This window comes from Anolis sagrei, chromosome 3, assembly GCF_037176765.1.
Source record: "Anolis sagrei isolate rAnoSag1 chromosome 3, rAnoSag1.mat, whole genome shotgun sequence".
Classification (NCBI taxonomy): Eukaryota; Metazoa; Chordata; class Lepidosauria; order Squamata; family Dactyloidae; genus Anolis; species Anolis sagrei.
Genome location: NC_090023.1, coordinates 238,874,350 through 239,018,528, shown reverse-complemented (window position 1 = coordinate 239,018,528; position 144,179 = coordinate 238,874,350). Strand labels below are relative to the sequence as shown.

The 144,179-nt window shown below is 38.3% G+C and overlaps 2 protein-coding genes across 4 annotated transcripts in view; both read left to right on the top strand.

Moving 5' to 3' along the window:
* LOC132770623 (phospholipid scramblase 1-like) overlaps positions 1 to 4,038 on the top strand; it is a 16,011-nt gene extending 11,973 nt beyond the window's left edge. For both annotated transcript variants that reach the window (XM_060767766.2, XM_060767767.2), the window contains one exon: positions 1,885 to 4,038. In XM_060767766.2, the coding sequence (XP_060623749.2) occupies positions 1,885 to 2,001 (117 nt within the window). In that variant the 3' untranslated portion in view covers positions 2,002 to 4,038. The remainder of the gene's footprint in view (positions 1 to 1,884) is intronic.
* Positions 4,039 to 34,281: 30,243 nt separating this feature from the next.
* Positions 34,282 to 110,465, top strand: PLOD2 (procollagen-lysine,2-oxoglutarate 5-dioxygenase 2). 2 transcript variants are annotated; one of them, XM_060767769.2, is made up of 20 exons: positions 34,283 to 34,732; positions 60,299 to 60,390; positions 67,916 to 68,052; positions 84,052 to 84,215; positions 86,512 to 86,624; positions 88,047 to 88,110; positions 88,831 to 88,928; positions 89,187 to 89,288; positions 90,626 to 90,751; positions 93,827 to 93,948; positions 95,806 to 95,910; positions 96,864 to 96,989; positions 98,910 to 99,051; positions 100,164 to 100,226; positions 104,198 to 104,311; positions 104,553 to 104,618; positions 106,971 to 107,075; positions 107,910 to 108,056; positions 108,469 to 108,594; positions 109,435 to 110,465. In XM_060767769.2, the coding sequence occupies exons 1-20, from the start codon at positions 34,621 to 34,623 to the stop codon at positions 109,588 to 109,590; spliced, it is 2,280 nt and encodes a 759-aa protein (XP_060623752.2). In that variant the 5' UTR covers positions 34,283 to 34,620; the 3' UTR covers positions 109,591 to 110,465. The 2 variants fall into 2 exon arrangements, with proteins under 2 accessions (XP_060623753.2, XP_060623752.2); XM_060767770.2 differs by lacking the exon at positions 100,164 to 100,226 and having other exon boundaries at positions 34,282 to 34,732.
* Positions 110,466 to 144,179: the final 33,714 nt, after the last annotated feature.

The window sequence follows — 144,179 nt, the reverse complement described above, 5'->3', positions numbered from 1 at the left end:
GTTCCAGTAGACTGGAGGAGGGCCAATGTGGTCCCAATCTTCAAGAAGGGAAAAAAATGATGACCCAAACAGTCTCACATCAATACCAGGCAAGATTCTGGAAAAGATTATTAAGGAAGTGGTCTGCAAACACTTAGAAATGAATGTGGTAATTGCTAATAGTCAACATGGATCTATCAAAAACAAGTCATGCCAGACTAATCTGATCTCTTTTTTTGATAGAGTGACAAGCTGGGTAGATGCGGGGAATGCCATGGATGTAGCTTACCTGGATTTCAGTAAGGTCTTTGACAAGGTCCCCCATGATGTTCTGGCAAATAAACTAGTCCAATGTGGGCTAGGCAACACTATGGTTAGGTGGATCTGTAATTGGTTAAGCGGACGAACCCAGAGAGTGCTCACCAATGCTTCCTCTTCATCCTGGAAAGAAGTGGCAAGCAGAGTGCTGCAGGTTGACTTGGATCAGGGATCCTCAAACTTTTCAAGCAGAGGGCCAGGTCGCAGTCCCTCAAACTGTTGGAGGGCCGGATTATAATTTGAAAAAAACATGAATGGATTCCTATGCACACTGCACATATCTTATTTGTAGTGAAGAAACACTCTTAAACAATACAATAATTAAAATGAAGAACAATTTAAACAAATATAAACGTATTAGCATTTCAGTGGGAAGTGTGGGCCTGCTTTTGGCTGATGAGATGGCATTGGTGTTGTTGTGTGCTTTCAAGTTGTTTCAGACTTAGGTTGACCCTGAGCGAGGGCCGGGTAAATGCCCTTGGAGGGCCATATCCGGGCTCCGGGCCTTAGTTTGAGGACCCCTGACTTAGATTAAAGGTTAGAAGGCATTATCATCAAGTTTGCAGATGACACCAAATTGGGAGGGATAGCCAATACTCCAGAAGACAGGAGCAGAATTGAAAACGATCCTAAGAGATTAGAGAGATGGGCCAAAACTAACAAAATGAAGTTTAACAGTGACAAATGCAAAATACTCCATTTAGACAGAAAAAATGAAATACAAAAATACAGAATGGGGGACACGTGGCTCGGGAGCAGTACATGTGAAAAAGATCTTGGAGTCCTCATGGATAACAAGTTAAACATGAGCCAACAGTGTGATGCGGCGGCAAAAAAAGCCAATGGGATTTTGGCCTGCATCAATAGGAGTATAGTGTCTAGATCCAGGGAAGACATGCTATCCTCTGTTCTGCCTTGGTCAGACCACACCTGGAATATTGTGTCTAATTCTGGGCACCACAATTGAAGAGAGATATTGACAAGCTGGAATGTGTCCAGAGGATGGCGACTAAAATGATCAAGGGTCTGGAGAACAAGCCCTATGAAGAGCAGCTTAAAGAGCTGGACATGTTTAGCCTGAAGAAGAGAAGGCTGAGAGGAGACATGATAGCCATGTATAAATACGCAAGAAGAAGTCATAGGGCAGAGGGAGCGAGCTTGTTTTCTGCTGCCCTGGAGACTAGGACGCGGAACAATGGCTTCAAACTACAAGAAAGGAGATTCCATCTGAACATTAGGAAGAACTTCCTAACTGTGAGAGTCGTTCAGCAGTGAAACTCTCTGCCCTGGAGCTTGGTGGAGGCTTCTTCTTTGGAAGCTTTTAAACAGAGGCTGGATGGCCATCTGTTGGGGGTGCTTTGAACACAGTTTTCCTGCTTCTTGGCAGAGGGTTGGACTGGATGGCTAATGAGGTCTCTTCCAACGATTCTATGATTCCATGGGCCACGCTTTAGTTGACTGGGGTTCTAGCTGGGCATTCTGTTGTGGACTCATTTAAATAATTGGGAGGGAGGCGTAACTATTGTGAGGTATATATGAAGGTATTTCTGAATTTTAGTCTTACTAATGCATATAATTGCTCCTTAGGACTTCATGTTTTTTGAAAGGAGTGGAAACAGGAACAGACAAAGGAGGACAACTGGGATGCACGGTGCTCACAGACATCATGGTGTTCATGCACAGCATAGACATCGCAGGCGTTAATTCTGACCAAGTTTGTTTTATGAGTACTTCAATGTGTTCATATTATTCTGTGGCATTATATAAGTACCATTTATTTAAAAGGGCTTATTGTTAAGCTGTATAAATATGGCTGCAGTTCTTAATGCCACTTCTATCATAAAGTTTCTCATAATTCATCACAAATAACTCAACAGTGCAAACTATAAATGTATCGGCACAGTTTATTCATAAAGTATATGAATTATATTAATATTAACTGACTGCAAAAGAGAGGGGGGCAAAATCTGATGCTTTGTTTACCACTATTGTTTTCATCTGTGTTAAAAAGATTTGAAGGAGAGTTGTTACATGCTTTCAAGTTGATGATGATTTGTAGCAATCTGAAAGCATTTTTAATTTTTTTTCTATAAGACTTGTTCAGAAGAAGGTTCCCACTGATTTCTTCTGAGGATGCAAGAATGTGATTTGCATAAAGATACTAGATGAACATCCATGGTCAAGCAGGGATTCAGACTCTTATCTTCTAGTGCGTGGTTCATTCACTCAAGCTACCACACCAAAGTAGCTCTTGGTGGTACTTTTTCGTGTCAGGAGCGACTTGAGAAACTGCAAGTTGCTTCTGGTGTGAGAGAATTGGCTGTCTGCAAGGACTTTGCCCAGGGGTCGCCTGGATGTTTGATGTTTTACCATCCTTGTGGGAGGCTTCTCTGTGTCCTTGCATTGAGAGCTGGAGCTGATAGAGGGAGCTCAACCTGGTCTCCCTAAATTCAAACCACTGACCTATCGTTCAGCAGTTCTGCTGGCACAAGGGTTTAACTGGGGGCTCCTAACTATCTAAGATGAATTTAGACTGTAGGAAACTGAAACATGGTCATTAATCAACTATCTAAGATGAATGACCATGTTTCAATTTCCCACAGCCTAAATTGTTAGTGCCATCTAAACAGACCCAATTAATCGATGAATAACCAAATAAACCAATGGGTTTACTCTTGGTGGAAATGGCTTTAAGATTTATTATCCTATATAACTATTTTTGCCACTTCTATCATGATTCTGCTTTAACTAACTTGTTTTAACTATTACATTCAATGGTAGTTTTGTTGAATATTTCTTCTGTCATACTAAAATGACTGACACATAAAGCAAATGGCAAGGATACTGCTTAGGCTTTGAGCAATTAATTTAAAGAAATAAATAACACATTCCAGTGAAACAGATTTGCAACCTGCAAGGTATGTCTCTAATTGTAGTACATTTTCATATTTGGATTGTCTTTCTAGATTTGAGTGTGTAAAACAGCTGCTGGCATAGAGAAAAGGAATAAACAGCAGTTCTGTATTCAAGACTGTATGGAAAGGGTTGAATCATGATAGTTTGCAGTGTCACAGGTAGGGAAAACTGGAGTGTGTACAACTCATTATTAAATACTAGGCTTTTCATACTACTTCAGTTGCTTGAAAATGATACAAATAAGACTGAAAAGTCTCTTGGAATTTCTCCCCAAAATCTCTGCAACACTATTCATGCTCTAGTAATGATTAACACCCAATAAACATATTAGAGCTTAAGGACTGGCTCTTTCAATAGGAAAAATTACTTGCTTTAAACAGCAAGTGATGATTTAAATAGCAAACCAACATTTTCAGGAGGAATATAAGAGGTTTCTCAAGAGTACTTTAAAAAGTGTCCTAATTTTTTAAGTTTAAAGAATATGCCTGTGAGTGTTTTTCCATATGGGTTGCATTTCTGATTCAACATCACATCATTATGCTGTTACATCCATAGATATTATCAACTATGGCAGTCAACTTACCTTATTGGTTTATTTATTTCAGAAGTTAAACCTATTGGTAGCAAGTCAGGCATCTGAGGGGTTTCACAGGTTGTTGGTGATAATTGAGATATTCAACATGATTTTTCTATTCCAATGATTTAGTATTAGTAAACATGCCTCCTCTGATGGTGATGATTCCACCCTTAATTGCTGTTTAATGTCATTTAATATGTATCTTCATAATTAATGTTTATAATTAAAATGTGTATATTTTTACCATATTCCATGAATTTGTCTAAATCTTTTTAACAAGGTTTACTAAGACTCTTACACACACACAAATATAGAGTTGGAAATTATGTGAAAGTACACATCCAACAAAAATTACATCTCTTTCCCATTAACTTTCATTGTGTGATATCCATTTGCTTTTACCAAACTTCTAGTAGCATTTTTTGTGGATAATTATGATTCTGGTATTTATAGAAAGACAAAGAAAATGTGATGTCCTATCTTTTCCCATTTTTGCTGCAAATCTAGACATTTCCTTTGTGTCTTCAGGGTGCATTTCCATATATTTAGCAGACTCCCTCCTACAATTTCTTAATATGTGTGCTTTTTCCATGACGAAGATATTCACCACCCACCCTGATAAAGGATGCTTCTGTTGCACCTGAAATTATGTGACTGAAGAACAGCACTAGATACAGTTCAATTGATATCCTGCATTTTCCAGTGAGCTCAAGCTGGTGTACACAATTCTTCCTGTCTTCCTTTAATCCTCAAAATAAGTCCAAGACTAGCCCAAGATAGAACTTAGAACTCTCAAGTCCAATATCAACATACTAACTGCAATGAGGGCAGGGCTTGCAGTTAGTATGTTGCACAACTGGTTAATCGCCAGCAGCAATAGATCACTGCTGATCAGAAGGTGGCAAGTTCGAAGCTTGAGTTGGATTGAGCGCCCAACTGTTAAGCCTAGCTTACTCTCCACTGAAGCAGTTTGAAAAATGCTGATCTGTGAGTAGATAAATTAGGTACTGTTTAAAGCGGGAAGGTATTTCATGAAAACATAAAAATGCAAGTGATCAAAGAACAAGGAGGAAATACTACAATCAAAAGGGCTTGGCATCATATTGGATGAAGTGATAGCCCCCCCTGTGGTCAGAATCAAGCATAACCTCCAAGTGCTGAAGTTGGAAAATGCCAAAATACTTCTATCTATCTGTCTGTCTGTCTTGTATGTCTAAAAACAGCATTGAGTGTTTGCTATGCTTGTGTACATTGCGATCCACCCTCAATCCCCTTTGAGATGAGAAGGGTGGAATATAAATATTGTAGATAATTTTTTTTGTCATGTCAGGTGTGACATGAGAAACTGCAAGTCGCTTCTGGTGTGAGAGAATTGACCGTCTGCAAGGACGTTGCCCAGGGGGTGCCCGGATAGTTTGATGTTTTTATCATCCTTGTGGGAGACTTCTCTCATGTCCCCGCATGAGGAGAGGAGTTGATAGAGGGAGCTCATCTGCCTCTCTCTGGATTCGAACCTGCGATCTGTTGGTCTTTAGTCCTGCCGGCACAGAGGTTTAACCCACTGTGCCACTGGGGGCTCTGTAGATAAATTTTAAAAATGCTACATTGGCTCCTCTATGTAATCTAGACACAAGGCTTTACTATATAATCCTGTTAAAGCTGAGGAGAGCATACCTCAAGAGTAAAAATTGCTTTTCTTTGCTCTAAGTGCCATATTGCTTCATTTTGGAGAACAGAGGACCAGAAGCTCAAGAGATTTTTCTTTTATCTGTTAGGCTACAACACAACCCCATTTATTTTCCTATTCATAAATCTAGGCTTTTGAATGTATTATAAGATTTTCAGCTTAGAATGTGTTATTTAATTCCTTCTGGTTTGGATAAAACTATTACATAAAACATTTATAGTATGGGATTCCCATATGTCTTTCCCTTTTAGTCTTCCTCAGCTGTGTCATCACTGCCAAAATTATTATGAACAGTTCTCCTTTCCTGCATATTGACAAAAATATCCTTACTTTTAATGTGTTTTATAAGAGATGAACAGAACCTTGTCTAATTTGATGCTCTGATGGAAAAAAAGTTTGCCAAAACTGGTGCCACATCATAAAAATATTATAGAACTGCAATGCAAGTGAAAGGAATTTTTAATTTTTTTAAATTTTAATTAATATTATTTCAAAAATGTTGTTTGCAGTGTTTGTGTGTCTTTTTTTTTTAAAAAAAGAAAAACTTTGCAACTCTTAAAATATTATGTGTCTTGACATGTTTCTGACTTATTGTGATCCTTAAATAAGCCTGTCATGGAGGTTTCGTGAAATGATTTTTTTCCATTGCCTTCCTTTGAGACTCAGAGAGTGTGACTTGCCCAGGGTCACCTTTAGCCTTTCCATGGCCAAACAAGGATTCAAACCCTGGCCTCCAGAGTTCTAATCCAAAGCTCAAATTACTGTTAAATCACACTGACAACACTGGGGTCAGTATTTAATCACACAAATACCCTGGCTATTAATAATAGAAAATTCATTCTGAGAGTGTTAATGATTGGGTTAAGAAATTCACCATGTTCTTACACAACAAGGAAGTTCTTAGCTTTGGAAAAAACCAAGGATTGTAGAAATGCATACTCAGCACAACATATTTCATAAAACAGCCCAAGAAGATCATCATAGAGCACTTTGACCAGAATCTCATTATATGGATCTAACTAGAGTAGATCCATTGTCCAACTGTTGAATAATGAGTCAACACATAGGTACTTTAGTTCACACTAACAATATGAGCTAATTTACACTAACAAGTGGACACTAAGAATATACATAATTTGGATTTTATTATTTTTAGAGGACTTAATTGGAAGAAAGGAAAGGTTAATGGAATTGAGTATTCTGAGAGTGGTCAAGTCTGGCTAACAACACTGAACTACAATTCTATTGCTGGCCCTACTCATTTTCTTCTACAGTTCAGGCTAGAATATGTTATTCACCTTGTCCGAGTTGTTTATTTGGTCTATATACCTCATTGTTCTTAGCAATAACATAATCTGACAGCTAAAGTAAATAAGATCAACAAATAAAATATATATTCCTGAGAGATAACTATAATGAAGTAATTGCTACCTCTCATGAATATATATATATATATATATATATATATATATATATATATACACAACACACACACACACACACACTTATTAACTTTGTCTTCTAAGTAATTTATGGCAATCCTAACATAGGATTTTGTTGGCAAGATTTGTTCAGGTCACCTTTTAAGGCTGAGAGAATGTGCCATCCCCATAGTAAAGTAGTATCTAATACCACAGTACTAAGATACGATAGTAAAATAATAAAGATGGAAAATTTAATGTAAGGGTATTGAATACTTTCTGCAACAAATCTTAATTCCATATTCATAATACCATATAGACAACAGAGGGCAGTGCTGCCATAGTTTATTTCATATTACCTCTACTTGACTGGAAATTCAAGAGTTACTAGCCTCATCTCTTCACTGACAGAATTATATATGTTATTGAACACTCTGACCGTATTTCTAGAGTGACATGATACAAAGAACTGTTCTGCCTAGTGAAGCAACAAAGGTAACATTTCTAGATGTCAAGGCTTTCAAAAAAACATTTTGAAATATGAACACATAATGATTGTACAAAGAAAATATCAACTCAGTGCACTGGAAGCACTTTACATTGACACCATTGTGATAAAACACTTTTGTTTAACTCAAGGATGGGTATTATGCAAATACTGGACTCCAGATGTAGGAATGCAAATCTCAGCATTCCTAACCAATAGTATCCTGACTGAGAGGGCTGGGGTGTGCAATCCAACAACAGAGAATCAGAGAATTGGAAGAGAACCCAAAGTCTATCCAGTCCAACTTCTTGCCATGCAGGAATAGATAAAGCACAGCAGATGGCCATCCAGCTTCTATTTAACAACCCCAAAGAAGACTGCCACACTCCAAAGCAGAATATTCAACTGTCAAACAGTTCTTACAATCAGAAATTTCTTCTTATATTCAGAAGGAAACCGTTTTCTGTATTTTCTATTCATTGCTCCATGTCCTAGTTTTATAAAGAAATAGAAAACAAGCCTACTCCATATTTGTTATCAACTATTTAAACATGGCTGTTATGTCTCCTCTTAACCTTTCCTTCTCCAGGCTAAACATACCCAGATCCCTAAGCTGCTTCTCAAAGGACTTGGCTTCCAGACCTTTTATAATTTTGGTCACTCTCCTCTGGACACATAGCACAGCTTCTTAAACTGTGGGTCCTGAGTTCAATGTGGGGACCTAAAAAAATTGGGAACAGTAAAAGTTTTAGTGGCTGTTTTAGAGCTTTACACAAATCTGTTATGAAGTGGACTCTGCAGAAGATGCTTCAGCTGTACTTCATAAAAGAGGAAAATCAGCTTGTTTAGCAAGCCTTGCAAATACTGATTTGTTTTCAGTAAATGTTTCATTTTTATGCCTATTTTATTTACTGGCATCATGCGAACATTTGTCAGGCCAAAAGGAATTTTGAAGAGAAGAGTTGAAGAAGCTCTGTCCTAGAGGACTACACAATACCTGCCTTAGTTAAACCAAAGGTAAGCATATGATCATTACTACTTTTTAATTACTCCTCAATTTTAACTGTTCATTTATGGTCATCATATTAAAGAACAATAGTTTGGGCTTGTTTGGAAAAAATCAGAAAAGGTTAGAGATAAAAGGCGTGTAGCTGAGCAACCTATTTGCCATTGCATGAAAAATTATACTTGCTAAAATTTCTTCTGCCACATCAGGGTGTAACAACAGGGAGGAGGGGAATGAAAATGTTGTCCCATAAGAATTTTGTACCCATATAAATTTTGCTGCAGTTCCCAAGTTTCTATCATTGCAATATCTAAACACTTCAGTTAAATATTTTGAAATTACCATTTAGGCAGCCAAAGAAAAAAGAGCTGACACAGTTACCATGGAAATGTAAAAGCAGCAAATAAAAACATTCTAGGTGTGAACATTTTCAATGTTTCATTTTCTGAAATGCAAGAAATTTGGGAACTATTAGATAAATTCTTTTGGGGGAACAGAGTTATTGTTTGATATCAGTAACGTTACTCACCCCCCTCCCCGCGCCATGCAAAACTACATCCCTGTGCTGGATTATTATTAAAGGTGCAAGAACCTATTCTTTGTTTCAAGTGGCCACCCTAGTGCCCACATACTATACAAATTAGTATTTGAACTTCATGAGACAAATGTATGCAATATATTACCATATTTTTAGTATCTAAGTTTCTGCTGAATCACTATGACTGAAAAAAGTAGAATTGAGGAGTTCTACATGTTCCTACATGTATGGCTGAATGAATGGATAAAAAATAAGTGGCATGCTTCTAAATGTTTGACAAACCAGATTCTCACACAGTTTCAGTAATTATAAACATTCAATGAGATCACATTAGCATAACACTGAATTACATTGACTCATGTGGAGTCACTTCACAAAAAGAATTTGTTAGGAATCCTGTACATCCTACATGTCACCCCTTCCATTATTTAATGGGTGAAATATGTGTACCCAAGCAACAATCAAGTTTGTTTAAGATGGCAAACCTCTTAAGGAAGAAGAAGACACAAGCTGGAAGAGGCTTCAACTGTTTGTTTTTGGCTAATCTACAGGAAATGGGAAGATTCTGCCCTCTCTTATTTCCCTTTGAGTGCAAACTTTTTGGTTCTTTGAACTCAGTTTGCAGAAATTAAAGTAAACCAAGGACAAAAATGGAAAGTGTGAAGAGGGGTCAGGATGTCGTGTGTGTGTGTGGGTAGATAATTTAGCAAGATTGTCCATTCCAAGTCATGGCATTAGGCAGTTGGAGGGAGTGAGATGTGGGAATCAAGTCTCACCTGAAATAGTTTGAGGGAACCATTATTTCTGAGACAACAGTCTTGTAACAAGATAGTAGAAATGGGGGGAAAAAAGATCATATAAATGAATGTACAAATTCTGTAGGTTTGTTCTCAAGTTGAAATTGTTTGTAAGTAAAAACAGGTACATTTTAAAGATTAACTCCAGCTGTATGTAACTGTCTGTCTGTCTATGGATAGAATAGAGATGACTTAACAACCCTGTGGTGTTTGTTTTGCTCTCTGTGCCCCTGTTCAATAGATTTCACCTCACTTTCTGTTCCTTTGAAAATTGGATTTTGAAAAAATTGGCTTGTTGTGGAAACAAGGATTGGCGATAAAGCTTCAGTGGAGACAGTTTCCCCCCATAATAACACTTCCAAGTGAATTTCCCTTCCAAGGGGTAGATTTTAGGGCTGAGCGGTTTCGTTTCGTTAATTCGTAATTCGTTAAAAATTCGTTATTTTTTTATAACGAAGCGATAACGAACCATTCTGGAGCAACTTAAAAACGAAACGAATTTTTAAATTCATTTCGTAAATGCTTCGGATTCGTTATGTATTCGTTTCGTTATTGGTTTGAGGTCGTTTCGTTATTATTTCCGCATGTCTGGGGCAAGTTTTATAGTTGTTTTTTGTTTAATTAGTGAAAAAAAATTATAATATCACACCAACAGTCAACAACAGAGGGAGAGGGAAGCTTCAGAAGTTTCCCCTGTCCCATTTGGAGGTTTTTTAGCGTATTGCGCGGTCGCGTCCGCCATTAACGAATCAATTCGTTATTGTTTCGTATTTGTTTCGTTAAGGTTTCGTATTTTTTTTTACATTTACAAAATTTTGTAAATATTGAACTTTTTAAAAGAAAAATTTCGGAATTCTTTTAAATATCGAAACGCAAAAACCCCCAAAAAACTAATCGATTTTAGAAACAAATTTTTCCGTTGTTACCCAGGCCTAATAGATTTCTGTCACTTCCTGTTGTCTTACCTTCATTCTTAACAATGAGTCATTTATAAGTCAGATGTTTGGAACTTGGGAACTGCTCATATTATGTATATAAAATTGCTCCTGAAACAGATTTCTTGAGTGTTGAGAATTCTAATTTTATTTGGTGAAAAAAATAAAAAAATGTTTGGTTTGTTTGCACAGAAAATATATTTTCTTAAAACAGAAAAAGATTATATGCAGAAAACAAGATTTCTAAATGGAAAAAAAAAACATTTCTGCTCAGAAAATGCAATTTATTTAGCAGTCCCCATCTTACATGCATTTTTTTTTTTTTGCAGTATCAGCCACAAACTGTAAATAGCCTTTGAACACTCTGCAGGGTTGGGGTTTCTATGTAAGTCTCTCCTACTGCCTCATCACACTAGAGAGAAAAAATCCACTTAAAATTCAGTTTCTGCCTCCTGCAGAATTCTGGGGTTTGTAGTTTAGGAACGAGCCTTTAACAGCCTCAATAAACTACAAATCACAGAATTCTGCAAGAGGCAGAAACCAGATTTTAAGTGGATTTTTTCTCTAGTGTGATGAGCCACCTAGTGAGGTAAAAAGTGTTAAACATACTTCTTGTTGTCTTCAACAACATATTTTACCAAAATGTACATTCCTATAAATGTGAGAAACAGCAGGAGAGGAGAGAGGGTTTATTGGTTAAATCAAGATATTTGAGTATCCCAGTAACACCTTTTCAGAGTATATAAAAACAAGCGGTTTCTCGGAAATCTGAACCATCCACTACATTAGGACAACTTTGTAGTGCTGTGTGTTAATTCCCCCTCCCCCTGTTCTGCTTATTGCCAAGGTGGGAAAAGGAATACTAGTCAGACTGTTGAATGCAGACAAGGAACTACTGTGCCCTGTACCTTTTCCACTGAGCAAACTCTGAGGAGACAAGGGCAGCTGTGAGTTCAGGAGCAAAAGACAAACAAACTCTCTCCCTACCTAAATCTTCCAAAATCCAGTGCTGGAAAATGCAACTAAAATGAACCCTCATTTGCATTTTGTGACTTAATTCACAGTTGTATGAAAGCTGTTGGGACTGCACATTGTACAACATCTCGCAATATCTGAGCAGAAATTGATTTATAGAACGAACACAGAGACAGTACAGTCCTATGCATATTTACAAATTTCCATTGATTTTGCAGAGACTTGTGCCTAGTTAAGCAGGTCTAGGATTGCAATCAAAATGATTTTGAAATCACGGCAGCCCTTTACATAAGAGTCTAATTTATCCCCAAATAAACACAGCAATTCTGTGTAAGCATACCCTCCAACTGTTCTGATTTGACAGGAACAATTTGTATAAATCCTTTACTGTCATACATTTTCAGTTGTTTTTTAAATGCCCCAGTTTCCCCCCTATCCCTTTTGTCATTACCTTACTTCCATTTCTGTACATTGAGTGCAAAGAGCAAAGTATGAAACAGCAAATAGGGCACAGTCTTGGCCTTCCCTACAGACTCAGGTAAAAGCAAACTGCTGCTACTGCTGCCTCTTCAAGCTTGTGCACTCCTCATAAATAACTGTCTCCATCCTATCCACACTTTGATGTTGCTTACCCACACATGTTCTAGTTTTCGTCTGTGAAATTTTGGAGGTTATATGCATACCTAAATATTGCTAAAATACTTCTATATTTTATTGAGACCTGGAGAAAGAGGAGGATGTGATTTATTTCATAAATGAAACCTTCTGCCACCAGGCTCTGGCTACTCAGCACTGTGAAGCTTTCAATCCAGCAATATATTCATTCAGTTGCATGAAGGCCACTAACCCGGTTCAGACATCATACTGAGGCATGTTGATGGGACCCGGAATGAACCCTATTCTGAGGCCTCTGGAAGTCTGGCTGAAAATCACAGACTTGTAAAGCAGCAGCTTTTTCTCCTTAAAATATGAAGTAATCTTAAGCTGAGTCAACTCCAAGTAGACAACTAAAACTGGCTGAAGGGAAAACAGCCAAAGTGGAAAAAGTGTGTGGATGGTGTACGTGCAACAAAGTTCAAGCACATATTTGTTGAAGGCGGATTATATCCAGCTTTCAAGGCTGATACTTTGAATGTAACTCTGTTGGATGCCTATTCTTGTCTTGTCTTTTTTTAAAAAAAAACATTTTTCCCTCAATGTGCCATAAAAATGTGCTTCTATATTAAAGTGGGAGCAATAATGATTAATTTATGTATGTTAAGGGACACTTCACGCTCCTGGAGTGGTATATTTCTTACATTTCCAGATGCATTTTTGACAGCCAGATGCTGTAGAGACTTGGGGCACAATGAATGGCTTAAGCTTTCTTAAATGCTTCTGAGAGATCCTGTTTCTTCGGGCTTCTTTCCAAACAACAGATTCAAAAAGAAAATAGTCACACTATTTGTTTAGAAAACAGAAAAACACTGTGAATAAGGCCGTCTACAGTTTTCCTGTTTTAAACAACAATCTAAATTCGATCCCAAAATGGAAAAGATGCAGATTATTACAAAGTTGGTGTTGTGGTTTCCCGAAATTAAAAGCATCCTACAACTTGGCTGTTCAAGGAAGAAAGATTCAAGGTGGAAAAGCAGTACACAGCAAAATAATAATAACACTAACAATGTAGAATTAGGTTTGTGAAAAAAATGATTATGCACAGCTTTACTAATGTGTTCAAATTCCCATATAATTACAAACAATGTATCATTATATTGTCAGTGCCATAATACAGAAAGGAGTTTTAGCCCCCCCCCCCCACCAAAAGTATTTACAAATGGGAGTTTACATGAATATGTAGAGATAACTTTTTTTATGTCAAGCGCTACTTGAAAAACTGCAAGTCACTTCTGATGTGAGAGAATTGGCCATCTGCAAGGATGTTGCCCAGGGGATGCCCAGATGTTTTGATGTTTTACCATCCTTGTGGGAGGCTTCTTTCATTCTGACAACTAACTTAAGGATCTGACGATAGACAAGGACAAATGGAATGGAATAGATATATGGACTCTGAACCCTGAGCATGAGATTGTTTTATTATTTTATTATGTATTGATGTTTTAATTTAACTGTTGAATTGTTTTGTATTTTGTATTGTTTGTAAACTGATTTGGGCATCTAATTGTGCCTCCTCTGTAAGCCGCCCTGAGTCCCCCCCGGGGTGAGAAGGGCGGGGTATAAATAAGTGAAATAAATAAATAAATAAATGTCCCTGCGTGGGGAGCTGGAGCTGACAGAGGGAGCTCATCCGTTCTCTCCTCAGGTTCGAACCTCCGCCTGGTCAGTCTTCATTCCTGCCAGCACAAGGGTTTAACCCATTGTGCCACCAGGGGCTCCTAGAAAGAACTTAAACCCAGTCTTCAAAAAGTAGCCCAACCTGGTAGCCACCAATATTTCCCATGGGTGATGGGAAGTGTATTCAAAACCATCTGAAGGGCATTGGGTAGAACAGTGGTTCCCAATCTTTGGTCTTCCAGGTGTTTTTGAACTTCCCACAATTCCCAACAACTTATAAGATGGCTGGGATTTCTGGGAGTTGAAGTCCAAAACACTTGGAGGACCAAAGGTTGGGAACCATTGATAGAGAAAGGTTTCTGCATATTATTCACATTTTGGTTAACTTTTCATTTGATTTGCACTAAAATTATTCAAGTCCTGGGGCAGGGATATAATATATTCAATTTCATTAAGGATGCTAAAATTTCAAAGATGCTTCCTAAATTCATATCTAGTTCAAAAGCTACCTAGAGACACACAAGCACACTTTCACTATTTCTCTATTTAACATGCAGGCGACATGCACATTGTACCATTTAAGTCCTGGCATTCCTATAGGGCCATAAAACAGGTTTCTGTAAACCAACTAAAATTTAGACAACTATTATAAACACAGCTTTGTGCTGGGTACATAGGATACAAGTCCATGAAGAGATCGTTCTCTTCCTTGTTAGGAAAAGCGCCTTCGTGCATTTCTTGTGGCTTTTGGTTGTCTCATCTTTGACATTAAAGGGCTTCTCTTTTTTCTTCAGCAGGATGATAAACTTAATTGTAGGCTACTTTTCCTGTGTAATGATCCTTGTGGAGAAATGGAAAAAAATCACCCTCAGACATAGCAAATGATTGTTTTCAGTCATTGTAATAAGGATACGTTGTTGCTCTGTTCAGGGGTTTTTCGCTCTCCACATGTGGAACTTCCTTGCCATGGCTGCAATCTAGTATCCATTTCCATCCTCAGCTGGCTAGTGGACCGAGCAATGGGGGAGCTGCTTCCCACCTTTTTGAGGGAAAGACATCTCCTCTGCTTGACCCATAGGCTACCACTGTTTCCATGTTGTTCCTTCAAAGACCATTGCAGGTTGGTCCCTCTGCAATGAATACCAATATCTCCAATCCCATCAAGCACTGGGGCAGAGACATGTTCAATCATTTTACCACATACAGATGTGTGCATATACCTTTAAACTGCCCATACACTCATGGTGATCCACAAATTTCATACATGTACACACGAATGGAGCCCCCGGTGGCGCAATGGATTAAAGCACTGAGCTGCTGAGCTTCTTGATCGAAAGGTCGCAGGTTCGATTCCGGGGAGCGGCGTGAGCTTCCGCTGTCAGCCCTAGCTTCTGCCAACCTAGCAGTTCGAAAACATGCAAATGTGAGTAGATCAATAGGTACCGCTCCGGCAGGAAGGTAACGGTGCTCCATGCAGTCATGCTGGCCACATGACCTTGGAGGTGTCTACGGACAACGCTGGCTCTTCGGCTTAGAAATGGAGATGAGCACCACACCCCAGAGTCAGACATGACTGGACTTAATGTCAGGGGACTACCTTTACCTTTACCTACACACGAATAGTTTGGATGTTACTTCCAGAAGATAAGCCAAACACTCAGTTGTAGACAATCCCATATTAGATTTAGCATAATTTTCATAACTAGGCACTGAATGAGAGAATAAAACCCACTGTGTGGTATATTCCAAACAAAAGATTAATGAGGAAATGCCATGCTGCCTTGTCTCAGTCTCAACATTGTGGTACATCTGTTCCCAAATCAAGTGAGCAAAAATATCTTTTCATGTAATTTCAGAAGCCATTTTATGCTATTATCGATTTTCAGCTGTTTGTATCCCGAGTACACCTTGATAATGAACACCATTAATCTTTTGTTCCTGGGGCATCAATTATACCTGGGAGTCTGTAAAATGAGCTAAGAAAACAAATAACCCAAACCAAAATCTAGTTAAGTCGGAGCATCTTGAAGCAACACACTTGTATTTAGCTGGGTGGTTAAATAGGCTTCAAGCAAACTTTTTCAAAAAGGATTTGTGGGGATGTAGTTATATACTGCCAAAACAATCGGAAAACAAATGGGGAAAAAGTGAGGTAATCTCACTTTAGCTCCTGTTTACACCTGAATGCTCTAATGTAAATAAGAAAGTATAATGGATTGTAGCCTGAGCCCTCAGTTAAATAAAGTCCTGATTAGGTATCTGCAATCCTTCCAAAAGAAGGCTCCTGGTGTTACTACAGTAATGAAAAGCCATGGTGCAAAGTGTTCTGTCTTGTCTTTCTTGATTTTTTTTTTATGATAAGAAAAAAGTGTAAGAAACAGTGGGTAAATAAAGAACAATTACAAATGGAGGACACCCTGTGCTTTGTGTCCTTCCTCAAAGGGCTCCTCTAGATGTGACAAATGTGCTGAAAAGCTGGCATATTTGTTGTAGGGTTTTTTTTGGCGGCAGCGGCGGGGGGGGGGGGGGGGGGGAGGTGTTGGAAAATATCTAGATGATTTTTCTGCTGTCTCTGAGAAATACTGAAACCTCTTTATAGTACAGTAAAGGAAAGATGCAAACATCAGAACTCTCCCATCCATTATAATCCAAGTTTTGAGAAAGGGCGACTGCACATCTGGAAGGAGCCAAAGTTGGAATTGCAAGTATTTCATGTTGACAATGGCCAACAAAAGGCTCTGAATACCATCCACATACACTTCCAAAAAAGTAAACAAATCCTCACAATAGTATGTCTAGGCATCAATTATATGAAAATGTCTGACCGAAGTTTGGGATTAAAGGAACAGTTAACACAAAACGAATATATTTTTAGACAGCCAAGGTTACAATTATGGCAGCAGTTATAATCAGGCTTTTAAAACAAGCAGCCTAACACTTCATTTCATACTGAGGCTGTAATCTTTGATACTTAAGTTTATTAGGGGTTCCTTCACATTATGTTGTTGCACAGTTGGCTAAATCGTGATGAATCTCTTTAAGCCTTGTTCTTTCTGATAGGCCCTTAAATTTTCTGTCTGAGACAGCGGGAGAACATCTCTTTAGCACCAGACACATGAATAATGCATATCCAAGGCATGTGGAGAGGAGGTTAAAAACATCATAATGAAATATTTTAAAATAATCTTTGAGGGTTTCTTTTCCATGAGACTGGGAAAAACAGAAAATGATTTAAACTTTCCATTATTTCAGCTCCTCATCTTTTTTTCCCCCCTGGACTAAGTATGAAAGAGATAGTTTACTTCTTTAAAAAGGGTTGTCTACACCTCATGGAAATCCATGGCAGATCTCCAATTGATGCTTGTATGGACTAGTGTCAACCTGCACATGTGAGAAAACCATTTGTGATTCAAAACAGGGAGGCATTATTTTCAGCAATCCTGAACAGGAAATGTTTTTTTTTTTAATATTAGGATAACAGGCATGGGATATTAACTCAAAGCCGGAGGAGTCCAAATAAAGATCCAGTCATAAGGGCTTCTGCTGGGTCATATGAAACAAAATCTGAAAACAAACTAGGCTAATGAGATAACTGCATTTAGACCAAGCTTGGAAAATATTCTGTATGTATTTGTCTGGGCCAACCAATGATATCATGCCTTCATTTTACTAACTTTTCAAACACTCAGGGTGGGGGAAATTGAGATTTTTCAGTGAAATAGTAGAATGAATTGCAAGAGGAAAAGAATGAAGTCTGAAACTCTGTAAAAGCCACAGATTATTACACTGGTTCAGATGCATAAAGAGTGATTCATCCCAGACAACACAGACCTGTTGATTTCTACCAGACATGTCAGATTCTCCATCTGTTCAAAGAATCTTCATAGCACCGAGGTGATGTAGTTGACCACTGTGACAGAGATTTCTTTCCTGTGGTTCTTTCATTTTCCCCTTTTCATGCTCCTGTTCACTGAAAGTAAGCATTTCTTCTCATTTTAAAGTTTTGTTCAAATGCTGTTTGTTTGCTTTTGCCATTTTATAGGACTTGGGACCTTTTTTAACAGTCGGTCCTCCATATCCATGGATTTTGTATCGAAAGATCCAACCTTCCGCATCTTGAAAACATTCTTAAAAATCTAAAAAGCAAGCCTTGATCTTGTCAGTTTATATAAGGGATGCCATTTGACTACACTATTGTATGTAATGAGACTTCAGCATCCATAGATTTGAGCATCCATGGTAGATCCTGGAACCGAACTCCAGTGGGTATCAAGGGCCCACCTTATTACCATAATGGTACAGGTTTCTACTTACCTTCATCAGATGCCACTGTGACAATGTTTAACAGCCTAACTAAAGTCTCCTTAGTCATTGGTTCCACTCCTGGTGTTTAGAGATCCATGCAATATGTTTCTGAGTGGAAAGGATCTGCCAGAGTAGGATTACAAATTCATGTCATCTTGCAGCTGATATAAAGAACAGACAGAATTCCAGAACATATTCTAAAAATAAATTCAATGCATTTTGGATTTAAGCTAATTGTACATCTCCTTTAAGTCAAAGAAATATATCTGCAAGAGATTAAAAAAAAGTATCTCTCCAAAACTTGATTGGCTATTTAAATTTTTCCCAGCTGAAATTATTTGGTCTATTTCTTTGAATCATCGATCAATCAATCAAACTTGTTTTATATCCTGCCCCATCTCCCCGTGGGGACAGCAGCTTACAATATCAAATAATAAGCAATAAATTAAGCAAAACAAACAAATAATATAAACATTCAATCATAAAAATAAATCATAATTAAAACCAATAAAACACACTACACAACAGCAATAAAATGGGGTCAAAAGCAATATCCATAGTTAAAAAGCCATATCCAGACTTAAAAGCCATATTCATAAATCAATCCTTATTTGGCAAGCCAGATCTTCACATATTCAGCTCTTCATATGCCTGGAGACATAGGTAAGTTTTCAACCACTTTCTAAAGGAGGGCCGCAAAGGGGCCATTCTAATCTCCTTTGGGAGAGAGTTCCAGAGGTGAGATGAGGTGGGGTGGGGGGCGATTACAGAGAAGGCCCTCTCTCTCATCCCCACCAGCTGGGTTTGGGACAGGGTGGGACCGAGAGGTAGGCCTCCCTTGATGAATGCAGTGTCTGGGCAGGTTAGTAACCTGGCTGCTCCCATTAGTAACCTGGCTGCTGATCTCTGAACCAGCTAAAACTTCTGAGCGCTCATTGCAGATGTAACTAAAGCATGTACCACCATAGCCAGATCTGGCGTCTCAAGATATTTGCCCTCATCCAGTCCATCGCTGTTAACAGACATTGGTTCACGACCAGAACGGCATCTTTGGCTTTTGGTGGAAAGGAGTAATAGACTTGGGTGTCATTTGCATAAATATGGCACCAAACTCCAAAAGTCCAATTGATCTCTCCCAGTGGTTTAATGTAAATGTTAAACAGCATGGAGCCCTGAGTGATTCTACAGGCCAATGGCCAAGAGTTTGAATAGGAGTCACCCAGCACCACCTTCTGGGTATGACTTTCTAGGAAGGATTAAAGCCATTGTAGAACAATGTCTCCTAATCCCATCCCAGCAAGACCACCCAAAACAATATCATGGTGTGTGTGTATCCTGTGATTATGTTTCTTCTTTACATCAAATTTTATTAGATGTTCCTAGTTTCTTCAGACGATTCTGCACTGGGACTGTGAAAGTGGTTCTCTTGCTACTTCACAAAGGAACATGTTGTCTGTTATTCCTCTGAATACACAGCATGAAAAAAAACTTTATGGATGAAAGCTACTAAAGTAAGTTTTTTTAAAAAAATGTTTTAATTAATTTCTTCATACAGATAACAAAACAATACAATACAAACCTTAGCCATCTAAAAGATAACATAAGTAAGTAGCCATGCTGGATGGGTGATTCTGGGATATCTGAGAACAATCATGTACATAGAATCATAGAATAATAGAATCAAAGAGTTGGAAGAGACCTCATGGGCCATCCAGTCCAACCCCCTGCCAAGAAGCAGGAATGTTGCATTCAAATCACCCCTGACAGATGGCCATCCAGCCTCTGTTTAAAAGCTTCCAAAGAAGGAGCCTCCACCACACACATAATGGCTTTCATCTGTTGTCAGTAGTCTACAGAGCCATGTGGAATATTTTGGTGGATTATAATAGTGGATCCTAATAAATCATACTTTGATCTATTAATTTGACTGGGGTTCGATGATGGAAACAGTGCCAGCATGCCATTTTTCTGATTGCATAATATTAACCAAACCTGGATGTCGGATTTAAACACTACCTATGTTTAATAGATAGGACACAAAACAAGACTCAACTTGGCATACCATGAAGACTGGGTGGAAAGTGCATTCTCATATATGCTTGCATTTCAATCAGTTTAAAAATGCAGGGCTTTTAAAAGGCATTGCCACTGTTGGGGAATATATTCAAAGGGGCACTTTCAAATCTGCCAAGAAGCACATTTAACCTGCACTAGTGTTTAACGGCCACTCTGTTAAATTACATAAGAACTTTACTACTTATGCTGGGAAATGCCCCCTTTATTTAGGCTCTACTTGCTCATATGATCTTAAAACCCTTTTAACCAAATGCAGATTGAATACTTTATATCTAATGGAAGTTAAAGGGTGATATGATGACATACCCAATATAGATAGACAATGCCCACACAGCTGTAGAAAGTTGAAGATTTTAATAATCTTTAATGCAATGCTCATTATATTTAGATTTTAAAACTTAACATCTTGACCCTCTTACCATTCATTTGACAAGTATGATCTTCTAAAAGAACCTGATTTTATTTTTACTAGCAGGAAGGGGCTGTTATGTGACCAATCGAACAACCAAGTTAGCCCTGATAAAATTCTAACCTGTCTGGTGACAAGCTATAACCTCAGACTACTTTGTATGTTTTACTACCAATATTTAATCTTATTATCTTTGAATATGAAATTGGTTTGCTTTTTGGTTGCATGCAAAATCCGGTTGGATAATGTAGAACAAACTTGTTTAACTGCCTGCCTGACATTTAGTTCTTCATACAAATACATACTGGTAAAAATTTCATACAAATTAGATCTAAAATCAGAAGGCTACAAACACCTGTGCCAAAGAAACATTTGCTAGTCTGTAAAATGTTTTTGGTGTTGGCGTTTTTGGTGCTGCAGCAGACATTGGCTAAAATTGTGTTGATGACTTATGCCAGCAGAAGTCTCACTTATGTTAGCATATGTCTTTTTCCAGCTAAGGCAGAGCAATGGTAGGAAAGGGATAGAGAAATCTGTCCCTGGCAGGAAATAAGATGTTCTTAGTGCCACCTCTACAGCTCAGGAATAAGCAGGATAGTTTCAGCTGCTGGGAGGCACAGTCATCCTGCTAATGTAATCTCCACCCCCCATCCCCTTATTCTTCCACTACATAATCTCTTTTGCTGATTTCTCCTCTTTTCCTCTTTCACTTGGCCATCTTTGTTTCCTTCTCTCACCCAAAATGCAGTATACAAGCAGCCCCCAAGTTCCAAAAATCTGACTTACAAATGACTAATAGTTGGGAATGGGGGTGAGACAACAACAAGTGAGAGAAATCAACCCTTCAGAAGAGAACTTCACTTCTGAAAGAGTTATCATGGGGGAAAGCTGTCTTCACTGAAGCTTTCTCATCAATTCTTGTTTCCACAACAAGCCAATTTTGGCTGGAGTTACACTTTAAAAATGTACCTGTTTCGACCTACAAACAAATTCAACTTAACAACAAATCTACAGAAACTATCTTGTTCATAAGTTGTATACAATTCTCAATGGATTTATATGATTTATTTATTTATTTATTTACAGCTTTTATATTCCGCCCTTCTCACCCCGCAGGGGACTCAGGGCGGATTACAGTGTACACATATATGGCAAACATTCAATGCCAATTTTAACATACAACATATACAGACATACACAGAGGCTATTTAACTTTTTCTGGCCGTCAGGGAAGCTGTCGCTTTAATTGTCCATCTGTGACACTGATGAAGCACTTCCGCATTCCCCACATGCTTCCCCGCTGGAATGCTCTGCTGGAGTCTTCTTTATGGCCTCATAAATCAGGTAATTTAGCCTCCCTACACTTTAAGGTGGTACCTTATTTTCCTAGTTGACAGATGCAACTGTCTTTCGGGTTGCAAAGGTCGACAACAGGCTACACACAATTGGTTGGAAACCCACTCCAACCCGGGCTGGCTTCGAACTCATGACCTTTTGGTCAGAGTGATCTTAATACAGCTGACACTCAGCCAGCTGTGCCACAATCCCGGTGCTTTAAAGGAATCATTAAAGGAATCATTCTCTCCTCTGCATAAAGTAGTGACAGGCAAGAGCTTTGTTCATCCCAGGAGAATCTAAAAGAAGTACCAAACCCCTCTACTCTCTCCACTATAGCACACTTTCTGTCTTTTTTTGAATACGTAGATAGGAAAAAGGTGGCTAGCTCCCTGTGGTGGCTCTGATGCTTTCCCCCTTTTGCAGAACAACCCTCAACTTATGTAAAGGTCATATCAAGTCCCATAATTTTTCCCCCAAAACCTGCCCTCATGAGGTCACCTTAATATACACAGATATATATGACATTCTATATATATTTTCCAAATATAGTACAGTATATTCATTTTCAAATGTACTGTCCTTTCTCAAATAGTATTGTGAGCTTGAGAAAGCATGAGCATGGCCTGCATTTGGGTCTAAATTCAGCCAATGTGAACTGGATACATTGAAGCCCAAAATGAACTGAAATCAATTTATTCACTCATCCTTACTCATACTTGAATTTTCATGCTTCCTAATATAACTTTAATTTTCATGAATTTAGTTCTCTGTCAGATGAAGATGTTTGCATATTTAATATTTTATAAGTGCAGTGCCTTGCAAGGGGGAGTTAAGTGATAAAAGCTCTTCACTCTTGGAAATGGGATAAAAACTCCATCTTTTTCTTGAAGTCCCGTGCCAATAAAATATTCAGTTAGGGGGTCTTTTAATATAATTTCCCCTTAATATGTCAATTTGAACTGCTTAGCAGTTCTTTAATTGTGTGCTCCCTAGGAGATAAACATAGGCTATTTCCATCTGGAATGCAGCCAGAAAACTGGCTTCCCTCAGTGATCTTCATAAGCAAATTTTGAGGCAATATTGCATTTTCCCAGAGAGGTCTCTGCTGAAAAATCTTGATCCTACTACTGTGATCCAATGTCTTGATGTATTGTAGAGTTGGATGACATCAGCATACCAATGGCATTGGAATGCAAAATTCCAATTGACTGTTCCTAATGGTTTTGTGTATATTTAAAAGAGTACAGAAGATGGAACAGAGGCCTGCGGAACCCCCTGGAGAACAGCCAATGTGACACTCCAGGAAAGACCAAAATCAAGAAAATTATAATTCCAAGTCCAATTCCAGAATGGCAGCCCAGGAGACCACATTTAATGACATCAAAGGCTATTGAAAAATCCACTACCTCACTATCCAGTTCTTGGTATGGATCATTCACAAAGATGAGAAAGCTGTTTCTATCCTATAGTCTGGCCTGAAACCAGATTAGATAACTTATTCAAGAACACCTAAAGCCTGCAACTCATTTTAACATCGGGTCCCAAAATGTAATGTTGGCAACTGGTCAGTAGTTGTACTTTGGGATCCAGTGACTTTTTTTTAACAATAATCTTATAACGTCCTCCTTAAGATATGATGGAATTCTGCCTTATTTTAGTGAACATTGACCATTCCCTCCATTTACTCAATTGTTTCCTATTGGGTTTTGGTAATAAAGTAAGAAGGGCAAGGTTAACACATAAATGATGGCTTGCCCCTTTCCAAAAATCAAGTCGCCATTCTTTGGGCATACAAACTAAATGCTATCAAAGTTTACATCATCTGGATTTATATTATGCCAAGGTTACATCAGATGGATTTGTATTAACTAGTTCCCAGGTCTGGGCAGAACTAAACGTTCAAGCAGATTGTATTTGAAAGTACTGGGCAATTGTTCATTGCAGGATAGTTTCAGCTGCTGTTAGGTGGTCTAGATTCTCCTCTTGTGGGACTGTGAATAGAAGACTCTTGGCCAGCTCTTTGTATATGCATTACATGAAAATCCATGAAAATTATTAATTAATGACTTGCTTGCCAGTCTTGAACTATTGCCTTTAAAAACAGTTTCAAAGTTCCTATGCTCATCCAGTTTCAAGTCTTTTAATGGAAATTGAATTACCGCTTACTAACTTGGCTTTCTGCTCAATATGCACAAACTTTATACACAAAATTGTTAAAAATGTTGAGCATGAAATTACTTCCAGGCTATTACTATGTATATAAAATATATACAAAACATAAATGAATTTCTTATTTAGATTTGGGTTCCATCTCCAAGATATCTTATTATGTATATACAAATATTCCTAAATCCAAGAAAAATCTGAAATTCAGAAGACGTTGTGTCCCAAGCATATTTTTAATCTAGGCTATTGCAGCATGAATGCAACCAGTATTGTTGCACACTATCAATATTGTAGCATGAATGCAACCAGCATTGTTGCATAGTATCCTTCTATGAACTGATGCGGGCATTGAGATTTGCTGGGGAGGCCCTTCTCTTGATCCCACCACCTTCTCAAGTATGGTTGGTGGGGACGAGAGAGAAGACCTTCTCAGTGATGGCTCCCTTGCTCTGGAATACCCTCCCTAAAGAAATTAGAATAGCCCATACTCTTCAAGCCTTTTGGGTGAGTTTAAAAACATGACTCTTTAGACAGGCCTTTGACCCTGTGTAAGTTATGTTCAGCTCAATGGTCCATCAATAGTGCCACTCAGCTTTATTTGCAGGTTCTACTGTGCTTTAGGAATTTTTAAAATATTTTTTATAATTCTTACAATTTTATTATTTGTTGTTTTTTACACTTATGTCTCTGTGTATACACTTATGTATTGTGAGCCACCCCGAGTCCCTTTGGGGATATGGTGGCAGGGTATAAATAAACATGATGATGATGATGATGATGATTATTATTATTATTATTGATTTTTGCCCACATGCAATGAGCCTCCAACAAGACAAGGCTTTTCTCTAACTCATTTCCAAGGCCCAAGGGCTCAATTAGCACATGGTTGTTTTTAACAAGGTTATTTTCAACACAATATAATACAGCAAAATAATAACAAATCTATCTTGGCCTACTTCAGTTTATAGCTCCCAGGGAGGTATGGATTATAGCATTGGAAATGCCTAGAAAGGCCAGATCCTGCCTGATCAAATCACATCCAGCAATGCAGTTGAGTTCACTGCAGACAAAGCCAAGCCTTTCAAGATCCTGGATGAATTGCTATAGGAAGCATTGTAAAAACTTAGCCGAGAAGAGAAGTTGGCTCAGAAACACACAGAGGCCTTCCAAAGTTTTGCAAAGAATAGCTGGACTCAACCTCAGAGTAGCTGCTTGTGCTTCTTAAAGGGACTTTGCTTAATGCTGGTTCCAATGGTACAGGGAAACTAAACATGAGGGCAATCTGTTTTTACAGTTCTTAGAATCTCCCAGACAGCAATTATGTTAGTCAAGAGCTTCTATTCTCCAACAGCCTCCCTTTAATGGTGAAGTCCTGCTTAATGCTTCATCATCCCATCCTAGGTTCCCACCACCCACCCCATCTCCTCCTCCCTTTCCCTTTTCTGTCCTCACCTCACTTCAATTGCTGCAAATGGAGTTCAAAGTGCAAAGTAATTACATTCAGTTAATTCAGCAGAGGAAGGGAGGGTGGGATCTTGCTTTTTGCAATAGGCTTTCAGGGGAAACCAAATTTTGCAGCCTCCCATAGCTTGTGTGTTCTTCCTCATAAATAATGACCACACTGGGTTCTTGCATGGGCACTGCTATCCCGGTTTTCATCTGTGAAATGTTGGAGAATATGGGAATTTTAGTCCAAAAATACTTCAAAGTTCTGCTGAGAATTGCACTAGAGAATGCTGATTAAGTGATGTCCTCTGTTCTGGAAAGTCCTAGGGCAGTGGATCTCAACTCATAGAGTCCCCAGATGTTTTAGCCTTCAACTCCCAGAAATCCTAACAGCTGGTAAACTGGGATTTCTGGGAGGTGTTGGCCAAAACACCTGGGAACCCACAGGTTGAGAACAACGGTCCTAGGGTAATATATAATGGCTCACTCTTTCTAAGAGTTCAGCTGTTGTGTGGATTAATGTCTCTAAGCATAATACCTTCCTTTACTGGACAAGGAAGAATGCCCAAGAAGAGTGGGCATTTTAACTAGATTAAGGCACTCAGAACTCAATATAAAAGTGACTTATATTCCAGGCACTTCCCATGGGACCTGCAAGGAGATTGTTTTTGGCATTGTAATGTATGAATTATACAGTAGAATTACATATTATATATACAACACTTAATCTTCCAGGAGTAATCTAAACAGTAAACTTCCTGTAGGCTTCTTTGGTGGTCTAAGCATCAATTATGGAACCTCGACACTTCCGTAGAACCATAGGTTTTCATCTCAATAGGGCTGATTCAGCCTTCCTTCATTCTATTGTCGTAATTCTAAGTGTAGTTCCAAAGAACCAAGTTTCATTTCAGGACTTTCTTTTGAATAAGTATGCTTAGCTTTAAGCTGCAAAAATATCAATTAAAAAAACAAACAATTCTATTTGAAATCTGCATCCATTAAGTGTTAAATTGAATTCTTACTCTTCTTTTCTCACATGTAATCTTCCAATTACGTGACTTACTTCTCTCTGTGTTCAAAAATGTTCCTCATGTTCAAAGTCTTGCAGCAATCTAAAGAGTTTGATTTCACTGCAGACTATGCAGGTGGAAAACCCAAGACTTTTGATATTCTCATGAACTCAGGCTCTTGGGACCTTGCCTTAAAAATATTTGTTTCCCCATGCACATAAATTGTAATAGGATCCTGGTGCACCTTCATATTTTGAGGCGTTTCATCTTTTGATCAGGGATTCTGGCAGTTGCAATTTTAAAATAATTTTATCAATTCTGTTTTTGCCATTATCTAAATGATGAAGGATGAGGAACCTTTGCTCCTCAAGATAATGTTACATCTGACCTCCATCTCAACCTATCATCATGACTAATTGTCAGTAGGATTTATAGTCATCTGTTCACATTTGTGGTTTTGACTTTTAAGGATTTGGTTATTCATGGATTTGAACAAAATGGCATCTGTAGGAAACTCTAGGGCTGGATCTCTACGGCCCTATATGCCAGGATTATCTGCTTTGAACTGGATAATATGAATATACACTGCCAAATAAGCTGGGATAGCAGACAATCTGGGATCAGATCCTGGGATATATGGCAGTGTAGATTCAGCCTCAGTCTTCCAGTGTGATTCTGTGGTAAACTTCTGGTCATGCTGGGACCTAAGGGAGTTCCAGACAGGCCTTTATCCATGGAAAATCTGCATTTAAAAAACACAGCTCTTCCTGAGGTCCCATCTACATTCACCAGAGGAAGTGCATGCTTTCTGAGGTGGGTGTTCAGATGTTCTACTGGGACTTCCAGTAGACCACCGGGACACTGTAACCTCTCCCCCCCAAAACCCCCAAAACACAGTTAAAAAAGAAAATAACCATTTTGTTTGTTGTGTCAGGAGCAACTTGAGAAACTGCAAGTCACTTCTGGTGTGAGAGAATTGGCTGTCTGCAAGAATGTTGCCCAGGGGACGCCGGATGATTTGATATTTTTATCATCCTTATGGGAGGCTTCTCTCATGTCCCCGCATGAGGAGCTGGAGTTGATAGAGGGAGCTCATCCGCCTCTCCCCGGATTCGAACCTGCGACCTGTTGGTCTTCAGTACTGCAGGCACAGGGGTTTAACCCACTGCACCACCAGGTGCTCCCAAAAAGAACTAAGAACTGGGCTCTATCAGATTGCTGCCGGAGATCTCCTGGTGAAGGCACAGAATAAACCCACTATCAAATTAATTTGCCACAAACCAGGGTTTTCCTGGTTCGTGGCGAATTAATTCTGGTTTGTCCAGAACTTCATCTGGACAACCCTCTTTTTATTGCAGAAGTTTCCACATTAAAGGGGCTGTCTAGATCCGCCCCTAGAAAAAAAACCCTCTCCAGGCATCTATATGACATCCAGTGCAAATATATGGTTATCTTCCAGCAGATGTTGTCATGATGGAAGATCTAGATATTCCTAGAGAAATGTTCTCTCAGGTAAAAAAAAAAAAAAAAAGAACAATCTTCTTATACATAGTTATTCACTTTTGCCTGAGTCCTGTACAGGCTCCAAACTGCAATGAATGTATTGTCAATCTAGCAGAATGACTTAGGTTCTCTATATATGATTGAAATGATATTTCTCAGTTTTAAAGTAATTTGCATATTCAGTTTTCTAACTTTATTATACTAGAGATAGCTTTTCTTTAGTCCTTTCCAACAGTACCTAGCTCAATGCTTCCAGAAAACCCATTAACATCGCTGCTCATTAATATTCAAAGGCATGCAATCTCTGAGAAAGTTTTATTTCTTGGCTCTATTTGATGACCACGTTGATGACCACGTTGTTTGTCTTGTATTGTCTGTCGTGTATGTTGTGTTTTAATCTAACTGTCATTGTTATATAAATTGCACTGTAAACCACATTGAGTCGCCGATTGAGGCTGAAAAATGCGGTATAAAAATGAAGCAAATAAATAAATAAATAATAAATATTTGTTGATATCCTTTTCCGGTTCTCACAGCTACAATTACAGATTTGTTGACCAGTACATTTACCGTTGTGTATACATATGGGAGAAAGCCATGGCAATCTTGGTCACATGGTTTGTTGAGGAGGAATGATGTGTATAGACAAAACCATATGTTTACCATGTGCACATTTTGCAGCTTCACAGTTATCTAATACACTTTGGCAAAATATGTCCTTTTCTTCCAGAAATCCTGCCAAAAAGAAATAAAGATCTTTTCATGCTCATCAGCGAAATTCTACAATAGCTCATTTTTCTGTGGAAGCAATACTGTTTTTGGTGACGTTGCTGAAAATAAAAACAAATACTCTATCTTTTCGTTTAAAAGTAAAGAACAAAGGGCTGTGCATTATGCTCCATGTCACAACCAATTTGGGCACCCATGCTCTGTGTGGAAGGAGGAAAAATCCTTCACAGCTGCCTGTAGAAACCCACTAAATAAATACCACATTAAGCTGATTTTAACACATCAGGCAGAAGCAAGTGTACAACTAGTTTACATGATTTTTTAATGTCACAATGAAATGCAGATGGAAACTAATCAGAAACATTTGTATCTAGTTCAAAGCCGACATTGTAAAATCAACAAAGGAGAGTCCTCAACTTGATTTGCATTGGACGGTTATGCCATTTTACATTATTCTACATAACTGGGGTTCAGGTGAGATTTTGGTATATGAAAATTTAAAATGGACAGTTTTGCACCATGAAACATTTACTATTCAGGGTGCTATATTCTTTGGATGTGGCAAGCATACATGGGCCATCAATCACATTTTTTTTTTTTTTGCTGGTAATATGAATAAATGTCTTTATTGAAGGCCTGATTGTGACAGATGTGCAACTGCTTGAAATGACTTGTTCTTAAATTAGTTTATAATGCAAGTACATTATCTACAAGTCCATGATCACAGTATACTTGAATTCTTTTCTATATTCACGAGGCACAAAGTGTACTAGAATTAGAAAATTAAACACTTTGAGGTCAGGCTTTGCTCTGGTATTTGAAAACCATGATTACATCTCCTCATGGATTTTACTTTCATTAAAAGCATGCACCAGAACTCCCAATGATACTAGTAGAGTTGGATGAAAAGTTTCCATAAGAATTTATCCCTGGTATCAGGGCTATTGTTAAATGGCACTGATCCTGGGGAAATAGGCATTATCAGGTTTTCTTTTCCAAATCTTCATAGTAAATTAATTACCACTTTGTGTTGTCGAAGGTTTTCATAGCCAGAATCACTGGGTTGCTGAGAATTTTCAGGACTGTATGGCCATGTTCCAGAAGCATTCTCGCCTGATGTTTCACCCATCTATGGCAGATATCTTCTCTGAGCATGCCTGTCCTAGATGTGGCCAAAACGTCAGGAGAGACTGCTTCTGGAACATGGCCATACAGCCCAGAAAACTCACTTTTTCTTACTTTTCTTAATCAGGGTTTTGAGTGACCAAAGCTGTATCCACACTATAGAATTAATGCAATTTGACACCACCTTAACTCCCATGGTTCAGTGCTATGGGAGCCTGGATTTGTAGTTTGGTGAGGCACCAGCACTCTTTGGCAGAGAAGGCTAGAAAGGGCTTTATTCCATGTAATTGAGCCATGGCAGTTAATGTGGTGTCAAAACTTCATTAATTCTACAAACTAAATGCTCACTTTGTCAACTCCATCAATTTCACTTTCTTTAATGCTACTAAATCAGTAGTGTTTATACTTTTGAATGCATTGGTTGTTGGTTTCTTTGATTGCAGCACATTGCTTTCAACATGTTTAATGCTGTTTTGGAGGCTATTCTTTTAGCATGTAGTTCCATTATGCAATAAAAGCTTGGTTTTCCTGTAAGCTTTGATTCAGTGGCCAGGATCCAAGACAATATAAGTTGACCTGAAAGGGGTTTTTAAGACAATCCAGAATGTCAAAACACCTATCTGGCTCAGCTACAGGCTTTGAAAAATAGCAAATTATATGCAGAATTACACAAACATTTGGAAAGAAGGCTAAAATTTTAAGATCATAAATTATACTTAAGAGGTCTGACTCCAAAGAAATGTCTCCATGGCTAGCCAAATGATTGCTGACAGATATTTCATAGTTGTATTGGCAACAGCTTTTGCTTCATAGGGAATGGTATTCCAGTATTCTTGAATAAAGTTGTAGACAACTAACAAGCTTGCCTGACTTCAACATCAATCATAGTATTTCTAGCCTGTAGCAGTTTACGTCTGTAGCCAACAAACCTTGATTATACTTTTGGGTGATGTGATATAATTCCTGAACACCCCATAACACAAAACACATCTCTACAAAAATTTGATTTATCCCAAGACAATGAATACACACCTCAGTTAATTCCAGACACTGAATGCAGCCAACTCTAAAATATGTTGTCAAAATTTTCTATTGCTAGGAAAAATTACTGGAGTTATATTTATTCCAGAAAAATGGTAGAGCACTTTTAATTTTCATTCTTTTTTTTTTAAAGTAATTCACAGTAAGAATGTGTGAGTAGATTTTCTATGCTCACTACAAAGATTGTTGAGTCAAAACAGAATTCAGCTGACAGTATTCAATATATGTTATGATGGTGGCAAACAAAAGAGTGGGCAAAAAACTTTGTGCACTATTATACACCATTGGCATCATGTTAGTTTCCATTATTCTAATCTGATAGTGAATGGCTATAGTAGAAATTGTTAATTGTTTATTGTTTATTAATTGGGTAATGTGTTAAGTTGTTAACTGTTTTTATATTGTAACATTGAATTTTGCTGTTTCTTATTGCTGTGAACCGCTGTGAGTCGCCTTTGGGCTGAGAACAGCGGTATACAAGTAAGGTAAATAAATAAATAAATAAATAATCTCCATTGTGACACAAAATAACAGGAAATCAACATCTCCTTTCCCTTCAAGCAGAGGCTGGATGGCCATCTGTCAGGGGTGTCTTGATGTGCAGGGGCTTGGACTGGATGGCCCTTATGGTCTCTTCCAACTCTATGATTCTAAGATTCCCCCCCCCCCTCTACACACACACACACGTGATGTCGAGAGGCTTAACTCAGATGCCCTCTCATCTGAATCCATTGTTGGAACCTTCAGTAGTGGTGCCTTTAATAACCATCAGATAGAATCTCTCACATAAGAGTCAACATAGATGATGTCATCGGAGAAGACGCCAACAACAAGGTGTCCAGCAACTCTGTGAATGGGATTACACTGGGTGAGTTTCAATTGGTGAGTACTGTTGATGTGAACAAGCTGATGGGGCAAGTAATGGGGACAACTTGTTTCTTGATCCCTGCCCCTCTTGGCTGGAGAAGATGCAATTCAATCTCAAATACAAGTAATAATTAATGCATCTCTCAGGGAGGGAAATTTTCCATTGTGTTTAAAAGAAGCAGTATTTAGACCACCACTGAGAAAGTCCTCCCTAGATCTGCTGGGCCGTAATAATTACAGACAAGTCTATAGCCTTCCATTTTTGGGCAAAGGGACTGAGAAAGCAGTTGCCTTGCCACCCCCCCCCCCCACCCCCCAACAACTTCAAGCAATCTTCATTGACCCATTTCAACCTGGCTTCAAACAGCCTCCCCCTCTCCTTGGTTTATAAAGCAGATAATCACCAGTATGTGCTTTGAATTGGATTATATGAGTCAACACTACCAATCGATTTTATATGGCAGTGTAGAAGGGGCCTCAGTGGTGTTGCACTAGGGCAGGATCTATACTGCCACATCATGCAGTTTGAACTGAATTATGTGGTCAGTATATCCTACAGCTCTGTAGACCAGTGTTGGAAATGCCAATAGGTGCCCTTGGGTTTGTCACAGACCCCCAGGGTTCTTCTACATTGTAGAACCAATGCAGTTTGACACCATTTGAATGGCCATGGTTCAATGGAGTGGAATCCTGGGAATTCAGGTTTGACACCACTTGAATTGCCAGGGCTGGATGCTATGGAATCATGGGAGTGGTTGTTTGCCAAGGTCTTTAGCAGGCGTCCTCAGACTGCGGCCCTCCAGCTGTTTGGGCCTTCAAATCCCAGAATTCCTGACAATTGAACAAGCTCCTTGGGGCTTCTGGGAGTTGGAGGCCCAAACAGCTGGAGGGCCGCAGTTTGAGGATGTCTGGTCTTAAGCCTTTTCTGCCAAAGAGTGCTGGAGCTTCACCAAATGGCAACTCCTAGGATCCTGGTGGAGCAGTGGGTTAAACCACTGAGCTGCACAACTTGTTAACCAAAAGGTTGCAGGTTCAAATCCGGGGAGCGGTGTGAGTTTCCCCTGTCAGCCCCAGTTTCTGTCAACCTAGCAGTTCGAAAACATGCAAAAATGGTGCTCCAAGCAGTCATGCCATGCTGGCCACATGACCTTGGATAACGCCGGCTCTTTGGCTTAGAAACCAAGATGAGCACCAACCTCCAAAGTCAGACATTGACTAGACTAAATATCAGGGGGAAACCTTTCCCTTTACCTAGGATCCCATAGCCTTGAGCCAGGGCAGTTCAAGTGGGGTCAAACTATAAATATGTGAGAGGAAGTCATAGGGCGGAGGGAGGAAGTTTGTTTTCTGCTGCCCTGGAGACTAGGAGGTGGAACAATGGCTTCAAACTACAGGAATGGACATTCCACCCAGGCCCATAACCAGGATTTTGTTTCGGGGGGGGGGGGGGCTGAGTTTGGTTGGGGGGGCTGAGTTTGGTTCAGGAGGGGCTGAGTCTGAGTGAAAGAGGGTTTACCCTAGCAAACCTTTTGTATTGTTATCCCAATACCCCCATGCATATGGGATATATTGAGTATAGTGATCAGATCATGATATTAATAAACATAGCAGTTTAAATAATGCACCAGTAAGGCCTTCTCGTGGACCACCAGGCCTGTAGCCAGGATTTCGATTCGGGGGGGGGGGGGGGGGGCTGAGTTTGTTTTTTTTTTTGGGGGGGCTGAGTCTGAGTGAAAGAGGGTCTACCCTAGCAAACCTTTTGTATCGTTACCCCAATACCCCCATGCATATGGGATATATTGAGTATGGTGATCAGATCATGATATGAATAAACATAACAGTTTAAATAATGCACCAGTAAGGCGTTTTTGCGAACCACCATGAGAATTTCGGGGGGGGGGGGGTGAAGCCCCTCAAGCCCCCCCCCCCCCCCCAGGCTACATGCCTGACCTGAACATGAGGAAGAACTTCCTGACTGTGACAGCTGTTCAGCAGTGGAACTCTCTGCCCCAGAGTGTGGTGGAGGCTCCTTATTTGGAAGTTTTTAAACAGAGGCTGGATGGTCATCTGTCGGGGGTGCTTTGAATGCCATTTTCCTGCTTCTTGGCGAGGGGTTGGACTGGATGGCCCAGGAGATCTCTTCCAACTCTATGATTCTATGATTCTACATCGTAGATGCGCCCTAAAGAACCGAAAAGGCAAGCTCCGGAAGCGGGCAAAGGCTTCAAGCAACCACCGAGCATGTGCAGAGGCGCCCGATGATGCTTAGTCCACGGCATGACTCCGGGCGCCGCCGTGGGACGCGAGGGGGGGGGGGGAGTGGGTAAGGGAGGGAGGGAGGCTCCACTCCCCTTCCCCTTCCCCTCCTTTTCCTCCTCCTCCTCCTCCTCCTTTCTCCTCGCGGGTCGGCTCTTTCTGCGGCGGGCCCTCCCCCTCGGCTTATAAAGTCGCCCTCTCGCCCCGAGGATGCCCTTTGCCCGGGGTCCTTAGCTGAGAAGACCAGGAAGCGCCTTCCCGCGCTGGGAGCCAGGATTTTGCACTGCAGGGCAACTGGAAGGGGCTCTTTCTCCCCCCGGATCTCTTTCTCAACACGTGCTGCGCCTCAGGGAGAGTGTCGGGGGGACCCTGCTGCGGGTGGGCGAGGGAAGAACTTTCCGGAGGAGAAAGCTTTCAGCTTTGGGGCTACTGGCCGAACATGGCGAGGAATCTCTCCGGCTCGCTGGCTCTGGCCCTGGCCTTCGTCGTCCATCTCTTGCAGCCCATCCACCCGGCAGAGCCCACTCCCGAGCGGCCGCCCATTCCCACAGGTAACGGAACCCCTCGAGTCCTCCTTTTCTCTCTCTCTCCTCCCTCTGATTTCATTGGAGCCAGGATTCTCCATATTCTGTCCCCACCTCGCGCAAAATAAACAACAGAGTTGTAGGTTTTTCGGGGTCTATGGCCATGTTCTGGAAGCATTCTCTCCTGACATTTCGCCTGCATCTATGGCAGGCATCCTCAGAGGTTATGAGATCCTCTGAGACTGCCTGTCATAGACGCAGGCGAAACGTCAGGAGGGAATGCTTCTAGAACATGGCCATAGAGCCCGAAAAACCTACAATAACCCAGTGATTCCGGCCATGAAAGCCTTCGAAAATACAACAAACAGAGTGTCTCTTGGCATGTACAAAGTGCTTGGCTGTGCCGATCAGGGATGCGTCTAAACTCCAGGATGAATGTCCCTTAGCCTCAGGATCCATAACCCAATACTCAGATCACTGTGGTGCATCTAATGCAATTAATACACGTTGACGCCTCTTTAACTGCTATGGAATCATGGGAATTGTAGTTTTGCGAGGTATTTAGTTTTTGGGTTGCTGTGAGTTATGCTGGCTGTATGGCCATATTCCAGAAGCATTCTCTCCTGACGTTTCTCCCAAATCTATGGCAGTCATTCACAGTGGTTGAGAGGTCTGTTGGAAACTAGGCAAGTGAGGTTTATTTATCTGTGGGATGTCCAGGATGGGAGGTAGAGTATGAATGTTGTAATTGGCCACCTTCATTAGCATTTAATGGCCTTGCAGCTTCAAAGCCTGGCTAGTTGCTACTAATTGAAACAATGATTGAATGGTGAGTCAACACATAGGTAAATTCCATTGATTCAAGTGAGGTTTATATATCTGTGGAATGTCCAGAATGGGAGAAAGAACTCTTGTCTACATGAGGCAAGTGTGAATGTGCAATTGGCCACCTTGATTAACATTTAATGGCCTTGCAGCTTCAAAGCCTGGCTGGAAGGTCCCATCCTGGACAATCCACAGATATATAAACCTCACTTGCCTAGTTTTCCAGCAGACCGCACAATCTCTGAGGATGCCTACCCTAGATTTGGGTGAAATGTCAGGAAAGAATGCTTCTGGACCATGGTCATACAGCCCAGAAAACTCACAGCAACCCAGTGATTCCAGCCATGAAAGCCTTTGACAATGTATTTAGTAGTTTCCCCAAAAGAGTGCTGGTACTTCACCAAACTACAAACCTGAACCTTCTATAAGCATTGAGCCCTGGCAGTGTCAAACTGCATTAATTCTACAGTGCAGATGTACCCTAAGTCAGTCATGAGTTTCTCTCAGGGAACATGGAGTTTTAGTCTTACATGAACCTTAGCCTAAAAATCCATCCTTCTCTCTTCCCCCGAATATGAGACAGAGGAAAAGAATCCAGTTCTTGCCAAAATGTTTAAAAGCTCTCATTCTTGTTTGCATATTTTGGGAATGGATTTCTTTTTGCATGGTGTTGCCAAAAGGGGGGTGTATTTTTTCCCAGAGAGTTTGGTGAAGATTTTTAGTTGCAAGTTTTTGAAAATCGGATCTTTACTTTGTACCAGAGTCAGACAAGGTGAGGCAGGATTGCCTTCTGAATCTCAAACAAAATGTTTTTGTCTGAGATTCCAATTTGTAAGAACTTCTCTGTGCTTCCTATTTCTGATGAAGTTTCTGTGCTTCTTTGGCTTGTGCATGGCTGGGAGGTATTGTGTGCGGGTGTGTGTTCAAGGTCCCAATACATTTCATCTATTGCAGTGTTTCTCAGCCTGGAGATTGGGACATCTGGGCTGGTTGCACGGAGGTGTCAAGTGGCTAAACCATCAGAAAACACAGTATTTTCTGTTGGTCATGGGGTTCTATGTGGGAAGTTTGGCCCAATTCTCTCATTGGTGGGGTTCAGAATGCTTTTTGGTTGTAGGTAAACTATAAATCCCAGCAACTACAACTCCCAAATGTCAAGGTCTGTTTTCCCAAAACTCCCCCAGTGGCCACATTTGGGCATATTGAGCATTTGTGCCAAGTTTTGTCCTGATCCATCATTATTTGAGTCCACAATGCTCTCTGGATGTTGGTGAACTACAACTCCAAAACTCAAGGTCAAAGCCCACCAAACCTTTCCAGTATTTTCTATTGGTCATGGGAGTTCTGTGTGCCAAGTTTGGATCAATTCCATCGTAGATGGAATTCTGAATGCTCTTTGATTGTAGGTGAACTATAAATCCCAGCAACTACAACACCCAAATAAGAAAACCAATCTCTACCCAACCCCACCAGTGGCCGTATCAGGTATCTGTTGTCTTAGGTGCGAAATATTCAGAGGTCATTTTTGCTGAAATATAGCCAGATCCCAAATAAAGTCGCTGAATCAATTGCATTTCCCTTTGTGTTGATTCACAATCCGACAGTTGATTATGTGGGTCTCTTACAGTGCTGTCTTTTTTTCTCTATCTTCCTTCCTTTCTGTCCCAATCCTTGTAACTTCCATGTAGAATAGAAATGTCCAAAAGATACCTTCTTGGCCCACCCCTGGACAACTTAAAGTAAGAACTCTTTCAAACTGACTTCACAACAGCTCCATACAATGGATAACATTATGGATTCTTCATTCTTAGGAGTTTCACTAGGGAAAGGATTGTTTTGAGTTTTTCTGGGTTCTTTCACAATGGTCAGCGTTTAGTACATGTAATCTTCTTTATATTGGAAAATCAAATTCAGGTGTAGATGCAATATCAGGATGTTCTTATCCTCATGAAATTTGTTGCATATGGCCCATATGTTAACAATGTTTATGTGTGTGTGCATGATCCCCTGTGAAAACTTTCACACATCTTTTTTTTGCATAGAACAGCTATTCACATATGGAAGTCATAACATTTGAAGAGCTTTTTAGTCTCTGTGCCAAAGAGTGGGTTTTTACATTGTTGAGCATACTCTTTGACAATGCAAGTAGCATAAATATAGAAATGCAAGTTCTAAGCCAGAAGGCAGTTCATAAGGGAATCCCTCGTTTTTCATAGGCAAGAGAGGTAATCCTGCTCCTTTGGCATCTCAATTGTAAGCTCTCTTCCACTCCAATACATTACTGAATAACCCTGTGGATATTTACTTGGAACTCTCTCCCACTGTATTTTCTGGAGCCGAGTTCCTAAGAAGTGCATTTAAAATTTGTGCCATAATCATGTCATTTGAAATAAATGTCTTGGCCTATGGATAAACATACAGTTCCAGATAATGTAGCTTCTTGGACATTGGAACTGCTACTTTTGAATTTTTCCCCCTTTGCGCTGGCTACTTTTTCCATAATGGCATAGATTTCCCACCCAGACTTGTTCAAATACAGCTCCTTGGATTGTGTTTGTCTGAAAGAGCTGGAAAGCAGGGAGAAATTCAATCTCCAATGTTTAAAACAGAAGAAAAAAGGACATGAATAAAACTCGCCCAGTCTAAAACATGTTTGGCATTCATTTGAAAGAGACAACAGGTTTCCAGTTTGCCATATATGTCTTGCCTGAACTGCACCAAAAATAGATCCTTGATTCTGTCCTTTGCCTTCATTTACAGGCCTGCAAAGTCTATCAAAATAAGAGACTTTTTCATGTGGTAATAATAAAAAATAGCTCAGAGTCTTGTTCACACCTTTAATGTAGTAAACAGCTTTAAAAATCCACATTATATCTTTTGCCACACAGAAGGAAATTCATTGCTAAAAATGGAAATATTTAAAAAATGACTTTTGTTGTTTAAAGCCAAAAACTTTCAGGGGGAAAATGACTTAAGAACGAAAGCAGGAATTCTGTGGACATAACTTGTCTTTATGTTCCAGACTATGGTGTTCATGAATGACATGGATTGTACCGTAATAATTTGTATTAGTTTACATTCAAGTATTAAAGAGACATTTTAAAATACGAAATAGGTTGCTGTGCTTAAAAAAAACAAACCCATGCTCTGTAGCGCAGCATATTTTGTCCTTGCAGTTTTCCAGCCTAGTGCAAAGATACCAGTCCAAGGGTCTGACTGCACTAAGGATGCTGAATCATTACCATGCTAGTTTGAGTCTGTCTCTGTTGTGTCTGTTGGCAGAAACATAAAGGACTACTTAGGACCTCATGACATTGAGATTACAGAGCCAGGCAACAGTGAGGGATTCGCCATGGTGAATCCACATGGGGTGTGGGGAACCGGGAATCTGTTGGCCTGCATTGCCCCTTCCTCATCCCATGGGGAGAAGTGCTGCTGTTCCCCCCCCCCCCCCGCTGTTTTCTATGCAACACAGGAAGACTCCCATGTTGCCAGCACTGCCTCTTATGACAGTTCAATCTCACTTCAAGCATGGAGATCCACAGGAAGTATATCAACGTCATGTGATGGGATCCGATGGGTTCCGTCCCTGAAGTAAGGTCGAACTGTCATAGGACAGGCAATTTTTCCCGTCTGATGAGGTCATTAGAATGAATTCCTATTAAGTCTAGAGGAGAATGGTCTGTGATAAAGGCATGCCCTCCAACATTTCACAGATGAAAACTGGGACTGTGTGTCGCCAAACAACATCAGAGTGTGGTAAAGATGGCAAGAGTTGTCAGTGGGGACTAGGAGAGGCTGGTTCTGTTTACTTTAGCCTGAGGTTACAAGAAAGGGCAAGACTGTCACTTCTTGCCTTTCTCTCTTGCTGAGTTACTTGAGTGCAAACTTCTATTGCACTTGGAAAAATTAAGTAAGTTGAAGTGAAAGGAGGAGGAGAGAGTGAAGAACTGGGGCATTTTAAGAGTAGCTGAAAAGTATGATGACAGGTTAATTGTGTCTGTTCCTGCCAAATCTGGGCAGATGGAGAATATATGAATGGATGTATGATTTCATCTTGAGCCTATTTATGTGTTGGTGGAATAAGTCTCCCAGGGCCAACTGTCGTAAAGGAAGCTCTACCCTTTGCAAAAGGGTTCTTTCTTGGTTGCACACAAGCTCTTGTCCGTTTGATGGATTTGGTCAAGAAGCTAGCATGTTTTATTAATTTTATGGGACCACAGTCTGGGGAACTTTATCATTTTGTTCTAGTGTAGTTTAGGGAGAGCTGAGACTTGAGGATTTTATCTGGAAAGTTTTATAAAGGGGCAGTAGGATACAAAATCACTGTCAAATTACACTAAAAAGGGAAGGAGGGAGCTCTGGACAGCTGCATCACTTGATTTAATGAGAGACGACAGTGCATGAGAGGAGATATGGTAAGAAGTAGCGACCTAAAACACTAGGAATGCTCGAAAAGGTGATATGTGTGTGCACGAGGGACAATTCCTATCTTTAATCTGATGAGACAAATGGCTGAAGGATGACAGATCCCTCAGAAGCAGCCAGATTAAGTTCAAAATGGCAGGAAAATCAAACTTCTTCGGCAGGATTGCAAGGACTCTATGAAAGGAGGTGGTGGCCTGGATCTTTTGGGTTGCATGATCTTGCTCAAGCCATATGTGCCCTGACCAAGGGGTATCTTGTCTACCCTGCTACCATAAGCAAATTCTGTCCTCAGCTGATTTCTTGCAAATGTCATAAAGGTCCCTCATTTCTTCCACATTTGCTAGAAGCAAAAATCACAAATCACTTTCCACTCCTGTCCTACCTTTTCTGATCAAGAAATGAAGATCCCTGAGATATGCATGTTTGTATATAATTGTATAAACGACCATATATACTCATAACCCCTGGCCCTTTACTAGTCTCACATTTTGGCCTGAGGGCTTTGCCATCTAGAATATCAGAAAGGGGTTCTGTTCTGTAAAAGAAAGCAGGAGCATGAAACAAAAAAAATGTTTAGCTTTATACAGGCCCACGGGGTTGGAGTCACAGTTCAAAGTAATTTTTGGTGGAGTCAGAAGAAAGGTACTATCTCCAGTTTAAAATAAAAAGTATAATATTGTAAAATATATGGTAAATTTTATACTGTTATATATTTTATGTGCCTGAGATGAAACTCCCCACCTCATATTTCTGTAGCGGCTGAAAGTAAAAAGAAGACTGGGCTGCACCTTTCTCTGCGTTCCTTCCCACCAGCAGACAAAGACCTTTTAATTTAGATTGACTTTTGATTATTAACTGCTTGCCTTGCAAGTTTTTTTTTAATAGGACCTTTTGTACTTTCATTACCATTGCTATGTTTTCAGTGCTTTTAAATTGTTTTACAATATTTAAAATCATTTTAAGAGGATGGTTTTGTTTCATTTTTTACTATTTTGTTTTAACCAATGTTGTGAGCAATCTTGATTCCACACTGGGATAATGACAGAGTGAAAATTAAATGAATTGATTTGTGTCATACAGGCAACGTTTCAATCACAATTAATCCATTGTTTGAGAAACAATTTAGTACTGTTGATGAAGCAAATTTTCTAGTCATCATCCAGATCCCTTCTTATCAAAGATAAAAGATTGACAGATATTAAGTTTGACTGCTGCATGTAATGCGTATGATTACAGCAACCTATTGCTGGTTACTGTAAGTATCAATGGCAGCACAATGTATGCTATTGTTTATGTTTGGAACAGCTGACACATCAAAGAGGTGTTGTGAAGTTTTTTTTAGGGCAATTACCTCTCTGATGTATAGTATGAGAGTCCCTATGCACATCTTCATTTTCAAAAATAGTATATAAATTATTCAGACCAAATTGGACTCTTGTGAAAGATGACTATAAACTCTTAAGCATTATGCAGAGATAATAAACTCTTGAGTATATGTACAACTTATCTTCTCTCTGAGCTTGCATGCTCAGAACATTGTGTTCAGTCTTCATATCAGACTGCGTGACCTGTTCATCTGCCCCCCCCCCCCGAAAACAATGAATTTTAGGGATGAGTACACACATATAGAATAGATTTTATGTACTAGCTTCCCTCACTTTCCAGTGACTTGTTTTTAAATTTATTGTCATTTACTGCATCTTTAATCTGGGGCCCTTCCCAGACAGGCTGTTATCCCAGTCGCATCGGCGTTTAAAAAACGCGGATGTCCCTGGGGGCCCACATACACTCACCCCAGAAAGTGGGCGCTTTCTTTGGTAGGTGTCTATATGTCCTACTGGGACTTCCCAGTAGAACACCGGGACACTTAACACCCTCCCAGAAGCCCCCCTATACACAGTAGAAAAGGAAAAGAGCTCACCCGGCCTCTATGGAACAGCTGCCGAAGTTCTCCTGGTATGTACAAATGATGTTCTAGAAGAAAGGGGGGGGGCAGGAGAGAATTTCTCCCCTTTCTCCTTGTACATCATTTGTATTCACCAGGAGAACTCCGGCAGCTGTTCCATAGAGGCTGGGTGAGCTCTTTTCCTTTTTTACTGTGTTTAGCGGGGCTTCTGGGGAGGGGTTTGGTACTCTCACAGTTTTCCGGGCTAATTTAGTCTGGAAAACTGTGAGAATACTACTGTATTCTAAATCTCACTTTTTCTGCTTTGAACTGGAATATATGGCAATGTGGACTCAGATAACCCAGTTCAAAGCAGATATTGTGGGATTTTCTGCCTTGATATTCTCTATCTCTTAGTTGACTCAGAATTGCATTTACAAACTAAAAAAACCCTGGGTTCCAGTTTTCAACCACATCTACTTTTTAACAGCCCCCTGGTCCCTGACGCATTGAATAAGTAGGAGGTGCCTGTATGGTGGGAAACTGCAGCTAAAATGTGTTCTTGAACTCCCACAGATGTCAACGGAAGAATTAATGGTTGTGTGAACTGTCCTAAATCTTGGAATTTTCAGAAGTGAATAACAGCACAGGAATGAAGAACGATTTAGATAAAGATATTATTTGGAAAGACCTAAGGCTTTCAGTTTTTCCTTGTGTGCTGATTATGATAAATGTATGATTTCAAAACAATTGGTCATTTTATACCACTAACAATTGTTTGAATCAAAGTTCTTGTAACAAAAAAAGTTTTGGAGAGTATATTCTAGTTATTTAAACACTAAGAAAACGTACACTGATATATAGCAGATGCTCCTGGTTTGCAAATTCCTCTTGTGTCTGGGTTCCAGACACTGCAGGCTTTGTTAACTGTAAACTCCAGTTTTAATCCTTGCTAAGCTAAACTGCCTTGAATTGTTTAGCATTCCTATCTTTGCTATCCACTTTTTAAAAAATCTGGTAAGAATGATGTCTGTATAGATTGTATTTCACTATTCAGAGTTCATGCAATACTGATAACATTGTGGGGACAAAATATGCTTTCTGGAAGTCTCTTCTTGCAGATATATCATAGAACCATATAATCAGAGTTGGAAGAGATCTTGTGGGTAATCCAGTCCACCCCCCTGTCAAGAAGCAGGAAAGTCCCATTCAAAACACCTCCAACAGATGGCCTTGCTAGTTTGTGTGTGTGTTGGAGGTGGAAAGTAGTCTCTGCTATAAGGCCTTCACAATGTTTGATTAGTTGGAGAGCAGGTTGGAGTTTTTCTATCAGTAGCACTAGGCAGCAAACTCTGAAACAGGACATTTCATGAATGATCCAGAGTTGGGGACAACGAGGTTTTCATAACCTCATTGATCTTTATATTCCAATGTCTTGTTCTTTTGTTCCACCTTCACCCCAGTCTTTTGTTCTGGCAAGTTCAACCCCAAGGCTTTAAGAAGTGGGAGTTTTAAAAGGCTAGTCCATTCCATAGCCAGAACTTTGAGATGTTACTTATTGGATCATAACTTGAATCTTTGTCTGGAAAAGTAACTTTTCAACCTTATTTTGGATTTCTTTTTAAGGGAAGTTATAGAGCAAGGATAGAAAACAGGCTGCAATACATTTTTGTAATGTGTTTCTAATCTCAGCTACACTATAAAGAATCTGTTGACCACTGAATGTATTAAGAAGAAATGCATTGTCCAGTGTCTCCCTATTTTTTTTTTTGGTACTTCCAGTTCTGATCTAGCCATTATAATTCAGGTTCCTGTCAAAATCATTTTTTTACAGCTGGATGCTTTTCTCTTTTATCCACAGGCAATTAAAATAAATGAGAAAGCATGGCACATGTTTCTTTCATTTGACAACACTCTCCATTTATGTGTTATGCATTACAAATAGATGCATACCACACAAGAGTTACTATTTAATTTTGATTTCTGTGAAAAAGATACCACTGAGAAGGAATTTAATAAAATTATAACCTGTAAGGATTCACTGGTCCTTTATCTACCCAGTTAAAAATATGGTTCACAACATTTCCTCTGTAAGCTCCACAACTCTTCTCTATTTACATACTCTAATATAATAATGATGGTACAATGTTATACCTAGGCATATTTTCTTGTCCCATTCTGTCTTAAATGATCCCAGTATTGTTTTTTCACATATTTAACATTCTGTGTAATTTGAATGCTAATATTATTTCAAGATTTACATTTTTGCTAATGGTTTTACAGATGTTATGTGTTCTGCGGCTCTCAATCTGTTGCTCATAAAGGTGGGAATCTTGAATCACAATTCAGTTCTCTTGAAGGATACACACACACACACAAACACACACACACAGACAGAGAGACCAAGCAATCCCATTTCTCATCAATTATTTTGCTAATCAGTCTCCTTTTAATTTTAATTTAATTTAAATTTAATTTCTAATAAGTATCAGTTACATTTCTCTAAACCATTCACATTGGCCTTCTATGTTCAGCGCATTTTAAATTATTTCAAATATTGTAGAGAATATACTTTTAACTCGCTGGACACTATCATTTGTTTAATCATATTATCTAAAATCTAGTTCATTTTGAGCCATTTAAAAGTAATAAAAATTTGTGAGCATGACAACTTTAAATTGAAAACAAACATTTAAAATTCAATTGAACTTATTTATTCCAGGCCCACTCAAAGTAACAGAGTGTTCCTAGCATGGAAACACTTGGCCTTCCATCATAACTTCACAAGTGAGCCAGTGTAGTGAAGTACTTCAAGCGTTGGATTAGGACTCAGGGAAATTTCCGCTCGGGCATGAAAATCACTGGGCAGATCATTCTCTCTCAGCCTCAGAGGAGGGCAGTGACAATCCTCTTCCCAATAAACAGTGCCAAGAAAACCTTACACCAGAGTTGCCACAAATCAGTTTACTTAAAGACACTAGCAGCAGCAGCAGCAACCAATACCTTTAGATGGAGCCCTGAAGTGTTACAAGCATAGTGAAGTTCTGGCTTTTCCAGAAGTCTCCATTCATTTTTAAATTCAATTTATGTGTATTTCATCCTCCCTTCCTCTTTCTCAAGGCAGATAACAACATTTACATCAACAGGTATTGTGGGTGGAGTAGCAGCAACTCTATTTCTCAATAAATAGCCTTGTAATCTTACCTGTGATGAGGAATACCAATGGTAAATAAGATTCAACTGCCAGTCTGCTCAGATTTTATATATCTAGATTGGAAATCTGTGGATCTTAATATCTTGTTGGGTTCAGTTCCTCTCAGCCCCATCCAGCCTTGACAGTGGTGTGAACCGATGGAAACCATAGTCCATTAGTACATGGGTAGTTCTCCAGATCTGTTGAGTGTGTATGAGAAGAGGGCATCCTGACTTTGACCTGAAAATGCAAAATGTTCTGGGAACTAAATAAGCTATTTAGTAAATAACTTAATCTCTAAAAAGTATCAAAGCATGGTGTGACCCATTTATGACTTTGGCCCAAATCCAGTTGTTTGTCTTCCCAACTAGACTTGCTGAGGGAAGACAGGACCAGGTTTTGTGCCTGTAATAATTGTGCAGAAAATGACTTTTGGTAAGTGTTGCTTCCTGAAATTTTCTCTTTTACACAAATGTTCAAAGTACAAAACTCATTTTCTGTTCTGCTGTAAATCTTGATTCTACACTGAATTGACTCATGATATCAATGTGAACTTTGTAAGTCAGGACTTATGTAAATTCTATTGAGTCTGCTGTTGCTGAGATTAACTATTGGATTAAAGTTGTTAACAACTGTTGATCAGTTTTATGTTGTGGATATGTGAGAGTGTAAAGGGGAATAAGGTTTCATAGAAAAAATACACATTTTTAAAAAAGTAAACAAACTGGGTGCTAAAAGAATAATGTATTTTTCTGGAGATTCCTTATTTGATTGCTTCTGTTTAAACAGCTGGCCTTGTAAAAGAAAAATAGCACAAGGGCAATAAGCTTTCTCTACTAGTAAAGTATGCTCACTTTATAAAATTAAAGCCAGTTGCTAGAATTAAGAATGAACACAGCTGTATGATATACCATGGCCTGAATCCAGTTGTTTGACTGAAGAAGCAATTGAATCAATTGTTGAACAGTACATCAATACTTATGTCAACTCCAGTGATTAAATGACTATATTTGAAGTGCGGATGAGCAATTGGACATCAGCCATGGTGAATGAAAAGCCTCTTTAAAGTATGTAACAGCATACTATGGACATTGTTCAAATTTATCAGTATTTCAAGGATTAGTTAGTTCTCTGAAATAAAGACTGGTTAGATTGCATTGTCATTTATTAGGGAATGTGAAGTAGTCATACATTTTAATGAGTTTTCAACAGCAAACAAATACACAGAATATTTCTGCCATAAAGAAATCACATATTGGCTCAGGCTGAAGTTCAAGTTAAACTTAGCTATGGTTACATTTTTATTGAAAATAATGGTTTCAAATAGTTTTGGACTACAATCCGAAATACACTTATATACTGGGAGAGTAAATTACATTTAGGGTGCCTATATAGTGTAAAGCTTTGATCGTTGGACTATGACTCTGGAGACCAGAGTTCAAATTTCTACTTAGCTATGGACACTGCCTGGGTGACCTTGGGCAAGTTACACTGTCTTAGCTACTGATAAAGGTAAAGCCAACCCTTCTTTGATCAAATCTTGCCAAGAAAACTCCATGGTAGGTTTGATTAAGAGTTGCCATAAGTCAGAAACACTTTGAAAGTCACACAACAACAAATTCAGATTATCGGACAGAAATTTGCAGCACGAAGCCTAACCAAATGCTAAAGTAGATGGCGCTATTCAAGGACAACAAAGAAATTATTATCTGTTCTTTATTCCTGTCCTGATCACACAACTCTCTGGTTTGTCATGAAACTAACTAACAGTCCTATTCTCCCTTCTCAAAACTGAATATAAAATCAGACTAAACAAGAGTTTTTGTTATTAGTGTCATTGTTAGCAATGGTTTTTATACGTTGAAAAAGCTGTTGAAATTCCAATCTTTATATTTAGATATTTACCTGTGTGGAGGGAGCTGGTAACTCACTAATAAGATATATGGCTTGCATGTTGAAAACCGCAGCTTTACTTTCTGGAATTTTCAGTTTTAAAAGCTTGATCTTAGCGAAGTACTGTCTCAGCTCCATGGAAAGCTGACTAGTCAGGGTAGACAATACGAGACCAGTCTGGTTCCATATAAGGCAGCTTTTTATTCATATGTATATGACTTTCGTGATTTTTATGAATGTGGCTTTTGAAAGCACAAAAGGTTATGAAAACACCCAGTTGGCTCTTGTACATATGGACTTATTCAATTTCCTGTAGAAGTAGTATGTACAGGGCTTATGATGCAATTCATGTGGGATCTAAATTACTAGTGTGTAAGTAATTGCAGTGTTTAACAGAGAAATGTAGCTTATTTTCTTTTCTTTTGCTCGGCACCATTACTCCTGTATGCCCAAATGGGGAAAGGGAAGGCATTGTCTAATTTGGCAAGGTACCTACCAACATTTGGAGCTTAAATGTTGACCACACAATTTCTCATCAAATAAATTAAGTGGATGATGTGGAGAACTCAGGGTGTGTTTTCAGAAGTCATTCCTTCAATTGGTCTAAGTCCAAAAGAAAGAAAGAACAGTGCTTTATCCTACTACTTGTGCTGGAACCAGCATTCAAAGCTGTACTTGGAATAATTGTAAGTTGTGAAACCATCAGTCATTGGAATGTTGATTCTTCTGAAAGTTCAGCACCTACATTATAGAAATTTCCATAATACATTGTTGGTTTACAATGAGACAGATAAGAATTGGATGTTTTACATTTGATATTCTCTTGCAGGGATGGGAAGTTTGTGTTTCTCCAGATGTAGCTTGACTACAGTTTCAGGATACCTCACCATTACTTAAGAAAGTGAGGGCTGAAGGGAGATGGAAAGGCCACATTTTGTTAATCTCTGCTCTGTTGCAGTGGGATTTTGCATCAGAAGAACTGAGATTTGCTTTGGAGAGAAAGGTCGCTTGATGGTTATCCCAGATGTAGCTTGTAATACTGACTCAGGGACCATGTCCGCTGCATCCATCGTAGCCTTAATAATATTGGCTTTGGACTGAGTGGAAGCTGTTTAATATGTTATCTGAACCTCTTTTGTTCTATTCTGATCATATAAATTGAATTTATTCTCATCCTTTATTTTCACAAATGCTATTTAATACCAGCCCTTCCAGACCTAGCTTTCTTTTGCAGCAAAGTTCATAGGTGTTTCCGAGATGTGGGTTTTGATGTGTTCCCTCTTTCGAAGGTTGATGCTCCTTAACCATCTAAGTCAAGATGCAGAGTACATAGTTCTGCTATGTTCATTTGAATTGAGAGGAATCGAGAGGGAGGAAATGCACCTCTTCCTATGTCCAGAAGCACCTCTTCCTATGTCCAGAAGTTTAGAAAATCTTCTAAATACCTATACTAGGTGTTTAGAGTAGCTTCTTCTGAATGCGCACAGATGATGTTGTCATCAGCATATTGGAGTTCTATAATATATGTTGTTGTGACCTTGGTTTTGACTTTCAGTCTGCTGAGGTTAAAGAGCATGCCATTTGTCCAGTAAATGATTTCCACTCCGGTGAAAGCTTCCCATCAACAAGATGAAGTATCATAGCAATGAAGATGGAAAATAAGCTTGGGGCAATAATGCATCCCTATTTGAAACCTGATTCCACCTTAAATGGATCACTTTGGGAGCCATTGCTTTCCAAGACTGTTGCCATCATGTCATCATGGAGGACAGGGCACCCGATTTTTTGAAGGATGGCCCAGAGAGCACTGTGATTCACTGTGTTGAATGCCTTTGCAAGGTCAATGAATGCCAGGTACAGTGGTTGATTTTGTTCCCTGCATTTTTCTTGGAGCTGTCGTGCAGTGAAGATCATGTCCAGTGTTCCTCTGAAGGGATGGAAGCTGTTCTGGGATTCTGGGAGAGTGTCTTCTGAGAGAGGTAGAAGGTGGTTTGCAAGGATTCTTGTGAGGATTTTCCCAGCGGAGGTCAGAAGGGAGATACATCGATAGTTTCCTCAGTCCGTTCTTTTCCCTTTTTATTGAAAACAGTGATGATGGTGGCATCCTTGAAATCTGTTGGGATTTTCTCGGTCACCCACACTTTTTTCATATCTGAGTCCACACTACCATATATTCCAGTTCAAAACAGAAAATGTGGGATTTTAGTTAGCTGTGTTGAAGGGGCCCCAGGGACATGGCTAGGTTTGGTGACTGAAGTTAGGGAAAACCTACTGATCTTGGAGGGGCTATTATGTTTGCTGATCACATTTACAAGAAACAACTGGTGTACCAGATCCAAATGACTACGTGGAGAAAATTTGATGCAGCAGTCTAGGAAAAACCCAGCACATTCAAGCAGCAATTTAGTAAAATTATCTACATTGCTGAGGAAAATAAAATATGCCACATATTAGAAACAAAATAAGGGAAAATTAAATAAAATAGAAACAAAATCTCTTACATTGCTAGGCATTTCTTTCCAACCTCAAACAAAACTTGGATATGCCAAATTCAAATATGCCGTTTTATATCTGGATATGATACAATCCCCAGCTGTGTCAGTCAAAATGTGGATGTATGTCTGCTGGGGAGAAGTATTTGTTTGCAGGAGCCCATGGCAATATCTAATCCCCTTGCATTTAGAAAATGAATGTATTGCCAGCAGAAAAGACTTAGACTGATCCACTGACATCCCTAGATCTGCAGCAGGGAGAACTTTCTAATCTAGGTTTTGTGGGCACTCACATTGGCAGTTTTAAAAGGAATAAATGAGTCACATGTTGTATATTTTTCACAGTAAGTGTCTGGTTTTGCTTCCATGTGAATCAGAGGGAAGGATAAAATATATATATGAAAAATCCAGGCAGCTAACTTAGTTAAGGCATATGTTTCCAATTGTCCATATTTTAAAACGGAGAACGCAATGGATTGATAATTAATTAATAAATTTGAGGTTTTTAAAAACCTTCCAGTATTAGGAATGCCAGTGTGGTATTACATACACATCTGTTCCGTGAAATAGAAGATATTAATCAGAAACAACTTTGTCTAAATACTCTAAAGGCACTAGATCCCTTCTAAGCTTGTAGGTTAAACAGATTCAGCTTTGGTTAAAACGCAGATGGGATATTGCCAAGGAAGGCCAGATACTGTAGGCCAGGATTTCTTAAACATTTCCACTTGCGACCCCTTTGTAGCCGGGAAATATTTATGTGACCCCAGATATATAGATATATAAAATTGATGTAAAAAATCAAATATTTACTGAAAACAAATCAACATTTGCAAGACTAGGTAAACAGGCTGATTTTCCCTTTTGTGGAGTATAGCTGAAGCGTTTTCAGTCCACTGTAAACACTGCATGTTGTTGCTAACAGATTTGAGCAAATAGGTGGTGTTCAGAAACCTTTTACTGTTGCCAATTTGTGGTGACCCCAATATTGAACTGAGGGGACCCAATTTGGGGCCAGGACCCACAATTTAAGGCTCCCAAACCACCTGTGAGGATTCCTAGTCTAAGAAAACACTATCAAATTAATTGAATTTACATATGCCAAGGAGTGATTAAAAAAACCACTTCTTTTCAGAGAGGGGTGCAGTTTTGTGATGCAAAATTTCTACAAGTGGATCTCATCAGCTTCTATTACTGTCTCCTTTCTCAGCTGTTTTATTCTGACAAACTCTTAAATAGGAAGTATATTTGCAGCTCAACAGTTGGTTTATTTTTTCCCCAGTCACAGCCTCATGAAACCTTTAGCAACCTTTTAGGGAACAGAAGTGTTCCAGGGAAATCTGGCTAAGAAAACCTTATGTAATCTGATGCCTATGGATTGGCATTAAATGTTTGCTGTCAATAATGGACTGGGTGAGAGCAAGCAAACTGAAGCCTAATCCAGACAAGACAGAAGCCACATCTACACAGCTATATACAATCCAGATTACCTGCTTTGAATTGGATTATATTAGTCTATGCTGCCATATAATCCAGTTCAAATTAGATAATCTGGATTTTATATGTCTGAGTAGATGGGGCCAGAGCTCTGTTAGTAAACTGTAAAGCAGATTAGTGGATAGAAATTTAACCTGTGCTGTTTGGAGGTACATTCCCATGAAATCTCAGGTTGTAGCTAGTAAATCACACTCTTGATCTCAGCCTTGAAGCTGGGACCACAGATTTTGGTGGTGACTTGGAATGTTGTAGCTGTGACTAATCCTTGAGATATCTGATTTCCTATTTAGTTCACTATATTACACTCATAGTGAGGCTACCTTTGGAAGGGTTGGTTGTAGGGCATATAATGTTGAAACAGCTTTGCTGGCTACTGATCTATCTCTTGGAACAATTCAAAGTGCTGGCTAAAAAAGGCTTATACTGCTAAAGTCCAGACTCTCTGAACGTCTATGTCTCCCTATATGAGCAAGCAAGCAAACAAACAAAAAAGTTGTCAAAGCCCAATACCAAACAAGAGCCAAGTAGTTGCTTTCTGGGGCTCAGCATTAAAGCTGTATTCTTCTTGCCAAATCCTTCTTTTCTGTTTCAGGTTCACACCTAAATCCTCTCCTCCTTCTATGCCAACAAATGTTTGCTCCACCAAATTTTATGTTATTTCAACTCTTAAAGTTGAAATCTTGGGGATACTCAGGGATCGAAACAATCTTGAGATGTAATCAATATTATTGCTGAGTGCACAATTATGATCCTCCAGATATTTTTAAAAAAACAATTCCCAGGATTCCTTATCAATGGCTATATTAACTAAGGGCCCATCCAGAAAGGGCCCCAAAAGTGCGGACTTGCACACTTTTACCAGAGGCATCCAAATGATGCCTCCGGTAAAATCAAATCAATTTCAGACAAAGCAGAAAAACCCAAATTAATTTGATACTTGGTAAGACCCAGATCTTTGATCTCGGGGGTGAGAAGGGCGGGGTATAAGTAGCAGAAATAAATAAATAAATAAAATAAGATCCGGGTCTTTCCAGGTATGGACCCAGTGTGGGTTGGGCCCAGGCATCATGTCACATGATTCCCGGGCCCAATCCACACAGTCCTCTTGGGTTTTTCAGGCTCTATGAACCCGGAGAACCTAGAGGACACCAACACCCCCCCCCACCCACCCACCACCACCCAAACACCTTAAAATAGAAAATAACTTACTCATCTTCCATAAGGTACTTCCAGAGTCCTGGCGCATCACACACCAGGGGGGGGGGGGGGTCATACCTGAAAAGACCCAAATCTGGGTCTTACCAGGTATTAAATTAATTCTGGACAAAGGAGGGTTTTCCTTCTTTGTCTCAAATTAAATCAACTTTGTGTCATTTTGGGCCCTGTCTGGGTAAGTTATTTTCTGTTTTAAGGCCTTTGGGGGAGGTGTCTCAGTGCCCTCTCAGAAGTTAACAGGAGGGTATCTAGACACCTTCTGGGGAAAATGTGTGGTTTAGGGGGAGGTTTGTGAACTAAAGACTGACTTGGACCAGGTTTTTTTTCATCCTGGTTCAGTGTGGCCTTTCATGCTGCCTGGAAGCACTCTAAGAAAGCTGAGAGTTGTAAACCAAATGCCTGGGGGTCACTCTTGTCTGATTTTGAGTTACTGAGTGAGACACAGGTGAGATGCCTATAACATAAGGCACCAGGCTGCCTTGGGACTACAGCAGACTGTTCAGTTGTGCTGGGATCCCTATGGTCCCATGCCTCTTCTGCTGAGGACAGGAATCCTAGCAATCCCCAGTGTGTATACAGCCAGCCTTCCACATTTGTGTGTTTTACTTTAACAGGTGTGATTATTTGCAGGTTTGTGAATATATTCTCTCCAGAAATCTCTAAATCCTTCAGGGTGGCTCTACTTGACCTTTTACCCGAGGTGACCCTACAGCAGATCTGCACAATATTTGGCCCTCCAGATGTTTTGGACTTCAGCTCCCAGAATTCCTGACCATTGGACAAGCTGGCTCAGGCTTGTGGGAGTTGGAGGTCCAAACACCTGGAGGAACAAAGGTTGTGCAGACCTGTCTTAGAGTCACCCTGTTAAGTTTTTTTTAAAAAAGACAATGCAATCCCACTTTGGGCGGGGGGGGGGGGGGAGTCTGCATTCCTAACCCCAGTAGATGTGGAGGTCCCGCTACATTATCAAACTTACATTCTAAAACTGTTATATCTTGTTAAGAATGGAGCTAATTCATTTTCCAAATTGGTGGATATTTGAAGAGTGCCCTTAGGGTCAGCTATGGCAGAATGTATGAGGGTGGTTCATGTTGTGGTAGCATGATTGAAAGGTAGATTCCATAAAATGTTGTTTTAAATTGAATTGCTATTAGGGAAAGCTTTCTGTCTTTTTTTTTTTTTTGCACTAATTAAGGTTTAATATATCATTTTAGTATAGCTCTTTCTTCAATGGTATTACTTGGTAAAAGTGTGTAATGTGAGATCGGTATGAGTAAACAAAGCATGTACATTAACATGAAACTAGAAAAATATTTTCCCAACATTTCATTAGGCAAAGGTGATGCTCTTTTTCAAGTGTGGCGATACATTCTGGGAAAGCGAACTTAGCTGTAATTTACCACATTATTACACTGTTATTCTAGACACATAATAGAATGAAAATATGTTCTTTGCCTGTGGGGAGAATTTCTGTGAACTCACCAAGTCCTTAAGTACTATCACAATAATTTCTTTAGTCTTTTGGAATATGCATATATTCTTAGCATTCCCTATATCATCATCATCATCATCTGCAGGCAATCACTCCTTGCCTAATAGACTTAAGCTAGGTGATGAAAACTGAAGTACTAAGGCTGAAATGTGTTTTATAAATGTTCAAGCTCAACCCACTGAGAGATAATAACTCCATTAACTAGTAGGATTCTGTAGAAAATGGCCTCTTATAGATTCAAGATTGCTTGGGATTTGTGACCTTTGTAAGTACGAAGAAATGAATTCTGAATTGCTCTGTAGATTGTCAGTTATTTTTGAGATTCTTCCATTTATGATAGGCCTGACTCACACAGTGCCTCAAGCATGCAGAATATGGAGATAGTAGGATATGAAACTTAATTTTGAGTTCATGCCTCATACTTCATTGTCTGTACAAAATTTGAATATTAAGCAGAACCTATGTGAGTTTCATCTCATTATGATATCCATTAATTGAACTGGCAGAAGGACAAATAAATGTATCAGTGAAAATCAAGCTTGAATTCATTAGAAGCTCAAATGACTATAAAATGAAGTTATCATACTTCAAGGATATCAAAAATAAATTCTTTATTGGTAAAAGATGATAACACTGGGAAATGTTGAAAAGAAGTAGAAAGTATTACAGATGGATATACATTTAACCACGCCTTACTTTAAATCTAGAGCCAGTTCTGGAGAAGAAATGTTCCACATTGGTCTCAGCTGCAGCCACACAGACCCTCCTGAACCTGTACACTGGTGGGTTGGAATCTACATGGTCCAGTGGAGCCGAGATTGCATCAGCTCTGCTGGACCATCACTTCACCTTCCATATTGCTATACTTAGCCAGTCAAAGAGCTCAGGATGAGTTCCTGACCTCTGTGAGTGTCATGTGCTGAAATCAGCAGAGGCAAACAGATAACCAGGAAAGGGGGGGGGGGGGTATCTCCTGGTGTTCATGATGGGAAGGAAAACTGCAGCTGTCTAGGAGCATTATTTATTTATTTATTTATTTACCTTACTTATATACCGCTGTTCTCAGCCCGAAGGCGACTCACAGCGGTTCACAACAAATACGAACAGCAAAAATTCAGTGCTACAGTATAGAAACAGTTAACAACCTAACATATTACACAATTAATAAACAGTTACTACAATACCCATTCACTGTCGTCTCGTCATCAAAAACATGTTCCAGATTCGTCATCCATTGTTCCATTCCAGTGTTCATTAACCAATCATTGCACTAATTATTGGAACGCCTGCTCAAACAGCCAGGTCTTCACTTTTTTGCGGAATACCATTAGAGATGGTGCTAGTCTAATGTCCGTAGGAAGGGCGTTCCACAGCCGAGAAGCCACCACCGAGAAGGCCCTATCTCTCATCCCCGCCAGCCGAGCTTGAGAAGCAGGCGGGATCGAGAGCAGGGTCTCCCTGGAAGATCTCAAAGTCCTGGTGGGTTCAGAGGCAGAGATGCAGTCGGATAGGTAGCTTGGGCCCGAAACGTTTAGGGCTTTAAAGGCCAACGCCAGCACTTTGAATTCAGCCCAGTAGCAGATCGGTAGCCAGTGGAGTTGGCGCAACAGGGGGGTTGTATGCTCCCTGCGCTCCGCTCCTGTTAAAATCATGGCTGCCGAGCATGTCTTCAAAGGCAACCCCACGTAGAGAGCGTTGCAGTAGTCTAAACGGGATGTAACCAGAGCGTGGACTACCGTGGCCAAGTCAGACTTCCCAAGGTACGGGCGCAGCTGGCGCACAAGCTTTAGCTGTGCAAATGCTCCCCTGGTCACCGCCGAAACCTGGGGTTCCAGGCTCAGCGATGAGTCCAGGGTCACACCCAAGCTGCGAACCTGTGTCTTCAGGGGGAGTGCGGCCCCATCCAACACATGCTGTAACCCTATGCCCTGTTCGGCCTTGCGACTGACCAGGAGTACCTCTGTCTTGTCTGGATTCAATTTCAATTTATTCGCCCTCATCCAGACCGTCACAGCGGCCAAGCACCGGTTCAGGACCTGGACAGCCTCCTTAGTAGCAGGTGGAAAGGAGTGACAGAGTTGGACATCATCTGCGTACAGATGACACCGTACCCTGAAACTCCGGATGATCTCCCCCAGCGGCTTCATGTAGATGTTAAACAACATGAGAGACAATACTGAGCCCTGAGGAACAGATGTCCCCCAACAACACCTTCTGAGATCGACCCTCTAGGAATGACCGGAGCCACTGCAAAACAGTACCTCCAAGACCCATCCCTGCGAGGTGTCCCAGAAGGATACTGTGGTCAACGGTATCGAAGGCCGCTGAGAGGTCCAGCAGCACCAACAGGGACACACTCCCCCTGTCGAGCTCCCGGCGCAGATCATCCACTAAGGCGACCAAGGCTGTCTCGGTACCATGTCCCGGGCTAAAGCCAGACTGTGCCGGGTCTAGATAATCTGTATCTACCAAGAATACCTGGAGTTGTGACGCCACCACACGTTCCAAGACTTTGGCCAAGAAGGGGAGATTGGAAACTGGCCGATAGTTGTCGAATTTAGTGGGGTCCAGTGATGGTTTCTTCAACAGCGGTTTTATTATAGCTTGTTTTAAGCACGCTGGAATCTTGCCTTCCCAAAGGGAAGCATTAACCACCACCTTAACCCACTCAGCCAATCCCCCTCTGGCCTCCTTTAGAAGCCAGGATGGGCAGGGGTCCAGGATGCATGTGGTTGGCCTCATTCCTCCAAGTATCTTGTCCACATCCTCGGGTTTCACCAATTGAAATGAATCCATCAAAACTGGACAAGCAGGTGCTCGTGTTACATCCTCAGAGACTGCCATTAACATGGTATCCAGACCAGAGCGGATCAAAGCGACTTTGTCTGCAAAGAACTGAGCAAAAGCTTCACAGCGAGAAGTCGAATCGTCAGCATCAACAACTATGGAGACATTTTTTCCTGACCCAGCAGTACACAGTGTCCCAAAGCCAAAGGATTCTCCAGAGTTACAAACAAACTCCAGAGTATCTCCCAATTTTTACTAAAGTGGGGGAAAGTCAATTCCAACCCAGTTTACCCCTGCAATACTTCTTGGAACATTATGAAGATAGCTATGGATCAATTCAGGGTGAGTTTGGGTTTTAATGCCTACATAGACAGGTCTTTGGAGGCCTATCATTTATAGCAGGGGTCCTCAAACTAAGGCCCAGAGGCCAGATACGGCCCTACAAGGTCATTTACCCAGCCCTCGACCACAGACAACCTAAGTCTGAAATGACTTTAAAGCACGTAGCAACAATCATGCCTGTCTCAGCAGCCAAAAGCAGGCCCACGCTTCCCATTGAAATACTAATAGAAGAAGAAAAACTTTATTTTTATACCCTGCCTCCATCTCCCCGAAGGAACTCGGGGCACCTTACATGAGGCCAAGCCTAAACACATACAATATTAAAACAACATATAATAACATTATAACAATAGGAAAACAAACTTCATAAGCAGCAACCAGAAGTAATTCAATACTCATGGGGGGAGGGGTGGTGGTGGTGGTGGTGTGCAAATAAGTTAGAAGATATACTGGTCAATGGGGTGTATAGAGCATATAGCAACATAGAGATAGAGCAGTTGTAACAAGTTTATATTTGTTAAAATTGTTCTTCATTTTAATTATATTGCTTTTAAGTGTTTTTTTTTTTTTGCACTACAAATAAGATATGTGCAGTGTGCATAGGAATTCATTCATTTTTTTTTCCAAATTATAATCCGGCCCTCCAATAGTTTGAGGGACTATGACCTGGCCCTCTGTTTAAAATGTTTGAGGACCCCTGATTTATAGGACTGCCATGACACATTGATAACACATAAGATTAATAAGATCCCTTAAACACACATATTGATAGACTTAAGTTTACCCTGGGAGATTTATTTATGCTGGAAATCACTTTCAGATTTTTTAAAGGCCTAAAATAGGCTTTGGAATCAAATAATGTCTTTTTAAAAAAATAATCCTATCTCTTCCCTGAAAGAATGTAGCTTTTCATGGTTCTTATTATGTTCTTATTATGTAAAGTTGGTGTTTTGTTCTCAGATTATCTATTATAGGAAAGGCAGGAGTCTGGACATTTCTGTTTGCATGGTTTTTAAAACTTTGGTTCCAAAAGTTTTAGACCTTTCAGTTTTTTTTCCAATTCTTGTAAAGTCCTATTAGGCAAGGGTCTCATGATCTCATGTGACCATGTTCCCTAGCTGACTGCATTAATCCTTTTGTTGACTTGGCACTTGTCTAGTTCTATAGCTTGGTTATACACACTTGGTTATAGTAGACTGACATTTACGATAATGGTTGCAGTACCTTTACCATACTTCTGGTCATTTTTAATTGCATAGCATTCTTTGAATCAAGTGAACTTGTGTAGTGCAAACATTTTGTAATAATTCATTTTGGGTTTTCTGCATCAAAGTAGCAACTTCATGTTTGTTCCAACTATATATCAAACTTGCAACATTTGGTTTAATACAGATGGTTATACTGTAGCCTTTTCCTACTGTTAAGCCTGTGTTGTAAAATATATCTTTCATCACTAAATCCTGCAGTTGCTGACACATTGAAATCATTCATAAAGGAACATTTACTGAGGAATGAATTTTGTCTACTTAGTGATCATATTTTCCATTCTACTATATGGTGATCTCTTTTCGAAAACAATATGTGCCTTACTTCATAGGTCAAAAGTGGAGGAACTAAGGGATTTTCTTTCTGTCATGATTGCTCCCCCACCACCACCATTCTTTGCATAATCCACCCACTGTCTTGAAGAGGAAAAGGAGGGGAGTGGAGTGGAAAAGCAAAGGGCAGCAGTCGTACTTATTTAAGAATTCAGTCCTATTTTTATTGCAGTGCGTATAGGTTGTGTGGACCTAACTTCTGCCTGATAATAAAATACTCCTCCTGCTAGTAGCAATAATTCAGATTTTAAAGTATGGCTTTAAAAGAAACATGCATTTTAAACTGACTAATCCTGATAAAATGTGAAACAATGACATAGTAGCTTGAAAGACACTTTTAATACATAAACTTATTTTTTGCTTTCTGTGCCATAAAAACCAGCAAACTGAAAATGTATAATTTTCTATGGGTTTGAAGGGCTCCCAAATGGCTTCGGTCCTATTTATGCTGATATTCAAAGACTTGTAAGGCCATTAGAACTTTCCAAGGTCCTGGGTCAGCACTTGGATATAGGGAATGCCAAGTTCTGATTATGGCATAACTTCATAGTATCTTGAATCCTCAATAATATGAAAGAGAAAATTAATTTTTACAAATGTGTGTTTTCAGGCTCTCATTTGGCCTTGTGATTTTGACAGTGTTGTATTTGGAATTTTAAATTACATTTGTTCCTGTGTTCAATACAGAATTTGAAAAGTTACCATACTTTGAAAAATTAGATACAGGTATAACTCTAAGTCCAATATCACAATAGAAGACAAGGCATTGCATAAGTCAGCATTTAAACTACATGATATTCTTCCATCACTATTTAGTGAGTTCACATCCTTGTTGTTGAAAATGCAAACATGTTCAGCATTGCAAGGGTTAAATGTCCTTCAGAGAGAGCAGCAGTGATAGGGTTAAATGGTGTCTCAGTGACCCAAACCCCTCTCATTTTTTACCCACCTATCATAACCTTTCAAAGATAACAACATGATCATTTGTGGATTTTCCACTTATTTTCCCCTCCTCTCTTCATTATGTCATTTCTGCAAAATTGAAACCAGATTCTCCTTATTCTCTTCTGTTCCTGCTCAGCCTTGCTTAGCACTCTTAATAGTTTGATTTCTAATCTAATTTAACATTACCTTCATGGTTAGGAAAATGAATTAATTATAAATAAATACTAACTTGTAATTGGTTTCGACCAAATGGCTGGATTCTATAGTGCTCTTGTTTAAATACTTGTTGATTCAAGCCAATCTTCAATAGACTTTTTTTTTCAAGGAAAAATGAAGGATACACATGTTAGTGTCATCTCCTTTGGATGTGTCTGTTGTAGGGAAATGGAATAAATAGGTTAGTAAACAGATTTTTGTGGTTGTCTGTGGTGGTATTCTCTCCAGCTGAAGAGGTAGTAAGTAAAGTTAATTGTACAGTTGGAAAAACACTTCAAGCCATCAGGATGCCTCTTACTAAGATAAGTCACATTATTAGACCTTGCTCACTGAGGATCATGCTTTGTAATGGTCAAAGTTTTAATCTGGTTATGAACATGCTTTGCAGCACAAAGAGCTGCAGTGCCCAGTTTTAGATCTTCTGGAGCTCTGGGGTGCTGCAGAGAATCGTCTCAGCAGCTGTTTTTGGTATTGGAAATAATGATGTCTCACTTTCTGTGCTGGGATTCCTTTTTGGCTATTTTAATAAAAGGGGTTTTTCTTTACATAAATGTGTTTTTCAGACTCAAATCCATTATTTGGACAAAAAGCCTTTTGGAAACTAGCAGGGCCTTGGGTGGGGAGTCAGTGGGGATCCCAAATGTTGCACCAAACTCCTAGGATGCCACTTCTGTTCATGGGCCATATGATTTCTCGGTTGTGGTTAAAAGTATCATGATGTCAGGTTGGGGAAGCCTCCTTTCTGTTGAAAATTTATTTTACTATTTTTTCTCTCCCTTCACCAGATAAGCTACTAGTTCTAACAATTGCAACCAAGGAAACAGATGGCTATCACCGATTCATGCAATCCGCAAAGCACTTCAACTATACAGTGAAGGTACTGTGTTTTCCTCTGGTCTTTCAGAATACTGAACACATTTTACTTTATATTACTGTGTGTGCTACAATTATTCTATACTAAACTGAAACCATTATGGAATGAAGTCATGGAAAATAACTCTTGGGTCATTTTCTGCTTACTTTCATCAGTTCTGAATTATTCCCTATTGTAAATTTGCTAGAATTTTTGCCTAGTCTGGCTCTTAGTATTCCAGGTGGTGGGGTCTTTCCCTTACATTAAGAAAATATTCCACAGGCGTATGAATTTAAGTACTGGCAAGATGATCTCACAGACTGTAAATATTACATCTTTCCCTTTCCATTCAACTTCTCTTTGCTATTCTTGTCAACCAGAAATGATATTTTATTCTATTCCTTCAGAAGGAAATGCATCAATTTCTAGCATTAACATGTGACATCCTTCTATTTTTTATTTTTGGCTGTATCCTGTCTTCTTTTACTTGTTCTGCAGCTGTGAGTTCTTCTACAAATCCATTGGGATTTGTTGGCTGGACCTTCTGTGGATTCATAGATCTATAGATGCTCAAGATATGTTATATATTATGGGGTAATAAAATTGTGTTTCTTATTTTTTAAAATGGCAATTTTTCCTTTGGAACAAGCCAAAAGCTGGACCTTCTGTGGATTCATAGATCTATAGATGCTCAAAATATGTTATATATTATGGGGTAATAAAATTGTGTTTCTTATTTTTTAAAATGGCAATTTTTCCTTTGGAACAAGCCAAAAGCAAAGTGAATGTTCTTTTTCTCTCCACAATTTTCACACAGTCATTATCTGGAGACATAATTTATGAGGAAGAGACAGGCCTGTGTTTACTATCCATTGTCTCAACCACAAAATGGAAATGTTACTTTGTTGAACTTCAGCTCCAGAATTCTTCAGCCAGCATGGCCTCTCTTCCTAACTTCCGTGTAACTTTGTGAACTGAGGCATGTTGAATGTATGTTTCCTCTCAACCAAACTCTCAACCAAAGTCTCATTATACAATTATAGTGCTGTGAAATTCTTATAAGTGCCAAGTCTGCATCCTATAGAATCTAGAGGTTTGTAGTTTAGGGCAGGCACTCTGTCAACTGAAGCTAATTGACAGAGAATTCTAAATATGTACCTTTCTGATCCCAAATCCCAGGATTGCACAAATGTTACCATAGCAATTGAAGTGGAATACAACACTATAATTGTATATTGCAAAATGACCCCCAGGATTTGAGAACCTTGAAGAAGCCAACTTGGCATGTGGAAATGGGAAACAAGATGTATTTGAAGGTGTAATTTTTTTGCTTTCATGCCACTTGTTTATCATATCCAAATGTCACTCTTAGGGGAGAGGCTTTTGATTTGGAATGTGAGGGTGGGGAAAAAGAGCTATGATAGTTGATAATATAACATGAATGGATGATGTCAGAGCTAATTGCAAGTGATGCTTGGGATGAAGAAAAACTGAAGGAAATTATAGAGAAAAAATGTAATTGTTATCTTCTCACATTTTTGGTTAAAAAGAAGCAGTGGAGCATCAAGTTGATTCTGAGGTATTTGGAAGAAATGCATTTCCAACATTTGGGAAGGAGGGAATTTCAGAGATTAGGATGGGGTGGGGGTGGGGGCAGAGTTGGAAATAGTTTTTCCTAGAAGCTGCATACAACCTTGGTGGTATTTTTATACCCCTAGCTTCCCCTTTCCCAGATTTTCACATTTTGTTGTCAGTTTCTGAATTAGGAGAATCTTTTTAAAAAGCCCCCAATGGTGCAGCAGGTTAAACTGCTGAGCTGCTGAACTTGCTGACCAAAAGGTCAACGGTTCAAGTGGGGTGAGTTCCCACTGTCAGCTCCAGTTTTTTCCAACTTAGCAGTTAGAAAACATGCAAATGTGAGTAGATCAATAGATACCGCTTTGGCGGGAAGGTAACGGCACTCCATGCAGTCATGCTGGCTATATGACCTTGGAGGCATCTATGGACAATGCCAGCTCTTTGGCTTAGAAATGGAGATGAGCACCAACCCCCAGAGTGGGACATGACTTGACTTTAGGTCAAGGGGAAACTTTTACCTTTAACTTTTTAAAAAAAAAACTGGAGATCAATCAATGTGCTTTACTGAACTGTTCCAGTTGAAATTTCATCCTTACATTTTTTTTAAAAAAGTTACACCTGGACCAGAAACAACCAAAGTTGGTCATGTTTTTTTTTTTTTTACAAATAAAGTGGGAGGTAATGGACAATTGAGGTAAGCAGCCCTTGTAGTTCCCTTGAGGGACAGTTTGATTCCGTACTATCCTTGGCCATTGTGTATGTTGCTGTAGGAGAAGATTAGTGCTGGTGGAGAATAGAAAATATGTAGGATCTCATGGGCGAAGTGTCTTGGAGAGGGATAGAAATTACTTGAACAATAAAGAAATATGGCAAAGTAACATTCCTCACTTCAGTCCAGCAATCAGATCTGCAGCATTTTTAGGAAGGGAAGAGGGAAAGGGAAAAGAAGAAAAAACTTTGGAGATGCCATCCAAAAGAAAGGAACATGCATCCTCTCTAAAACTTTCCAGTTTATGTGAATGTAAGGAGGCGTATTCTGATTTGCAGAAAAGTTCCTTCTTTTTTTGGCATTCTGTTCCTATCATGGCTAACAGATGCCTCCCAGAAGTCCAAAAACAGGAGTTGAGTTCAGTCCTTCTGGCAATTCACTTTATCTGCATCCTCCTTCCCTTCAGCATTCTTCTTTGCCAAGTTTGAATACTGTTATTTGCCTTTGGCTTTTTGGTGAGTGGTTAGCATGAGTTTTATTTATTTTTTGGAATACATACTTTCTTCCCAGGAATCAAGAAAAAAAAAGCAATTTCTCATTTCCCAACAGAGAGACTATCAACATTTCTTTGATAATTTCTCCCACTGATTGTTCTTTTCTTCTACACCTCATCCTTTTGCGACTGCTTTGTTAAACTAGTAGTGTTTATCATGTTTTGGTAATGATAAACCTTTCCTTTAATTTCCCTTGAATAGTTTATGTGGTGGAAATTAATGGCTGGGTTATGGTTTGGTGAGGAATAGGCTCTCATATTTCTAGAGTGAAGTCATTCTGCTCAGAGCTTCCTTGAAAGTGAAATTTACGGGCAGTGAAATGCTCACCTAATATGTATTAACTGTTGGAGGGCATGATATTTAAAGAGGTGCACTTTCTTTTGTTTAGACTTGTTTTTAATAAGAAATAGTGTCTTAAACATGCTTTTCTCAGTGAGGTAAGGATGTTCAAGGCACCACCTTCCAAAATATGCCAGCAGTGCTTCCAGAGGAACCTTTTATATTGCCATTACTCTGCATCATTCATGGAATCTTTTCAAAAGCTTCAAATTTACTATCTTTTAATAGCATTACAACATGCTTTCCACACTCTTTATTTCTTCTTCTTTTCTTTTTACCACATAGGGAGGGGAAGATGAATTGCTTTACTGTGTCTTTTGAGTGGCAGGCTAAAAGCCATCCATCTTAAAGCATCCTAGATTGTCAGGAAAATTGTGCTTTCTTATTGTGTTGAATGAGATTAATATTGAAAGAACAGTAATTTAAGTAGGAGGCTGAAAAGGGTCGGGCAATGAAGTGGCTGAAAAAGAGCAGGTTAATTGCCCCATTCTGTACCGATCTCATGTATTCAATTAGCAGCTTTGTATTTTTACAACATTAATTTCTTAGCGGCAAAAGATTTTGGCTTTTTTCCAGTTCCCCATAACTTAACATCTAGTTTGCAACAGAATTGTGTGTGTGTGTTTTACTTTGCACCATAACTTTTATTCTTTCAATAGTTGTACTAGTAATTTTTGCAAGATGTTTAATTGTATTCCAAAAAAAGTAACTTTTTTGAAGTTCAGGACTGGGTGTTTCTAATTAAGCCAGACTCTCCATTAGCCTGACAGTCCCTACTAATGCTAATCCTGCTTAGCAGAAATGAAATTATTTAAATCAAAGATCTCGAACTTTTTCAGCCGTGGAGCTCTTTCTGAAGAAAAAACTTCTCGTGAAACCCCAAGGAATGTTTGTTTTCTTTTATTTATTTATTTACAGTATTTATATTTTGCCCATCTCACCCTGAAGGAGATATTATCTATCTATCTATCTATCTATCTATCTATCTATCTATCTATCTATCTATCTATCTGGTATGGGCAAATTTGACCAACATAAACTTAACAGTATTTCAGTGGAAATGCCCAGTGGTCATCCAGTCCAACTCCCTTCTGCCATGCAAGGAAAGCACAATGAAAGCACCCCTGAGTGGTGGAAGAGAAAAAGGGTTGTAGAAGCAAGGAAGACAAGGAAAAGAGGTCTGGGAGCAAAGGAGTTGAGGAAAAAAAGGCTTCTGGCAGCAAAGGAGTCAGGGTAGGGGAAAGCGCAGGAAAGAGGAGAGATAGCTTGGAGGGGGGGGGGGGGGGAGGAAACTACAGAACCCCTCAGTATGCTTTGCAGTGCCCCAAGGGCCATGCCAAGCACACTTTGAGAACCACTGGTTTAAGCTAAGGGTAACAATAATATTAAATGTTTTTAATTGATATGTATGTGTGTATGTTTATTGCATCTAATTGTTGCCGATCTGTACGCCACCCTGAGTTGCCTTCGGGCTGAAAAGAGTGGGATGAAAATATTGTAAATAAATAAATATTTTAAATAAACAGCTTTTCCTCCAGATGTTGGACCCAATTCCCACCATTATTTAGCAATGGCTAAGAATGCAAGGGTTGATGAGAGCTGAAATCCATCAACACTTGAAAGGCCAGAAGTTGTTCACCTGATTAAGAAACATATCTTTTAGAATATTTATGATGATTTTTGCTAAAAAGACAACTAAGGGATAATGTAAGAGGTGTTTTTTTTCCTATCATTAAATATCTAGAATGTCATAATGTCAAATGTTGCTTTGATTTTCTTTTAGATGCAGACAAATTATTGCATAAAACTATGTAACATGATTTTTGTTCCTGAGTGATAAATGTCATTTTCTAATTGGTTCTATCTTAAAAACATGGAAAACGTTTACTAAACCTGCAGCACATTTTGCTATAGTTTTTCATTAAATATTTTGAAGAATCTCAACCAATTCAACATAGTTTGTGGCTGCCACAAAAATGAAGTTTCTGTACTATAACAACTACTTTCAAAGTAGGCACCACACAATTAAATAGGAAATAACACTTTCAAACCAGGAGCATGTTTTTTCCCCTAATTTTGTTACATATGAGAATGTTTCTTGGAATTACTTATTTCAAATACTGGAAAGAATGAACTTTGGACAAATGTTCAAATGGATGTATGGGTGAAATGTATGCCAAAGATATAACATTCATTTATCAACATGTTCTTGGTGGTATGGGTATACCAAATCACATTGGGGATACCAAGTCACCTTGTCTGAATCCTGAGGAATCAGTATAATGACCAAGTAGCAACAGTAAGAACAGACCATGGAACAACAGACTGGTTCAAGATTGGAAAAGCAGTATGGCAGGGCTATATACTCTCACTCTACCTATTCAACTTGTATGCAGAACACATCATACGATGTGCGGGGCTTGATGAATGCAAGACTGGAGTTAAAATTGCTGGACAAAACAGTAACAGCCTTCAATGTACAGATGATACCACTCTGATGGCTGACAGTGAGGAGGAGCTGAGGAGACTTATAACCAAGATGAAATAAAAAAAGTTCAAAAGCTGGATTGCAGTTAAACACAAAAAAGGCAAAATTATGGCAACCAAACTGATTGATAACTGGCAAATATAGGAAGAAAACATGTAGGCAGTGGCAGACTTTGTATTTCTAGATGCAAAGATTACTGCAGACACAGACTCCAGCCAGGAAATCAGACGTTTACTTCTTGGGAGGAGAACAATGACCAATCTTGATAAAATGCTGAAGAGTAGAAACATCACACTGGCAACAAGGGTCTGCATAGTTAAAGCAGTGGTATTTCTCATAATAACTTATGGATGCAAGAGCTGGACCATAAAGAAGGCTGAGCAAAGGAAGATAGATGCTTTTGAACGGTGGTGTTGGAGGAAAATTCTGAGAGTGCCTTGGACCACAAGAAGATGAAACCAGTCCATATTCCAAGAAGTAATGCCCGACTACTCACTGGAGGGAAGGATATTACAGGCAATGATGAAGTACTTTGGCCTCATAATGAAAGCTTGTAGAAAATAATGATTCTGGGGAAAATGGAAGGAAAAAGAATGAGGGGCCAACCAAGGGCAAGATGGATGGATGTTATACTTGAAGTAACTGGTTTGACCTTGAAGGAGTTGTGGGTAGTAACGGCCAGCAGGGAGCTGTGGCGTGGGCTGGCCCATGAGTCATGAAGAGTTGGAAGAGACTGAATGAATAAACAACAACAAAAAGGTGGTATCCAGCACCAAATAAGTTATTGGAAATGTCTAAGAATGTTTGATTTAGTGTTGTGAGTATCAAGATAGAGAAGGCTCCTGATTAACATGTTAATTGGATTCATTTAATTCAGAAATTTGCAAAGGTATGTGACAGATCACTTGGCCCTAAAACTTGAACCCCAAGAAATCCTGCCATTTACCCTTCTCCTTTTCTCCCATTTATTCTCTTACTGGGTCTCAGGGTGACCCCTTAAATGTGGACTGAGTGGCTGTGTCCTTGTTCAGATTCTTTAGTTTTCTCATGCATGATAAAGAGCCAGTGGCAGGTTTAAAACAACAAGGATGGGTTTATTAAACCTAGTAGAAAATATATTACATCTAATCTTTCAGCTTTGTATTCTTTGAGCTCCACTAAACCAAAGGCAGTCATTACTTCTTTCTCAATCTCCCCCAAAAACCTTTCTACTTCAACTCCAGTCCCTGCCTCTGTCAACTCAAATCAACTTTGCCCTGACTGCAACAGTTCAAAGCCCTGTCTAAATCTCACAGTGGCATGTCTCGAACTTTTAATGCATCAATTTCCCTTGTAGCCCATCTTCACAGTCTCCTAGTGCTTTCTTCACAGATAGATTTTGTAATGTCACCAGAAATGTTGTGCTCAGCATTACGGAAAAAAGATTGGACACTAAATATGAACTTCTTTGACAGATATTAGCCAACATTCCCAAACTAATGTTGGTTTTAAAAGAAAAGCCAATTGTATTTTTTTGATAGATTAGAACTCTTTATGGACTTTTTTTTTGAGAAATAAGAAATCGAATGATATAATAATCTGTAGTTATGGTTATTAATAATTGTAGTAGGGTTATTGCATTTGTAATGGTAGAATAATATTTTTTCTTTTCATATTTTATTTTATTACAGCTTGGGTAATGTGATGGGATGTCAGTGCCGTTTATGCATTAGTTAGTTAATTGCTGTTTAGTGTTTTAATTAGCTAGGCCCTCAACCAGCAGAATTTGGAAAGTTCTGCCGGAAAATTCTAGACAGCTACTACCAGTCTACACAGGTGTGAAATCAGAATTTGTAAGTATAATAGTATCTGGTTTGAGATATTATTTGTTCCCACTTCCAGGTTCTAGGTGAAGGTGAAAAATGGAAAGGAGGAAAGAGTTTAAACTCAATTGGAGGAGGCCAGAAAGTACGTCTGTTGAAATCTGCACTGGATATGTATGCTGATCAGGAAGATTTGGTGGTTATGTATGTTGACTGGTAAGACAGCTTTTTTAGCTTTTATATTCTACTCAGTGGGAAGCTTTTGAGAATTTAGTATCTCTTATGCCATCCAGCCTGTTAATGTACAAATATTTTCCTCTGCCCTAGTTTTCAACTGGGAAAAGTGAGTGTCTGTTTCCACTTAGAAAGTTGTTAGGCTGTATGTGGCACAGATTTATCTTTGTTCAATGGATTTACAGACATAGAAACTGTTACGGGGCTACCGTTCCTGTATTGCTTGAGGGGACAGCATTGTTATCTAGAGACTTGACAGGCTGTATCTAGAGGCTTGACAGCCCAAAATAAACATTCTTGCATTGTGAATTAATCAATATTATCAGGAATAAATGGCACTTAAAATACCAAAACCAAGATCCTGCAATGTCAGATGCAGCTACAGTGATAAAATTCTGTTTCATCGCTATCTTTGCTTATTCTGTACCCAAAATGTTCTCTTCAGCTTTTTAAGCTTCCTCTACTGATTCCTCTAGAATCAGTAGAGAAAAGGACCTCAGCTGTCTATCTCAGTCTCCAGTACATTGGGATAAACAGCTGGAGAGATTCCTCATGTTCCTTCCTCTACTAATTCTCTCAACATACCCTGTAATGGAGAAAACATTGCATGGTCATCCCTCCACATTACGAACGTTTATGAATTTGATTTTCACAGATTTGATTGAGATCTTCTCTCTAAGAATCTCTAGGTCTTTCACTGTGATTCTTTGGTCAATTCTTGGGATGGATACTTAGTGACAACTGGTCACTTTTTGAAATAGTCATACTTTCTTGTTTGTAAAGAAAAGGTCAAATGTATTTTCAGGTTCATCGCTAAGGTATCGTTCATATTCATTTCGGTTTGTTTGAGTAGAGCCAGAAGTATATGCTCATGTAGAAGCCTGGAAATTTTAGACAAAAAATCCACACCTTAAAAACCTGGGTCAACATATCCATGAGTCAGTGTAAGTACAGGTAGTCATAAAAGGCATAGGTTCTGTAGGTTTGCTCTTAAGTTGAATTTGTAGTTACAACAAAAAATATTTTTTGTGATTTTGGAAAGCATAGGGAAGGGTTAACACCCCTGTAATGTTTGTTTTGCTATCTGTGCTCCTGTTTATAAGATTTCACTTCAGTTTCTCTCCTATGACAATAGGATTTTGAAAAATTTGTCTTGTTGTGGAAACAAAGTTTGGAGATAAAGCTTTAGTGGCAACACCCTTTTCCCGGGATAACTCTTCCAGTGAATTTCCTAGGAGTGAATTTGCTGCCACTTATGGCTGTATCACCCTGTTTATTAAAAGGAGTTGTATGTAAGTCATATGTTTGTAACTCGGGGACTGCCTTTACTGTACCTTAACTCTTGTAATAAAAAGGGACAATTCCATTATCTGAGCAGGATAGTGACTAGCACTGACTGTCTTTCTATCCCTTCCTTTTTTGGACTGTTTCCTAACAAAGCATGACAGAACTGATAGGAAGTTCCTCTGTGTCATGAGAAGGGCTCATTTCTATACATTTCAATGCATTCTAAGTGTTTCAAATCAATGGATTCTAAGTGTTTCAAATCAAGAGGGAACAATATGGGATAAAGTCCTAAAATAAGCATTGGCCCCTTCTACTCTGCCTACTGCAGTGCCATTTTTGGTATTTTTGAATATCTGGCCAAGGAAACTGTATTGGTTACCAGGGGTGGGCTGGAGACCTGTGGGGCATTGGTTTTTCACTCTCTGTAATATGACACTTAACTTATCCATGGATCATGTCAAAATCCATAATTTTAGCCTCCTAACCTGCTCTTGATTTAATTGTGAGCTTGTTTTATACATGAGCATTATGGTAAGTGATATTGACCAAACTCTCATCTGTAGTATTAGTCCAATAGAAGCACTGAGAACTGGTGGCTGCCATGTTAGTGGGGTGGCGAATGCATTCCAGATTGCCCTTGAAATAAAGAAGCTATTGGAAGCCATCAATCTTGATTCATTTTAGGATTCAGCAATTTGCATAGCTCCTTTCCCCTTCTCAGGGCATATTCATTGCTCCATTCACGTGGAAGCCTTTAGCCACCACTGCATTAAAGTTGATCTAACAACATAAAACTCCATGCTTTGGACTAATTTTCCTTTGGCTTACCTCTGGATTTGATGATAAGGGATAGTTGGTGTGCCAGCTCACTTACATGGGAAGTGACATCCCCACAGTTGCAGCCTCTGAGCACATAATCTGTATTTTTAGGGGATTGTTTTTTTTAAAGTTGTGTGATGACATCATCTCCAGTTCATGAGATTGGAGATTGGGCACATATTACAGATAACATAAGAACAAAGTGCATAATTAATTGTGTGTTTTATGAAGAGGTATTTCTTTTTGTCTTCACACCCTTCAGTGTCCTTGCATAATCTTGATGTGATAGTATTTATAAGAACATTTTAAACCTGTTTTGTTCATTTTGTGCCTCTATCATTTTCCCCTCATCTTAAGCCCCAAACATTGTGCTTTTTTCTCATTTGAGAGTTGGTCTAGCAGCCCGCTGGATCAATTTTGTTGCTAATTGTTGTATCTTTTCAATTCTACAGCACTCTTTTTGTGATGTTCTTTCTAGAACTATTATTGCAAGTGTGATCACAATTATATATTTATATGAGGGTATTATATTTTAGGCTTTACAAATATTTCCTCTAAATTACCTAATATAAAATCAACCTTTTTCACAGCTGCAGCAATCTGGGACAAGAATTTCACTAAGCTATCTACCATGTCCCTAGATCTCTTTCCTGTTCATTCTCACTGCCAAGTCAATTCCCATTGATGTTTGATGGAATTTGGATTTATTTATTGTCTCCAATTACATCATGTAACATTTTGAACCACATTTTTCATTCTTGAAGGTTTTCATAATGCAGTTTTAATGGCTCCATGATCCAGATTGAGTATCTCAGATCTGAAGTGCCTGGGAACAGAAGTGTTTTAGATTTTGTACTTTTAAGACAGTGGAATACTTGCATACATGTAATGAAACATCTTAGGGCTTATTTCCACCTGGCAGGTTAGCCTGGTGTAAAGGTGACCCAGAGCAGCACAAAGCTACCCTAGATCTAGCACATGGTGAACCTGACAATTTCAAGGAAAGGGTGATGGTAGCGGTGTTTTTCTAGACGTTAGATTGGGCCAAATTGGGCTGAAACCCTTGGATACTCTGGAGTTTCACACAAACTCTAGAGCAGGGGTCCTCAAACTAAGGCCTGAGGGCCAGATATGGCCCTCCAAGGTCATTTACCCGGCCTGCTCAGGGTCAACCTAAATCTGAAACAACTTGAAAGCACACAACACCAACAATCCTATCTCATCAGCCAAAAGCAGGCCCACACTTCCCACTGAAATACTAATAAGTTTATATTTGTTAAAATTGTTCTCCATTTTAATTATTGTATTGTTTTATGTGTTTTTTTACACTGCAAATAAGATATGTGCAGTGTGCATAGGAATTCATTCATGTTTTTTTCAAATTATAATCTGGCCCTCCAACAGTTTGAGGGACCAAAGGTTTGAGTGACCTGGCCCTCTGTTTAAAAAGTTTGGGGACCCCTGCTCTAGAGTATCCTCTAACTTTGCCTAAAGTGGAGCCAAGCTGGTTTAAAGCCACCCGCCCCTCAGGAATACTTAAGAGTAGCCACCTTGTGATTCGGAGGCTGCCAATGATGCATTCCAGTATGGATTGTTTTTGCCCATTTAGACAGGCCCTAGGAGATGTTTCCTATATATCTTATACACATAACCTGAAGGTAATATTATACACTATGTTTTTTAATGTTGTACACCAGGCCCGTAGCCAGGATTTTGATTCGGGAGGGGCTGAGTTTGATTCGGGGGGGGGGGGGGGGGCTGAGTCTGAGTGAAAGAGGGGCTACCGTAGCAAACCTTTTGTATCGTTACCCCAATACCCCCATGCATATGGGATATATTGAGTATGGTGATCAGATCATGATATGAATAAACATAACAGTTTAAATAATGCACCAGTAAGGCCTTTTTGTGAACCACCATGAGAATTTCAGGGAGGGGTGGGCTGAAGCCCCTCAACCCTCCCCCTCCCCCCCGGCTACATGCCTATTGTGCACGAAACACAGTTTGCATATGCTAACCATCAGGAAGCAAGGGTACCACTATGTCAGTCACCCATGTGAACAATTCTGGATTTTGCAGCATTTCAAACAAGTGATATTTAGTCTTTCCTTTTCTTCTTTTCTTTTCTTTTCTTTTCTTTCTTTCTCTTTGGTATCTGGCATTGGGGCTAAACTAAACATGATATTAAGTGCATTTAATACACATATTTTAAAAACTCCAAATAACACTTTTTGGAAAAAATATAATTTTGGGGCTCACAACAGGTTTTTGTTTTTTTTTGCATCTTTCCTAGCTGATCCTTATCTGAGCTTATCCTGAGTAATTTTAGGAAACTTTAAAATCAAATGAAAATTTCATCTCAATAAAGAGAAATATCTTGATGCATACCTGGGACAATATAATATTGCTGATATCTGCTTTAGTGCTTACAGCTGTTTCTGAAAGCTCCCCTTGTAAGCCAAAGTTCTCCTTGTTCTTCAAATCTCTCCTCCCCTGCACTCCCGGCTCCACAGTATGTCTGACACAGTTATCTCATCTGGACCTGCTATTAGGTGAAAACTATATTTAATATTTGACTATTAGTCATGATGTAGGCCATGAATACCCAGACAGATAAAATACAGGATTCTTAATGGCTGGTGGATCAAAGCATTTTTTTTTATATCCTCAGCATGGCACAAGAATTCATGCCTACACTGATTCTGGTGTGTTTGATAAGTATTTTTTCCCTCTAAATGTTAAGATAAATAGGAATTTTGAAAAAAAAAAGAATAAGGAAGTTCAAATTAATGTTGAAAGAATTTTGAAGAGGCTAATTAATGAGTAGTAATTACAGTGAATAACAAAGACGTAATTTGAATCTGTAAACAGCCATTTTCTTATGGCTGCCACTTTTACCACATCAAAACCGTCTGAATGTCTGAGCATGCTACTGCTCTGGGACAGAAAAAAAAGGCAAAAAAAAATTAATAATATTAGGTCACTCTGCCTTGTGGTGGAAAATGTCTGGGAAAGCAGTGCATCTGTTTCTTGTCACAGGCTGAAAGTTTCTGCTGTGACTTTGCAAGGAGGCAAATTACCCCTTTCCTCTGGTCACCACTTTCTCTTTTCCCTTATGATGTTCTGTTTTGCATCCTGCGTTAAACCCAAGATCTGGATTTACCAGCTTGAAAAAGGGATTGTCTATGGTACAGGCTGACTCTTATTTTTTTTTTTAAAAAAAAAAACAAATCTGGAGGAACTCCAAGGCACACTTTCCACATTCATCTTTCTGCCAAATGCTGGGGAAAGTGAAACAGTGGGGGTCTTTATAAACCAACTGGGTAACTTTATATGTCTTTAACAGGCTACAGTTCTCCATAGTTTCTCAATCCTTACTGTTCTTCTTAGAGTAGTCTTTGCAGTTTCCCCTTTCCCCTCTTAAACCATCAACCCTGTCTTTCATTTAACTTCTCCCTCCTTCCCAGAGCAATCAATTGCATTTCTACAGTTGCAGTAAGTTATTAATTATTTAACTTAGAGTCATAGAATCATAGAGTTGGATGAGACCACATGGGCCATCTAACCCAACTCCCTGCCATGCAGGAAAAACACAACCAAAGCACCCCCAACAGATGGCTATCCACTCTGTTTAGAAGCCTCCAAGGAAGGCGCTTCCACCATACTCCGAGGCAGAGAGTTCCACTGCTGAACAGCAATTAGAGTCCTGAAGTTCTTCCTAATGTTCAGGTGGAATCTCCTTTCATGTAATTTGAACCCATTGCTTTGAGTCCTTGTCTCCAGTGCAGCAGAAAACTAGCCTGATCCCTCATCCTTATGACATCCTTTCAGACTACTTGACTATAGTTTTCACAGGATGTTATCTAGCTGTATGTCAAGTGATTGTTAGACCCATCGCAAACTAGCCTTCTGCGGGAGCAAACTGTGCCAGCACGTCCCTGACGTCATGAGACTGCGCCTCTCTCCCCGCCCCTTTCTCCACCTCTTTCTCCATGCCAGCGTGGTTTTTCCTTTGCTAGGGCAGCATTGCCAGCATACTCTCGTTGTTGGCAGAATTCAACAACGAGAGTACGCTGGCAATGCTGCCCTAGCAAAGGAAAAACCACTCTGGCACGGAGAAAGAGGCGGAGAAAGGGGTGGGGCGAGAGGCGGAGTCTCATGACGTCAGGGACGTGCTGGCACAGTTTGGTCCCGCAGGAGGCTAGTTTGCGACGGGTCTTAGAGAGCAGTCTATTTCAGTGATGGCACCTCATTTCTGAAATTGCTGCCTTATTGGTCTGTGCCTTCAAAAGGAGCACTCTCAAAAATCTTGGTTGCTAAAATAAACTCTGTTTGAGCTATTTTGAAACCCTAACCCAGTTAAATTGATTTTTTTTTAAACTGTGTGACTTCAAAAGTTTTCTGAATTATATGACCCTTAGGCAAGCCTATCATGGGGTTTTCTTGGTGAGATTTCTCCAGAGGAGGCTTGCTATTTCCTTCCTCGGAAAGGAAATGGCAAGCATTGGCTTGCTCAGTGCTTCTCATTGCCATTTGAACCCTGGACTACAGTCTTAGTGCTCAAACGACAACACTGTGCTGCCTTATTATTCATGTTAACATACTTCTGATGTAACATCAAAGACCTCTTCATCTGCCCAATCTTAATCCTTATGACTTCAACCTTTAGACTGAGGTCAAGGCTATTTAATCCAGAATAACTAAACAGTTGCCAGTGACCCAACACCCTCCAAGCATGATATGTGTCCAGCAACCTATTCTTACCCTGTTTGCTTTCTCATAAAACAGATACACAATGGTTCTGGTAGTAGTAGGATCATATACCACTCATGACTGTCACCTATTGCTAACCCAGTTCTCCATGAATTTGCCCATTTCCCTTGTCCACATTTATGGCCATCACTGTGGTAGAAAACTCTTAAGATCAACCTCATGAGCTTCCGGTGGCACAATGGGTTAAACCCTTGTGCCAGCAGGACTGAAGACCAACAGGTTGGAGGTTCCAGTCTGGGAAGAGCATGGCCGAGCTCCCTCTGTCAGCTCCAGCTCCCCATGTGGGGACATGAGAGAACCCTCCCACAAGGATGGCAAAACGTCTAAACATTTGGATATCCCCTGGGCAACGTCCTTGCAGACGGCCAATTTTCTCACCCCAGAAGCGACTTGCAGTTTCTTAAATTACTCCTGGCATGAAAAAAAATCTGCCACTGATTATTTGATAGCTAGGATGATGTATTAATAATATCGCACTTGCTTGAATAGTTTTATGTATGTCTGAAGTCTCTCCATTTACTCTCTTTTTACTAACTTAAATAGCATATCCTAACTTTTCTAACGGAGAGTAGTTCCAAACCTCTTAACCATGCAACTACTGAAGTGTCAATTTATGCCAAATAAAACTTGTTGATCTTTAAGGTGCCAAAAGAGTGTTTCAACATTATTTAAGCTGCCTGCTTTTTTCAACTTTTTCTGCTGCTTTTTTCTCTGGTTTCCAGTTCTAATAAGACCTTTTGAATTATTGTATATATATTCCCTCTATTTGGATTTGCCCATTTGCTTGCAAACCAGTCACCTAATTTTGATATAATTTTATAACTGCTGCATTGTGTAGGATTCTTAATCGTAAAGTATACCTCTAAGAATCCTTTGTACTTTTTTACTGGAAAATAAGCTTACTTGTTACAGCACCAGTTATAATAATTTATATATCAGATTCCATAGCAAGCAGAGTGTTCGGGATTGGCATTTAACTTGGACCATTGTAAAGTCATTTTTTCACACATGGAAAGCAATTCACAGTATCAGTTTTGTGGGTGTTGGGAAAGCTATCATCTATTAAGCTTAACAATTGAGAATCTGCCATGAACTAATCACTCTCTTCTTCAGAGAATAGTTATATCTCTTTTTCTGTTAACAACCCGCTCAACCCCTTTGCAAACAATTTCAGTATTCAGAAGCTATTTCAGTAAATTCAGAAGAATTGTAGCTAGTTCTATCATTATCTTTAATTATTCGTTTTCTGTGTGTCAGACAAGAGGGGCTGACCCATCTAAAGAACAAAGGCTACATTGTATCTGGAAGAGAATTTCCAAGGAGGAGTTCACTTTTCCCAAGAGCGTTATTATGTTTTCATTCTGTGAAGCTGTTAAGTTGGTTTTGCAACCTAAGAGCACAATCCCAAGACAGAAAAGATGATCCAATTCTAAACTGTAGTGTGTTTATATTTATTTATTCCTCTTCTCATGACCCCCTGGGACATTGATCTGCATTATAAGGTTACAACTTAGATTTCTTTATTAAGGATTATTCTTTTTAAGTGTGAAAGTTGGAAATATGCTTAGCCAAATCATATAACATAATCCTAAAAGGGAGATGAAATTGGGAGGGAGAAACACTTTAACACCTGTCAGGAGCAGCTTAGGGAGCTGGGTATATTTAGCCTGGAGAAGATAGCAATATTTAATATTTGAAAGGATGTCATATTGAGCAGGGAAGCAGACTTGTTATTTTTTTGCTTCTCCAGTTACTAGGACTGCAATTACAATATAAAATTAATGCAGTTTGACAGCACTTTAACTGCCATGGCCCAATGCTATGGAATTATATACCTGTACTTACTTGAGTCTAATGCGCAATTGAATCTAATGCACACCTCAATTTTCAAAATCCTGAAACCAAAACAAAAAAAGTATTTGCTGGTGAATGTAATGTGAAGCGGCAAGGTGCACTCTTTGTAATTTGGCCAAAAAAGGTGTGCATTACAGTAGCTGTTTCCTTCTAATTCCTTCTTTAAAAACAAAAGTGTTAGAACACAAAAGCTTTCAGCAATGGAAAAGAAAATCTTGGGGTGCATCTATGCTATAGAATGAATCTATTTTAACTGCTCAATGCTATGGAGTCATAGGGGCTGTAGTGTGGGATCATGGGGGCTGCCAAAGAATGCTGGTGGGTCACCAAAATACAAATCCTAGGATTTCATAGCATTGAGCCATGAAAATTAAATTAGAGATGGCATCCCTCAAATAGGAGCTCAAGGTGCAAATCCTGAAGTATCCCGCCCACCTAGTGGATCAAAACAGCAGTGTGAGTAGGGAGGTGTTTTAGGCACAGCATTTCAAAGGAAAGTTTATGAACAAAGAAATCCCTTCAGCAAGGAGATGGAGTGACAGCACCCCTTATTTTATTATTTATTTACATCACTTATATCCCGCCCATATCAGCCCGCAGGCAACTCAGGGCGGTCTGTGGCTGGAACAGTGCACAGCCTCCAAAAGATGTCAAATGATGATAAAAAGCCTAAATAATAAATATACATCTATCTGTTGTCTTATCTTGTCATTGTATAATCAGCATTTAATGTTTGCCTTATATGTGTTCTGCTATCTGCCCTGAGTCCCTTCGGGTTGAGAAGGGCAGAATATAAGTACTGTAAATAAATGAATAATAAGTAGCTTCACTTTTTCCTTTGACTCAGGGCTAAGATGACTGTATGATGTAAATCAAATGTGCACCCTAATTATGGTAAGGTAATTTAGCCAAAAAAGAGAGATGAGCATTAGATTTGAGTAAATACAGTATTTGGTAAAGCACCAGTACGTCTTGGCAGAGAAGGCTAAACACTATTATTCCCATGGTTCCACAGCATTGTAAGACCACACACCCCATGACTCAATAGCATTTAGCCATAGCAATTAATGGGTGTCAAACTGGGTTAATTCTACAATGTGGATGCATCCTAGCACACAGAGCAATGGATACACACTATTCAAAGAGAGATGCCACATAGTAAGAACCTAAGAGCTCTTTGACAACTATCTGAAGTGTGATGGGATCTCCTTCTCTGGAGATTTTTAAATAGAGACTGGATGGCCATCTGTCAGCAGTCCTTTAATGAGAATTGGACTGGATGGCCCATTTAATCTCTTTCAACACTATGATTCTATAATTCTGTTATTCTGTTTCTAAAGAAGGAACAGTGGAATCATTAGTTGGCTTCTCGTATCTCCTTCCTCCCTAGGGAAACTTTGTGATAAGTTCACTTCATATTGAAAGCATTATAATTTATCTTTGTGTGAGTGAGAAAGTGGGGGTTGAGGTCTTAAGAGAGCTTCAGATCCAGAATACTCATGTTCTCCACTTCCTTTGCCATTATACCAACATTTTCTTCCCTCTGCTGAATTTGGGGTTTCAGTGTAGGTTCCCCATGTAAAGATCAATGAAGTCTAGGAGAGGCCTGCAGGGCAGGTATTCTATCCCCCTTCAGGATGAAAGCTTTATCCACATTTTTGTTCCCTCCTATGGGCTGGCAGTTTCCACCCTTTCTATGACTCCAGGATGCTGACCCTGTTAAGATTTTTTAATTTTATTTTTAAGTGTAAGTTGAAAAAAAGCCTAGCCAAAAGCATTTCTTTTGCAATTGAACTTTTTCATGGTGGTGTGATTTCTGTAATGGCTGATACAGCAGTTGTGCTCCTGGTAGTTTTGATAAAATTAATTCAGATTGGTTAACTCTCAAAATCTTTTTTTTCACAATCTGCCTTGACAGGACACTATTCAGTTATTCTTTGTTATTTCTTAAACGTGGTAAAACATGAGCTAATGTTTGCATTTGGTTTTTCCCTCTCAGGAAATACTTTAATTTAACGTGGGCCAGGAAATGTATGGGCAGTTGAACTGCAGTTCCCATAAGTTCTAACCAGCAGAACGTGAGGAATTATTGGAGTTGATGTCCAACAACAATGTTTCTCATTCTTGCTTTAAATGATGTTGAGGTCAATTCCAGTTTCAAAAAATATTGATCAGCTTCAAATCTCTTTCTGAAGGATTGTACTTTATCTTTGTGGCACAATCAGTTGAATGCTTGAACATAATGTGGCAAAATGCATACCCAATTATTTTTCAGCTAATCACTCATGTTTACTATATAAGAGAGTTAGTACTTCCAACAGAGAGTTATTTAACTTCACATTTTTTTCCTCATGGTGTTTGAAATATTTTGCTTCCTAAATATTATTTCATTGCTACTTCTTCTCTACTTATGAAAATATTGGATCCAGATTCCTTCAATAGTGCTGCCAAAGCTTCTTGTTATGGAAAGAAGGGAGTCACTTTCTCCTCTCCTTGTAATGAATTGGCATTACGGTCTGTAATGAGACTTCCTTGCCCTGCCTCTTTCTAGATTAGCTGTCTGGGAAGTTTTTAATGACAGCAACAAAAAGGGGAAAAGAGGAGGATAAGTGAAACCAAGATTTCCCAGTTGGAGCAGAATAGAGTCTGATAGAAGAGCAGTGAAAAATAGAAGGAAAAGAAAGGAATCACTCGTGTTTATTCAAGCCTAATGTGCTATTGAATCCAATGTGCACCTCAATTTTCAGAACCCTGAAACCAAAAAAAGTGTTTACTACACAATGTAATGTGTAATGGCAAGAAATGCATTCTTTGTAATATGGCCAAAAAGGTGCGTATTACTGTTGCCGCCTGCTTAGAATTCCTTCATTATTAAAAATTGTGTCCGAATACCAAAGCTTTCAGTGATGGAAAAGAAAACTTTGGAGTGCATCTATGCTGTAGAATGAATCCAGTTCAATTCCTTTAGTTCAGTGTTATGGAAATATCGGGCCTGCAGTTTTACAAGGTCTTGAGCCTTCTCTACCAACTACAATCCTAGAATAGCGTAGCATTGATCCATGGCCATTTAATTAGAGATGACACCTCTCAGAGAAGAGCTCTAGGTGCACCTCCCCATGCAGCTTTCCCCTTTGCTTTGGCTCAACATTAAGATTACTAGTATTTAGCCACACAAAAAACAAGAGTGAGCGTTAGATTCAAGTAAATACAGCACACCTTTTGTGAGCTTAGCATTGTTGTTGATTGAAAATTTAGTTGAGTCCATATTCATAAATACATGAAAATGATCCAAATACATTATTAAGAGGAAGGATAGAGGCAATCAAGGATCCTGAAATATCATCAACAGGAGAAGGCAGTCTGGAAGTCAATGGAAGCAGTATGGTATAGGTGATTGAGTATTTGACTATGGCCCTGGTGACTAGGATGTTTTCAAGTTTTGCTCAACCATAGTACCCCACTATGGTTTAGCAAAACTTGAAAACATCACACACTCTCAGCTTCAGAGGAAGGCAATGGCAAACCCACTCTGAATAAAACTTGTCAACCCTAACTCTATGATAAACTTGCCATAGGATAGCTATGAGTCCATAACTAATTGAAGGCACAAACAGTAAGCTGAATGGGGGAAGCGGAATTGTAAATCTTATTGAGCAGTTTCTTTGCATGTCAGAAGCAAAAAGGGGAAAACTGCTTTGAGTCCCCCCGCCCCAGGGGTGAGAAAGGTGGTATATAAATACTGTAAATAATAATAAATAAATAATGTTCATAAAATGCTCAAAGAGATGCACAGGGGTCCTTTGGAACAATCTGAAACAAAGCCAATTTTTGAATAATTTCAAAAAATGCAAAGGAGCTGCATATACCAATATGCAATGTTGTCATTTTTTACATTCTTAAGAGCAATGATATGTTCATGAGCTTTTTACTGGCCTTTGTATAGGTGCTGCTGCACTTCAACATAACTTTAAAGGAAGCAAATATTATCTGAACCTTTATTGATTGGCAACCTTTTATTTACTTGTAATTGCAAAGAAGGTAGTCATTACATGAGGACAGCATGACAGGTAGAGAAAGTCACTTCTCCGAGTAGGATCATGTTAATAATGTGTTCCTGTTCTTTGAGAAAGGTCTCTTTAATTTAATACGTTTCTACTTCAATAATTCAAACAAAGGGAATAATGTTTATTTACTGACAGAGTTCTCTAGGTGCCGAAGGAAAGAAAAGCTTTTAACAAAGAGCAGTGTGTTTGTTGATGATATGACACTGTATCTTAGGACCAGCAATAATTCTAGTAATAATACCTTCTTGTTCTGAATGTTGGCAACAAAAATGACATATCTGTTTACTCTGCAAATACAATTTGGCAAAGGAAAGGCACTACAAGTTATTGCTATAAATATCTTGATATAAGCAACCCATTTTGAACACCACTGTGTTTTCATCTTGATATTGTTCTCTATCAAATAGGTATCATAATGTTTGGTATATACTTGATGCCAGGTACCTAAACATTTCTTCTCAAATATATCTGACACAATGCACCATTTTGATAACACCAGAAGAAAGTCATAGTTTGAAATAGGATGCAATATGGAGTTGAGTGTACTTTATTAAAAGGATCTCTTTGTTGCTGAAAGAATAAAGCATGATTTGTTCGGCTATGAAAAGTGGCTGTATGAGGGCATAAGGCATGATTTGTTAGGCTCTGAAAAATGGTTGTGTGAGCTAGTGCTGGGAGAGAATATTAAAATACTGTAGCACTTGAAACAGATGTTTGGAACAGCTGTGTAAAAGTGTAACTAAGTGTGAAATGTCAAACATGTAGAGAACAAGGGTAGGTGACTTAGTGCTGTCCATATGTTCTGAACTATAATTCCCATGAAGCCCAGTCATTATTGGCATTGGTCAGGGATTGTGACAGATGAAGAGCACTAGGAGGTTAAACCATGGTCTAGATTTTGTAATAGTATAGACCTGTGGTATTTTGGAAGCACCTAAAAGAGCACGTGATTTAGTACTAGAACAATGTAATCTTATTTTTGGACAGTACTGGGAAAAGTATTGGCTGTGGGCCCCATATCCATCCCACCCTATTGAAAAAAACAACACCTGAAATGACCTCTCATGTTTTCCTGAAATTATACATTCAATTTTACTAGGCTTTTACCCCCAAGGCAACAGCAGGACATAATCTCAATTGAATTGTCATCTGTCTGGTTGTTTCACTTAGTTTGCCTTTGCAAGCAACCTTTTTGAGGAAAGTATGATTATCCCAGGAAACTTCTCATTAGCTATAGTTTTCTATTTTCATGCAACTGTGATCCAGAGTGTAAAAAATTGAATTTTTCATTTATTAAGGTGTTCTGGTTTAATCATGATTTACAGGAAGGCTCATGCACCTTACCTTCATACAGGCCCGTAGCCAGGATTTTGTTTTGGGGGGATCTGAGTTTGATTCGAGGGGGAGGGGGGGGGGGCTGAGTCTGAGTGAAAGAGGGTCTACCCTAGCAAACCTTTTGTATCGTTACCCCAATACCCCCATGCATATGGGATATATTGAGCATGGTGATCAGATCATGATATGAATAAACATAACAGTTTAAATAATGTACCAGTAAGGCCTTCTCATGGACCACCATGAGAATTTTTTTGGGGGGGGGGGTGAAGCCCCCCAAGCCCCCCCCCCCCGGCTACATGCCTGCCTTCATATGTCAAAATATGATAGTAAAAAAGGTAAATTAAAATCATAATAACATATGTGATTTTTAAAAATGAAGTTACAATTATGGGCTTAGACACTAGCGTCATGTTGTATAAGCTTGCAGTATAATTTTCATTTCCTTGAAATTATACCTAATAAATGAGTCATGCAGGCAAGCCCGTTCAAAGGCTGTGATGTTTTCGATTGGGTTTTTGCTTGGGCTAGTAAAGACTAAATTATCAGGTTTTGCTGCAAGCATTCTGTGGATTCATGATGTGAACTTGGGTGAGAATGTTCTCTTATACTCATTTTGCTTCTCAAAACTTGAAGGAGTAGTTTTTTTGGATAGGGAAAAATTGGAAAGACCATTTGAGGTGCTGCTTCAAAGTTGCTGCAAATGTCTAGAACAGTGGTTCTCAACCTGTGGCTCCCCAGAATGTTTTTGGCCTTCTCAGTGATTGCCCCTTGGCCATGGAACTCCCTTCCTGGTGAGAGTAAATCAGCCTCCTCCCTCCTGTCCTTCAGAAAGATGGTAAAAACTTGGCTTTGGGACCAAGCCTTTGGGACAATGCAGTAAGTCACTAGGAAACCATACCCTGCCGACCGGATTCAATGTGGATGATTTGAGACAGTTTTAAACAGTGGATTTTAGCATTGAGATAACTGACTTTGGTATTGATATATGTTTATAGTTTATTTTATGTCCCAGCATTGAATGTTTGCCATTTATATGTTATGCTCTGCCCCAAGCTCCCTTTAGGGTGAGAAGGGTGGAATATAAATGTTTTAAATAAATAAACTTCCAGAAATCCTAACAGCTGGTAAACCGGCTGGGATTTCTGGGAGTTGTAGGCCAAAACTCCTGGGGACCCACAGGTTGAGAACCATTGGTCTAGAACTGTCTTCTAGATTTTTGAGACATCATAGCAAAAACACAGATGTTAAATGTTTCTGCATGACCCCCTCTCCCCCATTGGTTGGAAACCTGGTTCTCTGACAAATACTTTTCAAATACATCTATGACTTCTTGTGGCTTAAGAGTGGCAGGATATAAATAATGACAAGTAGTATTTTTTTTACTAGACGTCAAAGATTTCCCTATTGGAAAGATATATGAAATGTTAACTTTTTTTGTTGGCTCATTGGGTTAAACCACAGAGTGGCACAATCTTGATGTACAACCATAATTCTGTATCTGAATATTAGAGATTCTAACTATCTGATTGAGAAAGAGGTAACTGATTAGGGAAGCCCACTTCGGTTTTTGTCAGAAAACACAACCATCTTGCTGTGCGTGTCAATGGCAAAATGACAACCAGACCTTTTTCAGTGACTAAATGAATAGCCTGTACTTATGTGGAATTACCTCCTTCGTCTAAATTTAAAAATTGCAACTGAAATAGCTTCTAAATATGAGACTGCTAAATCTACCCACCTGTTTACCTCTCTAAGCAAAGTAAGCTGTATTTATTTTATTTTGAATGTTTACATTCTTGGGTTGGTTTAGAAATGTTTGCCTTACTTGTTTCTCTTTAAACTTTAGCTATGATGTTATATTTGCTGCGGGACCTGAAGAATTGTTAAAGAAGTTCCAACAAGCAAACCACAAGGTAGTTTTTGCAGCAGATGGCTTAATATGGCCTGATAAGAGATTGTCGGACAAATACCCTGTTGTTCGCAGTGGGAAACGATACCTTAATGCAGGAGGTAAGATGTTTTTGTAAAACAACAACAAAAATAACAACAAACTAAGGGACTATTATAACCATTATGGAGAAAACAGACCTCCCACTGCCACATATTTTGAGCACTTTTAAAATTTGTAGCAATAGGAGATGTTTTCAAAATGTGGTAAGTACAAAATGATTAGTAATGGTGTCAGGTGTTATTGCTCCTCTCCCCTGACTGTCAGGATCAGCATGGATAAAAGATGGATGCAGAGAGGAGAGGGAGAAAGAAAAAGAGAAGACATCAGAAAAATATCTTCAGCGAGTTTACTCTTGATGAAACTAATAATTGAACATAAGCAATTTTTGCACAATCCATTTAACTGTCTTTATCAGCGTTTACGGCCAGTGTTTACAGCCAGTAGTTTCATGCCCTATTCGCAAGTTTACTTTCTTTATATTTACATCTATCACACCTTCTGAAGTCAATCAATGACACATGCCCCATTTTTGGGCCTCCATAACCATAAACAACCAACTCAATGATGAAATCAAGAGGAAGCCAAAGGGACACCATTGTTGTAATTTTTAATGCCTTTGACAAAGTGGTGCTTTGATACATAGTTTAAGAATTTTAATGGTCAGTAGTGTACAACCCACAAAACAGTAAGGCCATTAGATGGAATCTACAAATGCAACAGACATCCTCTCAGAGGACACTGCCCAGGATGCCCCTGAAGCCCTGCTGCCATTGCTTTATATCTCCCTCAACTTTCCTTTTGTCTTTCTGATATGGTAGTAAATGGGCAAAAGAGAGGGCACTTCTGTGTTTTGAGCAGAAGCTGATAATAGTTTCATAGATTCACCAAAATATAAGAATTGGAAGGGATTGCAAAGCTATAGTTTCCCTCAAAGGTGAACATCCCAAGGCATGCCTGAAAGTGAACATCATCCGTCTGAGTCCATCATCATCTGAGGCATTCTGTTTCATTACTGAAAAGCCCTTATTATCAAGGAGTTGTTAACATTTAGTTGGCATATCCTTTCTTGTAACTGTAATTATTTGATTTGAACCCATCTGCCAGGAGCAGCACAAAACAATCTTACAAGATTTTGGGTGATTATGGACTTGTATCTGAGTAGAGTCTGGAGATTTTTTGTGTTTTTAAAATTGTTTTTAAATCACTGTTCTTCCTGGAAAGGGAGAATAAAGAGAGAGTTAAGCTCTTCTCTTAACTTTCCAACAGACATGTCCTCTAAGCCTTCAGAAACAAAAGTCTGATGTTTATAGGATTAACAAAGTTATCTCTTACACAGGATTTCAAGGCACAAAAACTGTTATCTGAACTTGTGTATTGATTATTGTGCATTCTGTAGGCTAATAGTTTGGAAATTAATGCTTTGGCAAAAGCCCTCAAACTTATTCAAACCAGATCTAGGGCCTAGATTTTGTCCTTCACCAACCACTGAGGGCAACATCAGGCTTCTTACCAGCCTGAAGTGAGATGTTTGTTAATTAACTCACTTGTAGTTTTGTAAAATCCCCTTTTGGAATGTTATTGTTCTTCATGGGAAAGGCAAGATGCAGTTGAGTTTTGTACATTATGAAAATGCAAATTTTTATAGAAATTTAACTTTGCAGTGTAATTTCTGTGTATTTTAATGCAGCCTTTGGATTAAAGGAATATCACCTCTGATTTGAACCATCGGAGGAATAATTCTTTAAAATGTATGCAAACATACAAACACATTCTGATAATGCTATGAAATACTGAGATCTCTGGATCAAAAATTAATGAGATAATGACCTAGTTTTTCTTAAGCAGGACCTCCACTTGTTAACTTGTGCCTTCAGATGTTTTGTGGCATGACAAATGTTCAGGAATTCAATAGTTATTTTCCAAAAATCTGGGCCCCTTCTACACTGCCATATACAATCCAGATTATCTGCTTTGAACAAGATTATATGGCAATGTAGACTCATATAATCCAATTCAAAGCAGATAATCTGGATTGCTCTTGTATTGCTCTTGTACTCTTCCAGGGCTCCTTCTACACTGCCACATAATCCAGATTATCAAAGCAGATAATCCAGATTATCTGCTTTGATAATCTGGATTATGTGGGAGTGTAGAAGGAGCCCTGGAAGAGTACAAGAGCAATAATTTATGGACTTCAAATTTTCTTAGTTTGATGTTGCCTAAAATAGATAGATTTTCCTTAATGCAGGAGGTAGTTTGATGTTGCCTAAAATAGATAGAAAACTCTTTTTAAAGTTGAAATGCTGATCTATGTTTGATTGATTAACATTTATTGGATTTTGTTGTATGTTTCAGGATTTATTGGTTATTCTCCATCAGTAAACAGTATTGTACAACAATGGGACCTCCAAGATAATGATGATGACCAGCTTTTTTATACTAAAATATATATTGATCCCTTGAAGAGGGTATGTAGAACTTTAACATTCTTCTCACCTGGGTTTTATTTATGTTCTTGATATCTGAATGTTTAGGAAACTTATCTTCATTACTAGTTTTATGTATATACTCAAAATGTTTTATTATAACAACACATTGTAAAAAGAATAACTCGTATCAAGATACAATAAGATATTAACTTCCTTCCCAAAGGACAGATAGTTGGAAATGGCTCTACATGTAGAAAAGGATTGCTTGCTTGTTTATTCTTTTTAAAGGAGCAAGGCACATGCCATTCTATCTGAGCTACCTGCACTCTTCTGATTAGAACGATTAGGTCAAAGAATTTAGATATCTTTATGCTAGACATGACTGGTCTGTTGATTTCAGATGAGTAAAGACAAATGAATGAGTGATTTCCTGAGTATATCCATGGAAAGCAATTCTCTATGAATCACTGGTTCTGCATGTGTACCCTGGCTGCAAATTCCAGTTTGCACCAAAAGCCATTCCTGTATGTCCAAACAACATTTAGGGGCTTCCAGTTTGTGACACAAGATTAAATGGATTAACCCAATTTTATCCATTGCTATACAAAGTTGGCAAATGCTCTGGAGTTTCAGCAAAACTGCAGAACATTTCTGGGTGAGTTTGGACAGCTCGATTGTCACTAATCTGTCTGCTGTCCACATGGGCTGGTACTTCCATACTCTTCTGCCTGTGTTTGGTGCCTGAGAAAAAGGGAGATGGGGTGAGTCTATATCACCTTTGCGCTGCCACAGCAGTTAGCCATGAAGCTCTAGAGATCTCCTGGTCATCAGTAAAGATATCTGCATGACCAAGGAGGAGGGGGGACTGATGTAAACAAAGCTGCATAATGATGAGCAGGAGCTCTCTCAGAGCTCTGTGGTTGCCCAATTTTGGCAGTACACCCTGCCACATCTGCAGAATGGAAATGGACAATGTAGCCAGTCACAGGGCTGGTATGGAATATTGCTATTCTGGACCAGCCTCAGACTTAATGACGTGTATATGTGTCCTTAGTCTAACATTTTAAAAAATATATATATTCATAGTTTTTAGTAGATATTTTCTTGCTACATAGTGCCAAAACTATTCTTTGAGAAGTCATGAACTTCATTTACTTGGATTATGGAGCAGAGATAAAATCTTCTGTGCCGTGGACATGTAAACAGGATAATAATGAATCATTCAATTGCTGATGAGGGATAAATCTGTGTGACATGTTGAATTTGTAAAGATATATGCAGCATTAAAAATTTGGCAGAAAACATAGTTTCTTAAAATGCTTTCCAGGGATATACTCAGGGAACCACTCATTTATTTCTCTTTGCTCAGCTAAAATCAACAGACCAGTCACATAATAAATGATCTTAAAGTGATCCCGGATTTCATAATGCCTCATTTGTCATGTGGTTTCCTTACATTAGGAGCGTATTAATATTACCTTGGATCACAAGTGCAACATTTTCCAGACTCTAAATGGAGCTGTTGGTATGTATACTGAAAAGATTATTGAATGATAAATAAAATGTCCATAAGATTCCATTCTTGCTAGTTCTGAATTGCATTATATTTAACATTGACTGAAAAGCCTGATTGTACTTTATACATAATATGCAATGGCCGGTGACTGATAACTTGTCTTGTGCACAGCTTCCCACACTACCTTTTTCAGAGAGAACACCAAAAACAAAGTGAGAGTTCCTGCATCTATGTGGACATTGTGCGTTATATAGTTAGTGACCCTGGAAAACTAAATTGCATTTCATGTCTCCCATTGTTTTTCTTAAATTCTCTCCTTGGGAGAAATGAAAGTAGAATAGGGGTGGGGTGAGGAGATGAGAGAAAGTTGCTTCCAGGAACTTCCCAAAAACAATCCTGGGAAAAAACAGCATCAGAACAGCATTGACCTGCCAAGAGATTGTTGGGAAAAGGTCAGCCCGTCCCTCAAATTACAGAGAAAGCAGGTGGTTCCTTTTAATAAACAGGATCTTGGGGGAGATGGATTATTATTCTTTTAAAAGATTAGGTTGCTTAATTTTTTTTAAATAAGTTCCTAAACTGTGAAGTAAACAGCATGCAGATTGTAGGCTTAAGTGACAGGAAATATAGGACACTATTTTAAAAATCAGGCAAATGCAAAGAATGTTGTGACATCCTTCTTTGAGCGAACTACAGTTGATTTGTTATTAACTTCCTGGTGGGCTACAGATGAAGTTCTTCTGAAATTTGAAGAAGGAAGAGCCAGAGCTAGGAATTCTGTGTATGACACTTTGCCAGTCACTCTTCATGGAAACGGCCCGACTAAAGTAAGTGATAGCGACTTTCCTTCAGTTGAGTCTTTTCAATGGGAGGAAAGGGAGATGCTAGTGTGCTGTAATTCTGTCTTGGCACCAGAATGAAGATTAGGTGTAGTGATAGGTGACACAGTGCATCACACACCACATTTACCCAGTTTCTATTCATTTCAGCTGAGTGAGCACATCAGAGATTGGTAAAGTGGGTCTAGCAAAAAGCTGCAGAGTTTAATATGTTGAATTGATTTAAGTTTTTTCCCTCCAACCCAGCTTAATCTGAATTATTTTGGAAACTATATCCCTAATGGCTGGACTCGTGAAACTGGATGTATTGCCTGTAACCAAGATTTACTAGATCTAGCTACATTGACTGTAAGTACAAGTTGCATGAAGCTGAATTATTTCACAAACAGAGCTGTATGGGAATGATGACTGCATTATCCAGTGCTCTGTGCACTTTTGGTTCTTTTTTTCTTCACTTCTTTAACCAACCCATTCTATCCTGCCACTGTCTGATCTAACTCTCATCACTACATCTCATCCCAATGAAGTATAGCATGAGAAATATTAAATGGCATACCTCTCTGGAGAGATGTTTGACATCATTCATCAGTCTGGACCAAAGACTGCTTTCTGAGTCTGATGGAAAGTGAGGCAAAATTACATTTGTTAGGGCCTGAGCCCCACATCTCTTTTCTGTAGCTTTAAAAATCTAGTTTCTGTTTGATTAAACTCAAATGCAACTGATGGTCCTTCCACACAGCCATTTAACCCAGAATATCAAAGCAGATAATCCACAATGTCTACTTTAATCTGGATTATCTGAGTCCACACTGCAGTATAATCCAGTTCAATGTGGATTTAATTGTTTGGAAGATGCCTGAAATTTAATCATCTCAATGATTAGACATACAAAAAGCACACATTTAGACAGGCTTTGAGATCAAAGAAATGTGGAGATTAATGATATTTTTTATATTCACTTTTAAAAAACTATTAGTTTCTAAAATCATTTTCACCATTTATTACCGAACTGTTTTGTACCTTATATATGTTTACATATTTTTGCATGTCGTGGTCTTTGACAAGTAGAATAAACCCACTGAAGTGATGACATCAAAGAAATGTAAGAGGTTGGAGGGGACCATGATTTCAATATAGTCCATCATCCTGTGTGATGCCAAAAGTTCTCAGCTAAATCATTTTAAAAAGGATATTATCTGTCTAATCTGTCTTTCAAGGCATCCAATGAGGAATTTCCCACCACTCTTGTAACTGCTTTCACTTTTCAGTTAAATCTACCCTTGGACTACTTTTCCTTAAAGATGCTTCTCTAATGTTCAAAAATAACTGGTGTCCTGCAACAAAAGCTCTAGATCTAGTTCTGTTCTCTGGGACAGATAGAACAGTCACCAGAGAATGAAGAATGAAAGGACAAGTGGAATAGCATACTCTTTGTTTCCTCCCAGAAAGAAGGGCCTTTTGCTTAAGTAATATGAAAGTGAGAATAATTCAAAACTGCAATGAAAATTTCTATACAGTGCGAAAATGTGTAGGAAATTTAAAGAAAAAAGATATGGCAATATGTTTTCCAAGATACATAATTTGATTGATTTTGCTTAAATCCAAGTTCTTTCATGCTGTGTCAGACTGTGAAGTAAATACTCTGCATTTATCTTTTCTTTTTTGCCCGTGTTTTATTTTTGTAGGAGACTCCAACAGTAATAATTGGTGTTTTCATTGAACAACCAACTCCTTTCCTGGCTAGATTTTTAGACAGATTGTTGACTCTGGACTATGCAAAGGAAAAACTTAGCTTCTTCATTCACAATAATGTAAGTACTTTATGACCATGTGGTAGATATTAGTTAGTAAATGTGTCAGTCAAATAGTATAGTTCGACTATGAAGTTCTTAAATATTTATATGGTCTGTTATTATATAGAAAATGGCAGGGTCTATTCACCCACATTCCCTGAAATATAGGTTCTGCTCTACTCTTTAACTAGGTTGAAACATTTATTTAGTGTTAACACATTCAGTCTGGGGGTAAAATTACAACCAGAAATATTAAATAGCAAGCCAAATAATTATTCAGTTGCAGCTGTTTAGATTTCCATATAATGTCAGCTGGGAAATTGGAAGGCTGGAGATATATATATCAATATCAAATTGAGTACATTCTGTGTAGATTACAGTTTGGAGTTCTCCACCTACAGAATTGGATTTTCTAGCTCTTCTTCCACTGTAACTTCTGTTCTAAATGCCTTCCACACCCTGAAGATTGTTCTTGCCCTCTGGTTGCCTGCACTATCTAACTTTGGCACAAGTTCTTTATATAAGCATAGCCACTTCTTGGAGACTTGATTCTGTTAGCTAGGACATGTTCCAGGTGGTTGTTTAGATAGGAATTGAAAAGTCAACAGAGGTAGACAATCAGATGGTTTGCTATGGCCACTATTAGAGAGAGAAAAGGAAATTGTAACTGTGGGAAAATACTTGACAGAAGGGAGGGTAAGAAGTCGATAAGAAGGTGAAGGAGAAGAGTAAGATGAGAAAGTATGAAGAGGAAGATGAGAAAGTATGAAGAAGAAAATAATAGAAAAAGACCTCAGGAAGATACCAGGAAGTCAAATTGTGTATATGTCTATTTATGTTATTTTCTTTTATTGGCATTATTATATATGTGTGTGTGTATACACACACACACACACTTATATACAGATATATTATTTTCATCTTTTTATTTACTTTATCTGTTGGTGTGTCTTTATTTCTTTTGTGGATGTCTGGTTTTTAAATTAAAACTTTGAATAAAGAGGGTTTTTTTTAAAAAAAGAAACATACTTGTGTAATTGTCTATTTGTTGACTCAACAGCTTCATTCACTGACCTCAACAGAGAAATTATAAGACTGGCTGTGGCAGCCTTCGCTATTGCAATCCATTGCCCAAACCTTATTAATCTTCAACGTTAGTCAAAAGTGTCTACTCTCTACCACTTTCATTAACATTTTAGAAAGAGGAATATACAGTACACCAACAGTAGATATCTATCCATGTCTTCTTGGATATTTGGCCGATCACATCTACCTATATGAATCTTCCCAGGCCCTGAGATCCCCAAAAGAGGCCCTTCTCTCAGTTCCACCACCATCACAAACACATTTGGTGGAAATATAAGAGAGAGTCTTCTTAGTGGTTGCTTCTTGACTCTGGAACTCCCTGCCAAGGGAAGCCTGCTGTTATTCTGGTGGCAGGCTAAAACCTTTTTATTCAGACAGGCTTTTAAAGAAGGAGATTTTAAAGATCAAATCGGGGGTGCTGTGGTTATAGCTGTGAATAGGTTTTGAATCAGATTTTAAAGAGTTTTAACTGTTTATTTTCAATATTATTAATATTTAATTCTATTTTAATATTTGTATGTTTTGGGGTTTTTTAATTGTATTGTACTGGTTTTACTGTAAGCTGCTTTGAGTCTTTTTTGAAGGGAAAAAGCTCGGTATAAATAATGATGATGATGTGGCTCTATATATGTTTGTCCAAATAATATACAACAACAGTCAATGAAATTAATAATAATGCTTTAAAAAGTAGATGTTTTAAAATACTGGTTCCTTTTGGACTGGATTATACAGAATAGTGTTTCTAAATTGTCTTGAGTTTTATTTTTATTTGTTTTTTCATATGTGTAAAGGCTATGGCTGTATATCATAGCATTTTTTTCAATTGTAAGACATGTCTAACTTGTTTTATTTTTCCTTCCTCCTTTTGAGTTTAAGATCAGAACACAATCCAATGGTGTTTCTCTGTTAAACTTCACTTCAATTTTTGTTCTTATAGAAAAGGATGCTATCTATAAATACTGCGAAGCATTTCATTTTCCTTACCATTTTTTCTCACATTGTTTTGATCATCTTGTATCAAATCATTTTTTAAGAAAAGTAATCTTATGTGTAGCCGATTTGTTAAATTATGGGTTATAATATAATGAAGCATTAGATTAGCTTTGTTGCTATCTGCCTTCAAGTCACCTTCTTAAATTATAATATGCCTTCACTTTAAATTATAAAGTGCCTTCTTAAATTATAATGACTCCAAGATAATCCTCTAATGGTGTTTTCTTGGCAAGATTTTTCAGAGAGGTTTTGCCATTGCTTCTGAGCCTGGGAAAGTATGGTTTGCTTGAGGTCATCCAGTGGGTTTTCATGGCCAAGGAGATATTCCAATCATGGTCTCCTGCATCTTAGTCCCATAACCAAGCAATGCTCACCATTTCTCAATGGCTAAGATATCAGGATACAAGTTTCTTATGTACTTGTCCCATTTTTTTTTGTAAATAATTAACAACTATGCTATGACCTCTCTCATAGCATAATATGGGAGGCATAATATGGTTAGAAAAATCCTCCTCAATGTTACTCTGTTATTTGACTTTTAACCCATCTCTGCTCAAAAACCATTTGTGTTACTCTACGCCACATGTGCAGCTTTAAGAAGCTCTGTTCATGTGTTGAATCCACGTTAAATTTTTGAGAGTATGTTATAACCATTGTAGACTCTACTCCGATTTGTTGTTTTTTTCCTCTGAAACAAAGTTAACATTGTCAGGAAGGAGTTACATCTGACCCATATGGGTTACCACAAGTAGTATTGTGTAAGCTGAAGGAGAATCTGAAAATCTGGAATCTAGAACATGGCCATACAACCCGAAAAATCTACAACAACCCAGTGATTCTGGCCATGAAAACCTTCAACAATACAATCTGGAAAATCAAGAATCATGCATTTTACCAGATTGCAAAGATTATGGTTCATATTTACAATTTGCTATCTGTTATACTGTTATGGCATGTTTAGCTTTTGCATCGTATTACTTATTTGCCATTAATTCTGTATTTTAACACTTCCAGGAAGTTTACCATGAAAAGCATATCAAGAAATTTTGGGAAAAAGCCAAGAATATGATAAAAACTATAAAAATTGTTGGACCTGAAGAAAATCTGAGTCAAGCCGATGCCAGAAACATGGGAATGTAATTTTATTTTTATTCATTTATCTTTTCAATGTGTACATTAATGTAAAGCCTTGCTCTTGAGTAGAAGGTATCTGATTAATATAAACAAGTAACAGATCGTTTATGAAGAGTCACAGCTGTGTATTCTGTTTATAAGCAATTTCTGAGCTTATTTGTAGGATCATTTCTTGTTGGCCGGAATGTAATGATCCATCATTGAGATTTTCAACATATGTTTCTAAACTGTGGGTGATAACATTTTATGTTTAAACAGAACAGATGTTGTAAATTATTCATCAGTCTTTCTGCTAAGGTCATTACTTCTTTTAAAGTTTACCTAAGACATGTCTGTACTAATTTTCAGCCGAAGGTTCTAAGAAAACAATAAAAATTGGAATAATGAAGTAACAATAAAAACAATAAAAGTAGCAGGTGGAACAGCAATACAAATAGCAGAACAGCAGGAATGAAATAAATCATCCATTAAAAGTTCAGAATAATCTGTCTTGACTTACACTAAAATACCAATTAAATATGCAAAAGCTGTATTTCTCTGGTAAGATCATTCTAGATCCTCCAGAAAAAGTACTATTTGCAATCACAGCCTACTTTCTGAGGTATCATAGATATTTTATCAAAGCTTCTTCTATAAAGATGTTTTGGCAGAATTCTGGGATCATCTATTGCAGCCTTCCATGTGTCCAAGATGGGAGATGTGGAGACAATGGACATTTGTGAGACCCTTGGTTTGTTTGTGAGAACTTTGAACAATCTTGAGTCTTCAAACCTTTGAAGACTTCATTTGGAACTCTAGAAGTGCTTTATTATAGTGTATTCAGAATAGAAAGTATTGCAGTAATCCAAATGAAAAATAGAATATTGCCCCAGTAGTCATAGTATTGTTACCTATGGTTTCATTTACCCACATCTGACAAATGTGTCCTCTAGGCATTTCCTAGGTTCATGGGTGACTATCATATTCCTCTTTCACAAACACAGAAAAATAATTTCTCTCTGTATAATTTAGAATATATGTTAGGTCAGAAACATACATATGTTTTCTTGTCTCATTATGGGGCTATAATAATGTGTAATAGCTTTCCTAATCAGATTGTGGAACCATGTCATTTCCATAATGCGTTATGTTCAGTAATCAAAGTAGTTCAGCAGACAGTAAAAGATAATATTTTGTTATTTAGACTAAAAGACATCTCAGTTTACTTCTTATAATTATTTTATGGCTGCATGAAGAGCGATTGTGATACATAGAATGTGATGAAACAGCTAAAATGTTGGTCTGGGACTTGAGAGATTTGGGATCTAGTCACCATTCATAAATACTCTCAGATGATCTTGGATTTATCACTCTCTCTTTTCCTGATATAGCTTTCCAGCTCAAAAATAATGATAAATCATTGTTTCAAGTCTTTTTACATTGATGGAGACATTGATGAAGGTGGCTTTTACAATAGTATGCAGAAACATATATCTGTTTGCAGGACACAAGCTGTATTGAACAGGCTTAAGGTTACTTAAGTTACTATACAATGAATTTAAAATTTATTTTATTTATTTAAATAGTATCTATTTCCTCAAACAACTGAAAGCTGTTTTCAAAACAGACAAAACTATAAAAACTATAAAAAGAAGAAATATATTATCAAAAGCAAAAATATACTGCTGTGGTAGAAACTCTCAGCAGTCTCCTGTCTTTACATTAGCTGCTTAATTTGATATTTGAGTTGCCAATTTAAGTAATCAAAGATAATTCTTGAAACTCAAATGATCTGTATGTCAATACAACCATCTGTTTGAAGCTAACAAAAAACACTGTATGTAAGTGGACATGTGGTAATGACTTTTTTCTTTTTCAAGGGAAATCTGTCGACAGAATAAAGAATGCGATTATTATTTCAGCATAGATGCAGATGTTGTTTTAACAAACCCAGATACATTAAAAATCCTCATAGAACAAAATAGGTATGTTTAAAGTGGGTGAAGAAAAGGATGTTGTATTTGTTTCTATGTCTCTGTCAATATTCTTAGTAATTCCTTGAAATAGCTTTGTTGTTAAAGAAATATATATATATGAACAGTATCCAGAAGTAGACTTCTATATGTAGAACACTGGAATTTGCTAAAACCAAGAGAGGGCAGTTCTTTTTCTCTATTGTACCTCCTCTCACAAAGTGGTTCTGTAAGCCTGGAAAACCCCCCAACACTGTTTTGAGCTGGCACACAGAACTGAAGGGGTGGGGGGAAATATTTAATTTGAGTCCCAGTAGAAGATTATCTTTAAGAAGGTAAATATTAATATACTCTTTGATGTGATGCCTGGACCATCTTATCATCTTTCGTGTTTCTGGTAAATGTATAATACTCTGTCATTGGACTTACTCTATATATATATGCTTACTTATTGGAAATATTTCTATATCGCCTCCAAGCCCACAAGTTTATTGAGTATTTAGCATGCCATAAATCCATTTTGTCCAATACTGTTGGCTCAGATTACCAGCAGCTCTCCAAGATCCTGTCAAGTTTTTCCCAGTCATTTCAGCAGAAACTTTTAAGTGGAAATGCCAGACAGTCTAAGATCTTGTACTTTTCCACTGACCTATATGGCCCTTGCAGTTGCTGCATTCTGAGTCTTTCTTTATTGCATACTTCAGGCTGTGGTTATAAGTGTCTATAAGCAAAACCAGTATAAATTGAGAAATTTCCATTCTTTTCTAAGCATCTCACAAGGCAGTGATGATGAGTGGGAAAATATAAAGATACCTTTTGTGACACCGGTGTTATTTTTTCCTTGTCTTTCTCTTCTATCTCCCAAATATAGAATTTTTTTTTAAAAAAACTTTAGCCTTATATTTCCTTTCTGTATCAAGAATTAGTAGTTGCTAACATCCAATCTAACATTTTTTTTTAAACAGAAAGATGATTGCTCCTCTTGTAATGCGTCATGGAAAGCTCTGGTCCAATTTTTGGGGTGCACTAAGTGCTGATGGATATTATGCTCGATCTGAAGATTATATAGATATTGTCCAAGGAAGCAGAGTGTAAGTTGACCTCCTGTTGCTTAGTTCTTCCACATGTGGATATGTATTTAGTAGGGCTGGGCGGTTTTGTTTCGTTAATTCGTAATTCGTTAATAATTCGTTATTTTTTTCAATTACAAAACGATAACGAACCATTCTGGAGCAATTTTTTTAAAAAACGAATTTTTAAATAGTTTTGTAAATGCTTCGTATTTCGTTATTGTATTCATTTCGTTATTGTTTTGAGGTCGTTTCGTTATTATTTCCGCATGTCTGGGGCAAGTTTTATGGTTGTTTTTTGTTTAATTAGTGAAAAAAATTATAATATCACACCAACAGTCAACAACAGAGGGAGAGGGAAGCTTCAGAAGTTTTTGGAGGTTTTTTAGCGTATTTCGCGGTCGCGTCCGCCATTAACGAATCGATTCGTTATTGTTTCGGAAATCGATTAGTTAATGTTTTGTAATTTTTTTCACATTTACGAAATTTCGTAAATACCAAACTTTTTTAAAGGAAAATTTTGTAATTATTTTAAATAACGAAACGCAAAAAACCCCAAAAAACGAATTGATTTTAGAAACAAATTTTTCCGTTGTTACCCAGGCCTAGTATTTAGCTAGCAATCTAACCCCACCCCTGCCTTTTGACCACTGAATATAGGCTAAATCCAGTGTTGTTCAACTTGAGTAGACAGACACACTGAAATTAATGAAACTTTTCAATCAACGCCAATGTGATTCTCAAATGGGAATTCTATTTTACTTTAGACTAAAACTGGATCCAGCTCTATGAATAACAGATGTTCAGACAGTAGAGCTGTATTGTCTTCTAGACATATGTTACCCATATGTCAAAATGTCTTTCTTTTCTTTTTCACTAAAGGTTTTCAAACTTCAACTGAAATGAGAATAATCTTTGGGTATGGGGATCTAGAATTTTAACCTATGTTTGGGTAAAAGGCTGTGTTGATCTTCAGCTCAGTAGTCCTGTTTCCCTTCAAAAAGAGAGAGAGAGTGAGGAGGGGGGAAAACTACACATTTTAATGAAATTAGAAGTTAGAAATTTTTCTACTAACCCTCCCCCCCCCCCCCCCCAGATTCTCACCAAACCTCAGAAGAAAAGCATTGATCTAGACTACATGCTCAGGAACTTTAAAAAACAATTAGCAATTTGTCATTGTCAATATTTAATTTCTTCAGCATACCTTATCTCATCAGGTTTCGCTTCTGTCCCTATATGTTTTTATTTTGGCTTTCTCTTTTAGCAAAGAGCATCAAGTATTGTGATCAATGTTGATTCTCAGAAAAGTTTCCACATTATTTCTCCTCTTCATCCTCCTCATACTCATCATCCTCCTTCTCCTTTTTCTTTTTGCTGTTGGGTAGAGATATCTTCATAATTGTGACAGGTCTTGGCTGAGATTCTGCATCAAAGGCTATGATTCATAATTATATGATTCTGTAGCTATATCTCTGACAGGATATATAATTGGGTTGTTGTAGGTTTTTCGGTCTGTATGGCCATGTTCTAGACGCATTCTCTCTCGACTTTTGCCTTTTAGTGGTAGGCATCCTCAGAGCTTGTGAGGTCTTTTGGAAAATAAATAAATTGAGTTTGTATATTTGTGGAAGGTCCACAGATACATCATTCTAGTGAATTACAACAATGTGTATTAGATCCCCCTATACAGTGTTATTTCTCATTATGAGTTCACATTGTACTGCAGTCTAGCTTAATATCTTGACTTTTTTCCAAAATCAATAGGGTTTCATAAATAAAATGAAGCAACATGCTGTAGTGAATGCAAGACTAACTGATTTAGTCCCTCATATTAATAAAGGGAGGAGTGGCAGACTATGTGTTGCCAAATGCCTCACTCAAAACTTGCTCATCTTCTGCCTACTTATTTGAATATGACAGTTATATCCATTTCTTTCACAGAGGTTTATGGAATGTTCCTTTTGTGGCTAACATATACTTGATCAAAGGACAGACTCTCAGATCTGAGATGAAAGAGAGAAACTATTTTGCACGTGAAAGATTGGATACTGACATGGCTCTTTGCAGGAACGCCAGGGAAATGGTAAGATGCATGTCGCTTTGAAAATGTCCTGCTACACTTTGATTTTAGCTCTTTCTTTAATATCAAAAGTACTAGCCAATTTTTTTTCTGATTGACAATGATTTTGTGATTTTTAAAAGCCTTTTCCCAAAGTTACTTTGGCAGCAATTTACTTAATTCACAGTTTCGTTTACATGAATGTACACAACCATCATCAGTATTATGTGCTGCCTAATTTCGAATGCAAAATTGCTTTTTAAATTTTAACTTATTATATCTATTTTTTAATTGTAATTAGAATTATAATGTACACTGTTTTTTTAAAAAAATGTTTCTTTGGGTTAATGAAAGCAAATATAGGGTATTTATATGAGAAACACAATAATACTGATGTCACACTGTTGCATTTTAGAATTGTCTTCTTTGTAAGTCACAGATGATATATCATAAAATTTCAAGGCAGATTAAGTCTTGCTTAAACATGCTGCTTGTCCTTAGCAGCATTTAATGGCTATTAGATATGAGAACGTGTATGAATATCACTGCAATACAAGTGTAAATCTGTATTTGTACTGATATTTACATTAGTTCCAGAGCAGAAACATATGACAGCTATATCCAGGCAATATAGCATTGAAAAAATATTTTTGCTGAATTGAACAAGAAAAGTTGGCAAGTATTAAAGTTTATTCTTTCCGTTAACAAGGCATGATTTCCCTTTGTTTGTACTCCTTCTGCAGAATAGCCCAATCACCGTTGTCTTGTTCTCAGCCTTCCTGGCTACTGTGTGTTCATGTTCAACTAATCTGACTTGGTGGCTCATGTGGGGGGAGCCTCTTTCTCCCCTTTTTTTCATGCTGTGAAACAACCTGGTATGAGCTTGTGAGTGTGCTCATTACTTCAGCCAATAAGGAGCTGATTGAGCCTGCTTTTTTAACCCACATATGATGAGCTTTGCTTGGAGCTGCATGCTGTTTCTAAAGATTCCTTTGGAATATCCGCTTTTCAATAAAGGATGTTCTGTATCTAACATGGCAGTGAGAGCCTAATTCAGCTCTAACAATGCAAAAAAAGAAAAGAAAAAAGAACAATGTAAGTTCAACTGATGTGGTGCTTCTCCTCCTTCATTTTAGACCTTACAAAGGGAAAAAGACTCCCCTTCTGCGGAGACATTCCATATGCTCAGACCCCCAAAGGTTTTCACTTTTTATTCATTTGTTGCTATTTTAATTTATTTATTTAAGGCATTTGTTCATTGCCTCTCAACCCACCAGGATCCATGTTTAAAGCTATTATAAACAAACTAAACCCCTTCTTTAAAAATAATTCTAAAGCAGTAGTTCTCAACCTGTGGGTCCCCAGATGTTTTGGCTTTCAACTCCCAGAAATCCTAACTGCTGGCAAACTAGCTAGGATTTCTGGAAGTTTAAGGTCAAAACACCTGGGGACCACTGTTCTAAAGTCACAGACAATAAAAAAGACAAATAAAATGGTTAAATGCAGCCAGAGCATCCATACCTAATTATAAGAACTGAAGGAGAAGCAAAATAGGTCTCCCTTCGAAGGAATTCAACAGCTGGGATGCTGCTACAGAGAAAGCTCTGCCACGTGTACCAACCAGCTGAACTACACAGCATAATGGAAATGCATAGGGCCTCCTAAGGATCAACCATTCAGATAAGCTCTTGTGGGTCAGATATCCTGGCCATTTGGTTCTTTATATGTCAAGACCAGCACAGCTTTTGAGCTTGGAGGCAAATCAGATGACAACGCAATTCTTGTAAAACCAGTGTTATATGAATTCCAAAAGGTGCGCCTGATAACAGCCTGTGCACTGTATTTGTACTAGTGATATTTTCCAAAAACATTTGAAAGGCAGCCCCTTGTAGAGTATAGTATAGTAATGTAACTAAGAGCACTTAAAGTACAGTTCAGTAGAGGTGTCATAGGGAAAGATTATCTCTGTTTTTCCCTATTCGTTTAGTAATATAGTAATTTGTTGAGCAGTTAGGTATATACAGCTTTTGCAGAAATTTGCTTTTTTGCTACTTCATAAAAATATAGAACTATAGACTATATTTTGGGCAAAATGAACTAGCAAAACCATCTGTGTATCCCTTGCCTAAAAATACTCTATGATATCAAGGCAACTTGAAGGCACAGAATATGTGATCTTTCTTTCCTGCTCTCAAAATCAATAACAAAATAGTTTGGTTAAATACAATTGAATGGGCTCTGTGTGTAGAATCAGATTAAATGATGCTAAAACTGTTCACCCTTAGAATCGAGAACAATTGCTCAGTAAGGGCTGTATGTTGCTCCCATAATTTTTAGTATCTCATTTTGATGAATACTCATACTTTCTCATGCTTTAGAGAAATATAACATTTGGTGGTTCCCCTTCATCCCACATGAGGAATGTATGTCCCTGAACTACTGTGACATACTTTGAAATACACCCACTATCAGAAGCATGTTTTACCACTTTCATCCCCAGTTCTATGTTAACGCAATTCCATTAGAAGTAATGGCGCATAAAACTGGTTAGTGGTGTGGTGTATTTCTACTAAGGAAGAAATAATTACACAACCCACAATTTAACAACTGTTGACAATGCTTCAATAATGCAACTTTCAGTATTTTTTAAAATATGAGCTATTGATTGAGAACATGTTTAGTGTATTTAGTAGTAAGAACGCACTTCAACATGGAAGAGATACTTATTGTCAAATAGCTTCAAAATTGCAGTCATCATAATTGCATGTTAGAAAGTTGGGTGATATTTTAAAACCATAAATGAATCCCTCCTGCCTCTTTGCCAGGTATACCACTGATACAAAATAGATTATAGCTTTTTTGGATTCTATTGATTTTACTGGTGTGTTTAGAATAGAGCAGAGGTGTCAACACATGTGGCCTTTCAGGTGCTGCATCCACAGCAGGGAATGTGGATATAGCATATCTTGTTTTTCAGTAAGGCCTTTGACAAGCTCCCCTGTGATCTTTACAAAATAGTAAAATGTGGGCTAGATAATACTACTTATTAGTATTATTAGTATTATATATTACTGTTAGTTAAGTGGATTTGAAATTGGTTAAGTGACCAAAACAAAAGGGTGCTCACCAATGGTTCATCTTCATCTTGGAAAGAAGTGACTAGTGGGGTGCCTCAGGGTTCTGTCCTAGGCGAACATCTTTATTAATTTTTTTAGATTAGAGTTTAGAGGGCATGCTTATCAATTTTGCAGATGACACCAAGTTGGGAGGGATACCTAATACGAAAGAAAGAAAATAAGAAAGGATCCGAATTCAAAATGACCACAACAGTTTAGAGACCTGGGCCAAAACTAACAAAAAGAATTTCAACAAGGAGAAATGTAGGGATACTTCACTTAGGCAGAAAAAAATGAAATGCAAAGATACAGAATGGGTGATGCCTGGTTCAACAGCAATCCACATGGAAAAGATTTTGGAGTCTTAGTGGACAAAAAGTTGAAAATGAGCCAACAGTGTGATGCAGCAGTTAAAAAAAGCCAATGGGCTTTTGGGCTGCATCAAAAGGGTCAAGGAAAGTCATGGTGCCCCTCTATTCTGCTTTGGTCAGATCTCACCTAGAATATTGTGTCCTGCAGAAGAGAAGGTTGAGAGGAGGCCTGTGAGCCATGCATAAATATTTGAGATGTTGTAAAGAAGAGGGAGCAGGCTTTTTTTCTGCTGCCCTGGAGTCTAGGACTCAAAGCAATGGATTCAAATTACAGGAAAGGAAATTCCATTTGAACATTAGGAAGAACTTCCTGACTGTAAGAGCTGTTCAAGAGTAAAATTCTCTGTCCCGGAGTGTGGTGGAAGCTCCTTCCTTGGAGGCTTCTCAACAGAGGCTGGATGGCCATCTGTCAGGGGCAGGCATGTAGCTGGGGGGGGGGGGGCTTGAGGGGCTTCAGCCCCCCCCCGAAAGGCCTTACTGGTACATTATTTCAACTGTTATGTTTATTCATATCATGATCTGATCACTATGCTCAATATATTCCATATGCATGGGGATATTGGGATAATGATACGAAAGGTTTGCTAGGGTAGACCCTCTTTCTCTCAGACTCAGCCCCCCATCCCCGAATCAAACTCAGCCCCCCTCCCCCCGAATCAAAATCCTGGCTACGGGCCTGGTCAGGGGTACTTTGATGGTACTTTTCCTGCATGGCAGGGGGTTGGACTGTATGAGCCATGTGTTCTCTTCCAACTCTATGATTTGAAAAGAGATGTTTGGGTTTACAAATCCCAAATCCCTAGCCAGCCTGTTCAATGACCAGGAATTCTGAGAGGGCCAGAAGTTTGACACCACTGAACTAGAAGGTATCTACATGAGGTCTGGAATGGGTGATATTTGGATTGCAAGTGGCTTTCAGTCATCCAGAAAACTATTGCAGGCTCTCCACCATCTCCCACTTCCAGATATCATGAAACACCTTTAATTAAGATATCATGAAAAGTCATACAACTGGGACATGACCAAAATGTATCTCAAAATTTCATCCTTCTCATCAAACTAACCATTTTGAGGCAAACATTTTCATTGCAGGTCAACTTATCAAAACATCTCATAAGAACGAAGATGTAAAAAGTCCATAGTTTTTTTTAATGCTGACTTCCTTTTCTTCTACCATTCTCATCTATCAAATTGTTATTTATTAGATGTTTAGGTTTTAAATTGATTCTACTGTGGATGAGTCGTGATTGATGTTCATTATCAATTGATAGGTGTTAAAGGCATAATTCAGTGTAGAACTCTGATATAGAGTCAAACCTTTCCATTTAACTTGCATATCCATAATCTATGGAATCCTGGTGTTTGCAGTTTATTGAGATGGAATTTTAGATAAAGGGAAACATATTTCCTAGAGGTTGGTGTTGATTTGAGGAATAAGTTGATGGAGAGAGAATCATGATAATGAATTTTGAATGACTAGAACTGAACAACACAGTGCTAAATCAAAACTAAGTTATGTAGGTCAGTGAAAAAATAAATGGAAATTAGCTTAAGCTATTACTAACTCATATCCTGTTTTAGTTAATTCAGAATGTTACTATTTCTTGATTCAACTCCATTGCTTATTTGTTTTTTTTCCTAAAAAATCATTACTAACATAAGGATGTTTTTGTCTGGTGGTAGGGTGTCTTCATGTACATTACTAACAGACATGAATTTGGGAGACTTTTATCAACTGCCAACTACAATATATCCCACTACAACAATGACCTTTGGCAGATCTTTGAGAATCCTGTGGTATGTATCTGATTATGCAGTAGAATTATTTTCATATTTCTAAAAGCACCCTTCCTTTCATATTGAAATGGATAACATAATGCTAGTTAAATATAAATATCTAGCAGTGTATTTTTTCAAGCCTTAATTGTTATTTCATAGATACCTTGTTTGGTTTAATGGAATTTCTGTGTTCCAAACAATTATCTGCATTTTTAAAACAGTTATAACAACCTATTTTTCTTTAAATAATTATTTCTAGGACTGGAAGGAAGTCTACATACACCCCAACTATTCAAAAATCTTCACGGAAAAGATAGTGGAACAGGTAGGTACTAGAGCTGCTTCACAGAGATTTCAAAACGTAATTTTCAAAATGCGATCAAGGATCCTGCATTGGGAGATGCATGTGTATCATTGCCTACATCTCTCCAATTCACTTTTAAGCAGTGATGCCTTTCCCACTCCCAACAGAGCCATTGCCATGTTTTTGGAAAGCAGTGGGTTGACTGAAGATGTACCTGTGCATAACTGGACATTCTATGATAGTAATCTTTCTACAGATAATATCTTTGTAGCCTGTCCAGCTAGAATAGTCCTGATTTCTCTGTTCATTCCTCACTGTCCACTAACCAGAAATTGTTGTATTGGGGTGCTATTTACAAGGTGAGTTGGAGTTGGGGGTTGGGCATTATATGCTTGGAACAAAACTGTGATTCCTACAGGGCCATAAAAGTGTGTTATAATAATGCAAGTGTCTTCATTTATACCATCTTATTCCCTTGTAAAGGGAGTCCACATGAGATTAGCAAGACTTCTATATTGGGGATTTATGTTTCATTCACCCACCTTTTTTATAATCCATCAGATATTGTCATCTGATCATTGCTTTATTGTATTTTACCTGTGTAGTTTAACCTTCTCTCAATCCAGAATTAGTCAAAACGTTTCTGAAGACAAAACTGTGCCATAGTTTATGCAGCTACAGGCAGTCCCCAAGTTATGAACAAGATAGGGTCTGTAGGTTTGTTCTTAAGTTGAATTTATATGTAAGTCAGAAAAGATACATTTTTAAAGTGTAACCATTCATCTATCTATCTACCTGTCTATCTATCTTTGCATTGCATAGGGAAGGGTTAATGCCTCTGTCATATTTTTTGTTGTTGTCTGTGCTCCTGTTCAGAATATTGCACCTCAATTGGATTTTGAAAAAATTGGCTTGTTGTGAAACAAGGATTGGTGATAAAGTTTCATTGGAGACACTGTTTCCCCATGATGTCTCTTTCAGGAGTGAATTTCCCTTCCTAGGGGTAGATTTCTCTCTCTCTTCCTGTTGTCTCGTCCCTGTTTAGAACTATGGGGTTTTGTTTTGTAAGTCAGGAACTTTTTTTGTGTGTGTCAGGAGTGACTCCTGGTGTGAGAGAATTGGCCGTCTGCAAGGATGTTGCCCAGGGGACGCCTGGATGATTTGATGTTTTTATCATCCTTGTGGGAGGCTTCTCTCATGTCCCCGCATGAGGAGCTGGAGCTGATAGAGGGAGCTCATCTACCTCTCCTCGGATTCGAACCTGCGACCTGTCAGTCTTCAGTCCTGCCGGCACAGGGGTTTAACCCACTGCGCCACTACTGCCTGTATAACTTTAATGTAAACAGGTGTAATTGTGTAATGGGTATTATTTTTGAAGGATGGGTGAATTTAGCACAGATCTGCATACATCTATTTAATATTTTTGCTTAATCTTTTAATTATCATGTAATATTTTGAAATCAACCATTTAAGTAGTACTAAACACTTCTTTCTACTACTTAAAAATATTAAATTAAATGGGGGTGCTAATCTTGTTACGAAGTGCCCCTACATGTTATCAAATTTAGCATCCAACTTAAGTAATGAAACATGAAGAAGGGACTTCATTCTCATGTCTACCTCAATTATGTGTGTGGGTGCTTCTGTACCTTTCCTACCCCAAATTTGGTTAACCTACCAGTATCAATGGAGTATGTCTCTTTGTTTTGACTCTAAAATGCCACATGTCTAGCACAGATTCAGTTCCCATATTTATGTGCTCCTTTTCACCCCTCACCCTCTCTCTCTTTTGTGGACAAAGTTAACAGGGCACAGAAATAAATATCAGCTAGTTTTTGATTTAGCAACTGTGTAAGACTATAGAGATCCTTGAATCATTAGACACCTGGGCAGCTACTTCAACATGTATCATAGTGCATATACTGCTGGGATAAAAAATACGAGGAAAGAAAATGTTATGTTTCCTAAGTATGAGAGTTCCAGAAAGATGGTGTGACATGCTGGTGTGGGCACTTGTGGGCATCTAAAAGGAATACTGCTCAATACTGACTGACCCAGGCAGCCACTGACACAGTTTCTCCTTTCAGATAATTAGAGATTTCACAAGGATTCTCTTTTGCAGCTGGCCAAGGCTGTTATACAGAATAACCAAACCATGACATTTTTATTAAACCCATGAGCTAAAAGACAACAAATCACATTAAAAAAAAGGAGTGCATCTGGTTGAAATAGTTATGAGCAAGGATCCCATATGTTCTGTTCTGTTTAAAATTCAAGATAGAAATTGCAAATAGTGTGACAACCTTGTTGAAATCGGAATGGAGAACAACATTATGATGTAAGAATGTGTATGTTTCTATTTTCTGTATGTAGCCATGCCCAGATGTATTTTGGTTTCCTATATTTTCTGAAACAGCCTGTGATGAAATAGTAGAGGAAATGGAACATTTTGGACAATGGTCTGGTGGAAAACACCATGTAAGCATGATTTCTATGTCTATATAATAATTAGAAAGTGTATATATTGCTGATTTGGTCATTTGGTTCATGGAGGGTTGGGCTCCTGGATGGTACTGTGGCCATTCCCTGTAAGTGCCAGCTGATTGTGGCATATGTTCACACAGCAAAACACAAGAGCTTCAACTGAGTTGTATTATGTGTCGCATTGATTGACAGTATACTTTAAATAAAGGGGGGATGAGCCTTTGTAACTACTGCAGCTTGAATGTCACTTATCTAGAATTCTGAAATCCAAAATACTCCCAAATCCACAATTGTCCATATGGGGAAATACTGGCACCTTTGCTTTGATGATTTAGTGTACACAAACTTTGTTTCATGCACAAAATTCCCTTCAGGCTTTGTGCATAAGGTATAACTGAAGCATACATGAATTTTATGTTGGAGCTTGAATTCTATATCCAAGATTTCTCATTATTTACATATATTCTAACATCTGAAAAAATAATGTTAATCTGTATAACACTAGCTTTAAAAGCATATGATTATCTAAATTGTCTTTAAACAACTGTTAAAGCAAAAATTATCAATGTAACACACACACACACACACACACACATATATATGAGTAAATGGAATAATATTTTGTGTTCTCAATTCCTTACACAATTGTTTGTGTAAACTAGGATGATGTTGAAAGGTAATGGAATATTGAAATGTTAGGATTACACAAATGTGTGCTGCTTATGAAGTGTTTGTGACTTTTGAGCATATTATCATGTAAAGGAGCCAGTCTCATGAAATGCCTGAGGTATTTCAACATAAAATAGCAGCTATCCTCTCTTGTCTCAGGACAGTCGCATTTCTGGGGGATATGAAAATGTTCCAACAGATGACATTCACATGAAGCAAGTTGGGCTAGAAAATGTTTGGCTACATTTTATTAGAGAATTTATTGCACCTGTAACATTAAAAGTGTTTGCTGGATATTATACAAAGGTAAGTTAAAACTTTTTCTCTTAAAAATTAAATGATTAGGATTTGAGCAAGCCATGTAAGGAGCATGTATATATGGAAAAACATGCAGGCTCTATATTTAAAAAGTGTGAGGAATTATGTGTTAAATATGAAGGAGATACTAAGGAAGCTGGAAGAGATGATACACAAAACATTCTTACAAGACATTTAATGGTTGTACATATTCTGGTTTTTGTTGCAGAAATGTTTGCTCAACAAAGATAGCATGTATTGTTGCTTGCATACATCTTGGACAGTGGTGGAATCTCTGCAAGTGTGAGCAGGGACATTTCCATTATACTAGCATTATTTTAGATTTAGACTTTATAGATTGCTCACTTTATGAATAAGCTATTTTTTTCTCTCTTTTGAAATGTCCCATTATTTTTTTTAGGGTCATGCCCTGCTCAATTTTGTTGTAAAATACTCTCCTGACAGACAACGTTCCCTCAGGCCTCATCATGACGCGTCTACATTTACCATCAACATTGCTTTGAACAAAGTAGAAGAAGATTTTCAGGTAAACTTGGAACATATTCCCCTCCAGTTAATTCATCTTACTCTTTAAACCTCTCAAATTAGTTGGACTACAACAAGAAAATGGTGATTTTAAAGGTTGGTTCCAGCCTATGTTAAAAAAAAAACGTTTCTTGCATGCTGGCTAACTGTTCAACCACATGTTTGGGAAGTTGGGGAAGGACTGAGGAATTATACTTTTTATCTCAAGATCAGAGTTTGAAGTCTGTACTGGGTAAAAAAAATCGTATAACATTCTTTTCTCAGTAGAAGCACATATTTTAGACAACACTTTTTTAATTTAATGAAAGAAAGCCTCAGATGTAATACAGTGTCAATATTATGTCTTACAGGTGAAAATTACCATGCTTGTTTCCCAATGTAATTTTGATGCCAGTTATTGTAACTTTCAGAATATTTATTTATTTACAACATTTCTACCCCAACTTTCTCAACTCCGGAGGGGACTCAAGGCGGTTTTACACATAGGCAGTTAATTGATGCTATTAAAAACAATACACAATTAAAATGATCATTTTAAAATAGAATTATAAAATATATCAAAACATTTAAAAACATTTAAACCATCATCACCACTGTTAAACCACACTATCCATAATCTTAAGCTGGGCCGTTCCAGTAGTCCTTGCACAGAAATCTATATCTATCTATTGCACAAGTTCTCCAAAGGCTTGATCAAAGTGCCACATTTTCACTCTCTTACGGAAGATCAGGAGGGAGGGGGCTGCTCTAATATCCCTGGGGAGGGAATCCCACAGCCGAATTACACTCAATTGCTTCCAGTTTCCACAAAGCTACAACTTTATATCTGATTCTCTTACAGGGAGGTGGATGTAAGTTTCTGCGGTATAACTGCTCAATTGAATCACCCAGGAAAGGATGGAGTTTCATGCATCCCGGAAGACTTACGCATTTACATGAAGGACTTCCCATTTTGAAAGGAACAAGATACATTGCTGTATCATTTATTGACCCTTAATTTTATTTCCCAGAACATCCAAAAAAAAGGAGGCCGTTTGGCAATCTATGATGAACTCTTATTTATAATCTCCCAGAAGATGGTGACAAAAGAAGCTTCTACACAGCTGCTTTACTTTGGGCCACAAATATTGGGGCAGGGAGAGATCAAACACTTGGAAGCATCTGCTCTGAGCCTTGAGTTGTGAAGTAAAAAAAGTTTCAATTTTCTCCCTTTCTCTCATAAAGGGATAGAAAGTATTTTGACACAGACAGTCCTTAAAGCTTGTGAGATGAATATTCATTTCAGAACATTGTGGACGTCAATATAAATTTTGAGCAAACGCTGACTATCATATTTAATAGCCACATGATGTTCCAAGTAAGAAGTACATTGCAGATAAATGCACATCATTGACAAAAAGTGAAAGTGGTTTATTCAGGTACATTGAAATGCCTTTCAATGAAGAAATAGTCTAGTTGGAAGTTTCTTCTGCACATCAAGTGACTTTTGATTAGACTTAAGTTATTCCAGAAATAATGTTTTGTTCCAGTTCTGGGCAGGTAATTGAAGCCCCACCTCTTTTTTTGTGGAAACTTTGCATCACATCTAAGAAACCAAATTTTCCATTCTTATTTAAAACTACTTGAATTTTGTATCAGAAGATCAAAAAGTTGAAGCTGTTTTTTGGTGTTTTTTTTTTTTACAAAAAAAATCAGGTATTTGACTTGCCTTTGTTTTTTAAGGGATCAGTTTTAAATAATTCCTGCTGTGCCTACTGTTTGTAATTTAAAGGTTAGACTTGAAAAATTGCTGAAACCAAGAAACCTGAAATGCTAACATGCACATATTTTTAAGTCTTGTGGAAAAATAAAGAAGTCTTAAATTAAGAGAAACTTTTGGTGTGTTTGCTTTTTTAAAAAACATACCCCTGTTTTGTAAGAAGTATTATTGGGGTTGGGTTGCTGTGAGTTTTCAAGGCTGTGTGGCCATGTTCTAGAAGCATTCTCTTCTTACGGTTCACCCACGTCTATTGCAGGCATCCTCAAAGGTTGAGGGGTCTGTTGGAAACTAGGCACATGAGGTTTATATGTCTGTGGAATGTCCATGGTGAGAGAAAGAACTTCTGCCTGTTTGAGGTAGGTGTGAATGTTGCAATTGTTCACCTTGATTAGCATTTAATGGCCATGTAGCCATTAAATTTACATTCACAGTTTGCTGCTAATCAGATGTTAGCAAAAACTTTAAAACTCATATCCCCTCACAAAAAAGCAAAATCATACTCCTTATTGATCAAAACCATACTCCTTATTTGCAAGAGTCCATGTAGCACAGCAAAAACTAGTAAGATTTAGCTATGTTATTTGTACATCCTTTTCCAGTTTGCACAAAACACATTCTTACACTTGCAAAGACTCTTGGCTATACTGGCAGAAAATGTCACTGTCTCACAGGTGAAAGGCAATTCTTTTTCATTCTTATGAGCAAGAATGAATTTGTTAAGGTTTTAGTTCCCTGTGCTATACTAGTGTGAAAGGATTTGGTCATTTTTCAAGATGACTATAGAAGACCTAATATAAAATCAGGGAAAATACATCAGACTGTACACTTTCATTAAGTGTAAAAAATTGGATAGTGCCTACACCAGTTAAGAAGGAATTAAAAATTGTTTATTAATAATTCTTGTATTTAAGCCATACACATCTGGAAATATATAGCTATCATAAACCTTTTATCCCTTGATAGTTTATACAGTGTCTGTTAAGTCAAGTCAATATCTATAGCTAGGTAAGTGACCTTTATAGATGCTAAAACCAATAGTAGAACATATAGCTGATTTCATCAGTGCTGCCTTTGAAAAATCTTCTAAATTTCTTGAGAGGACAGACGGATAAATGTCAGTGTTGTGGTAGAAGCAAAGACCACTAGCATTGAAATGATTATTCTCCCTCATCAACTTTGCTGAATTGGCCACATTGTCTAAATGTCCAATCTCTGTCTCCTAAAACAGTTATTTTAGTATCAACTTAAGAACAGAAAATTGAATGTTGATGGATATTAAAAGATGGTTTTAACTCTAATATTTAAAAATGTGTTATAAACACCAAGAACCGGAAAGTCCTGGCACTCGAGTATTGTAATAAGATCAGCTGTTACCAACAGTGTTATTTTGATTTTGAAGAGCCACGAATACAGGACCTCTTTTTGAAGAGGCACATCAAGCAAACCCTTGTCATGACTGCCTTCCATCTGGAAATCTATTTCCTCAATGTGAAAGACCACATGGATCCAGAATAAGTCTTCACAGTCATTTTTTTATAACTCACCTTGAGCCACAAGGAGATGTGGGTAAGAAATTATTATTATTATTATTATTATTATTATTATTATTATTATATTGAATCCACTGCCAAGACTCTACCTCTGGAAGACAATCAAATTCTGCACAAGACTGCCGAGACTATGGCTGCCATTCTGTTGAAAATCAAGAAATGCATGAGCTAGACATACATATTCACAACTGTATGTCTAGTATTTATGTTTACAATTGTGACATCATTGTGACAATTGCAAATGCTTCTTCCAACTTCCATTAACAACTAGTCTTTTTACATTATCTTTAAATTCTATTGGGATATTCTTCAGGTTGTATTTTGGAATTATGGTTGGTTTAGCTTTAAGCTTCACTCTAATTTTTGACATTAGCATTTCACTATCTGTGCTGTAATCTGCTTTTGGTTTTGTTTTTTCAGAGAGAATAGAGCTACTTCCAATTATATAGTCTATTTGGTTTCTATATCAACCACCAGGTGATGTCCATGTAAAGAGTCACCTTTTGGGTTGCTTGAAATATATGTTTGCATTGAACAAACTGTTGACATCACAAAATTCAGTCAGTCACTCTTCTGCTTCATACCTTGATCCTATGCCAAGTTTCCCCTCACCTTTGATTTTGCTGTGTTTCCTCCTTTTGAATTCCACTTGTCTTGGATTAACAAGAAGCCCTATTCTGATGTATGATCAATTTCCCCATAGATACCAACACAGAATTTTTCAATTTCTTCTTCTGCCTCTGTAATTGAATCATAACTTGGTTATATTTATGGATTTTCCCAAATCATATAGATAAGATTTGGTCAAAATGAGTTTTGTCTTTTAAGTGCTTGTGACATATCCTCCTCTCTATTCAAGCCATCCCATTTCTTTCCTGAATAAAACCCTGTGTTATTATCTAACTCAACATTTCTCATTCTTGTTGACTTTAGACCACTCATCCCAAGTATTGCAATGTTTATACATTCCATTTTTTGCTTTACTACGGTATGTCTAGCTTCCCCTGATTCATGTGTCTCACATTCCATGTCCCTGTAACATTGTGCAGCTTTGGACTTTCTTGTCCCCTCTGACCACCTCAATTGATGAATGTTCTTTCCACTTGAGTAATGTTGTGTCATTAATCGCAGTACCAATGGTAGTTCTTCTATTCTGATGTTTCCCAGTAGCTTGTTGAGTGTCGTCTGATCTGGTAGTGTCATATTCTGGCTCTATCAGTTGTTTCACTTTGGATTACCTCGTCATAATTTTTTTTAAAAATTTTTTAAAATGAGTAAAAACGGTATCATACTCGCTTTGGTGCTATACTAAGAAGTGCTTGCTATGGTGCCACTGCTTTTGTCTCTAAGAAATCTTCTGGTGATGCCCAAATTTGGTCTGGCTCCTCAGTAAAAGCTATCAAAATGGTAAACACTGATAACAATACTATTGCCACTAGCATAGCCTCTTGCCTCTTTTGTAATACCACAATTTCCTGTCCATAGAAAGGTTCCTTAGGCTGTGCTGAAGAGCCTAAGACTTTTTCTTTGGAGTGGTCTTCAATAATTCTTTCATATATGATTTATAATGTTCAGTAGATAGACAAGAAATGACAGGTGAAATCCAGTTGTTTTATTTTTATGTATATTTATCTGACTTTTTAATAGATATTTCGAATAGATTTTACTTTTTGTGTACTTGAACACCCAGAATTTTAAGGAAATTGCATTTCCATAGTGTTAAATTATCTAATATTTAGGAGTAGAGTGATCATAGAAATAAATAAAAAGCCATTTCAAAGATGTTTTATTCTTGAATGTGTCATCAAAAGTAAAACAGATTGGTTTTTGACACAAAAATTGCTTTCTGTATTCAAAATCTAAAAAAAGCTAAGTTGCAGTGTTGGAGCAAATACATTTCCATTTGGAACTTTTAAAAATTAGAAAATCAAAAGCTTGTGAACCTATTTCTTTTACCCAATAGAAAAGGTCATGTTTTCCACAGAAATGGATGGATGGAACCATTACATGACCAGGCTCCCAAAAAAGTCACAAACACAGCATAGTTCAGAAACCACATCTATTTTGCTCAGATTGCTATTTTGTTACCTGTCTATTTTTGCTGGTTTATTTTGAACCAATTCAAGGGTGTAATCCAGCAAAAATTACACAGTTGTCTCATAGATTTCACAGTTAGAAACTTAGATACATATTCAGTTCTTCCATAGAATTTAATCTCACTAAGGAGTATTGCAAAATTGTCTGCTTGGTGCAGTGGTTTTGTTGATAAATGAATTGAAAATAGAATCCTGGGGACTCGAACTTCCTTCAGAAGCTTTCTCAGCCTTTTTTCTCTCCTCGGCCTTTTGTTTTTTGGTCTGTGTCATCTACCTGGCTCAACAACCTACATTTGTGTTCACTTAATGGTTGTACTTTTTCAACTTGTCAGAAATCTTTTGGATTAATTTTAGCCGTGAACAAGTGTAAAAAGTGAGCATGATGGAAGCATAGTTTCTCAGTCTACACCAGATTACTTAAGAACAGTTAGAAACCCTTGGCATTTTTAATCCACATGTCCCATTTACCACTACCCAGAATAGTCAATACTGAAAGATTGTGGGAAATTGAATGCCAAACATCTGGTAGTTATAGGCTATTATTTATTTATTTATTTATTTCTCATCCCATTGGGAGACTCAAGGTGGCTTACAGCTCTGGCAATGCTGCTTAAAACACAGTCATTAAAAACATATTTCATCAACTAAACAATTCAAACAAGCAAATAAATACAAAGATGAGCAACAATGTTAAAAACGTATAAAGTGCATAGTACCATTATTCCACATTCCTTGTGTTGATATCCATAATAGCTTATTCCTTAAATGCTTTTGTGCAGAGCCAGGTCTTTAATATTTTTTTCTGAAAATCAGAAGAGAAGGGACCTGCCTGATGTGGCTGATGAGGGTGTTCCACAGCTTGGGGGCTACCACTAAGAAGGCACTGTCCCTCGCCCCCACCAATTGCACTAGGCTAAAGACTCCCAACATATTTTCTAAAAACTACACTTAAGAAAACCAAACATAAAGTATGATCCTAACAAAGATAGCTGAGAGCATACTGAGTTAACACTAAAACAAAGAAGCTGCTGATTTATTTATTTATATTATTATATTATTAACACTAAAACAAAGAAGCTGCTGATTTATTTATTTATTTATTTATTTATTTGTAAGTCAACTCCTGATCTATAAAGACTTTCCTGGAGAGGCTTTTCCTGAAAAATGTTTTTCAGAGATTTGCCAAAGGAAAATTTAGCAATTTGATTTAAAGCAATATTTTAATATATAAAATAAAATATAAAATAAAACATTTACTTTTGTGTTTAAAATTAATCATGTGTTTTTCATTCTTTGGATAACATTTCTCATATTGCACACTCACCAGCTGAATTATTGTTGTGAAGAATTTTGGAGGAATTGTTTTAACTTGGAAGATATACTATTTCAAAATGTTCAATATTGTGAAGTACAAGGGCAGAAGAAGTTAACAATGAAGCTTAACTTTATGATGACTAATGACAAAAAAATGTTCAACAAGGTGAGTTTAGGCTAAGTATTTCCTTTCCCCCTCCCCCAGAGAACTTTTCAAGAGTTTTATTTACACACAACACATTTATAATAAAACTGTTGATCAGCCTTCCAGAGACTGAGTGTGAGAGTTATAATATGAAAACTACTTAAGTTTCTAGAATCACAAAATGTTCTTCAAAATAAATTGCTGTATAGTCTATCCTTAAAGTAAATAGTTGTCAGTCTTATTTATGTACTAGCCTTCTTTAAATTCTCCCATGTTTATAAATATATCTTCTTTTTTAATTCTTACAATAGCATTCTTAAAAATCAGTTATCTGATCAATGGTGACTCAGTGAACTGAGTGACTCAATAAAAATTTGAGTCTCCAGAAATTAAATAGTTTACCTTGGGGTATGAAAAGCGGTGGTTGTCATGATTTCTGGACTGCAGCACTCATTATCCTTGACTGTTGACCATACTGGCCATGGTTAATGTGAGCTGGTACCCAGTGTCATCTTTGGGGCCATATTTTCCTTGCTCACTTTCTTCTCTAGTCCAGATTAGCTGCAGTGTCTACTACCAAAGCTAGTCAAGTCATATGCAAAATTACCACTATTGATGTCTAAACATCCAAGACATAGCTGTATTTTAAATTAGCTGTCTAAGCTGCTGCACTAATCCAGAGTCTGATAATTTCTTGTGCATGGTGAAATTCTCCAACACAGCAGATGCTTCTGGTTTGGGGAAGCAAGTTTTTGGGGTACTTCCAGAGGACATTTTCTACAGTGCAAGTGATCTTTTTATACACAGGATGTTACAGAATTGGGTGTTTTCCAGATGATGACAGCTTCCATTTGTGTCCCCATCCTTTCAGTTTTGTTCCTCTTATAGACCCTCCACCCAGACATGTAAAAAAAAAAGTTAAAGAGGAGAAACAGGAAAATCACTGCCTCCTATCTGAGAGCACTTTTGGAATCACTCTGGCTTCCTCTGCTTTTGTCAGAGGAAATTATGTTGATATTCCCCTCAGCATCAAGAGAGCTATCTGCTAGAAATGCAATTCTTCACAAATCTAAAAGGAAGCAGTGACTGTTTTTAGCTATTTTCTTTTCACTACAAGAAAGTCTTCCAAAAGTTAGGCTATTTAAAAAAACATATTTGCAGTTCAGAAGTTCTCCTGTTCAAAATGTATAAACAGCTATTTTGCAAAACAAAAATATTTTATTGCACATACTGCAGTGTTTTCTGCCCAAAGGTAGCTCTTCCCAATGAAGAAAATTCTGTTTTCTGTGCAAAAAAGCCTGTGCAAATTATCAGTCCAAGATTCACCTTGACAGGTTTCTCAATACTTGAAAAATGCATGGTCCTTCAATTGTGTACTGCAGCTCCCAAAAGCTGTGATCATAAGTATACTATTAGTATAATATTCCCGCCCCTTTTCTGTTACTCTCTGATCAGCACTTGTACCTCATGGCAAAGATCTACTCATCTGATATTTCTCTTCATGCACTGCTGAGTATCTTATCATAATTTCTCATCCTTCTACCAGACTTTGTTTTATTCTGATTTATAAGCCAGTTTCCAAAATATCTAACAATTCTCCTCCATAAGACCTCATATGGATCTTGGATTCTGCAGTCAGCAGGCCTTTGAGTATGCCTAAAGTAGTTTCTTGAATTGTGATCATTGTTGTGTGAGATCATTTTCATAGTGGGAAGACAGACATCAATCTAGTTTTGTCAAGTCAAGGAGTGTAAGAAAGATATAATAAAAATGAAGCACTTTGTTGTACTCTCTTTGGCTAGTGAGGTTATTTCTCTTGCTAGCAAGAATGCAGACTGCTTATAAATGAAGCAAACATGTCACAAAAGCAGGGAGTTTATTTAATTCATTTGATTCTGGCTGAAAATTTCCACTGGAAGTTAAAAAAATCTCAGTGACATGTAAAATAAATATGAGTAATTGCAGCCTGTTCACAACAAAGAACATATGCTTAGGAAAAGGTAAAACAAACAATAGTTTTAGTCATGACTGATAATTACTATGTAGCAACAAACTTTCATTACCTGAAATTATAATATACTGATTAAAAACAGTATATTAGGAACTTCTTCATTTAATTATTTATAGTCTTACTCCATGCATTTCTACACAAGACTGAAACTTCTTTTGGAAAGACCACATGGATACCTTTCAAATTGTGCAGGCTGAGGATGTGGACAGGATCCTTGGCGAGCAAGAACCACCACATGTATTCTAGATCCTTGCCCTTCCTGGCTGATCAAACAAGCCAGAGGGGGAGTGGCAGAGTGGGTGAAGGTGGTGGTCAATGCCTCCTTGGAACAAGGCATAGTTCCAACTTGCCTAAAGATGGAAGCCTATGCTAAAAAGGCATCATTGTATCCTTCCATAATGGACAATTGTCAGCCAGTGTCCAAACTTCCACTTTTGAGCAAGTTTTTGGAGTGTGTGGTGGCCCTCCAAATCCAGGGTTTTCTGGATGAAATAGATTATCTAGATCCATTTTAATCAGGTTTCAGGCCTGGCTATGGAACAGAGACAGTTTTGGTCACCTTGGCGTATGACCTATGAAGAGAGCTAGACAGAGGGGAGTGTGTCCCTGTTGGTTCTCCTGGACTTCTCAGTGGCTTTCGATACCATTGACCATGGTGTCCTTCTGGGTCATCTTGCTGTAATATGTCTGGGAGGGACTGTCTTACAGTGGCTCTGTTTCCTCCTGGAGGTGGTGCTGAGGTCTCCTTTTCAAACCCCTGGCTGTTCACCTGGGAGGGGGTTCTCATGGTGCCATTTTGTCCCCCATACTGTTTAACATATACATGAAACTGCCAGGAGAGGTCATCCAGAGTTTTGGAGTATGGTGCCACCTAGATGTAAATGACACCCAACTCCAGCACTCCTTTCCACCAAATGCCAAGGAAGCTGTTCCGACCCTAAACCAGTTCCTGTCATCAGACTGTATGAGGGCAAACAAATTGAAACTTAATCCAAACAAAACAGAAGTACACTTGATCAGTTGGAAGGTAGATAAAGGAATAGGGATTCAGCCTATGATGGACGTGGTAACATTCCTCCTGAAGACAGAGGTCCATTGTTTGGGGTACTGAACCTGGAGGTCCAGGTGTCATCGGCGCCCAGGAGAGCCTTTTCACAATGAAAACTTGTGTTCCAACTGTGGCCATTCCTTGAGAAGCCAGATCTGGCCAAGGTGGTACATGCCTTAGTTACATCCCATCTGGATTACTGTAACATGTGCTACATGGGGCTGCCTTTGAAGAGTGCTCAGAAACTTCAGCTGGTCCAAAGAGCTGCAGCCACATTGCTAACTGGGGGTAGCTATCGGGAACGGACAACCCCCCCCCCCCCCGGTTGCAGCAGCTCCACTGGCTGCTAATTTGTTTCCAGGCACAATTCAATGTTCTGGTTATGCCCTTTAAAGCCCTAGATCATTGGTTCTCAACCTGTGAGCCCCCAGATGTTTTGGCCTTTAACTCTCAGAATTTCTGATAATTGAACAAGCTCTTAGGGCTTCTGGGAGTTGGAGGCCCAAACAGCTGGAGGGCCACAGTTTGAGGATGCCTGCCTTAGGCTGTTCAGGTCCAGGCTATTTGGCAGACTGTGTCAGGAAATTCTTCCATTTTGATGGAAAATAGGTTTATAAATTCTACATATTTGCAGATCTCTCTCCAAAAGAACAAATAAAAGCCGCCCTGAGTCCCCCTTTGGGTTTAAGAAGGATGGGGTAGAAATGCTAGAAATAAATAAATAAATAAATAAATAAATAAATAAAGTAAACAGCTAGTTTGATTCTAACACAGAAAACACAGTGCATGTGACTTTATCACATTTTTATTAAGCCAACCTGTTTCAAAGGCTGTTATTCTCTTCCTGAAACACACCAGTCATCTTAAATCATTTTTTCTTAATCACAAGGTTCTAATTTTGCTGGTATTCTGGCTAGCTAGTTAAAATGAATTGGAAACTTTTAGATTAGGTTGTTTCCAGATAAAGACTTCCTAGTGCTACCATTGAAAAAGGCTGTGCGACTATGCCATAATCACCCATTTCACAGCCCTTTAAAAATAAAAGTGGAGAAAGATGAAGGAAGCAGTGGAAAGTTTACAGTTGGAAATGGAACCCTTGTAAAAGAAAGAAGACAGGCTAAAATTGCATTTTAAAATGTATGTTAAATTTCATATAAAAACCTGTTCAAGAAGAAGCAGAAGAACTCTAACTGCAGGAAGATACAGATATTGATTACATGAGGCCATCTGTTTTTCTTTAGTCTGTCTGTTCTGGCTCTTTTGAATATCAACATTAGGTCTTAGGGAAGTCAACCTATGCAACAAATTCCATACAGCAGACACAATTAATGAGCCAATGGCACAACTGGGAATCTCCTGCACCACCTCAAGTTTGTAAATGTGTGCCAATTTTCCATGAACACTCCAATGCTTATAAAGTCTGTCTCCATAATTTACACCTGAAGTAATTTTTCCATAATTTATAACAAACCACACAAATACATCTTTGGAGGTCAATCTTAACTCATGAACTCATCCAGCAACAAACTAAGAATGTCTACAAACAGAACATGGAGGACCAGTTTTGCTTTGGATGAGTACAGCATATTTTATTTACTATATTTATATCCCACCCTTCCGAAGGCTATACACATAGACAACTATTCAATGCCTTCAATATGGAGGAAATAGCTCAGTGGAAAGACTGTAAGAAAACTTGGAAACAGTGGCTTATTCGAAATGTATTCAGTTGCACTGCAACCACGGAAAGAAACTGATTTCCAATTCTGAGTCCAATTCATCCTCCAAATTTTGCTTGAAACTTTTGTTTAACTTTCTTTATTCTTTTAAAAACTTGCTTCTAGTCTAGGAATGGGGAATATGTGACCTTCCAGATTTTTTTTGCTAGTGGTAAGAGCTCATGGAATCACAAAGGTGGAAGAAACAATGGCCATCCAATCAAACACCCTGCCATGCAGGAATATACACACAATCTGTTGAAAAAACTTCCGGAAAAGGAGACTTTACTACAACCAGAGGTATCACATTTGAGCAGCAGTTACTGTCAATAAGTTCTTTTTAATATTTAGGTGGAATCATTTTCAATACTTTGACTCTAATTTCTGAAGTAGCAGAAAACAAGCTTGTCCCAACTTCAATATGACATCATTTCAATTATCTAAACATGGTTATTTCATCTGATGATTGATGCTACAGCCCAATAACATCTGGAATACAACAAATTTCCTCCCTTCATCTTCAGAGACTTATGATCAATATTTAACAAGTGCAGAAAAGAGAGAGTGGGAAACACTATTTTTTCTTCCTATCCACTGTCACAAAGAGCTACAGAACATTAAATTGTGATGTGTGCTCCACTGAACATAGTGGCAAATGAATAGTCTAAACTTTTGTCTTCTACATCTATTAGTACATTTTTGTAGAATAAAATATGAATGAATATGTAGATAACCAACCATCATTCTAAATGAATGACTAGAACAATAGTTAATCAAATTTGATGATGTCCGAGAGTGTTGGGAGTTATTAAATGTGTTTGAAAACAGACAGTTAATATAAGAGAAACCTGGGTTACATTCACTGGTAGGGTTATGAGCAGAGATCAATATACCCATGTCGCAAATCTTGCTTTAAATGTTTATTTGAATATAGGCAATTTTCCCAGAAAGGTTTTTGGAAGGTTTTAATATAGGAAGCTGAGTCAGCATTTCAACAACTGACATGCAAAATGAAACCAGAACAGCTGATTCTTTAAACAGCATTGCAAGAGGACAGAAATACCCAACACTTTGTCAAAGAGTCATCAAGCTGGTTTTGCATTTAGTTAAATGGGTAACAAGATTCCAGTTAGTCATTTTTCCTAACCAGGATCCAAATGGAACTGACTATTACTTTCTTTGTAAAAACTGCTATCATACAGCTAATTTGTCTTATCTAACATAACAAATATGGACAACTGTTGAAGTAAGAGAAAATATTAGATATATTTTCATTGGAATTGGAACTATTTTTTAAACTGAGCTCTGTCCAAGAAACAAAGTATAAAAGGATACACTGCCTCTTTTCCCTGACAGTTCTCTCTTACTGTCTCCCCACTTCTTATCTCCATCAACAGAGAAAAGTTCCCAACTTTTCCTCTTTTCCAGATGAACTTCCAGAGAGAGAATCCATGATTTTCATTCAGAAGAATGAAAACTGGAGAAAAATCCAACAAAGCTGGACGCTCATGTTTGGATGTCATAGCAGCACAAATGAACTGTGTGCAATCCAGAGTAATTTGCCACAGAGCTATTACAGATTTACCCGGTTAGAGCCACACTTATAGGATAAAAGCAATTTGATGCTGTATTCATGGTCCACACATATCTTCAGCCCAAATGCTCTGAGAATGTAAAAAGGTGCTTAGCCATAGATCAGCAATGAGTGGTGACAACTGGACTAACCCATTTCCAGCTTTGATATGTTTGGACAGGAAGGCAGCAGCAGTGGAGGACCCAAGGAGTAAGTAGTACCAGTTCACATGGTTAAGTGCCTTCTTACATAACCTCAGAGCTAGGACATTGTGTGATTGTACAGGAAGGCACTAACAGTGGCTACGGAGGACCCAAGAAGAAATAAAATCTCCCCCCCCCCCCGGGGAACAAGTGGTTGGGCTCTGTGTTCTATCTACAAGTGGTGAGGGAGTAGGGGGCAGCAGCCCTGAGGAGGTGCCTTCCAGTTTTGGAGAGAACAGAAAATGGCAATGCCTGCCACCTCTAACCTTACTTGGAGAGCAATTTTGACGTTTAGACATTTTGTGTGTGTGTCAGAAATGACTTGAGAAATTGCAAGTTGCTTCTGGTGTGAGAGAATTGGCCGTCTGCAAGGACGTTGCCCAGAGGACTCCCGCATGTTTGATGTTTTACCATCCTTATGGGAGGCTTCTCTCATGTCCCCGCATGGAGAGCTGGAGTTAACAGAGGGAGCTCAACCCGCTCTCCCTGGATTCAAACCGCTGACCTGTTTGTCAACGGACCTGCTGGCACAAGGGTTTAACCCATTGCGCAACCAGGGGCTCCTTGTGTGGACAACTGAATCACCCTAAATCAAAGCTGATCCAGCTGCTTACACTTCAAAAACACTAGTAGCATATCATAGTTATCAGTAAATCCCAGAGTAATTCAAGTATCTTAAAAGATAGATTAAAAGAATTAAAAGTAGCTGTATGTTTTTTGGACTGATCACACTAGAATACAAGTGAGCGCAATTTTTTACATCAAATTTGATGGTCTTATTGCACTAGGTTTGAGGTGAGTGAGTCCCTACCCCCATGTAGACAAGCCCTCTGACCATATTTATCTATCACCATGTATAATCCTTTTTCAGCTGCTCACTCCATTTAACATCTTCCCACCTCAAACATTTCTCTTTCTGCTGCCAGATTTTAAAACCCGTTCCCGACAAACTTATCATCCAACTCTCTCAGGTATGTTTTGCTCACCACTAACTCCTTCCACAATTCCATGATGATGGGATGTAGGGCTGGCCACATGTCAAAAATATTTCTGGATTTTCTGGAAAACTGGGATAAAAGGCAAGGTTTTCTTGAATCTAAATGCACCTAAAAAGACGCATTACAAGTGAATAATCAAGACTATTGTCTATCTGGATTGCAGGGGCTATGAGGTGAGTATGATTTTTTTAAGTCCATGTGGACATGCCTTCAGTTTCATTTTTTAAGAGATTTCAACCTTCTGAATTGCTACATTTTCCCCAGAATTTTATATAGGTTTCCTGATGAGTCATATAGTAATGATCTCTGATGCTTAAAAAGTATCCATCATTGCATCTTTGAATTCTAAATCTACAGCTGGTCTTCTCTGCACAGGCTGATCAATCATCTCTTTCATACAAAGCTTAAGAACCTTGGCATGCTAACAAATTGTGAAAGAAGATAATCAAAGTCAAGATGCTAGTTGTAGAAGTCATCTGCCGCTCTCATCATATCTCATTTTAAAACTTTCCAGAGGCATTTAAAAGCCTTACATTTTATTCCCTGTCCCATTTCTAAAACTTCAGTGGGAGGGGGCAGGGGAGAGAGGGCCGTAGAGGATCGCAGTAGTAGATCTCATAACACACAAGGGAAGCAAAGTTTACTATAGGGTGACAGTTACAGATGTGCAATTTGTAGAACTAGGGAAAGTTCCTTTGGGGATTACATTTCTGAGAACTTCCATAGATTCTACATCAAGCTGTTCTCCTGTCATTGGGGAGCGGTAAGATAATCTGATGCCCTTAAACTGGGGGCAGCCCAAGATGTTGACAGTCCCAAAGTCCTACATTAGTTGAGTTTGTCAATGTGCCAAATGTCTACTTTCTGGGTCTGGATTCCATGCCAAGCCATTTATAAAGTTGTAAGAATAGAATTTATTGCAAGGCATAACCCTCAATCATTGTAGGAGGGGATAGAAGGATGTTCAAGATACATATCCCACTGGGCTTCTGGAAATAATAAGCCAAAGCCCCCATCGATATCACCACCCACCAGTCCAACTTGAGACCATACACCCATCTCTCAATAAGTTAGTAAGTGCTCTTCCAGGACTTCTAGTCCAAAAGGATCTGCAAAAATATGTCCGCTGTATCCAAAGAAAGACCAGTTTCTAAGCATAGTTAGTACAGGTGTTTTCATATGGTGATCACCTCATTTGATAGACGGATTATCCCTAATATATTGCAGTGGAAACAGATGTATTTTCTTCTTATTCAAATATCATCTTAAAGCAGCTGTGCTCACACTGCTGGGAAGGGGGAACATTTTCCCTTTCAGGAATGAATGCAACTGTGTTGCCAATCCTCCTTTTTACTTGGAGATTGAATTCTCTTTCTGTTAACAGTGTTTTCATGCTTGGCAACCAAACATTTGGCTTTATCTTCTGGTTTTCTTTTTCAGCAGCATTACTACTTCCAGATGTTTTCTCTGGGTGATTTTCCTGTGAACTTGCTTGTATTAGGTCAGTCACTCAGTTATTAACAGCCACCTTTCCTCAAAAGACAGTCTTTATAGAACATATATCCAAGACACTCATTCCATTTCTTACACTGCCCATTCCATGTGAAACTGATAGGAACGAGGTTTTGATTTGTCACACAAAAATAGTTAGACATGAAGTACAACACTTAAAGCAATTTCCATCCTTGGTTTATTATTCTCTCCCAGTCATTATTGAGAATTGCTGGAGGTTACAGTCTGGTAATTGGAAGAAATAATATGCCCCTGCTTTTGAAGTATGAATACATGAGTCTGAAAATGTTTTGGAATTCCATAAAATAGTCTAAGCAATTGAATGCAGTACATGGTGTTCAAAAATACAATGCTGACCTTCTACATATATTCTACATATATGAGGTGAGTGTTTATACTCAGACATTTTCACATGCCTATTTTGACTATTTTTCCTTAGCTTAACATGAGAAGGCAGTTGTGCGAAAATAGCCTTACCATGACATAATATAAAATGTCTATTGTCATTTTTTCAAGTAATCATTTTTCATGATAGTATTAACTTCTGTCATGGGATTAGCATATTAAGAATTCTCTATAGAATGACCATTCACTGTGTTAAAAAAGAAATCCTAGGGCAACATGAACTTGGAGAATGAAATAGGAAATTTCATGTAAAACCGTGATAATCCTCTTTTACTTGATGATTCATAGCAGATTCTTTTCCTTAACTGTGCATTTAGTGTAATTTTACTAAAATGTGGAGACACTCAGAGATTATATATAGAGGTTATCATGACAATCTTACATCATCATATGAACAGCCATGTTTAGCTATGTAGAGACTGTAGAATATGAAACCAAAGTGAAGCATTATACTTACTCTGTATGGGTTTCCTGATGATTTTGCATCAAGATCTGTCTAGCTGAAGACATCAAAAATCTAAGGCAGAATCTGTATGACAATCATATATATTTTTCCTTTGCAGATTCAGTTGCATTACTAAAAGGAATTCTTTCTACAAGGAATTTGTTTGACCAATGCTGTTGAAACCCAGACGCCTTAAAGAGCCAGACTCAAGAGTATGTCCAAAAGTAGAGTTTATTAATGCAAAGCAAAAGGAAAGAGACACTTACTTCAGTGTCCCTGGTCAGAACTCAAAAGTAGCAGCAAGTTTCATCTTACAAAACAAACTAAAGCAGTAATCCGGATTATCCAGAGAAAAGATCCGAATTAAACTGAAGTGCTTCCAAAGTCACGCAAAATAACACAGTACATAAAGGACGGACAAACAAAGAGCTGTGAAGAAAGAGCCATAGTCAAACGAAGTCTGAGGTTGAAGAAAGCCAAGTCCAAAGTTGCGAGATTCCAAAGTCCACGTAGGCAGCGTCGATGTCAAAAGCAGTCCAAAGTCAAAGAAGGGGAAATCCGCACTCACGAGAATCCAAGCTGAGTTGTAACACGAACGGAAGCAGCAACCTCCAGATCCAGGACCCAAGCCAAACACGAAAGCGGCAGCGACAAAACCCAAGGCACAAAACCAACACTTTGCCTTCTGCAAAGATCTTCCATTTCAGTGCCTACTTTTATCTTATACCTCATCATCTGGTGATGAGCTGATGTCCACCCCGTCATCATCCCTTACAGCTGTCCTTGCTTCTACACCTGAATGCCGACGCCCATCCCTCCAACTCTTCCACCTCTTGCCAAGACTCCACAGTATCTCCCGATTGCCAATCCCCACCACGAGAAAACCCCACAAACATGTCACTAGACATTGGCTGAGTACATACATCTCGAACCTCTTGAACCTTGGTCCAATCCAGTGTGTCATCCCCATCCTCATCACTCCCAGACCCATCACTCCCAGAGAAACCCATGAAAGATTCTTTGTCTGTGGGAGCAGTAAGTATATCCCAGATCTTCTTCCTCTGTCCGATTCCTGCTCCCGAGTAACCCTCTTAGTTCCCCTATTCACATCCACTGTATCTCCTTTCTCCTCCTCACTCATTGACCCTTCACTCTCAGAAAACCCTTTGAAGGAGTCTTGTCGGTAGGCGACATAAGTATATCCCAGATCCTTTTCCTCTGTTGTTCCTCATCTAGTTCTTGTTCACAAGCACTCCTTTTCCCCCTTCTGACACCCATATTATCACTTGAAGTGTTAGTAACAGGCTCTACTACAACAAATGCATTGTTCATTTTTCAGTATTAGGCAAAGACTTTGAAAACAATTCTTTAGACCTTTTTATTCGGATTTAATATTTGTGCTGCCACATGACAAATTCTTTTTATCAGCTATGGTTTGAGATAGATTTATGGTTCTATAACTTTTTTGCTTGAAAAAAGATCCCAGAAAGTACAAGTTGAGCATAGCTTATCCAAAATATGCCAAACCCCAAATTTATCCACATGTTTGGCTGAGTTAGTGGCACCTTTGTTTACTGATGGTTTAATACAAACACATATTGTATTTCACATCCAAAATTATTGGAAATATTGTGTATAAACTTATTTTCAAGCTGTGTGTATAATGTATTCACAAAGCATAAATGAAATGAATTCATTAATTAAAGGACCCAAACACATGACTCCTAAGAGATCTTTGTACTTCTACTGTACATGGTTGTTAATCTTATTATCAGGATCTGCAAGTTTCTAATTGCAGATTCATCTCTGCAGAAGGGAAATTTCTTGCATATTCAGAAGTAATTTTTCCAGAGCATATACATTTGTCATACTGCTCTATTTTCTTCAATTTCATATGTGTGAGTTCTTTGAAATTCAACTAAGTTTGCTATTAATCAAGAAAGCTATGCATTTCTGATTATGTGCTAGGCATATTTAAACAGCCAACCCCAAAGCAAGTGCAATTTATCCAACATTCAATAACACTAAAAGAAATAGTGTGCATCAAGAAAAGGATTGATGCTTTTTAATAATGCTATCATTGCACACAGAGAAGTCACTTACATATATGATTTAGATTAAGGCTAAAAATAGATTGATGATTGTGGTTTTCCCTTCTCTCAGTCCAGAAGAGGGCAACATTGAACTACATTTGAAGACTAACAATGCATGCCTTAGCAGGTTAGGTGTAGATTCATTAATATGAAAATTAATGAAAGGGGGAAAATGAGTTAATCTTAAACATTTTATCTTCAAAACAAGTGTTTAATATTATGCCAGTCAGCACCCAGAGGAACTTCATGTATTGGTTCCCAATTTGCTTAATATCTTGACTACTCCTAATTGACTCCATCAATTTAAAAAAAACCCATCATTTTGTGGAGAACCAGGTATAGGTAAATGCTCAGCAGAAAATTGAAAAAATGCAGGAGAAACGCTGAACAACTTAGAAATCAAACAGTGGCATAATCTGTCTTTCATACTTTTCATGTCTATAACCCAAGATGGACAGAAGACATAATTACCCAGGGTTGGTCCTACCATTGGCTAAAGCAAGCAGGCTATCTCAGCAGCTTATTTTGAAGAACTATGGTTTTTATTTAATTTCAGAAGTAAAGGAAAGAGACATCTTAGTAGAGTGCTGGCAGAAATGTAGCTTTCATTATCATCTTTTTAAAAAGGTGTAATCTGTCCCCTGGTAGCACAGCAGGTTAAACCGCTGAGCTGCTGAACTTGCTGACTGAAAGGTTGTTGGTTTGAATCCAGGGAGCAGGGTGAGCTCCCACTGTTTAGGCCCAGCTTCTACCAACCTAGAAGTTCTGCGGGAAGGTAACAGTGCCCGATGCAGTCATGCTGGCCACATGACCGTGGAGGTGTCTATGGACAATGCTGGCTCTTCGGCTTAGAAATGGAGATGAGCACCATCCCCCAGTTGGACACGACTAGATTTAATGTAAGGGGAAAGCGTTACCTTTACCTAATCAGCTCAAATATGAGATTGAGATTAGAATGAAGATTCATAGACTTCATTTTACCTTCTTTTCTTTGAATCATATTCAGATGCAGAGTGCAAATTTTAGGGACAGACTACTCTCTCTCTCTCTCTCTCTCTCTCTCTCTCTCTATATATATATATATATATATATATAAAGGTTGTGTGTATAAAACAAGGATAATGATACTCTGAAATTATCATCATACCGATGCTTTCAGAAACCTCCTTTAAAAACTCCAGAAAATGGGCAATTATGAAGTGGAAATTTTCTGGTTGAAATATTAACATGGCTGCAGACACATAATAAAAAAGATCCATATTAAATTTGCCTTACACAGAATGAGATATAAAACAGTCTCATTTTTCTGAGAAACTAGACTGTTAATGGGGAAGCAACCTCTTCCTCTGTTTTATTTAAAAACAAAATGCAAATCCCAGAAGGAACCTAATAAATGTGCTTCAAATTTCAGAAGATAAATAGCATTAGCATGAACGAAGGGCCTATAAACTAGGGGCTATTGGCAAAAAACAAAACAGCAATAACCTTTCTTTTGAAAATAATGTTAATTGCAACATCTTTTTCAACAGCAGTATCCATAAGCCTTCCTATTTCTAGGTTGGCTGTTTCCTTATCTCCCTCTATCTCAGGCCTGCACAACTTTTAGTCCTTCATGTATTTTGGACTTTAGCTCCCAGAATTCCTGGCAATTGAACAAGCTGGCTAGGATTTCTGTGAGTTGGAGGTCCAAAACACCTGGAGAGCCACAAGTTCGGCAGGCCTGCTTCTCATTCTTCTCTTTCAAATATTCAGCATTCAACTACTTTCCATTCCTTTACTTTTTCAGATTTTCTTTCCCTGCTTGCTAAGATATCAGCCACATCATTCAATGGTGAAGGATGCTGATAGTTGCTATCTAACATCTGGATGGCTCCATCTTTTTGAGTCGCTTCCACTTCTGAGGTTGTAACACCCCAGATCATCATGGAACATTACATCAAATTAGTTAATTGCGGGAGTGGCAGAGCTTAAAACAGATGGCGTTTACTTTTGAACCTAAAGTAATATTCCAAATATTGGGATCATAGTTAAGATTGGGTCATTTACTGAAACTGATAAATTTTCATAGTATCAAACTACAGTAGCATTGTCCCAATCTGATTGTTCCCATAGATGCTGAAGCTTCATCTTTGCTAGCCAAGTGGGGTGTTGTATCATGGGAAGTTTGGAAAGGTAACCTTAAAATGATAAAACAGCACTTTTGAAAGTGTTGGTTAGAAAATGTTCTTGTAAGCTAAACCATATTCAACTAATATGAAATTCAGATATTAATATTTATGGTAGGAAATTAATTACCCAATTTCATATTGGGAACCTAATGTTCCAAGCGGCTGTCTTTGCTTTCAGATAAGTGGTACATAATAGTACATGTGATAAAGCCAATGGTAGACATTCATGCCAGATATAATAGTATGTACTTTGGGTTTATTGTTATGCAAATCAACAATAGCAAAGTCCTCTGATTCATATGTTTTCCTTTTTAATTTCTCCTCTGATTTGACCAACAGGAGCAAGATCAATACAGGTAACCTCAGTTATATGAAGGAAATACGTTCCTAATCACATTGACCTCAGTTTCTTGTATGTGTTGGGTGGGAGGCTGGGGGGATGGAACTGAAAGCATACAATGCTGCAAACTTTCTGAAGGTAAGAAGGTTTTGATCTTATGTCAAATGTGGGTTAGGAAAAACAATGGTTAGGTGGATCTGTAACTGGTTAAGTGAACAAACCCAGAGGGTCCTCACCAATGCTTCCTCTTCATCCTGGAAAGAAGTGATGAGTGGTGTGCCGCAAGGTTCCGTCCTGGGCCCGGTCCTGTTCAACATCTTTATTAATGACTTAGATGAAGGGTTAGAAGGCATGATCATAAAGTTTGCAGATGACACCAAATTGGGAGAGATAGCCAATACTCCAGAAGACAGGAGCAGAATTCAAAACGATCTTAACAGATCAGAGAGAAAAAGATATTGGAGTCCTTGTGGACAACAAGTTAAACATGAGCCAACAATGCCATGTGGCGACAAAAAGCCAATGAGATTTTGCCTGCATAAATAGGAGTATAGTGTCTAGATCCAGGGAAGTCATGCTATTCCTCTATTCCACCTTAGTCAGACCACATCTGGAATACTGTGTCCAATTCTGGGCACTACAATTGAAGACAAGCAGGAATGTGTCCAGAGGAGGGCAACTAAAATGTTTAAGGGTCTAGAGAACAAGGCCTACGAGGAGTGGCTTAAAGAGCTGGGCATGTTTAGCCTGCAGAAGAGAAGGCTGAGAGGAGACATGATGGCCATGTATAAATATGTGAAGGAAAGTCATAGGGAGGAGGGAGAAAGCTTGTTTTCTGCTGCCATGGAGACTAGGATGTGGAACAATGGCTTCAAACTATAGGAAAGGAGATTCCACCTGAACATTAGGAAGAACATCCTGACTGTGAGAGCTGTTCTGCAGTGGAACTCTCTGCCCCAGAGTGTGGTGGAGGCTCCTTCTTTGGAGGCTTTTAAGCAGAGGCTGGATGGCCATCTACCAGGGGTACTTTTAATGTGTTTTTTCTGCTTCTTGGCAGGAGGTTGAACTGGATGGCCCATGAAGTCTCTTCCAACTCTATGATTCTATGATCATATGATACCCTTTACGAAATTGTCCACTTCTAAGAGTCCACAATACTACAAGCTTCCAGCATGTGGTATAAAATATATACTTCTCCTGTTAATCTTCATTATTGCTTCAACATCCATAATAGGACACATAATAATAGGAACTAAAATGTGACCAATATTATGTTCTTCCCTCCATTACTCTACTACTTTTGTTTTTAAACAAAAACATTTTCTGGGTTTGGGGGTGTATGAAGTAGCTTGAGAGAAGGAAAGGGGTTATTCATATGAACTATTGGGCTTTTCTCCTCTCCTGGTCTAAGATTTTTGTGTGATGTAACACTGACATTTACATCAGCATGTAAGATAGGTGAAGAGACATGAAAACGTGAGGTCATGGTAAAGGCCAGATCTCTATCTATGATCCTATTTCTGTCACACATTCTGCTGAGAAACCCATAACTGTTATGTGTGCTGCCTAATAGCAGATATTGTATTTACATCTTTATTTACATGTTGATTGAAAGTATGGGAAGGGGTAACCTATAGTGGCTCCTTTCCTATCACCTGATGAATACAGAGAGATTGTGGGTGGACTCAGGTGTGATCTTGCTCAGGGGCAGTATTTGCTGAAATGAAAATGCAAAGATGTTTGTTTTCTGCCTTTGTGACGCTCTCTTTGTCATGATTGCATATTCCAAGCACTGACAGAAATGTATAGCTCTTTGTTTCAAAGAAGGCATGCTGGAATGAGACTGATAAACATATGCTTTTTCCTTCTTTCCTTTTGTTTAAATGAGCTGTCTCATGAATGCAGAGACCACAGGGAAAAAAAACCTAACCTCAAGTTGGTGGTATGAATTTGTTGACTTTACCACTGACATCATGGACAAATTATTAAAGTGTGAGATTACAAAGTCCAGGATTGTGACTCACACATCCCTAAATATGTTTTATGTGTTTAACAGTTGGAGACATTGACTTAAAAATTATAACACAAATACATGGTTGCACACTTTGCAAAATATATAAAATCCCTTTGTGGAAAATGCATATCCCATGCAAAAATTACCAAAGAGTATTCCATCTTGCTTGAAATATACATATGTGTTGAAATAAATAATTAACATATAACCTGAAAACCAGATCTTAACTGAACTAAAGACATTCCTAAAAAATACTATGTACTTAAAGTGATATCCTGCTCCAGAGGATTTGTATTTCTGTATTATCTTATTAAGATGAAATTAGTGAAAATGGGAATGTAACAAACACAAAATCCCCATCCCAATGAAAGGAAAATTTGCCATTCCCTTTATCTCCTGCCTACATCACCCTCAAAAAGGCCTTACTGGTATTTGTCTTTCAACAAAGACTGTATGCATGAACATGGCAGTATCGCTCCCAATTTTTGTGATGCTCCGGGTGATCCCAGACAGCACCAAAGCAGGGGTTTAATAGGTAGGACAGAAAAACCTGGGACCTCAGAGCAGGTCTACACATAAACCTGTTGCTCCCGAGATTTGTGCCTGCAATGTTGATTATAGGGCAAAAACTTTGTCATGGCAAGAGGGACAACACCATCCACCCATTTATCAAACGTTGTGACACACAAACAAGGTTTTTGCTATGTAATCAACTTTTCCCATGTTTTTACAATTGAAGTAATGAGGAACCAACATTTATAATCCGAGAACATCACCCCATTCTTCCAGGCACAAATACACCACCAAAGCTGTCCTGATAGATGGCCATGCAGCCTCTGAATAATGATAATAATGACAAAATTCTGTTCTAGTGTGAGCAGGTTATAGGCAGCTGTAGTTGTGACTCCTCCAATCTTGTGGTTAAATTTTTGCGACCCCAACCATTCACTTATGTGACCCCAAGTTTAAGAAGCTTTGCCCCAGAAGGTTCTGCATTCGTTCCACATTTGTTCATGGAACTTTGCAAGGCCACCAAACAGGATATTCAGAGATGCAAGCAGAAAGTTTATTTTTCCTATAGCTCTCAGAATCCTCAGTCAGAAGTGACAGTGGCTATGCTGGCTAGGAAATTGTGGAATTTGGAATCCAAAACACTTGTTTTTTTCTAGTTCTGAAGGTAAAGAGGAAATTGGACTTTTCCTTCCATACATCTTTATATACAAATCTTGTCTGTAATGCTGTTCTCATCCCTATTCCAGATTCAAAGCATTTATCCACCAAGTGCTTTTTTTATTCTACAGATTCTGGATTTCAGAAGATGCCCTGACATTTTGGTGTCAGCTCTCTATGTAGACAGTAGTGTGGTCTGAAATGAGCCCAATTTTGCTTTTAACTGTTGCTTTTATCTGCTATCAAATTGATTTTGACTTATGGAGTTTTATTAATGAGAAGCCTCCAAGTCACTGATAGCTCTGCTCAGGCCTTGCAAACCCAGAGCTGTGACTTTCTTGATTGAGTCTATTCATCTTGAATGGGGCCTCCCTCATTTTCTTCTTCCTAACTATTATCATCTTTTCTACTGACTCACGTCTTCTCATGGTATGCTCACAGTATTACAGTCTCAGTTGAGTTGTTTTAGTTTTTAAGGAGAGTTCACACATAACCTATTTATTTGTCTTTTTAGAAGTGCACTGCATCCACAAAACTCTCCTCCAGTATCACACTTTAAATCAGTTGATTTTCTTCCTATTATCATTTTTCATTGTTCAGCATTCTTAAACATACAGAGAATTTGGGAATACAATGGCAACCAATGTTATTTCTTTCATCTTTAGCATCTTGTCTAGTTTTTTCATAGCTGCCCTTTTAAGTCCTAGATTTCTTATTTCTTGATAATAAGCCTCATTTTGATTAATGACAGAGTCAAGACATGAAAAATCTTAAATCAATTCAGTGTCTACTTTGAAGTTATGTAAATGATCAGTGGTCATTTTTTATGTTCAACTGTAAATATGTTATTTACACGTTTTTCATTGACTCTCTGGTAGTGATGTCTGCCTATACTAAATTGTCAATGTTTCTTCCTCCAATTTTCACATCTGTGCCTGCTACTGTCACCCCCCATCATTACTGCTGCTGCCAAGTAACCATTTGGCACCTTTAGTATGACTCCTCAGCAAAAGCCTGTGTGACATGGGAGATCCAAGGGCATTGCTACTTGCAGTACAGCCTCTTGCATCACAGGAGAATGCAATCCCATCACTGTGGAAAGGTAGTGCCTTTGGTAAGAGATACTGCATATTGTTGATCACCATGCTTCTTTCACAACAGAAATATGATGCCAGATATTGTTATCTTTAGAACATTTTGCACATGCAGTTTCCACCGACACTTTTTTGTTGGCTGTATGTTCCTGAAATACATTGTCTTAATGAAATCATCTAGGAAATAATGGAACTTGAAACATTCAGGAAGGCTTACTAACTTATATGACAGCATCTGAGGCATTCTGGAGATGAAATGGGGCCAGTGGATTCAAAGGGCTTTTCTCCAACAGGTCTCCTTGTCTCCAACAGACCTCATAATGGGAGTAACATACTCCAACTCTGGAAGGCTGAAATTTTCCTCTCTTGCAAAGACTAATGAAAGAGAAAATTGGAGGGCAGTGGGGACAAAGAAGTCAGGTGAGCCTTGCCCTCCCCGGTAGAGTCAGGCAAAAACAAACTGCTGTAGTCCCTTCTAACATTTCTCTGCTCGCCACACTCTGATGTTGCTTGCCACAGATGTCTTCGTTTTCACATGTTAAATGTTGGCGTATGAATTGTTTCCATGGTAAAGGAAAGACAATGGGTGCACGTGGATAATTAAATTGATGTGTGTATGAAAGAAGATCATTGGGCTTGCTTAGACATCTCAAATAATCTGGTGGGTAGAATTCAGTCTGTTTGAAAGAAGGTTTCTGTAAAAATGTCAAGACTTGGGCTTTGGAAAGCAGGGCTGGCCTTCCTCACTAGTGAAGGAAAACCAGTCTTCACTAGTAAGGAAGGCTATAACTGCCACAATATATGTGGCCATTATAGCCTTTCTCTCTAATTTCTGCAAATGCTAACACAATGATGGAAGCTATTGCTATGCAAATTAGCTGATGTGGGCCATAGATCAGTCATCTGATCTGCTTTAAATCCTAAATGTCCTCTTCTGAATTAACACATAATTATATAGTAATACATGTTAGGTTGAGTGGTCTTTCCTACTTCTACATATCTTTAATTACCTGATGTGTACACTCCCATGAAAATGAATGGAAAAACCTCTTTCCTGGATGACATGGCAACACTGTGTCACAGTAATGTCTTGTGATGGAACCACTGCAACTCAGTGGGTGGCCAGACACAACCAGATGGCTTTCCCCTCTGACAGCAGCAGAAGTGCCTATGTTCTAAAGCCAACTTGTAGAAATGAAAGCCCAGCAAACAGATGCAAGTCATTATTTTTGGTTTCTGCAGTAATTTCAATGCTTCTATTTTCCTCTCTCCAGCAGTTCTTTATATATGATGCATTCCATCTAACACATGTGATCCAAGGGTGGTCTTTTTACCATCCACTTCATGTTAGGAAGGATACAGTACAAAACATCTGAGACGTGTCTTGAGCTCCATGCAGATGGCTTATCAAAAATGCCCACAATATTTGTGGGCAGAGACATTCAACAAATTTCTCAAAGGCAAGAAGAAATTCTTCAATTCAGAAGGAAACCAGACATTGTGTAGTAATGTAAACCTTCATACATTTAATTCATTTATGGAAGAATGAATAATGCTGCAATTTATTCATTCTTCCATACATGTGACAAAGCCCTTGAAAATTGAACACATACACATATACACACATGGTTTTTGCTTGCTTGTTTTGGAGGGGGTTCCTTGAAAAAAATGCTCTCTTCTGTCCAGATTTTTTCTTCTTCTTTCTTTTTCTTTCTGGCATTTTTATAATCAACTTTTGGCGCACTAGGGTCCCTGAGGTGATGTGCAATAGGATTTAGGACACATAATCACCCTATCGAGAAATTTGGAAGATGGAGCTCTTGGAAATCATCTGATGACATCAATCATTGGCCCTACCTCTGTATGGCAGTACATGCCACTTGATTATCTTTATGGCAACATGGTTTGTAACATGCTTGTGGTGAACTAGAACTTCTGAATCCTCATAAAAACAAATCATGCCAGCTTTTGGGAATTTCATTCCATCATGCAAAGCCATGGTTTGTTTTTATAAAATAGGATTTGGATGATCTATTATCCAAGCATACAAAGCAATCCAGAAAGAAAGAAATGCCTAGCCATGCATAGAGTAATCTGTGACTCATCATCTTGAGCAGAGTATATTCAACTGTTATAAATTCAAGGCCAAACATTTGGAATTAGTGGTTTTTTTAAAACATAAAGTTACTCTTAAAATCAACATTCAGTCATTTATTTCAAATTTCAACAAAAGGAGAACATTCTTTTGAATATAATTTCCAGTGAAATTATGCCAATCAAGAAGAAGAAGCAAAACGTTCATTGTATAACAACAAAATTGAAAGGCTTTTCAAGTATTTTTGCTTCAGAAAAATAAAGTTTAAATACATTTATTTCATTCAATCTTTTGAAATAAAAGCCCTCTTCTAAGCAAACAAAGAGAAACTGTACAAATTGATTATCTGAATGGCATGACTCTTGTATTCCTGACATTGGCTTGAACCTTGGAAAAACTTATGCTTTTGTTCTATACCTCAAAAGTAGGAAGCATATAATCCAAGACTGCATCACTTCTGTGTGTTTTCAAAATGCTCTCTGGTGCTGTAGCAAGCAATCCTTGAATCACAGTTTGTCTGAAATAGTACAGTTGTTAATTTCAATGCAGCTACCTTTATACAGGCTATTAGAAGCTTGCAATCCTAGCTGTTTTCTTTGAGCAAATGGACAGCCTGGCATTTCAAATTCAATACACAGTTTGTTTAGATATGTCCTTGGGCTAAGATTTCCTGCATGTACAGTAATTATTCTTTGCATTCAAAGAATCAAAATATTTTAACAACATGCAAATGTTTGAATTGCTATGTATACATTAACAGAAAGACATTTAATCACCAGAATTTCTACAGCTGCATGTACACAGCAGATGTCTTTGAGGAATTTGTAATCCATATGGTCCTAAACTGTTTTCCAAGATCCAGTGAATATTTGTCAGGAGGACAGTGTTTAGGTGCATTCACATTTCATTACATTCTGTAATTAGTTACTTGCAAAGTATATGAATTTTTGACTTCTGTTCACAAATGATTATGCAACAATTTTGGAACAATATCGTAAAATAATTTAAACAGATGCGGCAAAGTAGCAAAGCCATCTGTCCTATACCTGATCTATAAGGCAGGTATCCTCCCATTATGAATCAGTGCTCAGAAATGATTGGCACTAATTTAAAGTACCTAAAAGAAGCATGAAGCAGAAACCAGGTGCAGCTGAACATCTAAAAGAGAGAAGGAAATTCTAAACAGGCTGAAGCTTAACAAATCAGAAGTTCCATAATATGAGAATAAGATGCAGCAATGGCAGGTCACATAAATCATTTTTGATTCTGAACTACATTATAAGTATAATCTACATTATAAATATAATAAGTACATTATAAGCCTTGAGCCTTAGTTTGTTGGTATGCTATTCAAGATTAAAGGAAAACTATCTTTATGTCAAGACTGGGAAAAGCGTGCACTCTCATCTCTTTTTGCCATTGCAAGGCTCCAAAGCATCTCCAGGTGATCAAAATCTAAAAGTAGTCACAGATTCAGTGATGCAAACCTGTGACAGCAGATTTCAATAAATATGAGCTTGGATTTTCAAGCTTTAGCACTCCCAACAATAAATGGTAGTTGCGCCCTCACCCAGAAGATTCAGTTGTTCATCTTTCCCCTGTGCTTCCTAACCTTTGGTTCTCTGGGTATTTCAGACTTCACCTGCTAGAATTCTCTAAAGTTGGTCAAGCTGGCTGGGACTTCTGGGACTTGAAGTCCCAAGTACCTAAAGGACTAAAGATTGTGAACCACCGCCTGAGATTATAAAATTGAAAGCTGGAGCCCAAGCACAATAGAATTGCTTCCAATAGGGGCAGAAGATTGCAACTGAATGAGAAAAAGAAGTCCAAAGTATCAATACTCTACTTATTTGGAGAAATTAATGATTTAACTACATACATTTCCTAATTAAATGCAGGGGCTTCGCTTTTTTATTGGTAGCAAAAAATTGCTCACATTGTGTGTATATGTGTGTGAGAGAGGGGGGAAGTGAAAGAGAAAATTTGTGTGTGAGAGAGAATGGTAGAAGAAGAGGAAGAATTAATTACAAATTTGAAATAATTATGCATGCGCTTATTTGAAATAGTTGACATTTTCAATGGCTGAAATTGTGGAAAGAACTAATTGATTACTAGGGGAAATAATCATGTAATTATTCAGGAGCATTTGCAGAGCAAGAATTTCTTGAAACTTTCCTCTTTGAACAAGAGAGCATTTTAAAAATACGATTGGACTTCATGGAGCTTCATCAAAACTTCTTTGGGAGACAAGGCAAGAGAGTTGTCTTAAAAGAAAATGCAAAAAGTAACATTTATGACATTAAAAAAATAAATTGTGTGTGTGTGTGTTTAACTATCTGTTTGTTTTCTACACTATACCCAGAGTTATTGCAAAACAGAATATAATAGCAAAAAAGGAGAGTCTTACACAGAGACATTGTGAAAATGGATCTATGGGGGTTCATAGTGGAAACAGTAATCTAGGAAGGGGTGAGGAAACATTCAGTTGGATTTCCATAGATAGTAGTTTGTGCTTGTTATAGATATGTAAGGTAAAGATTCTCCCCTGACAAGAAGTCCAGTCGTGTCCAACTCTGGGGTGTGGTGCTCATCTCCATTTCTAAGCCAAAGAGCCAGTATTGTCAATAGACTCCTCCAAGGTCATGTGGCCAGCATGACTGCATGGAGCATGTTTCCTTCTTGCCGGAGTGGTACCTATTGATCTACTCACATTTGCATGTTTTCGAACTGCTAGGTGGGCAAAAGTTGGGGTTGACAGTGGAAGCTCACGTCGATCCCCGGATTTGAACCTGTGACCTTTTGGTCAACTAGTTCAGCAGCTCAGCGCTTTAACCCACTGCACCACTGGGGGCTCCAAGAAATGTATGCATTAACAAAAAAGTGCTCCAGATCATGGTCCCAATATCTATCTAGCAAAATAATAATAGTAAATCCACGACAGAGTCAACTGGTAGTGGGGGAAATCACTCTTGGCTCAACAGCCAGTGCTGTTTATGGGTGCCATCCAACTGCTGGATCTGTCTTGGAAATAGTTCAGCACTTCAATGATTCTCAAGGGCCCATAATAATAGATCAAATATGCTAACCACATTTGTCATTTTTCTCAATGCTGATGAGGAACAATTGAGAAACGCTCCTTGGCTATGGTGCATGAACTAGTCACTAATCCATCTAACACTGTCATCCATTTTTGTAGTAAACATATAATATGAGACTATTAAAAGCCTTAGTCTGAACACAATGCTTTCATCTTCCCCAAGGCCATTATGTACTTCTATATTTACTGACAATGCTGTGTAGATAAAATCTGTCTGTCCAATCATACTGATGGAGTTTCATATAGCAAGTCAGAAATATCATGTCATTTTAGAATAATTTGCGATTTTGTCTTTTGTAGCTTCTGGGTTATCTTAGGATAAAGCTTACCAGTATAGCATGATCGGGATAACTTTGGAAAAGGACAAAGTATAAACCAGCCAAGCTCTCAATTATAAACAGATAAATTTGTCATAGTCATTACAACCATCCTTTTCCAGACTTTCTTCACTCTGACCAGAAGAATTTCCGGCATTGTCATTTATAACTTTGCTCTTCTTTGCCAAAAGCACCAACGTGTTTCCTTCAAAGCATAACAGTGCTTTGACTGGCAGAGTCTATTTAAAACTAAATGGAATCCCAGATTTCAACTTTCCCATTTCATCAAGCCAATTTGTTACCAGAATGTCTTGGCGTATGTAATAATAATAAAACAGATCATTTCCCCATTGTTAAAAGTCATCCCAATTTATTTCTGCTCATAAAATCAGAATAAGCTACTGGAATACCAGGCATTACATTATCTGACACATTGTGAAGTTGGAATTTGATGTACCTCCAGAGTCCTGACTCTTTTAAGAGCCAGGGCAAAGTTCATAAGCAAAACCTCTCTTAACCAGTAACCTTTATGTCCCACCTTACTGATTGTTAACCTTCCAATACTTGTCATTGTACCTGTTGTTGCCGCCTATTGGATACAGAGCAGTGGAGTTGTCCAATAGTCTGGCTGTCTCTTCAATCCTTCACTGAATCAGAGGACTTTACTTTTGAGTGACAAAAATACTGGCCCAGTAAGAGGTCAAATGCAAGATGGTGTGGTAAGATGTGGATGGCCTCTGTTCAGCAATCATTGCATCATTTGCTCCTTTTTAAAAAAAATATAGTATTTCACATTGTTATTCTAACTAATACAAAACCTAACATTTCACACATGATTAGATTGGCTCCTTTTCTTTTCTCTCTCTATTGCTGGCAAATATTTTTATTATTATTTTAGATAGAGCTCCAGCTGTTAACTGATTGTTTTAGAGGGGATTTTAATAGAAGGTTTTAATAGAAGGTTGTAGTTTTATTTACATTGCTATGTTTCTACTACCCTTTCAGCTTAAATTAATGTTTTTAATAGGACTGTTTAATTTTTAAACATTTTGTGCTATAGATTGTTTTGGCTGTGTCTTGTTTTAACCCATGTTGTAAATTAGCTTGAATCATATCCTGAGAGAAGGGTAGGACATAAATGAAAATAAAAGAAACAGTAACACTGGTTTGAATATTCTTTACTTGGAATGCTTGGGGTGGTAAATGTTTTGGGTTTTGGAAAATAAAAATTGTATTTTGGAATATTTGCATATGTACTCCATGAGATATCTCAGAGATGGGACCCAGGTCTAAACACAAAAGCACATAGCTTGAAATTAATGTTATATATAGTTTCTGATCAATAATTTTATGTATGAAACATTGTGATTGCACCATCAGAGCAAAGGCGCCATGCTCTCAGTCACCTATGTGAGCAATTTTGGGATTTGGAGCATAGTAGTTTGTGTAGGACACAGAGCAATAGATTCAAACTGCAGAGAAAGATATTTCTCCTAAGCATTAGGGGGAAAATCAAGACTATAAGAGTTGTTTCACAGTGGAATATGCTGTCTCTGGGCCCTTCCACACAACTCTATATCCTAAAAATATCAAGGTGGAAAATCCCACAATATCTGCTTTGAACTGGTTTATTTGGGTCCACACTCAGATAATGTGGGATTTTCTACCTTGATATTCTGGGATATAGGGCTGTGTGGAAGGGCCCTCTGAAAATGTGGTTTCTCCTTCTCCTGAGATTTTTTAAATATAGAGGCTGGATAGACCTCTATCAGGAGTGTATGGTGGGGGTGGGTGTTTTCAATTGGATGATCCTCTTGTTCTTTTCCAACTCTATGGGTCCTTCCACACAGACCTATATCCAGAATATCAAGGCAGAAAATCCCACAATATGTGATTTGAACTGTGTTATCTGAGTCCACACTCAGATAATGTGACCTTTCCTATCTTGATATTCTTGGATATAGGGCTGCATGGAAGGGTCCAAAGAAGAAACTAGAAAAGATCAATATTATCATAGTAAAGTCCATCAATAAGTGAACCAATAATACCACTCTTCTGACTAGGCATAACTGTACTCTGAACTGATGTATCAGTTATTAGACCTGGTATAAACAGTTTTATGAGCTCATATTTTGGTATGATTTCAATGGCACCACTAGGCTGTTGCAAGTTCAAACTGCACAGTACACAGTAAACACACTATACTGATGACTCCTGTGTTTTTCTGTTCTCTGACTAATGCTATTCTTGGGATCATTAAAACAATCTGATTTTCAGAATTGTCATAACCTTTCTATTTAGATGTTTAATAATTCAGCTAAGAAGAAATAGTGGTGTGCGCATGAGAGTGAGAGAGATCATTAACATATTTGTTGAAGAAATCCAAAGCTTCTATCCCTACCTGATTATAATATGAAAGCTTCAGCTGATCCATATGATTGGGAATTTGGGAACATGTGTTAGTGGCAGGTTGACAGAAGTTATATGGAATATAGCTGAAATGATTCACAAATAAAAGCCAATTATTTGGGCCCCATGACAAATATTTGAATTTGAACCTTTTCTGACCCTTGTGCTATATAAACTGACATTAAATTATTTGCCTGGCTCAAGTTTAACAGCAGCCACAAATTGGCTTCCCTACTGCATTTGAAAATATGCTTTATGTGCAAATTAAATTATAGCTGATGCTCATGAAGTTTCCACTGCTTTAAGAATTCTTTTTCACACTGAACCAGAAATGCAGGATGCAAGGACCCCAAAATACTTTTGGATTCTTCTAGTTATACAGAGTTCACTCTTCCCCACCATTACATGTAGTGTAGGGATGAGGAACTTCAACTCCTGGAAACCCCATCTCATCTGACCAATAGTAAAGGATCATTGTGGCAATGGCTGTGCCTTTATCTGGCCAACACAGCCAAGGATATAACCATCTGTGCCTAAGGGAGAGGTTGAGAGCCCTTCTACACATGTCCTAAAATGTGGAAGAAACTGGATAAAGGGCTGTGTGTGGCTAAATGACATTTTCCAAAAATACACATTGATTTGGATCAACTGGTGAAAAGCATACGTTTAAAAGGTGTACTTGCTTAAAACCTGATTTTGGCTGAAATATCTGCATATTCGCATGACTGTATATCCCTGCAGTCAACAAAAACATGTGATTTTGTTTGTTTATTCTTATGTGGACTACTCCAGTATATGTGCACATTTTAAAATCCTTAAACAGCTGATATGTGCTGCAAACAAATGGAGCTACAAACACATAGGTGGCTAAATGGAAGCATAAATGGAAAGCAATTACAATGGGAACTCTCCAATAGCATTCCTTTGTTCTGATGTTTATGAAATTTAAAAAAGTTTTAATTTACAGTAGGATGAGGAAAGATAAGAAATCTGCTTATGTGTACAATTATATATCCACATGAGCACATATGAAGTCCAGTGCATCTTGGAGAATATTTTTTTAAAGCAAATTTTTGCCCAATGTCTCCTGATAATCTTGCAGTTTTCTAAAATCTCCTACAAACGAAGGCGCCAGGATGGGAGTGGAGGAACAGGACCATTTACCAGAACTGACCGGTCTGTGCTTGGACTTGCTGTCATGTACTGCAATTTTTTGCCTCATTTATTTGTCCTGTATTTTGACACTGTCTGAAAGTGCCCTGTCAGAAATCAATTGCCCAATTAGAGTAACCACCAGCAGTCAAAACTTAGCTTCCAGGTGTTTCTGAGGATAAGTTATATAAGCCCTATGGGATCACAAGGCTAGAGAGAGAGAAAAGGAGGACAACAAATCGTAAAATTCTGTTTCACCTGGAGAAGTTGTTCATAGAGTGGATAGGCAGAATTACCAGACTCCCAAAAACATCCCAGATCCACTGGAAGAGCTGCATCTCCTGGCACGTAGAAATGACGAGCCAGGAGAGCGGCAGGGGGGGGGGGGGAGCAATTTCCTCCTTCCTCCCTCCCCCCCCCCCCCCCCCACTCTCCTGGCGCAGCATTTCTACATGCCGGGAGAGTTTGCCAAGACTTCTCATGGAGGATAGGTAAGTTTTTACTACTTTTCTAAGGGATCTGGGGGCTTGGGGGGAAGGGATACGTATTCCCACATTTGCTGGGCTTATTTAGCCTGGTAAATTTTGGGAATGGCATCTGGACTGCAGTATTTTGCAGTCCAGACCTGGAAGTACTGAATTTATCCCAGAATAAATCCACTAACAATTCAGCACAAACCGAGGTTTTCCTGGTTTGTGCCAAATTAATGTGGGACTGTCCAGAATGTCGTTTGGACAGCCCAAAGATAAAGGGGCTGTCTGGACGGGCTCAAAGATTCACTGACTTTACAGACGGAGTAACAGCTGCCCCTATGAACAAGAAAAAAGCAAAAGTCCTGCTTTCTGACATGTGTTAGTCCT

What these genes read in the sequence shown, in the direction of transcription:
- PLOD2 (XM_060767769.2), top strand. Translation starts at nt 34,621, where the DNA reads ATGGCGAGGAATCTCTCCGGCTCGCTGGCTCTGGCCCTGGCCTTCGTC. An exon ending in CGGAAAAGATAGTGGAACAG is followed by an intron (nt 104,619 to 106,970) that starts GTAGGTACTAGA and finishes TTCTGTATGTAG; the next exon opens with CCATGCCCAGATGTATTTTG. An exon ending in AAGTAGAAGAAGATTTTCAG is followed by an intron (nt 108,595 to 109,434) that starts GTAAACTTGGAA and finishes ATTCTCTTACAG; the next exon opens with GGAGGTGGATGTAAGTTTCT.